This window comes from Coregonus clupeaformis, chromosome 5 (assembly GCF_020615455.1).
Source record: "Coregonus clupeaformis isolate EN_2021a chromosome 5, ASM2061545v1, whole genome shotgun sequence".
Lineage (NCBI taxonomy): Eukaryota > Metazoa > Chordata > Actinopteri > Salmoniformes > Salmonidae > Coregonus > Coregonus clupeaformis.
In genome coordinates this window covers 10727770-10871948 of record NC_059196.1, presented here as the reverse complement: position 1 = coordinate 10871948, position 144179 = coordinate 10727770, and the positions used below count along the sequence as shown (strand labels likewise).

General features: G+C 45.1%; 2 protein-coding genes and 1 pseudogene across 5 annotated transcripts in view; 1 reads left to right on the top strand and 2 right to left on the bottom strand.

Annotated features, from left to right (window-relative positions):
* LOC121560408 (transcription factor RelB) overlaps positions 1-5636 on the bottom strand; it is a 7717-nt gene extending 2081 nt beyond the window's left edge. The window contains exons 1-10 of one of the 4 annotated variants that reach the window (XM_041873404.2): positions 5268-5636; positions 4743-4754; positions 4306-4493; positions 2314-2646; positions 1400-1566; positions 1106-1197; positions 845-976; positions 559-663; positions 166-381; positions 2-73 (exon numbers count right to left, since the gene is read on the bottom strand). In XM_041873404.2, the coding sequence (XP_041729338.1) occupies positions 2-73; positions 166-381; positions 559-663; positions 845-976; positions 1106-1197; positions 1400-1566; positions 2314-2646; positions 4306-4493; positions 4743-4754; positions 5268-5301 (1351 nt within the window). In that variant the 5' untranslated portion in view covers positions 5302-5636. The other 3 variants (XM_041873412.2, XM_041873398.1, XM_041873420.2) reach the window with 3 other exon arrangements.
* A 62800-nt stretch (positions 5637-68436) lies between these two features.
* Positions 68437-70646, top strand: LOC121567059 (annotated as a pseudogene).
* An 18670-nt stretch (positions 70647-89316) lies between these two features.
* Positions 89317-127709, bottom strand: LOC121556871. The gene is made up of 13 exons (XM_041870768.2): positions 127672-127709; positions 127539-127571; positions 115855-115912; positions 113994-114136; positions 113707-113841; positions 111183-111379; positions 111050-111081; positions 104905-105047; positions 99505-99605; positions 98610-98839; positions 90400-90728; positions 90112-90168; positions 89317-89951 (listed from the first exon to the last, which is right to left on the bottom strand). The coding sequence occupies exons 1-13, from the start codon at positions 127694-127696 to the stop codon at positions 89665-89667; spliced, it is 1770 nt and encodes a 589-aa protein (XP_041726702.1). The 5' UTR covers positions 127697-127709; the 3' UTR covers positions 89317-89664.
* Between the last annotated feature and the right edge of the window lie 16470 nt (positions 127710-144179).

The window sequence follows — 144179 nt, the reverse complement described above, 5'->3', positions numbered from 1 at the left end:
CCTGCCACACAGGATCTCTCTGTGAAGCTGATGTCCGTCTTGATCTTCCTCTTCCGTTTCACTTCATATGGATCTGAACACGGCATCAAAACAGAGAAAATATCACATAACATGTTATAACACAGCATTATGATATCATTTATAACATTCAGAAGTTGTATCAACCTGTGTTGTCGGGCTGGTAGGTAAACGTGACGGGGTCACTGTCCATGTGGTCAGAGAGACGACGCAGGAAGACTTTTACTTCCACTTCCTCCCCCACGTCCTGTTCCTGGTAGGACGGGGTCTTGAACACGATAGCGATCTGCCGGTGGACGTCCGTCTGGGCAAACTCCGCCTTGGCCTCCCAAGACCCCCGCTTGAAGATGATCTCTATGTCGTCTGAGTGGGCAACACACACACACCAATCAGCTTGTATAGTCCTCCAAGCTGTTTGACTTCAACAGTGTATTTCCTGAGAGGTGTCATTACACATCATGTATCACTTCCATTTAGTTGTTTTAACAGGATTTTACTTCCCCTTTGTATATTACAACTTGGGGTCTGGCTGCATCTCACCTTTCTGGACTTTGTCGCAGAGCATGTAGATCTCAGTCTTGCCGGTGCATGGCCCTTTTACAATGTTCAGACGGTTGATCTTCAACTCAGATGTGGTAGTCGCCTCTGTAAACACACACACACTGAGCACCTGCCGGATCGTTCAGGAAGGAAGTACATTTACATAGCTGTGGTTTTACTGTACTGGTTCGTATCACGTTTGAGGACTATGTAAAAGCAGTCATGTATAGGTGGTAGTGTCAGCTTCAGGAGGATGTTTGGTAGGGAGGGAGGGGGGTGGTCTTACTCTTGTCATAGACGGGGTTGGACACTATGGGGTTCAGGAAGTCCCTCTTTCCATCCGCCCACTCCAGCTCACACTGGAAACACAGCCGCACCACGTTCATGTCCATGTCCTCGATGCTTTTAGAGTTGCCCGCTGTGGGACAGAGGAGAGAATATTACCCTACCGCTAATGACAATACAACTTTATTGTACAATAATATTGGATTTGTGCAATTGGGTAAGTTCTATGTGTGCTTAATGTGCGTGTCAGGGCTCTACTCACTTTTAAAGGGGTCGATCTTCTGATTCCGTCTCTTCTCTAGTGAGGCATCCAGCTCCTTCCGCCTTACACACTGGATGCCCAGGTTAGCGAAACTGCAAGATGCACACAAAACATGGTCGGTTACCAACCATTAAAAACAGACATGTTTACACTAACCCAGTGCACTTTCCTGGCAAAGCACACACAAAACGGTGAATGATGAATGAAAAAGAAAGAGGATATGGGCCTCTGGTGGACAAAGGGAGAAAATGAAGAAAAGAGAGTGATTGATAGAGGAGAGAAAGAGAGGGGTACCTGTGACGTCGGTTGCTGTGGGGGTTAAAGCAGACGACACAGATTCCGGTACCATCAGCACAGTCTTTACCCACAAGGCAGTGGGGGTGTGGGCGGTACGGGTAGTCTTTGGTCACCAAGGAAACAGTGACCATCACCTTCTTTATGTGCTGAATGGGACCCTGGAGCTGAAAGAGGGAGGAGAGAGGGGGAAAGAATGTGAAGAAGAGAAAGAAATGGGGAGAGAAAGTGGGGAGAGGGACAAAGAAAGAGGAGGAGGAGAGAGATACTACATGCATCAATCAAACCGTCTTCCTTCCTCCAACACAAGTGAGAGCATGATTAAAACGGAATAAATGTGAGGTGAATAACCGAAACGTATTCAGTGCCACTCCCTTTCAAATGTCAAACTTCGCACTTGTCTGGAAGTGTTAATCTTAGAGAGATGCGGTCTGAATTTTAGTATGTGGGTGTGAATTAACAGTGTTTAAGGGGGGGTAAATCCCCTTAGTTTGAACCACACAAAGATGTGGATTTGTGGGGTACTTTCTATTTCAGTTACATTCATTTCCTCCCCCTTCCCCCCTTCCCCTCGGACCCTGCTCCTTACACTTGCAAGGCTCTACATGTTGAGGGCAGCCAAACCAACAAGGGGGAAACACCTTTTTTCTGGGATAGATGGTACATTCCGTTAACCCCCTTCCACTTCCCACACAAACATACAAATCCAGTGCAGGTTAGGGATGACATTGGGGACACAATTTGCAGTAAACAAATATTCTAACTAAGGTTCTGACTGAGTGGTCATGATGAAAGATGTAAGTTAGCACAAGAGTATGGGTGTTAACTGCAACTTTGCTAAATTGTTGTTGTAAATTAAAGTGTTTCCAATCAACTTCAAATAAAGGCAAATACAATTTGGATATATTGGGTACCTCTATAGCAGGCAGGGTCTTGTTGGAGTCCCCACTGGAGGCCCCTAGGATGCTCCCAGCCGAGCGGCCCTCACACTCATAGCGGAACCTCATGCCTCTCTCCTTGGGCTGCTCCACCACAGCCAGGGTGGGCCTCTCCAGGATCTGCTCCAGCGGATCAGTGTCTGTCTGGGCCTGTCGAGAGGGACCCTCTGGCCCCCTGGAAGTCCCTGAACCAGAGGACCCCCGTCCTCGTCGGTTTGAGCCCGAATGGGAAACCCCACGAGTGGGGTCAGCTGCTGCCATATCTCTGGTGCTAGAGGGGTGCTGGGGCTGAGGGAAGAAGCAGGGCGCCTGCGGAGAGACATCATTTAAAGTCAGTGGCCATGTTTAAAAATCTATGTCAAGAACACAGCAGACAACAAAAAGTTAACTTTGTATCCAAAACAACATCATGATGGTACTGAGAGTAAAATGGTGAGGGCGTTTTCAAAGATACCCTGCATTGCTATCGTTTATCTACATATTCTCTCTCAGTACACCACTTTCTATGTCCTCATTTGACACATTTTGTTGCCATGCCCCCCACTCAACCGTTAAACTAGAGAGCACCTCTTCCGTTTTTGGTTAACCCCTCTATACTTCCGTCTCTCTTCCACCCTCTCAGGCGACTGTTTTTCATCCTTCATGCCTCCATCTCTCTAGCTCTCTCGGTGTCTGCCCATTTTTCCTGGGTTCTTGTATAAGTCAAAGTAGTATACTTATATAAATTAAAAAACGGCCTGTGGTCATTATAGACAGAAGCAATTTCTCTCACACACACCTTGCCCTTCACTCTCCAAGTTCAACCACATACCTTCTAATAAATAGCCCGTTTGAAGAATCCCTAGAGACCAGCAACAGGAAAAACGATTCACCAAAAACAAACTGGAACAAAGAAAAACAAGCTGACTGACTTAAGGGATCACCTTTTCCCTTTGTTATTACAAGCCGCCCTACAACTCAAGTCTGTCTAAACAAACCGACATAAGTAGATAAGGCTGTATGAACAAAAAGAGGTGCGTGTGAGATCATTGTGCTCCACTTCAAAGTAGCGTCTCCAGGCGGTGTGTATGTCTGTGTAAGCATGATAGTATGGGCATGCCTTAAAGCCTCTACACAAAAGCAGCTAGGATCGAGCCGGGAGGAGCATGCTCAGGAAACAGGAAGTTTACATGATCTACAGCAGATCGACCAATTAGAAAAGCAGAAAAGCCTCAGAATGTGAACTTCCACCCTGAAAGGGTTGGGTGCCGGAAGGAAGGGAACTCAAAACGAAAGTAGGAATCAGATTACGCTCTCTCTCCTTTTCTGCCACCTCCCCCACAAGAGGCCACAACATGCAGACAGGGGTGTGTCAACTCAGCTCACAGTCTATTCGAAGGCACCACTTTGACTCACAGACATACCGACCACAATTGTCTCACTGAGTTCCAGACTATTAGAGAACAGCAACCCAAGGCTAACAACAAGGTAATCAAGGCCGCTTTAGAAGTCAAAGAACCAGTGAATCGAGTCACCACGCTATGCGCCGTTGTGCACATTCCTTATCCATGGAAACAGTGAGTAGTTGAGTTTCACTTAGCCCTGAGGTGTGTCTGTCTGCCTTGGTTCCCACCACTAGCCCATGAGGAAGCGATAGCACACATCCCTGATAAGACCTCAGATCAACCCATTAGCTGTTTACATGACTTTATCTCCCAGCTATTACAACAAACTGAGATACCAAGCATTGACAGTGTGAACTGATGCGACCATAAAGAGTAACCGAGTGGCTGCAGAAACATAACAAATCACTAACTAACCACTACACAATAACTACAAGTCAACCTCTGTTTTTCTATTGAACTCTATGAATCAATGGCCTAACAAAAACTCTCGCTTGTAGTAGTTTATAGTTTATTGAACATACATTTTCCTCCAAGAGTGGCTGAATATATTTTTGTATTAGATCCCGAAAGGCCTGGTACTCACCCTGAAGGTCGTGCCCCTTGGCACCAGTACTGGGGGCGTCGAGGAGGGGGTCTGCCTGGGCATGACCCTGTGGTTCTGGGCCTGGAGGTCAGGGTCTACAGGGGGATGAGGAGGTCCAGGGAGGCAGAAACCAGACTGGGCATGACAGGGAAATCCTCTGTCTGCAGAGATCATCTCCTGAATGATGTCTAAAAAGTAGAGGGAGTGGGATGAGGAGACTGCAAACATGCTGATGGGGACTGCAAACATGTTGATGGGCACTGCAAACATGCTGATGGGGACTGCAAACATTGAGCTGGTGTGTAGGCCATCTGAGTGTGATCTTTGTCTGTATGTGTACAGTACCAGCTACATTAAACCATGAGCATGATGCATAGGACTACTAGCTATAAAAAAAAAATACACAAATATACATTAATAATAAATTGCCTACTCACCCAACTCGGCTGCTGGTGTACAAAGCAGGAAGAAAGTTAGTTAACTCATGAATGATTACTTTGACAATGTAAAAGTTTAACAGGTAAGACTATATACATTTATGACAATGATTGTAATAGTATAAAAGTATAACAGGTAAGTATATGTATTACAATGTAATAGTATAGGTTTAAAAGGGAGCCTAAGACTAGCGCCTAAGACTAGTGTAACATCTCAGAAATGGGCGTTGGCCCTTCTACTCAACTGTCAGTCACGCTGGGGAAGACAGAAATACAACACAAACTGCCAATTGAATAGCATAGAAGTGTGTGCCGTTTAGACTGTAGCATCACTTGTCTGGGTCCCTGCAGTCAGTCCCCTTTTTGCTACAGACACGTGACAATGCGTTTACATTATTATGTGGATAAATAATTTATGGAAATTATGCTACTGTCCATGCCATTGTTAATGTCGTGGGACAACACAGATCTGACACCGTAGATGCATAACTCAGATGTAGTTTATGTAAAAGAAAAGTCACTTACTTGAAGTGCCGTTTTCAACACTCATGTTTCTCATGGCACGTTACGCTGTTTGTCCTGGAGGTCAAAAGCTTGTTCTAGTTATAAAAAATAAAAAAAACAGACAAAAACAATTCTGTCCTATTTCCCCTGACCGATCATTTCGTGGCCATGGTAGGCTTCTGCAATCAAATATTCTCCTCACTATTCGCTCTCGTTCTTCGATATGCTTCAATTGGCCTTTCGTTTTTAAAAAGCATACAAAGTCTACCTCTCGAGTAAGCGCTGAGCTCGTGAATATGTTATGGGTAAAATGAGTTGCCTCACATGCGCATGTTCGATTGAGCGTTTAGTTCCGCAGTTGTTGGATGGATTTGACTAGCTGTTTATTTGGGTGGAAATCCCCTTACATCACGGCTTGGGAAACCCCCAGGGGCAGTGTTTTGCTGGCGGTAGCCATGAACAAACTTCAGATAACATCAATTACAGCGCATTCGGAAAGTATTCAGACCCCTTGACTTTTTCCACATTTTGTTACGTTACAGCCTTATTCTAAAATGGATTAAATAGTCTTAAAATATCTGAAATTAGATGTATGCCTACCAGGGGATGTATGCTACCTGCATCTAGCTAACCAAACCATGACAAAGTTTAATTACAATCATAAATCCAGATTTTAGTGAGTAGACCTAGCCTATACCTATTTAAATGACTAGTCAATCTCCCAAATATGCCATTTATAACGCTTTGTAGTCCTAACATCTGGCACATAATAAAGTCACAATTGCCATAAAATTGGCTAACATTCTTTTTTTTTTTTTTTTCGTCCAAGTGTTTCTTGCACAGAGATTTCGAGATCCTCTGTCCAATTTACATCCCTCAAAACACTCCTGTTAGATTTATCTATAGTTATGCACATGATCATAAGGGATTTATTTACAATTAGCCTACAAACCGGTTGGTTCGAGCCCTGAATGCTGATTGGCTGAAATCTGTGGCATAGCAGACCATATACCACAGGCAGTGGCGACCCGTAATTCAGGGCAGGTGAGCCCCACATTTTTACCTGTTTTGCATGTTATTTTGGCATTAATACGTGTCACGTATCAGTTTGCAAACAATGTAAAAAATATCATTTTTTCTTTCTTCAGTAAGGCAGCTCCAAAATGCAGGTGTTTCAGCCTAGCTCAGTGTTTCTGTGGTGATTGGCTCTGTGTTCTGTCACTCATGGGGACACTACGTCATCGCCAAGTCCAAGGGTAGAGCTCGTAAATTCAAGCCCCTTGGGTGCTGCCATAGAGTTACATTAGAAGTGCCCATCCAAGAAGTCTCAAGGTCATTGGCCACAGATAAAATGACGTCAAATCACGTTATATCTACAGTAGCTTTGATTGGACTGATCATGTCAACATCATACTTTCAAAATCTTAGCTAGCAATCAAGTCGACAATATACTGGCAAATCCTTTTTTAATCCTTGTCGTATGAAGAGAAATAATGAAGAGAAATTATGGATAAAACTTATCGGTGCTCGTCGGCCATTGGACATAAACATTACACAACAAGTTGGAAATCGCAAATTCAACAATGAGTGGTTTGGAAGAAATCAGTGTCTAACTGCAAGCATTGCAATGCAGTCACTAGCCTGCTATTCAGTGGAGTGGCTGTGTGGTCCCAAACATGGGATTAAGGGTCTCTTTTCCAAGGTTGAAATTATAAACATTCAATATTGTCCATGCAGTCAATGAAGCATGATTTGTGCCGCGCTCAAAACAACTGTTAACTCGGAACTGCGAAAACTTAACTCTGGAAAAAACGAGCTCCGACTGGGAAAATACGTTTTGAACGGTCATCCAACTCGGAATTGTAAATCCGGAACCCGGGCCTCTTTCTAGAGCTACGACCTGAAGATCACTGACGTCATCATGATTCGACCTTGTTTCTTTCCGAGATCCCTGTTGTCTTGAAAGCACCATGAATCCAGAGAACGCCAGACTTTGATGACAAAATTTGCCCATGAAGGACCGCCGCGCCACCTTCCATTTCAAGTGAGCACAACAAGGTGAGTCCAAAAATGTATCGTATGCTGCTGCATAAATGATGTAATATGCCAGGGAGATATGTATACTGTAGCTAAGAAAGTAATACTAAGTATATGTTGTGTAGTAAGCTGTTAGTAGCCCATGTGCCTCACCCTAATAATTTGGTCCCTTTTCCCCTCTTAATTTCGCCTACTGTTCTGACATGGTGGTGCACATGTAGCCTATAACCTGTTTTAGAGAAATGTAATCATTGAATATTGTAAGAGCTTTCATTGTCTGCTTATATGCCCCCTTTATTTATCCTACGGTTCTGACTTGTTGTACAGGGAGAATACTGTAAGAACGGCCCATGTTCTGAATTCTGTCGCTGTACATTTCAAAAGTGCTAAACAAATAGTTAAATTGACTACGTCCGTCCTAACTCGCTCATTAATGTCTTAGTCGAAATTACGGATTGCCTCTTGTCCGCTTGTCATCCCCTTAAGCCATAGTTTGTACATCTCAATTGTCAGTAGAAACCACGTTTGTTTAAGCAAGTCAGCCATATCAGCTGTTTTTTTTAAAGGCAGTAAATGAGGCTGAATGAACTGTTTTGCTGCCAGACAATAATTTGCTGATAGCCAGGTGTAGCAGTGGTAAGATGTTGGGACTGCTGTTGGGACAGCTTAATGTAGGCCCTAACAGTTTGTGGGCACTCTTTGTCACCGTTATAGTGCAATTAATGTATTGTTTAGTGTTGTGTTGTGTAGTGTAGTGGCTTTGCTGGCATGCATCCCACATTATTTTATTTTGTTTGCCCCACAAAGATTTACATGCTAAAATCGCCACTGACCACATGTATTACAAAAAAATAACTAAGTAAGTAAGTGGTAAGAAGTAGAGGGTGCTCAAACAACGTGAGTCGAGGTGTAACCTAAACATTTGTAAACATAATTGGAAAGGAAAAGGTGCAACGCTACTTCACCTTTAAAAACTTGTAGTTTTATTACGTTTAAAATATTTACATTTCAGCCTTCAATGTCCTTCTTTAGAATAATCATAAAGGGAATGGACAAGTTCATACAGGGCATGGGGAAGACAATTAGGGAGAAAACACTCTTCAGCTGGTGGTGCTAATGAGAGATGGTGCAGTAGACCATACAGGTTGGTACTCAGGGAGTGGGGTACAATGGTCAATGTCTCCACCTAGTGATGAAATACAGAAGTGGAATCAGTAAAGAACGATTGGAAAACTGGACAAGCTTTTTCCAACCACAGTAGGTGTAATTGATATACAACCATTAAGATATAATCCATGTTGAATATTGGAAAATAAACAACAGGCCTAAGCAAAACTAGGAATAACAACAAAAAACATAAAAAGCTTAGGCAAAGAGGTCTAACAACTGGTTTGGTATTGCCCTCAGGTAGCATGTTTCTGTTCTCAGGTTCAGGAATGGCTGAAAAAGCATAACAATCTAAAATTGACCCTAGAAATAGCATTGTTGGGAGATCTAGAGAGACCTGGTCAGTCAATTACTAATATACCAATACTCTTAGTAAAATTATTTTTCTTGAACTCGCAATCTGTGGAATCTATTTGATTAGATAGATTCAAATTGTATGTTAAACATCACAGCATAGTTGAGGGAGGGGGGGGGGGACTTTGTTGAGGGGCAGCTCTAGGGGGAACTGTGGGGGGATCTTGGAGGGCTGGTGGCCTGGCGGTTGGGACCTTGGGCCTGTGGCCGATAGGTCGTTGCTTCAGGTCTCCGTTTTTGACCTTATGGGAGATCTGCCGACGTGCCCTTGAGCAGGGCGTTGACCCTGGTTGCTTCAGTCGGTCGCTCTGGATGGGAGTCTGTTAGATGACTGAATGTAATGTAAATGTTGAGCGGCTTCACTGCAAGTAGATTGTATGTTTTAATATAAATATATATATACAGTGCTATGAAAAAGTATTTGCCCCCTTTCTAATTTTCTCTACTTTTGCATATTTGTGATACTGAATGTTATCAGATCTTCAACCAAAACCTAACATTAGATAAAGGGAACATAAGTGAACAAATAACACAACAATTACATATGTATTTCATAAACAAAGTTATGCAACACCCAATTCCCCTGTGTGAAAAAGTAATTGCCCCCTTACACTCAATAACTGGTTGTGCCACCTTTAGCTGCAATGACTCCAACCAAATGCTTCCTGTAGTTGTTGATCAGTCTCTCACGTCGCTGTGGAGGAATTTTGGCCCACTCTTCCATGCAGAACTGCTTTAAGTCAGTGACGTGTGGGTTTTCAAGCATGAACTGCTCGTTTCAAGTCCTACCACAACATCTAAATTGGGATTAGGTCTGGACTTTGACTAGGCCATTCCAAAACTTCCAATTTGTTGCTTTTTAGCAATTTTCATGTAGACTTGATTGTGTGTTTTGGATCATTGTCTTGCTGCATGACCCAGCTGCGCTTCAGCTTCAGCTCACACACGGATGGTCTGACATTCTCCTGTAGAATTCTCTGATACAGAGCAGAATTCATGGTTCCTTCTATTAAGGCAAGTCGTCCAGGTCCTGAGGCAGCAAAGCATCCCCAAACCATCACACCACCACCACTATGCTTGACCTTTGGTATGATGTTCTTACTGTGGAATGCAGAGTTTGGTTTTCGCCAGGCATTACTGGAACCATGAATTCTGCTCTGTATCAGAGAATTCTACAGGAGAATGTCAGACCATCCGTCTGTGAGCTGAAGCTGAAGCACAGCTGGGTCATGCAGCAAGACAATGATCCAAAACACACAATCAAGTCTACATGAAAATTGCTAAAAAGCAACAAATTGGACGTTTTGGAATGACCTAGTTAAAGTCCAGACCTAATCCCAATTTAGATGTTGTGGCCGGACTTGAAACGAGCAGTTCATGCTTGAAAACCCACACGTCACTGACTTAAAGCAGTTCTGCATGGAAGAGTGGGCCAAAATTCCTCCACAGTGACGTGAGAGACTGATCAACAACTACAGGAAACATTTGGTTGGAGTCATTGCAGCTAAAGGTGGCACAACCAGTTATTGAGTGTAAGGGGGAATTACTTTTTCACACAGGGGAATTGGGTGTTGCATAACTTTGTTTATTAAATAAATATGTAATTGTTGTGTTATTTGTTCACTTATGTTCCCTTTATCTAATATTAGGTTTTGGTTGAAGATCTGATAACATTCAGTATCACAAATATGCAAAAGTAGAGAAAATTAGAAAGGGGGCAAATACTTTTTCATAGCACTGTATATAAACTCAGCAAAAAAAGAAACGTCCTCTCACTGTCAACTGCGTTTATTTTCAGCAAACTTAACATGTGTAAATATTTGTATGAACATAACAAGATTCAACAACTGAGACATAAACTGAACAAGTTCCACAGACATGTGACTAACAGAAATTGAATAATATGTCCCTGAACAAAGGGGGGGTCAAAATCAAAAGTAACAGTCAGTATCTGGTGTGGCCACCAGCTGCATTGTCACGCCCTGGCCTTGATTATTTCTATGTTTGGCCGAGTGTGATTCCCAATCAGAGGCAGCTGTTGCTCGTTGTCTCTGATTGGGGATCATACTTTAGTAGCCTGTTTGCCTACCTTAGTTGTGGGATCTTGTTCCGTGTTAGCTTGTATGTGTTTAGCCTGAGGACTTCACGTTACGTTGTTTCTTGTTTTGTTTATGTTTATTGAGTTAATAAACATGTTCGCATACCACGCTGCACCTTGGTCTGACCCGTCTCTCAACGAACGTGACAGAAGATCCCACCACCAACGGACCAAGCAGCGTGCCCAGGAGGTGCAAACACCCTGGACATAGGTGGGGAAGATGTGGTCTTGGGAGGAGATATTTGCGGGTAAAGGACCCTGGGCGAAGGAGGAAGCCCAGGCAGGAGAGGAGAAACGGCGACCCAAAAGGACTCGGTCAGGAAGAAAGCCCGGGAAGCAGCCCCAAGATAATGTTGGAGGGGGGCACACGGGGTGGTTGGCGGAGCCAGGGTTCAGAGCAGAGCCAACTCCTCGTAGTCACGCTAGGAAGCGTGTGACCATGCAGGCTCCGTGTTATGCGGAGCTACGTAGTGTGTCGCCAGTGCACCGGCACAGTCCGGTGCATCCTGTGCTAGCGCCACGCACGTGCCGTGCGAAAATGGGCATCCAGCCAGGACGGGTTGTGCCGGCTCAATGCTCCTGGTCTCCAGTATGACTCCTCGGTCCAGCATATCCTGCGCCGGTTCTACGTACTGTATCGCCAGTGCGCAGCCCAGTGCGTCCTGTGCTAACGCCACACACGTACTGTGTGGAAGTGGGCATCCAGCCAGGACGGGTTGTGCCAGCTCTACGCTCCAGACCTGTCACGAGTTACAAAGCCAGAACCCAGAAGCAGACCAGGACAAGGTAAGTTGAAACGAAGGTGAGTGTTTATTTACAAATTCAAGAGTGATGCTGAATAATCCAGGGAACAGAGCGGGCGGCGTTGATTAGTTGTTGGGGGTGCAGTGGTTGATCCCATCATGGCTCGGCAGCCGCCGACCACCAGGCAGAGGTTGGATGAAGGTTCCGGACGAGTGACTGCAGATGGAACAAAACGGAGGTAAGTAAACAACAAACCAACAAGGTGCAAAAACAACAAAACTAACGCTAGAAGCTCTAAGACTGATACTCTGGTAAACCTACTGTTCATGGCTAACGATCCGGCAGGGAATGGATGTTAGGCCAGAGCCTAAGAAGGGTGATGATCAGGACCAGGTGTGCAGATTGCTGATGGGATGCAGGTGCGGAAATCAAGAGAGCTCCCCGGAGCGTTCCAGAACCCTCGGGAAACTGGAGATCACGAGCAGAAAAACTAGTCCACAGACAGGACCCGACTCAGACTGCCGGGATCGTTACAGTACCCCCCCTCCGACGAACGCCACCGGGCGGACTCCCGGAGCGCCAGGATGGAGGCGGTAGAAGTCACGGATGAGGTCAGCATCTAGGATCTGTCGCCGCGGAATCCAACTCCTCTCTTCAGGACCATACCCCTCCCAGTCCACGAGATACTGGAAACCCCGGCCCCGCCGTCTGGAATCCATGATGCGTCGCACCGTGTAGGCAGGACCACCTCCGATCATCCGAGGAGGAGGAGGAGGAGGCGGAGGAGGCAACAGAGGACTGAGGAAAACAGGCTTGAGGCAGGAGACATGAAAGGTGGGATGGACTCTGAGCGTCCTCGGGAGTTTGAGTCGAACTGCCACCGGATTGATCACCTTCTCCACCACAAACGGACCAATGAACTTCGGTAACAACTTCCTAGACTCAGTCCGTAAAGGAAGATCCCGTGTGGCCAACCAGACCCTATCTCCGATGGTATAGGTGGGAGCGGGGATCCGGCGACGATTCGCCTGGAGCTGATACCGGTCCGAAACTCTAAGGAGTGCCTTTCTGGCCCGATGCCAGGTCCGGTGGCAACGACGAATATGGGCCTGAACAGAAGGCACTGAGAGCTCCTTCTCCTGAGAAGGGAACAAGGGAGGTTGGTAGCCATACAGGCACTGGAAGGGAGACATCCCAGTGGCAGATGTAGGGAGAGTATTGTGGGCATACTCAACCCAAGGCAACTGAGAGACCCAGGAGGTGGGGTTGGAAGAGACCAGGCAGCGTAGCGTGGATTCCATCTTCTGGTTGGCTCTCTCCGCCTGACCATTAGATTGGGGGGTGAAAACCAGATGTGAGACTGACTGTAGCTCCAATGGCCAAACAGAAGGACTTCCAGACAGCAGAGGTAAACTGAGGGCCACGGTCGGAAACGATATCACTGGGCAAACCGTGGACCCTGAAAACCTCCCCTAACCAGGATCTCGGACGTCTCCGAGGCAGAGGGAAGCTTGGCAATTGGCACAAAGTGGGCGAACTTGCTGAATCTGTCCACGATAGTCAGAACGACCGTGTTCCCCTCAGAAGCGGGCAACCCAGTGACAAAGTCCAGGGCCAGATGCGACCATGGTCGCCGGGAATAGGAAGGGGGTGAAGTAGTCCAGAGCTGGGCCGATTGGTACTCTTATTCTGCGCACACACTGGACAGGCAGCAACAAAACCCCGAGTATCCTCGGCCATGGCAGGCCACCAAAAACGTCTGCGAAGAAACGCCATCGTCCGAGCCACGCCAGGGTGACAAGCCATCTTGCTGGCGTGGGACCATTTGAGGACAGCAGGACGAACCGACTCAGGCACAAACAACCGACCGGGTGGACCGTTACCGGGACCGGGCTGAGTCCGAAGGGCCGCCATCACCTCCTCCTCAATCTTCCACATAACTGCTCCCACGACGCAGTTCCGGGGGGAGAATTGTCTCGGTCTTGGACCCACTCTCCTCCGTCTTGGAGAACATCCGGGACAAGGCGTCCGCCTTGCCGTTCTTAGATCCAGGTCGGAACGTCAGGGAAAACTTGAATCGTCCGAAAAACAACGCCCACCTGGCCTGACGGGAGTTGAGACGTCTAGCCGATTGCACGTAAGCAAGATTCTTGTGGTCAGTCCAGACAATAAACGGTTGCTCCGCCCCCCTCCAACCAGTGGCGCCACTCCTCCAAGGCAAGTTTCACCGCGAGAAGCTCCCGGTTACCCACATCGTAATTCCTCTCCGCAGGCGAAAGGCGACGAGAGTAGTAGGCGCAGGGATGGAGTTTACTGTCCGTGGAGCATCGCTGCGACAGGATGGCGCCAACTCCCACATCAGACGCGTCCACTTCAACGACGAACTGACGGGCCGTGTCCGGTTGAGAGAGAATCGGTGCGTTGGTGAATCGCCTCTTCAAATCCAGAAACGCTCGATCCGCCTCCGGATTCCACTTGAAGGTCCTGATACTGGAAGTCAAGGCAGTTAACGGAGCGGCCACACGGCTGTAATCCCGGATGAATCTGCGGTAGAAATTCGCAAACCCCCAAAAAATCTCTGGAGCTGCAATCTCGTACCGGGCTGGGCCCATTCCAGAACCGCTCTAACCTTCTCCTGGTCCATCCTAATCTCTCCCCTGGAGATGATGTACCCGAGAAAGGATGTCGTGTGGGCGTGAAACTCGCACTTCTCGGCCTTCACGAACAGGCGATTCTCCAACAATCGCTGCAGAACCTGCCGGACATGCTGGACGTGGTCGGAAGGTTCCTTCGAGAAGATCAGAATGTCATCCAGGTAAACAAACACAAAGAGACCGATCATATCTCTCAGGACGTCGTTCACCATACTCTGGAATACCGCTGGAGCATTGGTCAGTCCAAACGGCATCACCTGATACTCGGGTGACCCATCGGTGTATTGAAACCCGTCAACCACTCGTCCCCCTCTCTGATCCGGACCATGTGATACGCATTGCGTAGGTCTAGCTTGGTGAACACCGTAGCACCCTGTAAGGAGTCGAAGGCAGAACTCATCAAGGGCAGGGGATACTTGTTCTTGACCGTGATGTCATTCAACCCCCGATAATCAATACACGGTCGAAGAGAGCCATCCTTCTTACCCACAAAGAAGAATCCTGACCCCCAGGGGGTGATGACGAGGGACGAACGAGACCAGCAGCTAGGGACTCCTTGATGTAGGTCTCCAAAGCCTCACGTTCAGGTCGGGAGATACTGTATAACCTTCCCTTGGGGTAGACAGCTCCAGGGAACAGGTTGATGGCACAATCATATGGTCGGGTGGGGAGGGAGTGACAGAGCCTTCTGCTTACTGAAAACTTCCCCAAATCGTGATATGTCTCGGGAACCAGGGACAAATCTGGGGGTTTAGCCTCAATCACCTGACTGGGAACCGAATGGGGACAGGCAGTCTTGAGACAGTTAGCATGACAATCAAGGCTCCAACTCGTTACCTTGCCCGTCACCCAATCGAACGTGGGATTGTGTTCCTTCAGCCAGGGGTATCCAAGGACCAGAGGAACATGGGAAGACGGCAGAATGAAGAATGAAATCATCTCAGAATGATTCCCCGACAACAGCATCTTAACCGGTTCAGTCCTCATCGTGATACGTGCCAGACTACTGCCGTCCAGAGTGGTAGCTTCAATGGCTTCCGGCAATTGCTCCTTGGAAAGCCCCAGCTGTTCCACCAACTCGGCATCTAGAAAGCTTCCATCGGCACCTGAATCGATAAAAGCGTTAATCGCTAAGCTCTGATTCCTGTTCATAAGGGTAGCCGGAAACGGGGTCTGACAGAGGTATTGAGAGGTCGAAACTGGCTCGCTAAAAGTCCTCCCAACTTTAGCGAGCCGCGCAGTTTGACGACCGCCGGGAACCAGTGGCGAGGTAATGTCCCGAACCACCACAGTAGAGGCAACAGTTAGTCCTACGTCTGTGTTGGCGCTCCTCCTTGGTTAACCCGTGCCGCCCCACTTGCATGGGTTCAGAATCGGGAGACAGAACCTCTCCACTAATCCTGTGTGGTGGCCGATGATCGACGTATTCTGATCCAATCCCCGACCCGACTGGAACCTGAGAAGCTGATCGGTTGGACGGAACCCATTGCTTCTCCCTCCTTCGCTCTCGGACTCGATTATCCACCCCGAATAGACAAGGCTACCAAGCTGTCCAGGTCACTAGGCTCGGATAGGAGATCAACTCATCCTTGAGCTGCTCCGACAGACCCTGGTAAAAGGCCGCTTGCAGAGACTCCTCATTCCACCCACTCTCCACAGCCAACGTCTTGAACTCGATCACGAAGTCGGCCACGCTGCGAGTACCTTGGCGAAGCGAAAACAGGCGCCTAGCTGCGTCCCTCCCTCGGACGGAATGGTCGAAGAGCTTCCTCATCTCGGCCGTGAACCCCTGGTATGAAGCCATGCAGGGATCCTGTCGTTCCCAAACGGCTGAAGCCCACTCCAGCGCTCGACCACGCAGCAACTCAATCACAAAGGCTATCCTAGCCTTGTCTGTGGCATAAGAGTAGGGCTGTAGATCGAACACTAATCCACACTGCATAAGGAAGGAACGGCATCTTCCCAGCTCCCCTCATATTTATCCGGCGTCGGAACCTTGGGCTCACGGAAGGACACAGCTCCAGAAGCGGCAGGCGAGATGGGTGAAACCGGTAGTGGATCCTCCACCGGAAACTTGCGTTGGTTCTGGACCTCCGTCAGACCGGTAGAAAGGTTCCGAACTGACAACGCGATCTCCTGTAGTACCGTGCTATGATGGCCCAACATCTTCTCCTGATGGGTAATGGCATGGCGGAACAGAGTCCAGGTCCGCTGGGTTCATTACTGGCCGGATCGTTCTGTCACGAGTTACAAAGCCAGAACCCAGAAGCAGACCAGGACAAGGTAAGTTGAAACGAAGGTGAGTGTTTATTTACAAATTCAAGAGTGATGCTGAATAATCCAGGGAACAGAGCGGGCGGCGTTGATTAGTTGTTGGGGGGTGCAGTGGTTGATCCCATCATGGCTCGGCAGCCGCCGACCACCAGGCAGAGGTTGGATGAAGGTTCCGGACGAGTGACTGCAGATGGAACAAAACGGAGGTAAGTAAACAACAAACCAACAAGGTGCAAAAACAACAAAACTAACGCTAGAAGCTCTAAGACTGATACTCTGGTAAACCTACTGTTCATGGCTAACGATCCGGCAGGGAATGGATGTTAGGCCAGAGCCTAAGAAGGGTGATGATCAGGACCAGGTGTGCAGATTGCTGATGGGATGCAGGTGCGGAAATCAAGAGAGCTCCCCGGAGCGTTCCAGAACCCTCGGGAAACTGGAGATCACGAGCAGAAAAACTAGTCCACAGACAGGACCCGACTCAGACTGCCGGGATCGTTACAAGACCTCCAGTGCGCCTCCACAGTCCGGTACGCCCCGTACCTGCTCCCCGCACCAAAACAGTGGTGCGCGTATCCAGTCCGGTACGGCCCGTGCCAGCTCCTCACACCAAACCAGGGGTGCCTGTCGCCAGCCCGGTACGCCCCGTACCTGCACCTCGCACCAAGCCAGTGGTTCCCAGTCCGGCACGGCCCGTGCCCGTTCCACCGGTGTCCAGTCCAGCTCCGGTCAGCGGCTCCACTCCGGAGCCAGAGCAGTCCGCTCCACCGGCGCCCAGTCCAGCTCCGGTCAGCGGATCCACTCCGGAGCCAGAGCAGTCCACTCCACCGGGGTCCATTTCAGCTCCGGTCAACGGCTCCACTCCTGACCCAGAAGTCAACACCTCTCCAGGGTTGGGGCCTCCCACACCAGGGTCCAGACAGGGCTTGGTGCATCGTGGGAGGATTGCCGATCCAGGCCCAGCTGTCAGCCCCTATCCAGGTTCGGGGTCTCCCACACCAGGGTCCAGACAGGGCTTGGTGCATCGTGGGAGGAAGGAGAGGGGAAGCATCGCGCCGAGGTCCAGACCAGACCAGGGGTGCAACGGGGAGGCAGAGAGGGAGAGGTCGTCACGTCCGGAGCCGGATCCGGCTCCGAGGCTGAATGCCCACGCGGACCCTCCCTTAATGAGTCAGGTTGGTGCGGCCGCAGTACGCACCTTTGGGGGGGGGGGGTACTGTCACGCCCTGACCTTGAGAAGCCGGTCGTCTTTAGTTGGTTTGGTCAAGGCATGAGAATCTATGCTAGAAATTCAATGTTTATGTTCTAGGTATTGTATTTCTATGTTTGGCCGGGTGTGATTCCCAATCAGAGGCAGCTGTCGCTCGTTGTCTCTGATTGGGGATCATACTTTAGTAGCCTGTTTGCCTACCTTAGTTGTGGGATCTTGTTCCGTGTTAGCTTGTATGTGTTTAGCCTGAGGACTTCACGTTACGTTGTTTCTTGTTTTGTTTATGTTAAGTACTGCAGTGCATCTCCTCCTCATGGATTGCACCAGATTTGCCAGTTCTTGCTGTGAGATGTTACCCCACTCTTCCACCAAGGCACCTGCAAGTTCCCAGACATTTCTGGGGGGAATGGCCCTAGCCCTCACCCTCCGATCCAACAGGTCTCAGACGTGCTCAATGGGATTGAGATCCGGGCTCTTCGCTGGCCATGGCAGAACACTGACATTCCTGTCTTGCAGGAAATCACACACAGAACGAGCAGTATGGCTGGTGGCATTGTCATGCTGGAGGGTCATGTCAGGATGAGCCTGCAGGAAGGGTACCACATGAGGGAGGAGGATGTCTTCCCTGTAACGCACAGCATTGAGATTGCCTGCAATGACAACAAGCTCAGTCCGATGATGCTATGACACACTGCCCCATGACGGACCCTCCACCTCCAAATCGATCCCGCTCCAGAGTACAGGCCTCGGTGTAACGCTCATTGCTTTGACGATAAACGCGAATCCGACCATCAACCCTGGTGAGACAAAACCGTGACTCGTCAGTGAAGAGCACTTTTTGCCAGTCCTGCCTGGTCCAGCGACCGTTGGTTTGTGCCCATAGGTGATGTTGTTGCCAGTGATGTCTGGTGAGGACCTGCCTTACAACAGGCCTACAAGCCCTCAGTCCAGCCTCTCTCAGCCTATTGCGGACAGTCTGAGCACTGATAGAGGGATTGTGCGTTCCTGGTGTAACTCAGGCAGTTGTTGTTGCCATCCTGTACCTGTCCCACAGGTGTGATGTTCGGATGTACCGACCCTGTGCAGGTGTTGTTACACGTTGTCTGCCACTGCGAGGGTGATCAGCTGTCCGTCCTGTATCCCTGTAGCGCTGTCTTAGGCGTCTCACAGTACGGACATTGCAATTAATTGCTCTGGCTACATCTGCAGTCCTCATGCCTACTTGCAGCATGCCTAAGGCACGTTCACACAGATGAGGAGGGACCCTGGGCATCTTTCTTTTGGTGTTTTTCATAGTCAGTAGAAAGGCCTCTTTAGTGTCCTACGTTTTCATAACTGTGACCTTAATTGCCTACCGTCTGTAAGCTGTTAGTGTCTTAACGACCGTTCCACAGGTGCATGTTCATTAATTGTTTATGGTTCATTGAACAAGCATGGGAAACAGTGTTTAAACCCTTTACAATGAAGATCTGTGAAGTTATTGGGATTTTTACGAATTATCTTTGAAAGACAGGGTCCTGAAAAAGGGACATTTCTTTTTTTGCTGAGTTATATATATATATACACACACACAGTACTGGTCAAAAGTTTGGACACACCTACTCATTCAATGGTTATTCTTAATTTTTACTATTTTCTACATTGTAGAATAATAGTGAAGACATCAACTATGAAATAACACCTATGGAATCATGTAGTAACCAAAAAAGTGTTAAACAAATCAAAATATATGTTATATTTGAGATTCTTCAAATAGCCACCCTTTGCCTTGATGACAGCTTTGCACACTCTTGGCATTCTCTCAACCAGCTTCACCTGGAATGCTTTTCCAACAGTCTTGAAGGAGTTCCCACATATGCTGAGCACTTGTTGGCTGCTTTTCCTTCACTCTGCGGTCCAACTCATCCCAAACCATCTCAATTGGGTTGAGGTCGGGTGATTGTGGAGGCCAGGTCATCTAATACAGCGCTCCATCACTCTCCTTCTTGGTCAAATAGCCTTTACACAGCCTGTAGGTGTGTTGGGTCATTGTCCTGTTGAAAAACAAAGGATAATCCCACTAAGTGCAAACCAGATGGGATGGCGTATCGCTGCAGAATGCTGTGGTAGCCATGCTGGTTAAGTGTGCCTTGAATTCTAAATAAATCACAGACAGTGTCACCAGCAAAGCACCCCCACACCATAACACCTCCTCCTCTATGCTTTACGGTGGGAACTACACACGCAGAGATCATCCATTCACCCACACCGCGTCTCACAAAGACACAGCGGTTGGAACCAAAAATCTCCAATTTGGACTCCAGACCATAGGACAAATTTCCACCGGTCTAATGTCCATTGCTCGTGTTTCTTGGCCCAAGCAGGTCTCTTCTTATTATTGGTGTCCTTTAGTAGTGGTTTCTTTGCAGCAATTCGACCATGAAGGCCAGATTCACACAGTCCCCTCTGAACAGTTGATGTTGAGATGTGTCTGTTACTGGAACTCTGTGAAGCATTTATTTGGGCTGCAATTTCTGAGGCTGGTAACTGTAATTAACTTATCATCTGCAGCAGAGGTAACTCTGGGTCTTCCATTCCTGTGGAGGTCCTCATGAGAGCCAGTTTCATCATAGCGCTTGATAGTTTTTGCGACTGCACTTGAAGAAACTTTCAAAGATCTTGACATTTTCCGGATGGACTGTCATTTCTCTTTGCTTATTTGAGCTGTTCTTGCCATAATATGGACTTGGTCTTTTACCAAATAGGGCTATCATCTGTATACCACCCCTACAACACAACTGATTGGCTCAAACGCATTAAGAAGGAAAGAAATTCCACAAATTAACTTTTGACAAGGCACACTTGTTAATTGAAATGCCTTCCAGGTGACTACCTCATGAAGCTGGTTGAGATAATGCCAAGAGTGTGCAAAGTTGTCATCAACGCAAAGGGTGGCTACTTTGAAGAATCTCAAATATAAACAATATTTTGATTTGTTTAACACTTTTTTGGTTACTACATGATTCCATATGTGTTATTTCCCGAGTGGCGCAGCGGTCTAAGGCACTGCATCTCAGTGCCTGAGGCGTCACTACAGACCCCCTGGTTTGATTCCAGGCTGTATCGCAACCGGCCGTGATTGGGAGTCCCATAGGGCAGCGCACAATTGGCCCAGCGTCGTCCGGGTTTGGCCGGTGTAGGCCGTCATTGTAAATAAGAATTTGTTCTTAACTGACTTGCCTGGTTAAATAAAGGTTAAATAAAAATAAAAATAAATGTCATAGTTTGTCTTATTCTACAATGTAGAAAATAGTCAAACTAAAGAAAAACCCTGAAATGAGTTGGTGTGTCCAAACGTTTGACTGTTACTGTGTATATATATATATAAAAAATAAAATAATAATAACAACTGATTTTGACAATAGTAAGTGAGCTAGTAAGCTCCATCCATGTGTAAACAAGACGTGTCAGGGATTGCGAGCATAACTGAAAACATTTCACTCTGTCGACCATCACCTGAAACCAATTGTCTCAACTCTGCAATCTCATCTCAAAGACACAGGTGACTTTCTAAAACTTTTGACTGACATTGAGATACCAGCACAGTGTTTCTAAGTGTCTTTTGATGTCCAGTCCCTGTACACAGTCATTCCTCAAGAATTAGGAATTGAACACTGTGTCCATTTTCTTGACTTGAGAACAGACCCCAACCCGCCTTCTTCTTTCCTAGCTGAACTCATAAGGTTGGTGCTCACCAAAAACGACTTCAAGTTCGATGATGCCTACTTCCGGCAGTGTAGCGGGACTGCCATGGGCACACGGATGGCACCGAACTTCGCTAGCCCACACCTCGGGTATGTTGAAAAAGCTCACATTCTAAACGAGACGCCCAACCCTTTTTTCGGGAACCTGGTCATTTGGAAACACTACATTGATTACATTTTTGTTGTCTACAAGGGTGACCTAAAGTCGCTGATGTCCTTTCACCAATTTCTGAATCCCATTACAGGACACCTGCGCTTCACTATGGAACTTGACGAGGGAGGACTAGACTTCCTGGACATAAGCGTCACGAAAACAGGTACCTTCCTCTCATCTGATCTATTCCGAAAGAGCACATACAGAAGCAATTTCCTCCACGCTCAAAGTTTCCATCCCCTGCCCTAAAGAAAAGTCTCGCTATAAGTCAACTATGTAGGGTCAAGCGCATCTGCTCCAGTGAAAGTGCATTCAACAGAAGAAAGGATGAACTCCTAGAAAGATTCAGAGCAAAGGGCTACAATCAGACATGGTTAAATCAAGCTGAAAGTAAACTCATGGATGTTTCTAGAGCACCACTACTGAGCAAGCCCACAAGCCCTAGAGCTAGATATTTCATCCAACTGGTCACTACCTACACCCCACAAAGTCCAGAACTACAAGCCATCATCCCAATGCAACTACAAGTGTAGCAATTGTACTCAATGCCAGTACACAGGGGTGCAACATTCACTGGAGACGGGGGGGACATGGCTCCCTCCACATTCTGAAATTGCATTTTAGTCCCCCCAGTTTTATACAGTGATACAAAACATGGCTACGGTGTATAGGACCAGCACGGAAGAGATTAACAGAGAAAGCTGCTGTCTGTGTTGCGCTTTTTCTCAGAGTTGGAAAAACAAGCAGAGCAGAAACTGGCTACTCTTTAGTTGACTGATCTAGCTGGCAAGTTAACTGCTGTTGGCAGAAAAAATTTTGTTTTATTCCCAGTGCTGAGCTAGTAGTGTAACTGACATGTTACGTTAGCTAATGTTTCATCCCCTCTCGACTGAAGTTAATTAACTACTGTACTAGCAACTAGTTAGCTAGCAAGTAGCTACCACAGTCAGTTCAGCTCTAGCTAGCCTCTAGCTACAGTATCTGTCAGCTAGCAGTATCTAACAGCTGCTGTGTGTATGGAAATGTTTTGTAGCCTTTGTTTTGTCCCGTTTCAACAGAAGTACATTTGACGATGTACCATTAGCTAGCAGAACTAGCAAAAAACTGGCTAATGTTAGCTAGCTAGCTCACTAACTTTAGCAATTATTTTTTGCCTCAATCACACTAGACCGGAATCAAACGATGAAACCAGTGGCCAAACGATATTCAGAAGTTTTTTCAGCTCAATGTGAGTTTTTATTAGTCATTATAGCAATGTAATGTTATTGATCTGTCAGTTTCCCTAGCTAATTCCCTACTTTTCACACTGACATGGTATAAACAGCTCTACAGGCTTCGCTGTCATGGTGCACAGTCAGTACACAACACTATGCTCATCATGTCTTAGCAAGATTAGATGGTGACTGGTCTCCCTGAAGGGTCAGACAGCCAGGGAAGACCAGTCTACGGAGCTCAGGTGAATTTTGCAGTATATTATAACAATCAGTGAATGGATACAAAGTTCCATCTTGAGTTGATAGGTAGGCTACAGTCTGGGAATAATGGTCATTTCAATTGTTGAACCATTGATTCTGTTAATGGATAATATAATGTATAAATGTACACCAATGTAATTTACATTTTAGTCATTTAGCAGACACTCTTATCCAGAGCGACTTACAAATTGGTGCATTCAACTTAGGATAGCCAGTGGGACAAGTGTCTCCGGAAGGTGGTCAGTGACTCCGCTGTCCTGGCGTCGTGGGGGAGCTTGTTCCACCATTGGGGTGCCAGAGCAGCGAATAGCTTTGACTGGACTGAGCGGGAACTGTGCTTCTGTAGAAGTAGGGGGGCTAGCAGGCCAGAGGTGGGTGAACGTAGTGCCCTCGTTTGGGTGTAGGGTCTGATCAGAGCCTGAAGGTAAGGAGGTGCCGTTCCCTTCACAGCTCCGTAGGCAAGCACCATGGTTTTGTAGTAGATGCGAGCTTCAACTGGAAGCCAGTGGAGTGTGCGGAGGAGCGGGGTGACATGAGAGAACATGGGAAGGTTGAACACCAGACAGGCTGCAGCATTCTGGATAAGTTGTAGGGGTTGGCAAGTTTAATGGCACAGGCAGGGAGCCCAGCCAACAGTGAGTTGCAGTAATCCAGATGGGAGATGACAAGTGCCTGGATTAGGACCTGTGCCGCTTTCTGTGTAAGGTAGGGTCATACTCTGCGAATGTTGTAGAGCATGAACCTGTAGGATCAGGTCACCGCTTTGATGTTAGTGGAGAACGACAGGGTGTTGTCCAGGGTCACGCCAAGGTTCTTTGCACTCTGGGAGGAGGACACAATGGATTTGTCAACCGTGATGGCGAGATCATGGAGCGGGCAGTCCTTCCCCGGGAGGAAGAGCAGCTCCGTCTTGCCGAGGTTCAGCTTGAGGTGGTGAGCCGACATCCACAGTGATATGTCTGCCAGACATGCAGAGATGCAATTCGCCACCTGGTTATCAGAAGATAAATTAATTGTGTGTTGTCTGCGTAGCAATGATAGGGGAGAGATCATGTGAGGATATGACAGAGGCAAGTGACTTGGTGTATAGAGAGAATAGGAGAGGTTCTAGAACTGAGCCCTGGGGGACACCAGTGGTGATAGCACGTGGTGCGGAGACAGATTCTCGCCACGCCACCTGGTAGGAGCGACCTGTCAGGTAGGACGCAATCCAAGAGTGAGCAGCGCCGGAGATGCCCAACTCTGAGAGGGTGGAGAGGAGGATCTGATGGTTCACAGTATCAAAGGCAGCAGATAGGTCTAGAAGGATAAGAGCAGAGGAGAGAGAGTTAGCTTTAGCAGTGCGGAGAGCCTCCGTAATTCTTTGTCATGCCTCATCTGAGCAGGATCAGATGGTGACAGGGGTCTCATCAGGGTCAGGCAGCCAGGGAAGACCAGTCTGAGGGAGGTGAGGTGAATTTTTGCAGTGCAGCAAACACTGGACAAGCAAGAAGCTTCAAAGATTGAAACTATTTTAAGGTAGTCTGAAAAACCTCTAAAGTTGATTTCCAAACTGTATCAAGGGTTGATCGAGGCTTTTCCCGATGACACAAAACATGTAAAACAGAAATGTGAGGAAGACCTGGTAGACGCTATTGATGATGATGAATGGATACAGATATGTTAGAATGCCCAGTCATGTTCATATAATCTCAGACGTAAATTACTGCAGTTTAAGACCATCCATAGAATGTACTATATGCCAGTGAAACTGAAGATCATGCACTCAGAAATTGTATTATTCTGCTGGAGGTGTAAAGCACAAAAGGGGACATATTTGCATATGTTGTGGTCTTGTGAAGGCTGGCTGAATTCTGGCAAAGAGTATGTTCTTTTATCTCAGCATGTCTACAGATTCTCCCTTCTCCCTGTTTTTGTTTGCTTGGAAATGTTGATACTGGAGACTGTATCAAAATAAACTGTGTAACCTAGCATTTATAGTGGCTAATAAATGCATTGCCATTAATTGGAAGGTTGGTTATCCTCCCACAATGTATGGAAGAAATGTCAAGTTATGTACAGTATCACTATATTTGTTTTAAGGTTAAGGGTATACTGTGAAAGGTCTGGCTGGATGTCCTCTGTAGCTCAGCTAGTAGAGCACGGCGCTTGTAACGCCATGGTAGTGGGTTCGATCCCCGGGACCACCCATACACAAAAATGTATGCATGCATGACTGTAAGTCGCTTTGGATAAAAGCGTCTGCTAAATGGCATTATTATTATTTATTATTATATGGAATACTGTACAACAAAAATAGTCTGTATTGAAAACATGCCCACTTCAGGGGAGATACAGTGCATTCAGAAAGTATTCAGACCCCTTGACTTTTTTCACATTTGGTTACGTTATACCCTTATTCTAAAATTGATAAAATTGTTTTTTCCCCCTCATCAATCTACACACAATACCCCATAATGACAAAGCAAAAACAGTTTTTTTGCAAATGTATTAAAAATAAAAAACTGAAATATCACATTTACATAAGTATTCAGACCCTTTACTCAGTACTTTGTTGAAGCACCTTTGCCAGCGATTACAGCCTCAAGTCTTCTTGGGTATGACGCTACGAGCTTGGCACACCTGTATTTGGGGAGATTCTCCCATTCTTCTCTGCAGATCCTCTCAAGCTCTGTCAGGTTGGATGGGGAGCGTCGCTGCACAGCTATTTTCAGGTCTCTCCAGAGACGTTAGATCGGGTTCAAGTCCAGGCTCTGGCTGGTCCTCTCAAGGACATTCAGAGACTTGTCCCGAAGCCACTCCTGCGTTGTCTTGGCTGTGTGCTTAGGGTCGTTGTCCTGTTGGAAGGTGAACCTTGGCCCCAGTCTGAGGTCCTGAGCACTCTGGAGCAGGTTTTCGTCATGGATCTCGCTGTACTCTGTTCATCTTTGCCTCGATCCTGACTAGTCTCCCAGTCCCTGCCGCTGAAAAACATACCCACAGCATGATGCTGCCACCACCATGCTTCACTGTAGGGATGGTGCCAGGTTTCCTCCAGATGCGACGCTTGGCATTCAGGCCAAAGAGAATCTTGGTTTCATCAGACCAGAGAATCTGGTTTCTCATGGTCTGAGAGTCTACAGGTGCCTTTTGGCAAACTCCAAGCGGGCTGATATGTGCCTTTTACTGAGGAGTGGCTTCCGTCTGGCCACACTACCGTCAAGGCCTGATTGGTGGAGTGCTGCAGAGATGGTTGTCCTTCTGGAAAGTTCTCCCATCTCCACAGAAGAACTCTAGGGCTCTGTCAGTGTGACCATCGGGTTCTTGGTCACCTCCCTAACCAAGGCCCTTCTCCCCCGATTGCTTAGTTTGGCCGGGCGGCCAGCTCTAGGAAGAGTCTTGGTGGTTCAAAACATCTTCCATTTAAGAATGATGGAGGCCACTGTGTTCTTGGGGACCTTCAATGCTGAATAAATGTTTTGGTACCCTTCCCCAGATCTGTGCCTCGACACAATCCTGTCTCTGAGCTTTACGGACAATTCCTTCGACCTCGTGGCATGGTTTTTGCTCTGACATGCACTGTCAACTGTGGGACCTTATATAGACAGGTGTGTGCCTTTCCGAATCATGTCCAATCAATTTAATTTACCACAGGTGGACTCCAAGTTGAAGAAACATCTCAAGGATGATCAATGGAAACAGGATACACCTGAGCTCCATTTCAAGTCTCATAGCAATACTTATGTAAATAAGCTATTTCTGTTTTTTAATTTGTTATTAATTAGCAAATATTTCTAAAAATCTGTTCTCACTATGTCATTTTGGGGTATTGTGTGTAGATTGATGAGGATTTTTTATCTATTTAATCCATTTTAGAATAAGGCTGAAAGTTAACAAAATGTGGAAAAAAGGGAAGGGGTCTGACTACTTTCCGAATGCACTGTACCTATTTAGGCAATCCCTAGCTGCTTGGCTGCTCAGTCCTGGCTCTGGGGGTTCGCTGTACTGTTGTCACTCTGGCCTTGGCCTAACACACCTGAAACCAATAATGAATGTTTCACTAAATCCTAAAGCTGAGTGTGGTGTGTAGGGTTGGGGCGCTACAGGGCCGTGGACCCAGCTTTATTGTGTGCAAGTAATAAGACCTCTACAGTACTATTAGGCCTATGATATGAATTATATGGAGGGTGTCACACTGTTAATGTGTAGGTGTACAGTGCCTTGTAAAATGATTCATCCCCCTTGGCGTTTTTCCTATTTTGTTGCATTACAACCTGTAATTGAAATTAATTTTTATTTGGATTTCATGTAATGGACATACACAAAAAAAGTCCAAAATGGTGTGGAATGAAAAAAATAAGTTGTTTCAAAAAACTCTAAAAAATGGTGCATGCATATGTATTCACCTCCTTTGCTATTGAAGTCCTTAAATAAGATCTGGTGCAACCAATTACCTTCAGAAGTCACATAATTAGGTAAATTAAGTCATCCTGTGTGCAATGTAAGTGTCATATGATCTGTCACATGATCTCATTATACAGTGGGGAAAAAAAGTATTTAGTCAGCCACCAATTGTGCAAGTTCTCCCACTTAAAAAGATGAGAGAGGCCTGTAATTTTCATCATAGGTACACGTCAACTATGACAGACAAAATTAGATTTTTTTCTCTCCAGAAAATCACATTGTAGGATTTTTTATGAATTTATTTGCAAATTATGTTGGAAAATAAGTATTTAGTCAATAACAAAAGTTTCTCAATACTTTGTTATATACCCTTTGTTGGCAATGACACAGGTCAAATGTTTTCTGTAAGTCTTCACAAGGTTTTCACACACTGTTGCTGTTATTTTGGCCCATTCCTCCATGCAGATCTCCTCTAGAGCAGTGATGTTTTGGGGCTGTCGCTGGGCAACACGAACTTTCAACTCCCTCCAAAGATTTTCTATGGGGTTGAGATCTGGAGACTGGCTAGGCCACTCCAGGACCTTGAAATGCTTCTTACGAAGCCACTCCTTCGTTGCCCGGGCGGTGTGTTTGGGATCATTGTCATGCTGAAAGACCCAGCCACGTTTCATCTTCAATGCCCTTGCATGGACATGTACTGGCTTAAGCAGGGGGACACGTCTGGCACTGCAGGATTTGAGTCCCTGGCGGCGTAGTGTGTTACTGATGGTAGGCTTTGTTACTTTGGTCCCAGCTCTCTGCAGGTCATTCACTAGGTCCCCCCGTGTGGTTCTGGGATTTTTGCTCACCGTTCTTGTGATCATTTTGACCCCACGGGGTAAGATCTTGCTTGGAGCCCCAGATCGAGGGAGATTATCAGTGGTCTTGTATGTCTTCCATTTCCTAATAATTGCTCCCACAGTTGATTTATTCAAACCAAGCTGCTTACCTATTGCAGATTCAGTCTTCCCAGCCTGGTGCAGATCTACAATTTTGTTTCTGGTGTCCTTTGACAGCTCTTTGGTCTTGGCCATAGTGGAGTTTACATTTACATTTACATTTTAGTCATTTAGTTTGGAGTGTGACTGTTTGAGGTTGTGGACAGGTGTCTTTTATACTGATAACAAGTTCAAACAGGTGCCATTAATACAGGTAACGAGTGGAGGACAGAGGAGCCTCTTAAAGAATAAGTTACAGGTCTGTGAGAGCCAGAAATCTTGCTTGTTTGTAGGTGACCAAATACTTATTTTCCACCATAATTTGCAAAAAAATTCATTAAAAATCCTACAATGTGATTTTCTGGATTTTTCTTCTCAATTTGTCTGTCTTAGTTGACGTGTACCTATGATGAAAATTACAGGCCTCTCTCATCTTTTTAAGTGGGAGAACTTGCACAATTGGTGGCTGACTAAATACTGTTTTTCCCCACTGTATATAGAGGCCACAAAGAGACCAAAGTTAACCCTTAAGGAGCTGCAAAGCTCCATAGTGGAGATCGGAGTCTCTGTCCATAGGACCACTTTAAGCCGTACACTCCACAGAGCTGGGCTTTACGGAAGAGTGGCCAGAAAAAAGCCATTGCTTAAAGAAAAAATAAACAAACACGTTTGGTGTTCGCCAAAAGGCATGTGGGAGACTCTCCAAACATATGGAAGAAGGCACTCTGGTCAGATAAGACACAAATTGAGCTTTTTGGCCATCAAGGAATCGCTATGTCTGGCGCAAACCCAACACCTCTCATCACCCCGAGAACACTATCCCCACAGTGAACCCATCCAACTTGAAGGAGCTGGAGCAGTTTTGCCTTGAAGAATGGGCAACAATCCCAGTGGCTAGATCTGCCAAGCTTATAGAGACTTACAGTTGCAAGTCTCTTGGGGTAATTGCTGCAAAAGGTGGCTCTACAAAGTAGAGTGATAGTTATGCATGCTCAAGTTCTGTTATTTTGTCTTATTTCTTGTTTGTTTCACAATAAAAAATATGTTGCATCTTCAAAGTGGTAGGCATGTTGTGTAAATCAAATGATACAAACTGCCCAAAAATATATAACTAATAATGTAGGCACGCTGTGTCCATAATACGTGTATGGGTTGTAGGTTGGGAGCTTTTGTGAAGGAGCACAGTTAGAAAGATATGGCATATAGAAGCAAACCGGATGGACATCATGAAAGTGATCAGAGAGGTTGAGAGTAGAAGAAGTTCAGGAGAAAGAACAAACAAAATGTAATTATTGTAAAATTGACTGTGTCCATAAAATGTAGATAGTGGGTATGGGCTGGAAGTAGAGGCCTAGGCATTGTTGTTCACTAGTTTACTCCACGTGGGGAAAGGGTGGCGGGGTTGGAAAGTTATAAAGGGGAATATATATATATATTTTTAAAGGATATGTATGTGTATGTATGTATGTATGTATGTATGTATGTATGTGGGTCTGTGTATGTGTGTATATGTATATGTATATATATATGTAATGTATGTATGTGTGTGTATATATGTGTATATATATATATATATAATGTGTACTGATATATATATATATATATATATATATATATATATATATATATATATATACACTGCTCAAAAAAAATTAAGGGAACACTAAAATAACACATCCTAGATCTGAATGAATTAAATAATCTTATTAAATACTTTTTTCTTTACATAGTGGAATGTGCTGACAACAAAATCACACAAAAATGATCAATGGAAATCAAATGTATCAACCCATGGAGGTCTGGATTTGGTGTCACCCTCAAAATTAAAGTGGAATACCACACTACAGGCTGATCCAACTTTGATGTAATGTCCTTAAAACAAGTCAAAATGAGGCTCAGTAGTGTGTGTGGCCTCCACGTGCCTGTATGACCTCCCTTCAATGCCTGGGCATGCTCCTGATGAGGTGGCGGATGGTGTCCTGAGGGATCTCCTCCCAGACCTGGACTAAAACATCCGCCAACTCCTGGACAGTCTGTGGTGCAATGTGGCGTTGGTGGATGGAGCGAGACATGATGTCCCAGATGTGCTCAATTGGATTCAGGTCTGGGGAACGGGCGGGCCAGTCCATAGCATCAATGCCTTTCTCTTGCAGGAACTGCTGACACACTCCAGCCACATGAGGTCTAGCATTGTCTTGCATTAGGAGGAACCCAGGGCCAACCGCACCAGCATATGGTCTCACAAAGGGTCTGAGGATCTCATCTCGGTACCTAATGGCAGTCAGGCTACCTCTGGCGAGCACATGGAGGGGTGTGCGGCCCCCCAAAGAAATGCCACCCCACACCATGACTGACCCACCGCCAAACCGGTCATGCTGTAGGATGTTGCAGGCAGCAGAACGTTCTCCACGGCGTCTCCAGACTCTGTCACGTGCTCAGTGTGAACCTGCTTTCATCTGTGAAGAGCACAGGGCACCAGTGGCGAATTTGCCAATCTTGGTGTTCTCTGGCAAATGCCAAACGTCCTGCACGGTGTTGAGCTGTAAGCACAACCCCCACCTGTGGACGTTGGGCCCTCATACCACCCTCATGGAGTCTGTTTCTGACCGTTTGAGCAGACACATGCACATTTGTGGCCTGCTGGAGGTCATTTTGCAGGGCTCTGGCAGTGCTCCTCCTGCTCCTCCTTGCACAAAGGCGGAGGTAGCGGTCCTGCTGCTGGGTTGTTGCCCTCCTACGGCCTCCTCCACGTCTCCTGATGTACTGGCCTGTCTCCTGGTAGCGCCTCCATGCTCTGGACACTACGCTTACAGACACAGCAAACCTTCTTGCCACAGCTCGCATTAATGTGCCATCCTGGATGAGCTGCACTACCTGAGCCACTTGTGTGGGTTGTAGACTCCGTCTCATGCTACCACTAGAGTGAAAGCACCGCCAGCATTCAAAAGTGACCAAAACATCAGCCAGGAAGCATAGGAACTGAGAAGTGGTCTGTGGTCACCACCTGCAAAACCAGGCCTTTATTGGGGGTGTCTTGCTAATTGCCTATAATTTCCACCTGTTGTCTATTCCATTTGCACGACAGCATGTGAAATTTAACTACATATACATAAGCTGTATTATGTACATGTCACGCCCTGGCTCTGGGGACACTGTTATGTTGAGCCAGGGTGTGTAGATCTATGTTCCCTATTTCTATGTTGGCCTGAGTGACTCCCAATCAGAGGCAACGAGTGTCAGCTGTTTGCTGGTTGTCTCTGATTGGGAGCCATATTTAAACTGTCGGTTTTTCCTTTGGTTTTGTGGGTTCTTGTTTCAAGTTGGTTTAGTTTGACCGTGAACTGTCACGTTACCGTCTTTGTTGTTTTGATCGTGTTTTCGCTCAATAAAGAGTATGTTTGCCTGCAACGCTGCGCCTTGGTCCTCATCTGTTCCTGACGATCGTGACAGAAGAACCCACCAAAACTGGACCAAGCAGCGAGTCGAGGAGCCATCACCAGGGAAATCCCAAGCAGATCTCCGTGGCAGCCTCGACTGGGTCAAGCCGAGTGAAGAGCGGAGAGAGTGGACTTGGGAACAATGGATTAAGAGTCTCGACTGGGCCAAGCCAAGTGAAGAGCAGAGAGGTTGGACTTTGAAGCAGTGGGGTGAGAGTCTGGCGAGAACTAGGGAGGCCTGGTCCACGGGGAGGAGAGAACCCCAGAATTTTTTTAGGGGGGGGGGCTCACGACGTGGACGACGGGGCAGCAGGATGCCGCGATGGAGCGGTCCAGCGGGTGTGCAGAGGAGGCCGCCAGGTTAAGGGGGCCACTGGTCACAGAGGAGAGGGAAAGTGTGGAGGCACGGCGAGAGGTACTGGGGTGTGTTACCAGTCCGGTCCGGCCCGTTCCTGATCCCTGCGTAGGGCCAGTGGTGTGTGTCCCCAGTACGGTCCGGCCGGTTCCTGTTCCTCGAATCGAGCCTGTGGTGCGTGTCGTCAGCCCGGTCCGGCCTGTTCCTGCTCCCCGCACCAAACCTATGGTGCGCGTCGCCAGCCCGGTCCGGCCCGTTCCTGCTCCCCGCACCAAGTCTGGGGTGCGTTTCGTCAGCCCTGTCCGGCCCGTTCCTGCTCTCTGCACCAAACCTGTGGTGCGCGTCGCCAGCCCGGTCCGGCCTGTTCCTGCTCCCCGCACCAAACCTGTGGTGCGTTTCGTCAGCCCTGTCCGGCCCGTTCCTGCTCTCCGCACCAAGTATGTGGTGCGCGTCGCCAGCCCGGTCCGGCCTGTTCCTGCTCCCCGCACCAAGTCTGTGGTGCGCGTCGCCAGCCCGGTCCGGCCCGTTCCTGCTCTACGCACCAAGTCTGTGGTGCGCGTCGCCAGCCCGGTCCGGCCTGTTCCTGCTCCCCGCACCAAGTCTGTGGTGCGCGTCGCCAGCCCGGTCCGGCCCGTTCCTGCTCTACGCATCAAGTCTGTGGTGCGCGTCGCCAGCCCGGTCCGGCCCATTCCTGCTCCACGCACCAAGCCAGGGGTGCGTATCGTCAGCCCGGTCCGGCCAGTTGCTACTCCACGCACCAAGCCAGGGGTGCGCATCGTCAGCCCGGTCCGGTCCATTCCTGCTCCACGCACCAAGCCAGGGGTGTGTATCGTCAGCCCGGTCCGGCCAGTTGCTACTCCACGCACCAAGCCAGGGGTGCGCATCGTCAGCCCGGTCCGGTCCGTTCCTGTTCCACGCACCAAGCCAGGGGTGCGTGTCGTCAGTCCGGCTCCGGCCAGCGGGCCCAGACCGGACCAGGGGTACTTTGGGGGGTTGGAGAGGAAGTGGGGATCGGGCCCAGAGCCGGATCCTCCGCCAAGGCGGAGTGCCCACCCGGTCCCTCCCCTATGGTATTTAGTTGGCTCGGTCGGAGTCCGCGCCTTTAGGGGGGGGTACTGTCACGCCCTGGCTCTGGGGACACTGTTATGTTGAGCCAGGGTGTGTAGATCTATGTTCCCTATTTCTATGTTGGCCTGAGTGACTCCCAATCAGAGGCAACGAGTGTCAGCTGTTTGCTGGTTGTCTCTGATTGGGAGCCATATTTAAACTGTCGGTTTTTCCTTTGGTTTTGTGGGTTCTTGTTTCAAGTTGGTTTAGTTTGACCGTGAACTGTCACGTTACCGTCTTTGTTGTTTTGATCGTGTTTTCGCTCAATAAAGAGTATGTTTGCCTGCAACGCTGCGCCTTGGTCCTCATCTGTTCCTGACGATCGTGACAGTACATTTATTAATAATATTGACATAAGTATTTCATTTTCTGTCTTTTCAGACAAAATGTTCCCCATTAGGTGCATGTTCCACCCTGTTAGGTGCATATGCCTAACAGCGTGGAAATTTGGAGGCTAAGTTAGCCACAGCACTATGAGTGATCAAGATCCAGCTAGCATAATTGTGAACACTTGAAGAGAATTTTAACTTTTCTTTCAAACATATTTAGAAATTCTAAATTAATCTAATGTAGCCTAACAGGGTGGACATTTAAGAGTGAGACATACTAACATGCTGACCAGACCGGACGCAAGCGTGCGCCATAGCGAGCATGTAGATTTTTTCCTTCCACACCAGACACGATCAGGACACGCAGGTTGAAATATCAAAACTAATTTTGAACCAACTATATTAACTTGGGGACAGGTCGAAAACCATTAAACATTTATGGCAATTTAGCTAGCTAGCTTGCTGTTGCTAATTAGTCCTGGGATATAAACATTGGATTGTTATTTTATCTGAAATGCACAAGGTCCCCTACTAAAACAATTAATCCACAGATAAAAGGGTACCGAGTTTGTTTCTAGTAATCTCTCCTCCTTCAGGCTTCTTCTTCTTCTTCTTCTTTGGACTTTATATTGCGTTTGGCAACCAACTTTAAAAAGGTGCATTACCACCACCAACTGGACTGGAGTGTGTCTTTCACTCGTCCACGTGGGTATATGCTCCTAAAAACCAATGAGAAGATGGCAAGAAACCAAAGACTCTTTTTGAGAAAGAGTTCCTTGTAGTAGGAAGGAAGTCTTCGGAGGGTCCACCACCACTCACTCATGCCCCTATCCAGGCCCCTCTGGATGAGGGCGAGCTTTGAAAAAAAAATAGCTTACTCCCATCCATGAAAAGACTGACCAGTGCCTAAAAAAAACAGCCCTAAGGTTCCACATTCATATGGTAATTTATGAAGCAGAGGAGGACTGTGTGTGTCTGTGTCTGTGTGTGTCTGTGGCTCCCAACTATACATACTTCCAAAATTTATACTAAGAATCAATGGTTTGAATGTTTGCTGAAGGAAATGGTTACAGGAGCAATGTTACTTTAATCTTACACTTGGTTACCTCGTGGTGATCACTCACTGTCTGAAATGTTAATTAAGGATAAAAGAAGGACACAATTAATGCACTGTAATACACTATAACCTGTAACACTTTTATTTTGCTTTTTTTTCTCCTATTGATAATCTATCTTGGAAATTGTCATTTTTGCACTGATATCACTATCAGTGTTCATGGTATTGATATTTTATTTGATTTAACCTTTATTTAACTAGGCAAGTCAGTTAAGAACAAATTCTTATTTACAATGACGCCTACCCCGGCCAAACCCTCACCTAACCCGGACGACGCTGGGCCAATTGTGCGCGGCCCTATGGGACTCCCAATCACGGCCGGTTGTGCTACAGCCCGGGATCGAACCCGGGTCTGTAGTGACACCTCTAGCACTGCGAAACAGAAGCCTTGCTTCTAGCTCTTACGTTATTAGCCCAAAAATTTGTTTGTGTTATTACATACAGCCGGGAAGAACTATCGGATATCAGAGCAGCGGTAACTCACCAGCACTACCAGCATTACGACCAGGAATACGACTATCCTGAAGTGGATACTTTGTTCACACCCCCCAGGGCAATTGAACTGATTCCAGAGGCCGACCCAAAACAACGCCGGAGGAGAGGTAGTAGGAGCGGTCTTCTTGTCCGACTTAGGAGGCGTGCACACTACCCACCGCTTCTGAGTATATTACTCGCTAATGTTCAGTCTCTGGATAATAAAGTTGACGAGCTCAGGGCGAGGGTTTCTTTCCAGAGAGACATCAGGGATTGTAACATACTCTGTTTCACGGAAACATGGCTCTCTCTGGATATACTGTCTGAGTCGTTCCAGCCAGTTGGGTTCTCAGTTCATCGTGCAGACAGGAATACATATCTCTCCGGGAAGCAGAAGGGCGGAGGTGTATGTTTTATGATTAACGACTCATGGTGTAATTGTGATAACATACAGGAACTCAAGTCCTTTTGTTCATCCGACCTAGAATACCTCACAATCAAATGCCAACCGTATTATCTCCTAAGATAATTTTAGTTGGTTATAGTCACGGCTGTGTTTATCCTCCCTCAAGCCAATACCACGACGGCCCTCAAAGAACTTCACTGGACTTTATGCAAACTGGAAACCACATATCCTGTGTCACGAACCGGCTCAAGTTCGTAACAAAAGGGAGACACGTGGAGACAAGGAGTACTCAAAGTATATATTTATTAATTAAAGTAACTAACTGAAATAACAATGGGGTGTGTAATCAGTAATCAGTAGTGTAAGTGAGTGTTTGCTTGCATAAATGTAATATAGAAAAGTGTTGATAAGTGCCAAAGCAAACAACCCAAAAAAGGCCACAAAAATATCCCAACCAAAATCAAAGTAACTGCCTGGAGAGAGTCTCTCTAATGAATGTGGAAGAGGTCCATTTATCCTGGGACACACCCGGCCCAGGTGTTTCCCATGTAGCTGACGACCCTCCCAACTCCGCCCACCGGCATCCTAACAAGGAAACAAGAACAAAGAGAGAATACGGCAGACAGAGTGGGAGGGTCGTCACACCCCCCCCCCATAAGACCGGGGACCAACAAGGACCCCGGACCAACGTACCAGCCCCTGCATCCCAAACCGACAAATTGTACATGTTCACACCTCCCCTTGCCCCACCCATCATCCTCCTCTCCAGACCTCAGCAACCTTTACACAGGAAGCAACCTTTAAGAGGAAAGAAGAACACAAGACTAGGAGGGGACAAACAGGAAAGATAGAACATGACAAAATCAAACAATGGTCGGTCACAACAATATTCATGAACAGGGCGCACGTCACCCTGCCCAACCACCTTTCCAAGGTATACAACAGTCGCCTGAGCAAACTCACATTCAGCCAAATTCATCGTGAGGCGACCCGCAGCCAGACGTCCGAACAAGGCCTGAATACGGGACAGATGCTCCTCCCAAGCATCTGCATATATCACTACATCGTCCAGATAACCAGCGCAACCAGCCAGACCAGAGACAACCCTGTTCATAAATCGCTGAAAAGTGGCAGGCGCATTACGCAGTCCGAAACTCATAACCGAATACGAGTACAGACCAAAAGGTGTAATAAAGGCAGAGATTTCACGTGCCCTACTCATCAGTGGCACCTGCCAATACCCCTTTAACAGGTCAAATTTGCTCACAAACGTAGCTGCGCCGACTTGACCAACGCAGTCCTCCATCCGAGGAAGAGGAAATGAAGGTGTATCCGAAAACAACCCTGGAAATCTCCGAATCAAACCAACCCTCTCTTTCCGCTCATCAACAGGTAGATGAGTAAGAAGGCTATCTACAATCTCCAGTGTCTCTGAATTTTTCAATCTACCCTGCAGTATGCAATCGTCAGGACCAGAAACATCTTCCTGCTCCTGCACAGACCTAGCATGACCAGAACTCAGGGAATAAACAATATCAGCCAAAAGAACAGCCTTACCGTCCTCTGTAGACTCCCCTGTTCAGTCTCAGAGGAACGTGCATAATAGGGTTTTAACAAATTTACACGGCACAGTTGGTGTGCTTTCCTCCGTTCTGGAGTGGCAACTAGATAATTTTGCTCAGTGTACTGGCGCACCACTGTATATGAACCTTGAAACTTGGCTTGAAAAGGAGAACCAACAATTGGCAGCAGAGCCAGAACCTGATCACCTGGACTAAAGTGATGAGGCTCAGCTCGGCGATCATATATGCTCTTCATCCTGTCCTGTGAAGATGATAGCTCCTCTTTAGCCATTTCACCAGCGGCATACAAGCGTCGCCGAAAATCACCCACATATGATAACAGGGACTGAGGAGGCTCGGGAGACTTCCAGTCATCCTGGAGAACAGATAAAAGCCCACGCACCCGATGTCCAAACACTAGGTCATTTGGTGAGAGAAACTGAGTCAAAGCTTTTAACACAGCCTTAGTCGTGATAGACCGGAGAGGGTAGGCAACAGGAAACCTAGTGGTCTGACACATCACAGTCAACAAATAATTACTACCCTTTCTAGAACGAGGCAGAGGACCAACACAGTCAATAATCAAATACTCAAAAGGTTTACTGAGTACAGGAATAGGGAACAGTGGTACCGGCTTAATAGCTTGATTAGGTTTACCAGTTAATTGACAGGTGTGACAAGTTTTGATGAAATCAGAAACATCCCTCTTTAATCTTGGCCAAAAAAATGTCGTAATATGCGATTGTAGGTTTTTCTCACACCCATATGCCCAGCAACGTCGTTGTGAGAAGTTGTCAGCACCAACTCACGAAGCCTAACTGGTACCACAACCTGACTAATCGCCTCCCCAGAAAACAACTACCATGAGACATCCACTTCCTCATCAGGACCTCCTCTTGGAGAAAATAGCCCTGTGCGACATCTCCCAACTGTTCTACAGGCACAATTTGGTCCCGCAACTCTTCTAATGTAGGGTCAGCCCGTTGCGCCTCGATTAAATCGGAGCGGGATACGGATAACGGGATAACAGGGAAAACAGTAACAGACTTCTTTATGGTATTCTCGTTAGCCAGTTCCGTGACCAAGTCATCAGGGATCATAGAACGCGTCACCGCACATGCAGAAAACACCTCTGGGAAATTCTGCGCACTCTCATCAGGAATCCCTACAATTGAAGGCTTAGTAGAAACCGCTAAAGATGGAAACACGATAGGCCACACACGCTCCCCAGCCAAGTTATTTCCAAGGATCACGTCAACACCCTCAATAGGCAATGAAGGACGCACCCCCACAACAACCTCCCCTTTCACCAGTCCACAATCCAACATCAGTTTATGCAATGGAACTGACAGAGTGTTCAAACCTATTCCCCTAATTAGAACACTCTTCCCCGAATCAGTCTCCGCAGAGAAGGGTAACACAGATTCCAACACAAATGATTCCGAGGCACCTGTATCTCTTAGGATCTTTACTGGCACTAGGTTCTTACTTCCTACCATAGACACAAAACCCTCCGTAACAAAAGGTAAATACTCGGGATCAATATAGCCCTTCACATGGCTCTGGGCATGAGACAATGCGTCAGGAGTGAACTGATGTGGAACAGGCGCTGCTAACGCTATAGGCCTCGATTTACCATAAGCACCTGTACTGAATTTACCCCCTAGACCTAAGAATCGGACATTCATTTTTCCAATGACCTAATTCTCGACAGTAGTGACACTCTTGACCAAAGTCAGTTTTACCACGGGTATCAGGCTCAACCCCAGTTGAATGAAACTCTGCCCGGGAACTGAAGTATCTCGGCGAGCGAGGCCCAAATCTCTGCAAACACCCCCACTCACTCCGAATACGGGGTTCTGCAAAAAAATGTGTGTGAGTCAACACATATTCATCTGCCAAAACCGCAGCTTCAGCGACAGTCTTTATTTTTCGTTCGTTAATGTACGTCGCTATACGATCAGGGATTGTGTCCTTAAATTGTTCTAACATAATCAGATCACACAGCCCTTGGAAAGTCATAACTGCAGAGGCGGAACACCAGCGATTAAACTGTGAAGATAATATTCGCGCAAACTCAACATGAGTCTGCTGATCATCCCTTTTTAAAGTTCTAAATCGTTGGCGGTAAGCCTCAGGGACCAATTCATAACTCTGTAACACAGCCGTTTTAACCTTCTCATAACTAACACTGTCTGCTACACTAAGAGCTGAATATGCTTCTTGCGCTTTACCAGTCAGCACACACTGCAACATCAAAGTGCGATCAGAATCAGGCCAACTCCTAGCGTCAGCAACACGCTCAAACAACGAAAAGAATGTCTCCGGGTCCTTTTCATTAAACTGGGGCAACAACTGTAAATTCCCAACAATATCAAATGTGTCTGGATTACGACCAAAAGAGGAACGACCCCTAGGTAACTCTAGGTCACCTTCCCAGAGCAAACTCTCCCCTGAGAGCTTTCCTTCCCTAACCAACTCTAGTCGCTCTTGTTGCAGCTTGATTTTAGCACGCTCCATATCCTGTTTAAATTCCAATTCCCTTTCATATTTTACACGATCATGCTCCATTTTAGCTCTCTGTCCATTTCGTTCATGCTCCATTTTAGCTTGTTCATACTCCATTTTAGCTCTTTGTCCATGCTCTAGCTGTAACAGAAGCAGTTCTTTCTGCTGTTCAAAAGAAGACTACTATGACTAACCGATGGAGCGATCATTGTAACATATCGGGGAGACAACGTGTCCTCAGCAGAGGCTGCCCCAGTGGTAACATCCAGAATACCACTCTCCATCAAATTGGCCTTCAATATTAACCTAATAGAATTTTTTAGGCGTTTATCACTAATTTCAACCTTGTAGTGTTCAGCAACCTTCAACAGCTGTTCTTTAGTACATAATTCTAACAGTTCTTCTGATGGAAAGCGAATGAACTCATCTACATTAGACGCCATAATCAAGGAAAAAAAAATTAAATATATATAGATCATAATAATCTTGCTCAACCCCTCTGCTGAGCACACCAGACACAAGAGAAATACAATCACACCGAGCACCACAGAAAAGAGCTGGGATATGGAGCTTCCCCAAAACCTACAATAACTCAACCCTAGTCTTCGTGCAGGTTTGCGGTGGGTAATTACGCACTGTAGCCCGCTGGCAAGGAATTAAACCCCCCAGCACGCTGGTAGATTTCCCCAAGCCACGGATGTGCCCCCGAGACAACTGCTCAGTCCACTGACACCACACAAAAATAACAAACATTTAACCATGCCCACGTATCCCAAAACAAAACGCGTCACTAAGCCTATCAGGGGAAAAAGCTATAGCTCCGGGTAGCAAATGTCACTACCCTACCCAATCTCCCACTGAGGTACACAGCCGATTGTACTCACCTCAGACCGATGTCCCAACAGCGAGTAGAGCAAGAGTTTCCAGGCTGGGCAGGGACTGAAACTAACCAATGTACTCTCTCCAACGCAGTACAAAACCCAAAGGCAACCAATACTGGCCTATCAACCTCAAACAAACTAACAAAATTTACAAAGAAAAACCCTACAGAATTGGACATTAACTCCACGTTCTCCCAAACACCACCAGTTCAAAATCCCAGACGAGCCCCCACTTGTCACGAACCGGCTCAAGTTCGTAACAAAAGGGAGACACGTGGAGACAAGGAGTACTCAAAGTATATATTTATTAATTAAAGTAACTAACTGAAATAACAATGGGGTGTGTAATCAGTAATCAGTAGTGTAAGTGAGTGTTTGCTTGCATAAATGTAATATAGAAAAGTGTTGATAAGTGCCAAAGCAAACAACCCAAAAAAGGCCACAAAAATATCCCAACCAAAATCAAAGTAACTGCCTGGAGAGAGTCTCTCTAATGAATGTGGAAGAGGTCCATTTATCCTGGGACACACCCGGCCCAGGTGTTTCCCATGTAGCTGACGACCCTCCCAACTCCGCCCACCGGCATCCTAACAAGGAAACAAGAACAAAGAGAGAATACGGCAGACAGAGTGGGAGGGTCGTCACACCTGAGGCTGCATTTATTGTATCTGGGGATTTTAACAAAGAACATTTGAGGAAAAGGCTATCGACTGTAGTACTTGCGCTGCTAAAACACTCGACCACTGCTATTCCAATTTCCGGGATGCATACAAGGCCCCTCCCCTGCCCTCCTTTCGGCAAATCTGATCATGACTCCATTTTGCTCCTCCCTTCCTATTGGCAGAAACTCAAACAGGAAGTACCCATGCTAAGGACTATTCAACACTAGTCTGACCAATCGGAATCCACGCTTCAAGATTGTTTTGATCACGCGGACTGGGATATGTTCCGGGTAGCTTCAGATAATAATATTGACGTATGTACTGATACGGTGACTGAGTTCATCAGGAAGTGTATAGCAGATGTTGTACCCACTGTGACTATTAAAACCTACCCTAACCAGAAACCGTGGAGAGGTGGCAGCATTCGCGCAAAACTGAAAGCGCGAACCACCACATTTAACCATGGCAAGGTGACTGGGAATATGGCAGAATACAAACAGTGTCATTATTCCCTCCGCAAGGCAATCAAACAGGCAAAACGTCAGTATAGGGACAAAGTGGAGTCGCAATTCAACGGCTCAGACACGAGACGTATGTGGCAGGGACTCCAGACAATCACAGACTACAAAAGGAAAACCAGCCACGTCGCGGACACCGACGTCTTGCTTCCGGACAAGCTAAACACCTTCTTCACCCGCTTTGAGGATAATAAAGTGCCACGAGGACTGTGGGCTCTCCTTCTCCGTAGCCGACGTGAGTAAGACATTTAAGCGTGTTAACCCTCGCAAGGCTGCTGGCCCAGATGGCATCCCTAGCCGAGGCCTCAGAGCATGCGCAGACCAGCTGGCTGGTGTGTTTACGGACACATTCAATCTCTCCCTATCCCAGTCTGCTGTCCCCACATTCTTCAAGATGGCCACCATTGTCTCTGTACCCAAGACTGCAAAGGTAATGAACTAAATGACTATCGCCCCGTAGCACTCACTTCTGTCATCATGAAGTGCTTTGATAGACTAGTCAAGGATAATATCACCTCTACCTTACCTGCCACCCTAGACCCACTTCAACTCTCCCAACTACCTGTCTGGTCTGTCTCAACAAAATAGCGACCGGCAAGTTCGGCATGGTGGCAGCACTATTAATATGTGCTTGTTTTAAATATCACTGGAAATAATCGCATCTGCAATCTAGATGAAAAAACTGTAAATTCTCAGCAACTTCTCAGTCATGCCAACACTTTTGATGGCATCCAACCCTTCGGATTTGGAAGGAATGTTATATACCAAACTTTCATAGCACCTTGGCACAAACCAAAACGATAATCGAAACCCAGTCTGAAATCTCAAATTAATGGTGGAGATCTTATAATAACTTTATGCCTTCTTTTATCGGTTGATATCCATCAATGCCCTGGAAATCAGTTTATCACAAACACCATCAAATGGCCTATGCACCCATGCTCCTCTTGCGAACGTTGGATTAAGAGGAACATGGAATGTGCGCAGTGGATTCATCTAAAATGCAGCGATCCTAGCTTTGGGCATGGGGTCAAAGGAACTTACCTTTGCTGTCTGTGTGCTGTACCCGCGGGGTGTTTGAGCATTGAAGGTGGAGTGGGACCAGAGGACTTACCTAGGACAGAGAGTGCACCAGAGGAGGGGGTGTCCACAGCGGCGCGGAGGCCACCAGATGCGAGAGACGGGGGACACGGTGGTGAGGACGATGGAGCAGGACCTGGGGAATGGCTGCAGAGAGGCCACCGGATGCAGTGCAGCAGGAGGATGGTAGTGCAGTGGGAGGCGAGTTACAAGTGGATTGGGAATTCAGTGAGGCCTTTGGGAAGAAAGGTTTACATTTTGTGCACTTAAACGTCCGAAGCCTACTACCAAAGATTGATGAGATACGCCTGTTGGTTCGCAAATCAGAGGTTGGTGTCTTATGTTTTACAGAGACATGGTTGGATTTGTGACTCAGAAATTGAGATAGGAATTGATCTGTTGTCAGGAAGGATCGGAATCGGAAAGGTGGGGGGATATGCGCGTTTGTAAGATCGGACATTGCTTATAACGTCAGATCGGATTTAAGCGTTGATCTGGAGATTGTCTAGCTGGATATATGTTGGGAGTGTGTTACAGGCCGCCCAATCAGAATGCATTGTATGAAGGTCTCGAAATTGTGTAGGGGATTTCAATACTGATGTCTGCAAAAAGGATAGCCCAACCCACAATGTATTTATGCACTTCTGTAGATCACTTGCTTTGACCCAAATGATAAAAGATCCCACCAGGGTATGTGAAACAGTACAAAGTACGATTGACTTAATGTTGGTGTCTGATAAATCCAAAATATCGCAGAGTGGAGTAATAGTATATGGAATCAGTGATCATTTTATTACATTTTGCACAAGGAGGGTTTTTAAATAAATAATTAAGTGTCACAAAACTGTTAGAATCAGAGGACTGAAAAAATACTGTGTTGAAATGTTTAGGGAGCAAGTGGGTAAAATTGACTGGTCACCTGTGCTGGATAGTGTAGGGGTAGACAGTGCCTGGGAAGCCTTTAAATGTAGATTCCTTGATGTGATTAATGTGATGGCTCCTATTAGACAGGTCAGAGTAAAGCAGAGATCTAGCCCTTGGTTTAATCATGAGATTCTAGAATCTATCCAAGCAAGGAATAAGGCCTTTAAGAAGTCTCAAGAGCAGCCTGATTTTATAAACGACAGCACCCGTTGTAACAGGAAGGTCAAAAAGATCATCAAGGACAACAACCACCCGAGCCACTGCCTGTTCACCCCGCTATCATCCAGAAGGCGAGGTCAGTACAGGTGCATCAAAGCTGGGACCGAGTGACTGAAAAACAGCTTCTATCTCAAGGCCATCAGACTGTTGAATAGCCTTCACTAGCACATTAGAGGCTTCTGCCTATATACAGTGGCTTGCCAAAGTATTCACCCCCCTTGGCATTTTTCCTACTTTGTTGCCTTACAACCTGGAATTAAAATGGATTTTTGGGGGGTTTGTATCATTTGATTTACACAACATGCCTACCACTTTGAAAATGCAAAATATTTGTTATTGTGAAACAAACAAGAAATAAGACAAAAAAACTGAAAACTTGAGCGTGCATAACTATTCACCCCCCCCAAAGTCAATACTTTGTAGAGCCACCTTTTGCAGCAAATAGTCTCTTGGGGTATGTCTCTATAAGATTGAAGCTTGGCACATCTAGCCATTCTTCAAGGCAAAAGTGCTCCAGCTCCTTCAAGTTGGATGGGTTCCTCTGGTGTACAGCAATCTTTAAGTCATACCACAGATTCTCAATGGGATTGAGGTCTGGGCTTTGACTAGGCCATTCCAAGACGTTTAAATGTTTCCCCTTAAACCACTCGAGTGTTGCTTTAGCAGTATGCTTAGGGTCATTGTCCTGATGGAAGGTGAACCTCCATCCCAGTCTCAAATCTCTGGAAGATTGAAACAGGTTTCCCTCAAGAATTTCCCTGTATTTAGCACCATCCATCATTCCTTCAATTCTGACCAGTTTCCCAGTCCCTGCCGATGAAAAACATCCCCACATCATGATGCTGCCGCCACCATGCTTCACTGTGGGGATGGTGTTCTCGGGGTGATGACAGGTGCTGGGTTTGCACCAGACATAGCGTTTTCCTTGATGCCTTTTAGCGAACACCAAACATGTTTGGTTATTGTTTTCTTTAAGCAATGGCTTTTTTCTGGCCACTCTTCCGTAAAGCCCAGCTCTGTGGAGTGTACGGCTTAAAGTGGACCTATGGACAGATACTCCAATCTCTGCTGTGGAGCTTTGCAGCTCCTTCAGGGTTATCTTTGGTGTCTTTGTTTCCGCTCTGATTAATGCCCTCCTTGCCTGGTCCGTTAGTTTTGGTACTTATTTTCCACCATAGTTTGCAAATAAATTCATAAAAAATCCTACAATGTGATTTTCTGGAGAAAAAAATTCTCAATTTGCCTGTCATAGTTGATGTGTACCTATGATGAAAATTACAGGCCTCTCTCATCTTTTTAAGTGGGAGAACTTGCACAATTGGTGGCTGACTAAATACTTTTTTTCCCCACTGTAGTTAAATAAAGTCCACATATGTGCAATCTAATTATGTGACTTCTGAAGGTAATTGGTTGCACCAGATCTTATTTAGGGGCTTCATAGCAAAGGGGGTGAATACATATGCACGCACCACTTTTCCATTATTTATTTTTTGGGATGTTTTGAAACAAGTTATTTTTTTCATTCCACTTCACCAATTTTGACTATATTGTGTATGTCAATTACATGAAATGCAAATAAAAATCAATTTACATTACAGGGTGTAATGCAACAAAATAGGAAAAACGCCAAGGGGGATGAATACTTTTGCAAGGCACTGTACATACAGTGGGGAGAACAGATATTTGATACACTGCCGATTTTGCAGGTTTTCCTACTTACAAAGCATGTAGAGGTCTGTAATTTTTATCATAGGTACACTTCAGAAAATCACATTGTATGATTTTTAAGTAATTAATTTGCATTTTATTGCATGACATAAGTATTTGATACATCAGAAAAGCAGAACTTAATATTTGGTACAGAAACCTTTGTTTGCAATTACAAAGATCATACGTTTCCTGTAGGTCTTGACCAGGTTTGCACACACTGCAGCAGGGATTTTGGCCCACTCCTCCATACAGACCTTCTCCAGATCCTTCAGGTTTCGGGGCTGTCGCTGGGCAATACGGGACTTTCAGCTCCCTCCAAAGATTTTCTATTGGGTTCAGGTCTGGAGACTGGCTAGGCCACTCCAGGACCTTGAGATGCTTCTTACGGAGCCACTCCTTAGTTGCCCTGGCTGTGTGTTTTTCGGGTCGTTGTCATGCTGGAAGACCCAGCCACGACCCATCTTCAATGCTCTTACTGAGGGAAGGAGGTTGTTGGCCAAGATCTCGCGATACATGGCCCCATCCATCCTCCCCTCAATACGGTGCAGTCGTCCTGTCCCCTTTGCAGAAAAGCATCCCCAAAGAATGATGTTTCAACCTCCATGCTTCACGGTTGGGATGGTGTTCTTGGGGTTGTACTCATCCTTCTTCTTCCTCCAAACACGGCGAGTGGAGTTTAGACCAAAAAGCTCTATTTTTGTCTCATCAGACTACATGACCTTCTCCCATTCCTCCTCTGGATCGTCCAGATGGTCATTGGCAAACTTCAGATGGGCCTGGACATGCGCTGGCTTGAGCAGGGGGACCTTGCGTGCGCTGCAGGATTTTAATCCATGACGGCGTAGTGTGTTACTAATGGTTTTCTTTGAGACTGTCTTTGAGACTTCAGGTCATTGACCAGGTCCTGCCGTGTAGTTCTGAGCTGAATCCTCACCTTCCTCATGATCATTGATGCCCCATGAGATGAGATCTTGCATGGAGCCCCAGACCGAGGATGATTGACCGTCATTTTCAACTTCTTCCATTTTCTAATAATTGCGCCAACAGTTGTTGCCTTCTCACCAAGCTGCTTGCCTATTGTCCTGTAGCCCATCCCAGCATTGTGCAGGTCTACGATTTTATCCCTGATGTCCTAACACAGCTCTCTGGTCTTGGCCATTGTGGAGAGGTTGGAGTCTGTTTGATTGAGTGTGTGGACAGGTGTCTTTTATACAGGTAACGAGTTCAAACAGGTGCAGTTAATACAGGTAATGAGTGGAGAACAGGAGGGCTTCTTAAAGAAAAACTAACAGGTCTGTGAGAGCCAGAAATCTTGCTTGTTTGTAGGTGACCAAATACTTATTTTCCACCATAATTTGCAAATAAATTCATTAAAAATCCTACAATGTGATTTTCTGGAAAAATAAATCTAAATTTGTCTGTCATAGTTGACGTGTACCTATGATGAACATTACAGGCCTCTCTCATCTTTCTAAGTGGGAGAACTTGCACAATTGGTGGCTGACTAAATACTTTTTTCCCCACTGTAAGTGTAGTATTTCATCAAATGAGAGACTTAATTTCAACCAGAAGAGAATGTGAACCAATTCCAGTAGAGAATGTGAAAAGGTTTATTGAAATAAGTTCATTAAATCAAATCAAATTTTATTGGCCACATGCGCCGAATACAACAGGTGCAGACATTACAGTGAAATGCTTACTTACAGCCCTTAACCAACAGTGCATTTATTTTAAATAAAAAAGTAAAATAAAACAACAACAAAAAAGTGTTCAGAAAAAAAGAGCAGAAATAAAATAAAATAACAGTAGGGAGGCTATATATACAGGGGGGTACCGGTGCAGAGTCAATGTGCGGGAGCACCGGCTAGTTGAGGTAGTTGAGGTAATATGTACATGTGGGTAGAGTTAAAGTGACTATGCATAAATACTTGTGAACAGGGAGTACAGGAGGGGATTATCCTCATTATCCGAGTGTTATAAATGCATAATACATGTATTATAAATATTATAATTGTAATATTTCTATATTATGAATACAAGTTCAATCTGTACTTCATTGCACATCTGGTGTGCATTATAAAAACAGAGAGGGGAAGAAAGTGAAGATGGGGAGAGATGTGTGATAGAGTATCAAATACAGAAAGGGAAAGAGAAAGAGATAAGAACAGAGGAGCAGGGAAGACAGCATGTGATTAATGAATTACAGTGCTACTAAACTTCATATTCTCTCAGGTCATCACAATTACATAATAGTGTCTCTAGCGGTGTCTCCTAACCAGCCTTCTGTCCCCAGTTGGCCTGAGGGTCATCTTAGAGTGGGTGAGGTGGCGATAACAGGACTGGGGGTTGGCATTCTCTCTCACATCAAAACATACCTGCAGATGAGAGACAGATGGCAAGAGAGATGGCATGATTAAGCCGTGTGTCTTTTTAATTCATCATAATCATCAGGTGGTGAAATACAAAACTGACCTTGGATCATTAACTCTACATCTCTATCTGTATTTCAATGTAAAGCATCTCTTTAATAATACTTCCTGTTGACTCGGCCAAGTGACCTCTCACCTCTGATCATGCTGTGCCCTCTGTGTCAGACAGTTCAGAAGGGGAGAGGTTCACTGACACAGCTAATATAACCTAGAGGATTTAGGGAGAAGGGGGAAGAGGGATGAAGTGAGGGAGGGAGACTGAGAAATTAAGGAATTTAAAGAGACAAAGTGTTCAACAGGAATCTGTGTGTCTGTGTCTTCACCTGGTGTCTAGTGTCTACATTGAGTGGATGCAGAGTACTTTATACTGAAAAACATACACAGACACATACACACACACACACACACACACACACACGAACACAAACAATATAGCATACATAATAATGGTGTGTCTTACTATTCTCCATGGTTGGTCCTCTTGCCTATTCTTTGAAGGTGGAAGGCGCACAGCCCACACAGTTATACACCTGAGCCTCTTAAAAGAGCCTGTTTTGGTTTTGTACAGACATCACCCTTATCTGAACAGCACCCTCACTGAGAAGTAGAAATCAAAGGGAGAGAAACTGGGAATTGAATAACTGCAGTTGACATAGCTAAGTAAATGGAAAAATACTATTTTATTGCAATGTGGGTGGCTCTTAAAAGAGCCTTTGTTTGTGCATAGTGTAGTCTATGGGTAAAGGTGTTGCCAGGGAACAGCACCCTCCTCAAAGAAGTAGGAGGTGAAGGTCTCCCGCACATGGATGGTCTCCCGGGCAGCTTTGTTGGCCCCCATCCTGGCAACATCCTGCAGAGCAGCAGATCTCTCCGCGAGCTGCAGGTCTCCTCCTGGTCCTTGTGTCCATCCTCATGAAGTTATGCAGGACATAGCTAGCCTTCACACACGCCTCTGCGTTAGCAGGGTGGACCCTGATGACTCGCCGGTACATCCGCCACTGGGATGCAAAAATGCCGAAGGTGCACTCGACGGTCAGCCTGGCTCGGGAGAGGCGGTAGTTGAAGACCCTGTTTCTCCTGGGGATGTTCACTCCAGGGAAGGGTCGCATGAAGTTTCTCCGGAGAGGAAAGGCCTCATGTCCTACAATGACATGTGGCTGGGGTCCCCAGTGCTCTGCTGCAGGAATCAGGCTGTCTTCAGGGAGGTCCAGGGTGCCATCTCTGAGGACTAAAGGCAGAGTTGTCCAGAGTGCTTCCGTCGCTCGGCCTCCCGTAGCTGCCGACATCCACTAACTGGAAGAGGTAATTGGCATCCACAACCGCCAAGAGGACAATGGAGAACGTCCCCTTGTAGTTGTAGAACAGGGAGCCGGAGTTTGGGGGGGGGGGTGCTTGCAGGACCACATGCTTGCCATCCACTGATCCCAGACAATGAGGAATGTTCCACTGTTCTTCAAAGCCAGCAGCCCTCTAGTCGTCATTGGTTGGGACAGGCATGAATTCCCCCACGAGACAGTCCCAGATGGCCCTGGTCACACTCCTGATGATGCACCCAACCGTGCAGTGCCCTACACGGTAACTGTAGGCAATCGTTTTGAAGGAATCACCAGTTGCAAGGTATCTGTAGGAATATGGAAGATAATGTAATTAGAATACTTTTATATCATCAGGTCATTGTGGATTACTAAAGTATAATATCTCTTTTAAAAAATCACAATAACATTGGATAGATAGATGCATGTGCACACACATGCATGTGTAGCATGTGACAACAGGATCATATGAAGGATAGCATCACAAATTAATATATAAATACCACAACAGTATCATCAGTAACCTCAAAGATGTAATCAATACACATTTAATGTCAATGAATCCCATAAATAATGTTTTTTAGTGTAGCCTATGAACATGTTATGTTACAATGCTATTTGTTATTGTTCTGGTATATTCATATAGGCTATTGTCTCACTCATTATATATTTATCGATCGATAATAACATATCATGATTCTAGAATTGCTTGACAATATTTACCTTAGACAAATGGCGAGACGTTCAGCTGGACAAATAGCTTACCGAAATGTGAGGTCCCATCCTGGACAGCAGGTCATCGAACGGGGCTTTATCAAGCCTGAAATAGCCCTGGAACATCACATTGTCGAACCGTAGCTCCTGCACCAGATGATGGTGGGGTGACCACTTTGTTATTGTTTCAATTAACGATTCTTGCTTTAATTGAGCCATCTATGTATTCAATCTTTAATGTATTCATCCATCCACTATACTCATCCATCTGTTGGATTCTAGCTTGAAATATACTTATTCATGTTACCATACTAGAACTTATTGATTACTTTGCATGTATAAGGAATGTATATGTTGGGGTCAATAAAAGGTAGATAGGGACTTGGTGTATGGAAAGTTACTGAGTGCAGAAAGTTTATATTCTGTTCCATGTTTCTAAGGAGGGAGGTGAAGGGCAATAGTTAGTCTCTGATAAGGCAGGCCAGCTGCAGAACTAGGGAGGAGCGAGCAATGCGGCTCGAGGTCAAGTCAACAGATGAAGTGAGAAGAAACCTCTGGGAGGGGGGCCAGAGGGGCCCACCACAACAATTCTCCTACTACAGTCCTATATCACACACATGCAGTTCCACGCCCACAAAGGTTCTAGCATCAGGCAGGGCCATGACTACATCAGTGAGAGGAACCAATTAAGTTCCTGCCTAGCAACAGAGATGTATTGGCTGTCTAGATGTGTAAGGAGTTGACCCAGCCTATTAAGAGGTTATAAATATATGTGCTTGTGTAATCATACCTGTGGGTGAATAAACTTGGTTTGAGCTTTTTCTAGTTGTCCGTTTGAGTTTTTACTCTGTTTGTTCAGAACCTAAGACATCAAAACAAGTTACTTTCTTTAAATTGTAACTATTTTCCTCCTTTGTTTTCAGATTGACTGCAGTGCCGTCGAGGGCATGTTGGATGCCAAACTCGCAAAATATGTACCCAGATTTGGTGATCGTATTGCCGTAAGGCAGTACTGCAAAAGAGAAGAGAAGGCCGCTCTCCAGGTATCCAGTGTGTCCAAAGCTGCAAAGAGGCTTATGTAAAAATGTAAACACAGAAAGAGTCATGATAAGTCAGCAAAACTTTGTGGAAACTCCAACGCTAAGAAAAAAGCATGTACTTTCCAAATGAGATGGCTAGAACAAGTTGGAGTAGACTCATTCTGCCAAGTCAGAGAGAAAAATGGTGGGACAACATGTGACACTCTGGCTCCGGGACTCTGATTATTGAGCCAGGGTTGTTCATTTCATTTGGGTGTATTTCTATGTTGGGTATTCTAGTTGTTCATTTCTATGGTTGGTTGTGTTGTTCTTGATTAGTCATATGACTCCCAATCGGAGGTAACGAGGGTCAGCTGTCGGCTCGTTATCTCTGATTGGGAGCCATATTTAAACTGTGTGTTTTCACCTTGTGTTTGTGGGTTTTTGTTCCGTTTTCAGTCATTTGTACTGTTGGACTTCACGTTTCGTCAGTGTTTATTGGTTTGGTTCGTGCACTTTAATTAATAAAGTCATGTTTCTTGGACACGCTGCGCCTTGGTCTCCTTCGCTCCTAGACGACCGTGACAGAAAAACCCACCATAATAGGACCAAGCAGCGTGTCAAGCGGCAACAGGACCCAGCTCCAAAGGATTTATGGACGCCTATCAAGGATTCATGGACATGGGAGGAGATACGGGATGGAAAGGGTCCTTGGGCACAACCGGGAGAATATCGCCGCCCTCGTGAAGAGCTGGAGGCAGCTAAAGCCGAGAGGAGGCGGTATGAGGAGGCAGCAAGGAGTCAAGGCTGGAAGCCCGTGGGTACTACCCAAGAATTTCTTGGGGGGGGGCTTAAAGGGAGTGTGGCGAAGTCAGGTAGGAGACCTGCGCCTACTCCCTGGACTTACCGTGGAGAGCGAGAGTACGGGCAGACACCGTGTTACGCAGTAGAGCGCATGGTGTCTCCTGTACGCAGGCATAGCCCGGTGCGGTACATTCCAGCTCCACGTATCGGCCGGGTTAGAGTGAGCGTTGAGCCAGATGTCATGAAGCCGGCCCAACGCATCCGGCTACCAGTGCGTCTTCTCGGGCCGGCGTACATGGCACCAGCCTTACGCATGGTGTTCCCGGTTCGCCCACATAGGCCGGGTGCGGGTTATTCCACCTCCCCGTACTGGTCGGGCGACGGGGAGCATCAACCCCGGGGTAAGGTTGGGCAGGCTCAGTGCTCAAGGGGGCCAGTAAGCCTGCACGGTCCGGTATTTCCGGCGCCACCTCCCGCCTCCAGCCCAGTACCACCAGTGCCTACACCACGCACCAAGCCTCCTGTGTGTTCCCCCGAGTCCTGTGCGTCCTGTTGCTGCTCTCCGCACTAGGCCTTATGTGCGTCCCCAGGGTCCAGCATGCCCTGTTCCTGCTCTCCGCACTAGGCCTTATGTGCGTCCCCAGGGTCCAGCATGCCCTGTTGCTTCTCCCCGCACTAAGCCTTATGTGCGTCCCCAGGGTCCAGCATGCCCTGTTCCTTCTCCCCGCACTAGGCTTTATGTGCGTTCCCAGGGTCCAGCATGCCCTGTTCCTTCTCCCCGCACTAAGCCTTATGTGCGTCCCCAGGGTCCAGCATGCCCTGTTCCTTCTCCCCGCACTAGGCTTTATGTGCGTTCCCAGGGTCCAGCATGCCCTGTTGCTTCTCCCCGCACTAGCCCTGAGATGCGTGTCCTCAGCCCGGTACCTCCAGTTCCGGCACCACGCACCAGGCCTACGGTGCACCTCAGACGGCCAGAGTCTGCCGTCTGCCCAACGGGGCCTGAGTCTGCCGTCTGCCCAACGGCGCCTGAACTGCCCGTCTGCCCAACGGCGCTTGAACTGCCCGTCTGCCCAACGGCGCCTGAACTGCCCGTCTGCCCAACGCCGTCTGAACTGTCCGTCTGCCAAGCGCTGCATGAACTGCTCGTCTGTACTGAGCCTGCAGAGCCTTCCGCCAGACAGGATCAGCCAGAGCCTTTCGCCAGACAGGATCAGCCAGAGCCTTCCGCCAGACAGGATCAGCCAGAGCCTTCCACCAGACAGGATCAGCCAGAGCCTTCCGCCAGACAGGATCAGCCAGATCCTTCAGCCAGCCATGAGCAGCCAGATCCGTCAGCCAGCCATGAGCAGCCAGATCCTTCAGCCAGCCATGAGCAGCCAGATCCGTCAGCCAGCCATGAGCAGCCAGATCCGTCAGCCAGCCATGAGCAGCCAGATCCGTCAGCCAGCCATGAGCAGCCAGATCCTTCAGCCAGCCATGAGCCGTCCAGCCAGGATCCGCCAGAGCCGTCCAGCCAGGATCCGCCAGAGCCAGCCAGCCAGGATCCGCCATTGATCCTGGTGCTGTCCCTTAGTCCGGTGCTGCCCCTTAGTCCGGTGCTGCCCCTTAGTCCGGTGCCGCCCCTTAATCCAGTGGGGTTTAGTTGGGGGGTGGTCATGTGGAGGAGGCTAGGGAAGCGGGTGGTGACTAAGGTGGGGTGGGGACCACGACCAGGGCCAGAACCGCCACCGTGGACAGACGCCCACCCAGACCCTCCCCTAGACTGTATGCTGGTGCGCCCGGAGTTCGCACCTTTAGGGGGGGGTACTGTGACACTCTGGCTCCGGGACTCTGATTATTGAGCCAGGGTTGTTCATTTCATTTGGGTGTATTTCTATGTTGGGTATTCTAGTTGTTCATTTCTATGGTTGGTTGTGATGTTCTTGATTAGTCATATGACTCCCAATCGGAGGTAACGAGGGTCAGCTGTCGGCTCGTTATCTCTGATTGGGAGCCATATTTAAACTGTGTGTTTTCACCTTGTGTTTGTGGGTTTTTGTTCCGTTTTCAGTCATTTGTACTGTTGGACTTCACGTTTCGTCAGTGTTTATTGGTTTGGTTCGTGCACTTTAATTAATAAAGTCATGTTTCTTGGACGCGCTGCGCCTTGGTCTCCTTCGCTCCTAGACGACCGTGACACAACACAAATAAAGGCACCAAAGACGGTTAAGAGCAATTGGAGGTCAGTAAGGAACTTTTCTTTCCAAATGGAAAAGCAAACTTGGGCATGTCAATGATTTTGAATTGACCATGTGAGACTTTACTGAGGAAGAGCTAGACCCATCTACTACATTGGTCAATCAACACAATCTCAGAAAAGTACAAATGTTAAGACTATATCTTTCCAGCAAAGAAAACAAACATCCTGTGGCAGATTAAACTCTCAAGGCAGCTGCCTATATCTCCACAGAGAAGAATAACAGAACCAAGTACAGCAGAATCGTCAATGTTTCCTCATCTGACGACGAAAGCCTGGAATTGGAAGAAATCCGCCTCAAAGAAAGCCTGGAATCAGAGGAAATTGGCAATCCCATCGGCATTCAAGTTTACCACTACCTCCACTCACCTGGCCAGGAAGAAGACAGAACAAACACATTAGCATCTGTTCACAACAGAGGAGCCTCTTGATACCCCCTCACGACCAATGGATGAAATATCAGGTTTGAGTGACAAAATACCGGGTGCATCAATATCAATGGACGAAGAAATTCAAGTGGGATATGCTTTCCTAGATGATGACAGTGCTTTGCTTGATGATATGCTTCCAATTGACGTTGAGATGTTATTTTTAACTCCGAGAGGCCCATCTCCACCCCACCAAGATTACCCAGAATCAGAAATCGTATAGGAAATGTGTTCCAAAACCTGTATGCTGCCTTTCAAGATGGGAGTTTTTCTGTAGAAGACTCAATTTTAGAGATAGAAATGGTTCTACCCAACGGGACCACAGAGAGGACCAAGGTGGAGTGCTGAGGGACGTCTTAAGTGAATACTGGGAAACATTCATGAGGACAGTGGCGATTTTAGCATGTAAATCTTGGTGGGGCAAAAATAAAAAAATACACAACACTAAACAATACATTAATTGCACTATAATGGTGACAAACAGTGCCTACAAACTGTTAGGGCCTACATAAAGCTGTCCCAACAGCAGAGTTCCAACAGCAGTCCCAACACCTTACCACTGCTACACCTGGATATCAGCAGAGCCTTTTCTGGCAGCGAAACAGTTCATTCAGCCTCATTTACTGCCTTTAAAAAAACATAGCTGATATGGCTGACTTGCTTAAACAAATGTGGTTCCTACTGACAATTGAGATGTACAAATGAGCGAGCTAGGATGGACGTAGTTAATATAACTATTTGTTCAGCACTTTTGAAATATACAGCTGTGACACTCTGGCTCCACGGACCTTGATATTTGAGCCAGGGTTGTTTAGTTTCATTGTTTGGGTGTATTTCTATGTTGGGGATTTCTGGTTGTGCATTTTCTATGTTTGGTTAATTGTTCTTGATTAGTCGTATGACTCCCAATCGGAGGTAACGAGTGTCAGCTGTCGGCTCGTTATCTCTGATTGGGAGCCATATTTATACTGTGTGAGTTCACTTTGTGTTGTGGGTTATTGTTTCTTTGTTGCTGTTAGTAGTATTCAGTATAGAACTTCACGGATCGTCATTTGTTGTTTTCTTCGTGGTTGCTTTAAGTTAATAAAGTCATCATGTTCACTCGCAACGCTGCGCATTGGTCTCCTCCTTCAGACGAGCGTGACAGAATAACCCACCAAAAAAGGACCAAGCAGCGCGTCCAGGAGCAAGGGGTCTGGACACAGGAGTTATGGATGCCTCCTAAGGACTTTTGGACATGGGGAGGAGATTCGGGCTGGAAAGGGTCCTTGGGCACAACCGGAGGAACATCATCGCCCTCGTGAAGAGCTGGAGGCAGCTGCAGCCGAGAGGAGGTGGTCTGAGGAGGAATATCACCGCCCTCGTGAAGAGCTGGAGGCAGCTGCAGCCGAGAGGAGGTGGTATGAAGAGGAAGCGCGGAGTCGAGGCTGGAAGCCCGTGGTTACTCCCAAAAAATTTTTTGGGGGGCACATGGCTTAGGCGCCTGGGCAGCAGGAGGCTGCCACAGGGAGAAAAGGAGAGAAGGCTATCGGATTACGGGAGCCATTGGCGAGTAGAGGGAGGGAAGTTGTTGTGGTACGGCATGAGAGACTGAAGTGTGTTCCCAGTCTGGTCCGGTCCGTTCTTGATCCCCAGTTAAGGCCAGTGGTGGGTGTTCCCGGTACGGTCCGGCCTGTTCCTACTCCACGCACCAGGTCCACGATGTGCGTCGCCAGCCGGCCTGAACTGGCCGTCTGCCCAACGGGGCGCCTGAACTGCCCGTCTGCCCAACGCCGTCTGAACTGCCCGTCTGCCCAACGCCGTCTGAACTGCCCGTCTGCCCAACGGGGCGCCTGAACTGCCCGGCTGCCCAACGCCCGTCTGAACTGCCCGTCTGCCCAACGCCGTCTGAACTGCCCGTCTGCCCAACGCCGTCTGAACTGTCCGTCTGCCCAACGCCGTCTGAACTGCCCGTCTGTACTGAGCCTGCAAAGCCGCCCGTCTGCCATGAGCCTTCAGAGCCGTCCGCCAGACCGGAGCCGCTAGAGCTCTCCGCCAGACAGGATCAGCCAGAGCCTTCCGCCAGACAGGATCAGCCAGAGCCTTCCGCCAGACAGGATCAGCCAGAGCCTTCCGCCAGACAGGAGCAGCCAGAGCCTTCCGCCAGACAGGAGCAGCCAGAGCCTTCCGCCAGACAGGAGCAGCCAGAGCCTTCCGCCAGACGGGATCAGCCAGAGCCTTCCGCCAGACAGGATCAGCCAGAGCCTTCCGCCAGCCATGAGCAGCCAGACCCGTCAGCCAGCCATGAGCAGCCAGATCCGTCAGCCAGCTATGAGCAGCCAGATCCGTCAGCCAGCCATGAGCAGCCAGATCCGTCAGCCAGCCATGAGCAGCCAGATCCGTCAGCCAGCCATGAGCAGCCAGATCCGTCAGCCAGCCACGAGCAACCAGATCCGTCAGCCAGCCATGAGCAGCCAGACCCGTCAGCCAGCCACGAGCAGCCAGACCCGTCAGCCAGCCACGAGCAGCCAGATCCGTCAGCCAGCCATGAGCAGCCAGATCCGTCAGCCAGCCGCGAGCAGCCAGATCCGTCAGCCAGCCATGAGCAGCCAGATCCGTCAGCCCGCCAGGATCCGCCAGATCCGTCAGCCAGCCAGGATCCGCCAGAGCCGTCCTGCCAGGATCCGCCAGAGCCGTCCAGCCAGGATCCGCCAGAGCTGTCCAGCCAGGATCCGCCAGAACCGTCTAGCCAGGATCCGCCAGAGCCGTCCAGCCAGGATCCGCCAGAGCCGTCCCAGCAAGGATCCGCCAGAGCCGTCCAGCCAGGATCCGCCAGAGCCGTCCAGCCAGGATCCGCCAGAGCCGTCCAGCCAGGATCCGCCAGAGCCGTCCAGCCAGGATCCGCCAGAGCCGTCCAGCCTGGATCCGCCAGAGCCGTCCCCGCCAGGATCCGCCAGAGCCGCCCCGCCAGGATCCGCCAGAGCCGTCCCCGCCAGGATCCGCCAGAGCCAGCCAGCCAGGATCCGCCATCTAGTCAGGTACTGCCCCTTAGTCCGGTACTGCCCCGTAGTCCGGTGCCGCCCCTTAATCCAGTGGGGTTTAGTTGGGGGGTGGTCATGAGGAAGGGAATACGGAAGCGGATAGTGACTAAGGTGGGGTGGGGACCACGACCTGGGCCAGAGCCGCCACCAGGGACAGACCCTCCCCGAGACTGTATGCTGGTGCGCCCGGAGGTCGCACCTTTAGGGGGGGGTAATGTGACACTCTGGCTCCACGGACATTGATATTTGAGCCAGGGTTGTTTAGTTTCATTGTTTGGGTGTATTTCTATGTTGGGGATTTCTGGTTGTGCATTTTCTATGTTTGGTTAATTGTTCTTGATTAGTCGTATGACTCCCAATCGGAGGTAACGAGTGTCAGCTGTCGGCTCGTTATCTCTGATTGGGAGCCATATTTATACTGTGTGAGTTCACTTTGTGTTGTGGGTTATTGTTTCTTTGTTGCTGTTAGTAGTATTCAGTATAGAACTTCACGGATCGTCATTTGTTGTTTTCTTCGTGGTTGCTTTAAGTTAATAAAGTCATCATGTTCACTCGCAACGCTGCGCATTGGTCTCCTCCTTCAGACGAGCGTGACAACAGCGACATAATTCAGAAAATGGCCTGTTACAGTATTCTCCCTGTACACCAAGTCAGAACCGTAGGATAAATAAAGGGGGCATATAAGCAGACAATGAAAGCTCTTACAATATTTGATGATGACATTTCTCTAATACAGGTTATAGGCTACATGTGCACCACCAAGTCAGAACAGTAGGCTAAATTATGAGGGGAAAAGGGACCAAATTATTAGGGTGAGGCACATGGGCTACTAACAGCTTATTACACAACATATACTTAGTATTACTTTCTTAGCTACAGTATACATATCTCCCTGGCATATTACATCATTTATGCAGCAGCATACAATCAATTTTTGGACTCACCTTGTTGTGCTGTGATCACTTGAACAGGAAGGTGGTGCAGCGGTCCTTCGTGGGCAAATGTTGTCATAAAACTTTGTCATCAAAGTCTGGCATTCTCTGGATTTATGGTGCTTTCAAGACAACAGGGAACTCTGACGTCATCATGATTCGACCTTGTTTTTTTCAGTGATCTTCATGTCGGAGCTCTAGAAAAGAGGCCCGAGTTCCCAACTTGAAATCCCTAGTTGGATAACCGTTCAAAATGTATTTTCCCAGTCAGAGCTCGATTTCCCAGTTCCGAGTTTCCAGCGCGGCAGAAGTCATGCTGGATTGACAGCATGGCCAATGTTGAATGTTTATCCTTTTAAGCTTGGAAAAGAGACCCTTAAACCCAGACCTGGACCCCATGCCCACTCCACTGAATAGCAGGCTAGTGATTGCTTTGCAATGCTTGCAGTTAGCCACTGATTCCTTCCAAACCACTCATTGTTGAATTTGCTATTTCCAACTTGTTGCACCGATATGTTTTATCTATAATTTTTCTTCATATGACAAGTATTGAAAAGGATTTGCCAGTAGATTGTCGACTTGATTCATGATGATGACTGCTTGTCTAGCTTGCTAGCTAAGATTTTGAAAGGATGATGTTGATATGATCAGTCCAAGCAAAGCTATGATAGATATAATGTGACTTGATGTCATTTTATCTGTGGCCAATGACCTTGAGCCTTCTTGGATGGGCAATTCTATTGTAAATCTATGGCAGCACCTAAGGGGCTTCAACCTTCTAGCTCTCCCCATAGATTTTGCCGTGACATAGTGCCCGCATGAGTGACAGAACACTGAGTCAATCACAGCGCAACTAGAGAACATTACCAACCCCTACGCTCTGTATTTTCCACTGGCTGCCTCACCAACACAGAAAGCACTGAGCTAGGCTGCAACACCTGCATTTTGAAGCTGCCTTACTCAAGAGAGCAAAAAAGAGACCATGTTTATATGCAACTTTATTAAATCCTTTATATTTATTTTTATTTTTTTACATTGTTTGTGACACTTATTAATGTCAAAATAACAAACAAAACAGGCAACATAAAAAATAGATATATACAATGCATTCGGAAAGTATACCGACCCCTTGACTTTTTGAACATTTTGTTACGTTACAGCCTTATTCTAAAATCTATTAAATTGTTTCCCCCCCATCAATCTAAACACAATACCCCATGATGACAAAGCAAAAAAACGGAAATATCACATTTGCATAATTATTCAGACCCTTTACTCAGTACTTTGTTGAAGCACCTTTGCCAGCGATTACAGCCTCAAGTCTTCTTGGGTATGACGCTACAAGCTTGGCACACCTGTATTTGGGGAGTTTCTCCCATTCTGTTCTGCAGATCCTCTCAAGCCCTGTTAGGTTGGATGGGGAGCGTCGCTGCACAGCTATTTTCAGGTCTCTCCAGAGATGTTCGATCGGGTTCAAGTCTGGGCTCTGGCTGGGCCACTGAAGGACACTCAGAGACTTGTCCCAAATCCACTCCTGCGTTGTCTTGGCTGTGTGCTTAGGATCGTTGTCCTGTTGGAAGGTGAACCTTCGCCCCATTCTGAGGTCCTGAGCGCTCTGGAGCAGATTTTCATCAAGAATCTCTCTGTACTTTGCTCCGTTCATCTTTCCCTCGACCCTGACTAGTCTCCCAGTCCCTGCCGCTGAAAAACATCCCCAAAGCGTGATGCTGCCACCACCATGCTTCACCGTAGGGAGTGCCAGGTTTCCTCCAGACGTGACGCTTGGCATTCAGGCCAAATAGTCCAATCTTGGTTTCATCAGACCAGAGAATCTTGTTTCTCATGGTCAGAGTCCTTTAGGTGCCTTTTGGAAAACTCCAAGCGGGCTGTCATGTGCCTTTTACTGAGGAGTGGTTTCCATCTGGCCACTCTACCATAAAGGCCTGATTGGTGCAGAGATGGTTGTCCTTCTGTAAGGTTCTCCCATCTCCACAGAGGAACTCTGGAGCTTTGTCAGAGTGACCATTGGGTTCTTGGTCACCTCCCTGACCAAGGCCCTTCTCCCCCGATTGCTCAGTTTAGCCGGGCGGCCAGCTCTCGGAAGAGTCTTGGTGGTTCCAAACTTCTTCCATTTAAGAATGAGGGAGGCCACTGTGTTCTTGGGGACCTTCAATGCTGCAGACATTTTTTGGTACCCTTCCCCAGATCTGTGCCTCGACACAATCCTGTCTCGGAGCTCTATGGACAATACCTTCGACGACATGGCTTGGTTTTTGCTCTGACATGCACTGTCAACTGTGGGACCTTATATAGACAGGTGTGTGCCTTTCCAAATCATGTCCAATCAATTGATATTCCGTATTGAATGACCTTCATGTCTTAAAGTAATGATGGATTGTCATTTCTCTTTGCTTATTCGAGCTGTTCTTGCCATAATATGGACTTGGTCTTTTACCAAATAGGGCTATCTTCTGGATACCCCCCCTACCTTGTCACAACACAACTGATTGGCTCAAACGCATTAACCTCTTCATCCGGAGGTTCCCCATATCCGGGGTACTCCTCCCGCAATCTCAAACAATGACGTAGTACGTTTTTAAACATGTGTGAATACCTGAATGTTATACACTACTGGAACGAGAAGCGTCTCAACTGTGAATCTAGCTAAACTGTTGTCGCCCAAATGAAATAATATTCAGACTCCAAGCAAATATATAAGCATATAGCAAAACCAGTATTGTATTTTGAATCCGTGCATGCCCGTATATTCGTAGACAGATAACTTTTTTTTCTCAACATATCTACACAAACGAAAGCTGCTACCTCACAGATTCCAAAAGTGATAGCCGTGTTCCTCTATGACCAACACTCACTAAACTATTCATCAAAGAACGACAACAACAAACTGCGTCTTACCTTTGTTGTTTTTGTTACCAAAAGTAGTGTCTGATCGAATAAAACCACTTGAAAAGATACTCTAGTGTCTCTCTCTCATTCTGAGTCGATTTCAATGAGTTTACATCGTTTTACATGGCCAAGAATGTGTTTGAAGATGAAGTCAGTAGTTTGTTTCAATCACAACAGGCACTGTTTTGTTGCCATCTTCTGGATATATAATACAATCCCAGTGGCTTGCAATTGTGCTAATCTAATTCTACTGATCCAGAACTTTCGATAGAGGGGTCACATGTCAAAATCGACCAACCGGTTGTTGAAATATCCATGTGCGCACCTCATCGATCCAAGATGGCGTAGCAGTGCGGTCGTGTACTCTGTTGTCTGTCCGTGTAAATAGCCTGTTTTTTCTTTTTTTTGTCTTTTGTTGTATATAATCCCCTATCACACTTTTCATCCTTCTATTAAATATACTTTCCTGCAACCCGCCTCACTCAATGTGGAACAGATTCTATTATTTACTTACTTACTTATCTAGAATATCCAGTTGAAACTAGCTAGCCAGCTAACTAGCTACTTACTATTAGCCCCCATTAGCGGTTTTCACCCAGAACATCGGATTTTCTGCCGGAATAACTGGACCTTAACACCGGATCGCAACCAGCTAGCCGCAACCGAATGGATGTTTCTGTTGGCTAATCACCACTACTCCCGAAGCAAGCACCAGTTGGCCTTGAATGAGCCTCGAGCCAGGCCCATATCCCGGCTATCTACCTCTCTGTCTACCGGACGGGAGTAGCCAGCTAACTAGCTACTTGTTATTAGCCACCGTTAGCGGGGGGTTTTCACCATTGTCCGTGGCCTGCACTACCTACCACCCAGCTCTAGCCTGGACTATTATCGGCACAGCGCGTTATCGACACAGAATATATCAGATTTTCTGCCGGAATCACTGAATCACTGGACCTTTAACACCGGATCATCGCAACTAGCTAGCTGCAACCGAATGGATGTTGTGGTTGGCTAATCAGCCTTGAGCTAGCCTCGAGTCAGGCCCATCTCCCGGCTATCTACCTCTCTGTCAACTGGACGGGACCTCCTAGTGTCGACACGGAGCCCCACCGATCCATCACGACTGGTCTGCCGACGTAATCGTCTGTGGTTTCAACAGGCTTCCCGTTGCGACGACCATGAAGATCCATCTGCTAGCCCCGGCCCGCTAGCACACGCAATTCAACAGCCGTGCTTCCTGATCGCCTGTGCTGTAGCACCAATTCGAACTGCTCTCGGACTCACATTGCTGTTCACTGGAGCTTATGATCACTCAGCTGCACAGCTGATGCCTGCTGGACTGTTCCTTTACACGGTACCCTGTCCTGTTTTATCTGTTTAGCCTCAGCCCAAACTTTCATCGCCATTACCAGTTGTTGTCTTAGCTCTCTCGAATAACACCTGTGATTGCTTTATGCCTCTCTCCCATGTCAATATGCCTTGCCTATTGCTGTTCCAGTTAGTTCTTATTATACAATTTCACTGTAGAGCCCCAAGTCCCTCTCAAACTGCCTCAAATAGCTCCTTTGTTCCACCCCCCATACACGCGGAGACCGGCTCAATCGGTGCCTCCAGTGATGCTATCTCTTTCATTGTTACCCAACGCTTAGGTTTACCTCCACTGTACTCATATCCTTCCATATCCTTGTCTGTACATAATGCCCTGAATCTATTCTACAACGCCCGGAAATCTGCCCCCTTTATTCTCTGTACCCAACGCACTAGAAGACCAGTTCTTAAAGCCTTTAGCCGTATCCTTATTCTAGTCCTCCTCTGTTCCTCTGGTGATGTAGAGGTTAACCCAGGCCCTGCAGCCCCCAGTATCAATCAATCAATTTTATTTTATATAGCCCTTCTTACATCAGCTAATATCTCGAAGTGCTGTACAGAAACCCAGCCTAAAACCCCAAACAGCTAGTAATGCAGGTGTAGAAGCACGGTGGCTAGGAAAAACTCCCTAGAAAGGCGAAAGCCTAGGAAGAAACCTAGAGAGGAACCAGGCTATGAGGGGTGGCCAGTCCTCTTCTGGCTGTGCCGGGTGGAGATTATAACAGAACCATGCCAAGATGTTCAAAAATGTTCATAAGTGACAAGCATGGTCAAATAATAATCAGGAATAAATCTCAGTTGGCTTTTCATAGCCGATCATTAAGAGTATCACTCCTACTCCCCAGGCGCTATCATTTGTTGACTTCTGTAACCGTAAAAGCCTTGGCTTTTTGCATGTTAACATCAGAAGCCTCCTTCCTAAGTTTGAGTTATTCACTGCATTAGCACACTCCGCCAACCCTGATGTTCTACTAGTGTCTGAATCCTGGCTTAGGAAGGCCACCAAAAATTCAGAAATGTCCATCCCCAACTACAACATTTTCCATCTAGATAGAACTGCCAAAGGGGGTGGAGTTGCAATCTACTGTAGAGATAGCCTGCAGAGCTCTATCATACTATCCAGGTCTGTGCCCAAACAGTTTGAGCTCCTACTTCTAAAAATCCACCTTTCCAGAAATAAGTCTCTCACCGTTGCCGCTTGCTACAGACCCCCTCAGCCCCCCAGCTGTGCCCTGGACACCATATGTGAATTGATTGCCCCCCATCTATCCTCAGAGTTCGTACTGCTTGGTGACCTAAACTGGGATATGCTTAACACCCCGGCCATCCTACAATCCAAACTAGATGACCTCAATCTCACACAAATTAGCAAGGAACCTACTAGGTACAACCCTAAATCCGTAAACATGGGCACCCTCAGAGATATCATCCTGACTAACTTACCCTCTAAATACACCCTCCGCTGTCTTCAACCAGGATCTCAGCGATCACTGCCTTATTGCCTGCGTCCGTAACTCCATCACTGTCAAACGCTCCCTAAAACACTTTAGCGAGCAGGCCTTCCTAATTGACCTGGCCCAGGTATCCTGGATGGATATCGATCTCATTCCGTCAGTAGAGGATGCCTGGTTGTTCTTTAAAAGTGCTTTCCTCTCAATCTTAAATAAGCATGCCCCATTCAAAAAATTCAGAACTAAGAACAGATATAGCCCCTGGTTCTCCTCAGACTTGACTGCCCTTGACCAGCACAAAAACATCCTGTGGCGTACTGCATTAGCATTGAATAGCCACTGCGATATGTAACTTTTCAGGGAAGTTAGGAAAGCAAAGGCTAGCTTTTTCAAACAGAAATGTGCATCCTGTAGCACTAACTCCAAAAAGTTTTGGGACACTGTAAAGTCCATGGAGAATAAGAGCACCTCCTCCCAACTGCCCACTGCACTGAGGCTAGGAAACACTGTCACCACCGATAAATCTACAATAATCGAGAATTTCAACAAGCATTTTGCTACGGCTGGCCATGCTTTCCACCTGGCTACCACTACCCCGGCCACCAGCTCTGCACCCTCCGCTGCAACTTGCCCATGCCCCCCCGCTTCTCCTTCACACAAATTCAGACAGCTGATGTTCTGAAAGAGCTGCAAAATCTGGACCCCTACAAATCATCTGGGCTAGACAATCTGGACCCTTTCTTTCTAAAATTAGACGCCGAAATTGTCGCAACCCCTATTTCTAGCCTGTTCAACCTCTCTTTTGTAACATCTGAGATCCCCAGAGATTGGAAAGCTGCCGCGGTCATCCCCCTCTTCAAAGGGGGTGACACTCTAGATCCAAACTGTTACAGACCTATATCCATCCTGCCCTGCCTTTCGAAAGTATTTGAAAGCCAAGTTAACAAACAGATCACCGACCCTTTCGAATCCCAACGTACCTTCTCTGCTATGCAATCCGGTCTCCGAGCTGGTCATGGGTGCACCTCAGCCACACTCAAGGTCCTAAACGATATTATAACCACAATCGATAAAAGACAGTACTGCGCAGCCGTCTTCATCGACCTGGCCAAGGCTTTCGACTCTGTCAACCACCGCATTCTAATTGGCAGACTAAATAGCCTTGGTTTCTCAAATGACTGCCTCTCTTGGTTCACCAACTACTTCTCAGATAGAGTTCAATGTGCCAAATCGGAGGGCCTGTTGTCTGGACCTCTGTGCAGTCTCTATGGGGGTGCCACAGGGTTCAATTCTCGGGCCGACTCTATTCTCTGTGTATATCAATGATGTCGCTCTTGCTGCTAGTGACGCTCGGATCCACTTCTATGCGGACGACACCATTTTGTATACATCTGGCCCTTCATTGGACACTGTGTTAACAAACCTCCAAACGAGCTTCAACGCCATACAACACTCCTTCCGTAGCCTCCAACTGCTCTTAAATACTAGTAAAACTAAATGCATGCTCTTCAACCGAACGCTGCTTGCACCCGCCCACCCGACTAGAATCACTACTCTCGGAGGGTCTGACCTAGAGTATGTGGACAACTACAAATACATAGGTGTCTGGTTAGACTGTAAACTCTCCTTCCAGACTCACATTAAGCATCTCCAATCAAAAGTTAGATCTAGAATCAGCTTCCTATTTCGCAACAAAGCCTCCTTCACTCATGCTGCCAAACATGCCCTCGTAAAACTGACTATCCTACCGATCCTTGACTTCGGCGATGTCATTTACAAAATAGCCTCCAACACTCTACTCAGCAAATTGGATGTAGTCTATCACAGTGCCATCCTTTTTGTCACCAAAGCCCCATATACTACCCACCATTGTGACCTGTACGCTCTTGTTGGCTGGCCCTCACTACATATTCGTTGCCAAACCCACTGGCTCCAGGTCATCTATAAATCACTGCTATGCAAATCCCCATCTTATCTTAGCTTACTGGTCACCATAGCAACACCCACCCGTAGTCTGCGCTCCAGCAGGTATATCTCACTGGTCATCCCCAAAACCAACACCTCCTTTGGCCGCCATTCCTTCCAGTTCTCTGCTGCCAATGACTGGAACGAACTGCAAAAATCTCTGAAGCTGGAGACTCTTATCTCCCTCACTAACTTTAAGCATCAGTTGTCAGAGCAGCTTACCGTTCACTGCACCTGTACACAGCCATTCTGAAATTAGCCCACCCAACTACCTCATCCCCATATTGTTATTTATTTTGTTAATTTGCACCCCAGTATCTCTATTTGCACATAATTTTTTGCACATCTATCATTCCAGTGTTAATACGAAATTGTAACTATTCTGCACTATGGCCTATTTATTGCCTTACCTCCATAACTTACTACATTCGCACACACTGCATATATATTTTCTGTTGTATTTTTTGACTTTATGTTTTGTTTACCCCATATGTAACTCTGTGTTGTTGTTTTTATCGCACTGCTTTGCTTTATCTTGGCCAGGTCGCAGTTGTAAATGAGAACTTGTTCTCAACTGGCTTACCTGGTTAAATAAAGGTGAAATAAATAAAAAATAAAATAAAAATCTGAATGTGCACCTGGTGTGGTTTCTCTATGCAAATACTCTCAGTGCAACACACACACACATACAGTGCCATTATGTGAATGTTTTATAATTAAAATGTGCAGAATTCTTCTCTTATGTTAATTGAAAAGCGCCCATCTATCTGACAGTGGGGTTGGTACAAAAGCTGGTTTGATTGGTTTGTGTAAAAAGAAGAATATCAGACAATGTGCACATTTGTGACTTTATTTTGTCTGTTAGAATAAACAAGTGCAGATGATTACTGTATGTGTGTATGATTATGAGTTCCCCAGAGAATGAAGAGTGTGACCAAGTAAGAGAGATGGTATTTGTGTGACAGAGAGAGTTTTACATTATGAATGAGAGAGAGAGTTGTGACCTACTGTGAACAGCAGCACGTACAACTGGATGTGCAGACAGACAGAGTGTGATGAGGCAAGGCCAAACACCCCCATCTCAACTTGAAACAGGAATGTAAACTTTTCCTCTTGGGGTGGGGGTAGTGGGGAGGCTGTCTGTCTTCTGGCTGCACCCCATACTCCTTTCTTTGATTTTCTATTTTCTGCCCATACAAGCTCTCAAACTCCCACTCTCAGCCCTAAATTCTAATTTGATGCACAGATGTTATTTTATGTTCCTGTCTGATCCATTTATTTCCCATTCATAAATCAATGAGTAGATATTGGAGTAGACAGCCATTATATGTCAAAGGCAAGGGATGGTAATAACTTTTCAAAGGTAACCATGTGTCTCTTTCTCACTGTGATTAATATGTCACCGAGCAGTGAGCACCTTAGCAAGGAATCAAATTATTATCTTATTCTGCAATAGACAACATGAAAATAAATGAAAAAAGTATTAATTAAATCAACAGACTAACTTTAAAATTATTAAATGCACTGATTTAAAAAAAATACTCTTATCGCAATTCAACATTGTTTGTAACAATGTCTATAGCGAACGTTGCATGACTTTGTTACAAAAGTAACAATTTTAGCTTTATACTATGTCTTATGGCGCGACCACGTGGATACAATTGGTACTTCCATAATTTGGGCGTGGCACTTTCACCATTGATGATTGGTGACTAATCATGAAAGTCTACCTCCATCAACACGGAAAGTAACAGTCCCCTGTAGCTCAGTTGGTAGAGCATGGCGCTTGCAACGCCAGGGTTGTGGGTTCGTTTCCCACGGGGGGGGGCAGTATGAAAATGTATGCACTCACTAACTGTAAATCGCTCTGGATAAGAGTGTCTGCTAAATGACTTAAATTTAAAAAAATTAATGATTGGCATCTCAAAGCCTTTCTTTCTGTTACGGAGTCATAGAAATGTGCTACCCAATTGGTCAACCTAAATACCCAACCCGACATTTTAATGACATGACTGGTTCACTGCGGTTGTGGGCGGTTAGAAGGATCTGTGACGTCGTTGAGGGGAAAAACAACAACCACCCGTTCACTGATATTATACAGCACATGGTCCCTGGATTGATTTAGTCTAAAATCACCCAGTGAATTTATAGTAGCAACTTGTTTACAGAGATCGTCAAGAAAAGCGCAAAAGAACAGGTAAATATTTGTGAGCGACCAAGCTGGAACTGGAAGGACTTAGTTAACATTAGCTAGCTAACGTAGTTGTCTATTTCTAAACCGTAAACTTTCTAGCTAGTTGTACTATTTCATTAGGTAAGAATGCTAGCTAGCTAGCTGTTGTATTTTTTGAAGTGCTCGTTGTTGCCTGATAAGTTAAACACTGGCGAAACGAAAGCTTGAAAATGGACAGTGGCGTGACTGTGATCACCAATTCCACGGTGTCAGTTCGTTCGAGGTGAATAAACGATACAACAGGGGAATCACCATCGCCGAATTCAAGGTAGCTAAATTATGTTGGTAATTTGGTCTTCGTGCCTCTGAAACGTAATAATGTATTGCCACTCTGTCTGCTGCCATTGCAGCACAGCCTGTGGCCATGTGATAGTTTCTTAGTCTACGTTTTCCTCCAGGGTAAATTGGAGATGGTTGTGGGTACCCCGGCCTCCAGCATGGAACTGCAGCTTTTCAGCACCACTGACAAGTTCATGCAGAAACTGGACGACAATGAGGCCCTGCTAGGTTCCTACCCTGTGGATGATGACTGCAAAATTCATGTATGTACTTCTGTGCTCCAAAACACTGCTCACATGACACCCACAGGGTATGTCCCCTGTTTACTGTTGTTCACGTGTAAGATGGGACCTACTGTTGGATCTGTTGATAGGTTCTCTTAACCCAGGGGTTCCCAAACCTTTTCCCCTTCCACCATTGGGGAACATCCCACGCACGCCACATCTATTTCTATGGGCACAAGCACTATTCATTACACACGGTTCACACTCCTCTTGTTGGTGGAGAGAATTTTGCAGGTTTAAAGCTTATTTGACACATTTTGTCATGGGGTGCAAATAAAATTGTTTTAAAGCTAATTTTCTTGCAATTCTATACATTTTGCCATGTCTGTGTATTCATGTGATATTTGAGTGACCAAAAATGTACAACAATATCTATGGGCTATAAAACCTAAATAAAAAAACATTAGCTGATATGGGCTACTTGATCTGGACATTTCTGACAAGTTATAAATAGCTCTCTAAGGTATGCAATGACTAACATGACAAGAAGAACTGATGATGCACTACCCAATTTCGAAATTGCACCTTGTGCATTCTACTATTACAACTTTCAAGAGTATGTTTAAAGCCAGACTGAGACCCCCCCACCGCCGACCCCTCACACCCCCAAAAGCGATTTCAACACTCACAAGATTGCTGACCACAGTATGACTTTGCTAGCTTGAGTGCCAACCTCTTTCTGCATTCAACAAGGTTATATTGTTTCCTTGCCATACTTGTCTTATTTGGCTAGACAAAGACCAGTTGGCTAAAAGCAGAATCTGACCTGTATGATGACTGAGCCATTCTGTTATTTTTCATTCAATATGCTGAGTCAGGATGATGGTGAATTCTGTGTGCTTAGGTGATCGACCGCAGTGGAGCCCAGAGCGGAGAGTTCAGTGATGTCTAAAGTGGAGAAAATCGAGATTCCCGACGAGGTCTATGAGGAGGACAGGTACTGTGAGCTTGCATTATCGTCCGTCATTCACAGCTAAAGCGTATGCCTACATTCCTTCACGTCTGTATTTGAGGAATTTGAAATTGAGTCAGAGGCAGTGAAGAAAGGACTTGTTGAAAGCCACTTACCACTTGCGAGTGCCACAACAGAGAACTAGTGATACTTAGCACAACTGCTCTCATCTACATCCTGTTACCTTTCAGTTTGAGGTTACATGGCAAAACTTTCCCTCTGCACGTTACGTAATGATTGAGCGAAAAACTATTACCATTGTAATACTGGGATTTCATAGTGGATTGTCCAGACTCTTTAAGGTCATTCAGGAAGAAGCAACATGCTGGTTGTTTCAATGAAGAAGAAACTGCTAAAAAGGAGGCGGAGCTTGCAGCTTGTGATGCAGAGGAGGCTGCCACCATCGCCGTCGGCAACCACTGCCAAGTGGTGGTTGTTGGGCTACCCACCACGATTGGCACTGTTATGTATGTTGGTGAGTGAGGTTGAAGCTTGTGCCTATTTTCCACAACAGGGTTTAGGCTTGTCCATGGATTATCAGTCTGACCGAAGTTGCCCTAAAAAAGACGTGAGGATCTCTACAAGCCAGAATGTTGAATACAATTTTCCCACTTACTTTACCGATTGTACTTGCTGTTGGTCCTTTTGGCGGTAGGAGGTAACCACAGGCAAGTTATGTTTTTTTTACCAGACTTTTTCCAGCGCCGATAGATTCTGTCACTTATATTTTCAATCTCTTCATGCATTGCACGTGATGCACAATATGTCAACAATGGCCGAAGGTAGTCGACGGATGCCCGTTTCCTCGCAATCAGCTGTGGTTAGGCTCGGCCATATTGTGCAAGTGTTTCACATGCTAATTGCATCAGTATTGAAAATAAAAGTTTTGTTTTATCCCCTCTCAGCCACAGATTCTAGGTTTTACTACCTTTATGAAAAACCAAGCCAATGCCATATACAGTGTATTCAGACCCCTTGACTTTTTCCACATTTTGTTACGTTACAGCCTTATTCTAAAATGGATTAAAACATTTCCCCCCCTCATCAATCTACACACAATACCCCATAATGAAATGTTTGCAAATGTATTACAAATCAAAAACTGAATGACATTTACGTAAGTATTCAGACCCTTCACCCAGTACATTCTTGAAGCACCTTTGGCAGCGATTACAGCCTCAAGTCTTCTTTGGTATGACACTACAAGCTTGGCACACCTGTATTTGGGGAGTTTCTCCCATTCTTCTATGCAGATCCTCTCAAGCTCTGTCAGGTTGGATGGGGAGCGTTGCTGCACAGCTATTTTGAGGTCTTGTGGTATCGCGTCAAATGCTGGTGGGTATTGCTGTCGATCAAAGAATCCACTTATGCTGCATCGTGTTAGAGGTTTTTATTAAAATCACGAGGTTACAGCATAAGTTACAGGTGACATGACACCCGGAGAGTGACGCCTCAGGATGGCTGCTCGTTCTGCCCTCTCCTTCGTTTTCCCCCCTATTTATAAACAATGATGCCCCCTCTTCTGGCCAATCACCAGTCTCCCCTGTCTACAACACACCTCCTGTCTGTTGTATGTGGCATTACACCTAAAACATTCCCTCTTGATACTAACATAAACAACATTCCATTTCTTCATGAAAAACATTTAACAAAGACAATCTTAATACACTACATTTCCCCCCTTCGAGACGAACTAAACGTCTCGAAACCAAACAGAATAGGATTATGACTAGTAACAATTTATCTTATTGAGTATCTTTAACCTTAAACCAAAACATTCTCCTCTAGAGTGTAAATATCTTTCTATTAAATATGAACAACTGTTTATGAAGTGTGAATACATTACTATGAATTATGAATAAATCTTTATGGAGTGTAAGAGCGAAAAACTGTCCGGCAGCCATCTTTCCAAATCCATCCATCAATCAAGACAGTAAAATTCTCTCACGGTCCCTCTGCCCCAGGCAACCACCTCGGTACTCCAGATAACCTCATAAACCATGTAAATGCATTTGAAACTATGATGCAACTAAATACACATGTAAGCCCCTGCAAACAAAATCCTATCCAAAAACATCCACTGTAAGGCTGGTCAACCCATAGGACTCTACAGTGAATCTCTCCCTGCCTAGACTTCCCTGTCCCTTTCCATCACGAAATAAACAAAAACATCTAAGATCCTCACATGTATTCAATTACATCAAATATCATTCTACAAAAATTAATCCCTAAGAATATGACACAAATTATGTATTACACATGTCTATATTACATTGCAGACACTGGAATGTAGTCCACTACACTTCATCTCCCCGTAGTCTCCTCTTCCAATGGACTGTTGATGATGGAATCGGCCACACCCTCCTTGTTTCATCTCCTTCAGTCATTGTCGTTTCATATTGTCCCTTCATATTCTCCTTGTTTGAGTATTTGAATCTCTACTCTTCCCCAAATGCTTCTGGAAGAAAAGAAAAGAAACGACCAAACAGTATCTTTTGCAAAACAACCCTTTCAAATTAAACATCAATATCCACTAAGAATATAAAAATGATATATAAATGATGCATGAATCACATAAACCTATTCCCCCCTTTGATTCATAAATCATACCAACATCACCCTAATATTGAAAAATGATCAAATAATCAAAAATGATATTTATCCATCAGTTCCACTTGTCCATCTTTATCCAGATCAGGAACAGTCCACACCGGCATCTGAGTGTTGTCTCCAGGCATCACTCCAACCTATCTCAATATCATAGCTTTCTCAAAGGTCAGTAACAAATTACAAACATCCCACAGTGCTATCAAAGCTGCCATTAAAATGTAACCCATCACTGCCCCTACTGGCCTACCTGATTTTGCAACCAAGATTTCTCAGATCTCCCAAACGCATCCCTTATATTTTCAATGCATATATAACTATCTGGACTCAAAGTATACCTAATATTATCAATATGATCTTCCCAAATGTTACACCATACCATGGAAAAAGTCCCCCCTTCTCCCTTAGATTTATTCTTCAATGATAGGCTTGAAGACTATGACATGTAGCCATGTCACCCTTTTAACCCTAGATTTAGCTGTGTCCGGTGCTATCCCTCTTATAATGGTAGAAACCTCATATGGAAGCTTCAACGTTGACATGTAACAAAATCCTGTCCATCCATAGGGTAAGAATATATACGCTTTATCACCACAAACCCTCCAAATATCTCTAAAATTCCCCATAGTCACATTGTCAGTCAAAAGCTAATCTTTTAACCATCAAAGTCCTGCTGTTCCTACTAACTGGTACATAAAAATTACATTATATTTGTCATCTCTAACCTTATGTTCATGCTTATCCAAAGTCATCCTATAATCATCACAATCTGATATTCCCATAAACATACCCCTTACCTCATATGTTTTATTAGAACAAAAACAACTTTTAACCCTCACTAGTTTCACCTTTAATGATTCAGGATTCGCTGTTACCTGATTTTCCTACCGTCTACAAATTCCCATAGGGTAATTCATTTAACCAAGAATACCTAAACCTAGGCTTAAACAAATGTTTTGACAACGACATTATTTTATCTGTCAATGACTGTTGCTGATACCACAGTCATGACAAAGCATAAGACTGACCCAAACCTGATAGAGGTCGCGCGACCGTCTCTAACATGTTCGGTGCTAGAATTCTCAACAGACATGGACCCTCAAGATTCCTCACTGATCTTACAGAATGAGTTAATCTATCTCTAATTTCCACAACAGAAGAACGAGCGGCACTGATCAGATACCTCTCCCTGTCCGTCATCAAAATCAAAGACCTCATCCTGCAGCTCCATGATGAATCTATATTCTCTATTTGAGATGAATCTATATTGACTCTACCACTATCTGCTCTCCTATTTTAACCCTATTCGTCTTGCTACCCCCTTTAATTTCAGAAAAGTTGTCGGTGTCATACTTCCTATATTCGCTATTACCATCGTATCATTAATCCCTTCCAAAGTTACCATTAAAGTAGTTGACTTAGTTGATGTATTAACACTCTTCACTACCGATATCCTATGTGTATTATTCACTGTTGGAGTGACTACTGTAATCTACTTCTCCTGAACTCCCTCGGTGACTATGGAAGCTGAACAAATTTTAATGCTTGCACTAGATAAGTACACACATATTCTCCCTGATCTTTATCTGTAACATTACGCAAAATAATACCTCCCTTGACTAGGTGCAACAGCTTCTACTTCTGGTCCTGATAACAATACTTCTCCCTTTATCTCTCCATGTGGGAGGAACGTCACCATCCTAACCCTAATAACAGCCTTCCCCTATAATTGGTGCTGGAGCTATTGGTTCCCTTATAATCAAATGCGATATATTTATGACTTTAATAACTATCAATGTTGAAAGAGTTAAATTGCTTCTCACTGTTGTTTTAATAGACTGAAGTGTTGATGTCACTAGTTTCCCCAAAGAAAAGTTGTCTTTGCTTGTACTTCCATCTATCACCACAAGTGTCACTTTTTCCCACTCTCAGTCCTACCTCTAAACTTTCAAACTTTTGATTATAAAAAATACACCTATAATTACCTTGATCTCCCTGCTGGGAACTGTAACTATAGATACTCAATCACCCTCAATCTTCTCTTATCATTCAGCAACACATACTTTCTCAATGTATCTGCTCCTAACAGATCTAAACTCCTACCATATCTTCCCACTAAACTTTTAAAATGTCCTTCACCACTGTTCTCTCTCTCTGTCTTACTACTAACTTTGAAACTTAGCTTACTGTCTTAGAGTTCCTTCAACCTAGTTCTCCTAACTTATTTTAATCTAATCTTTTCCTCCTAACCTTTTAAAAACCTTTTCCACTGATTTATTCACACAAATCCCTTTACCACCAAATTTTTAGAATATGTGATTGGGAAAGTCCCCACCTGCTTTTGACTTTACACACAGACTTGGCAAATGACTAAACACCCTTTTAGCCTAGCCTGAAATCTCTTGGTGTAAGAATGTAACCCCGAATAACAGTCACCCCTTTTAACTTTAGATTATCATCCTTCCTATGATATTATCTTTTTAAGCAAATATGATTCCCAAAAAACCCTACTTTTTAAAATCTTCTACCAGAAAAACCTTTTAGTGTACATCCTATTGTACAATTCAATTTAAACAATGCATCTCTTCCCAACACTGCAATAACAGTATCTTCTAATATTAGTATCTTAAGAGTAATTAACTGTTTTACTACCTCAAATCCCTATCCTAATTAGTGAGATGTTTAACCTCTTTAGGCTGAACCCAGATAAGTTTTTCCACTATTCACCATCACTTCTAATGGTCGGTTGTTTTTACTTCAATTGTTGGATATTTTGTCTTCTTCTCTAATCGATGCTCTCAGCTGACACCCCCCTTCCGGATCTTCTAGGCACTCTAGAATCTTTAGGGTTCACCTGGAGAACAGGTGATCTTGAATTGCCCCTGTATCTTCCTTAAAAATGTTCTCTGTTCTTCCTCCTGACTTGTTGCATTAACAGGTAAAGTAACCAACCTGTCCATAATTATAACAGTCTTCTGAAAGTTGCTGGAAGTGTAGCTGAAATCTTCCTCCTCCTTCTATTTCTTCTCGTCCTCTTCCTCTCCAATTCTGTGTCTGTCCAGAAACTGGCTGTGGATATGAATAACCTGGTACCCCCCTTGGTGACTGGTACAATTGCATTTGATCTTGTTCAGTTGAAGCTGTAACAGTGATTGTTGATTTGGTTCACTCTGATTCTTCATAACCAACGCTTCTCTTCTCCTTCTTCTCCACCAGTTGTAAATTGTATTTGATTGAATTTTCTGAGAGTTTCTTCGTCCTGTTCTTTCTCGTTGTTGACATATCAGTATTCTTCAAAAGGTTATCTTCTAAGTCCTGTCCTCGAAATATCATCTTCTTACTAGTGGCCTTTCCTTTGGCCTCACTGTATTATTCTTCTCCTTCAATCCTTGGGATCTTCATCCAGTCGTGTTACTTCTTCTAAATTATTCGCTTTATCCAGGCATGATAAGCATCGGTATATATCTCTATTTCTTCTTTGCTAGTCATTGTAGGATAAAATCCTCTTGAACATAAAGCACCTTCAGTCTCCTCTTTCTCGCTGTCTTCATCTGAACTTGAATCTCTTGTATCCTTCTTCCTTCCTCTCTTGCCAACTTCCTTCTGATCACAGAGTGACCTCTTCTCAATCACTCATCTTCATCATCCTCGTCTTCTTTAACCTCACTCTTCTCTTCCAGACCTCTCATTTTCTTCCTTCTGGAGTTTTGGATTCATCTTCATTGTCGTTTCTGCTTGTTCTCTATCTATTATTCATCTTCATCTCTGATGCAATAATCACCCTCCTGGATGATCACTGGAAGCTGAGAATAAACATCCCTAAGCTCTACTTTTTAGCCTTATCTCTATAGCTTTGTTTATCTTATCGCTGGAATATTTTATCAATTTTTGTTTGAGAATGAAGGGCAACTTTTGTTTCACTTGCCGGATAACCTCGCAATACTTTAGTTAAAGGATTACCATTTTATCCCCTATATCAACCCTTTTATATTCCTTTATTGTGAACTATTTTAGACTGTATAGCCTATGGCTTCCCCACCTCTAATTCTTTTTTTATAAAAACCAATCAAACCATTTCTAATTAAAATAAAAAAATCAATTAAAAATTATGAATAATTAAAATCAATTCTTTATTTCCCTACCCTATCTTACCAATTTAGCAATTAGTGGCTCTCTCACCATAACCCATCAGGAAATAAAATGCAAGTATTAAACTTCAGACTATAATCCTAAAAACAAAGCCCTCTACTCCTACAACACCAAATTCCCATAAACCCCCTTGCTCTTTAGGCACCTAATTATCTTAAATTTACAGAATAATGTCAGTCCTTGATTCCCAACACAACTGTAATTAAACCCCAGTGATGCACATAGCCTCCAAAATGCAAATTTTATTCAAATAGTATTTGCCAAGCCTATGTAAAATTGTCATAACATCACATATTTTGTTAGGGATGATTTTGTGAACTAGCCTGATATCTGATCCTCTGCCGCGTCACACCTTGTCACGTGACGCACGTCAGTCACACGTTAGCCCCTCCTCTCTCCTGTCGTATCGTATTGCTCCTCTCATATGACAGAAAAACAGAGACACAGAATCACATTTTAGTAGTTAATGCAATCACTGAGTTATTTCAACCATATTCAATATTCCTTCGTTCACCCATTATTCACTCTAAGACTAACCTCAGAACTAAATAGATCGCTCAAAAACATTTTATTTTATTTTAATCCGTCATTTAATTCAATTCATTATACTCCGTCAACATATCTCTCTCATTTATCAATTCAATAGGTCACAAAACAAGTTTCATCTTTAACCAAGCGCCGATGTCACAACTAGAAGATTCGTGTTACTTCCCCTTATCTGTGGCTACTTTCCCCTGTCGGGTAACCCCAAAAGACCTATGACCCTTACCAATAATGCCGTGTTTTGTAGGCTTAGCACATAACCGCATGTCGTAGTTTTAGCCCCGTAAAATCAAGCGCATGCGCACATCCACTTTACCCCATGCTTCCCACATCAGAGAACGCCAGCGTTCTACCTCAGTTTCTCTATTTTACACTTACAATCAGACAATTACACATAACAGACCTTACATTTGCGTAGAACTCTGAATTCCACCCAAATGCAAACAAGTTTAAGAGGCTTTAACCCATCGCAATGGACCTCTAAGGATACGTTAGCATGTAGCACGCAACACAATTAGCATTAGCATTTAGCATTAGCCTTAGGTACACTGTGACACAAAACACATTTAGCATTAGCCTTAGGTACACTGTGACACAAAACACATTTAGCATTCAGCATTAGCCTTTAGCTAACTGCGGCCTACTACACAAAGACATACCCTGCACTGCCCTTAGTTATTTTGAACCTATTTCTCCTACCGTTTTTGTTGCCGTGGATGAATGACCATTACACCGAGAAATTAAACCCAATCAAACATCCCGTCGGACGAGAGTCGAATCATAATCACAATCAGATAAATCCCATCAAACCGAGTTCTCTTCAAAAACTCACCGAATGCACATTCTATCGTGCACACGGATTTGCCGGCCCATTATCTAAAATGGCCCCCATTGAGGTCTTAAAGCGGTACAGTGCCCTAAAGATGAATGCATATCTGAATTTCCCATTGCCAACCGTTACCCATGGAATATAATTTCCAATTGTCAACCGTTACCAATGGAATATATTTTTAGAATATTTTTAAAGACCCGTAATCGACCGCAACACCCCACATCAACAACGATCCAAGTATTTTTAATCTGTACACCTTCAATGCCCTCTCCCCAATCAGCGGAATAACTACTGCCCGAATCTTGTGAGTAATCTCACCTTTAGAGCCGGCTTGGGCAGTAGTCACCTCGCGCCTCAGGAAGGAACCAGAACGATGCAATCAGAATCTCGGTAGGACCTCCATTTGTGGTATCGCGTCAAATGCTGGTGGGTATTGCTGTCGATCAAAGAATCCACTTATGCTGCATCGTGTTAGAGGTTTTTATTAAAATCACGAGGTTACAGCATAAGTTACAGGTGACATGACACCCGGAGAGTGACGCCTCAGAATGGCTGCTCGTTCTGCCCTCTCCTTCGTTTTCCCCCCTATTTATAAACAATGATGCCCCCTCTTCTGGCCAATCACCAGTCTCCCCTGTCTACAACACACCTCCTGTCTGTTGTATGTGGCATTACACCTAAAACATTCCCTCTTGATACTAACATAAACAACATTCCATTTCTTCATGAAAAACATTTAACAAAGACAATCTTAATACACTACAGTCTCTCCAGAGATGTTCGATTGGGTTCAAGTCCAGGCTGGGCCACTCAAGGACATTCAGAGACTTGTCCTGAAGCCACTCCTGCGTTGTCTTGGCTGTGTGCTTAGGGTTGTTATCTTGTTGGAAGGTGAACCTTCGCCCCAGTCTGAGGTCCTGAGCACTCTGGAGCAGGTTTTCATCAAGGATCACTGTACTTTCCTCCGTTCATCTTTCCCTCGATCCTAACTAGTCTCCCAGTCCCTGCCGCTTAAAAACATATTGTTTCTTATGGTCTGAGAGTCCTTTAAGTGCCTTTTGGCAAACTCCAAGCTGGCTGTCATGTGCCTTTTTACTGAGGAGTGGCTTCCGTCTGGACACTCTACCATAAAGGCCTGATTAGTGGAGTGCTGCAGAGATGGTTGTCCTTCTGGGAGGTTCTCCCATCGCCACAGAGGAACTCTGGAGCTCTGTCAGAGTGTCCATCGGGTTCTTGGTCACCTCCCTGACCAAGGTCCTTCTCCCCCGATTGCTCAGTTTGGCTGGGTGGCCAGATCTAGGAAGAGTGTTGGTGCTTCCAAACTTCTACCATTTAAGAATGATGGAGGCCACTGTGTTCTTGGGGACCTTCAATGCTGCAGAAATGTTTTGGTAACCTTCCCCAGATCTGAGCCTCGACACAATCCTGTCTCGGAGCTCTACGGACAATTCCTTGGACCTCATGGCTTGGTTTTTGCTCTGACATGCACTGTCAACTGTGGGAACTTATATAGACAGGTGTGTGCCTTTCCAAATCATGTCCAATCAATAGAATTTACCACAGGTGGACTCCAATCAAGTTGGAAAAACATCTCAAGGATGATCAATGGAAACAGGATGCATCTGAGCTCAAGTTTCAGTCTCATAGCAAAGGGTATGAATACTTAATAAATAAGGTATTTCTGTTTTTTATTTTTTTAAATACATTTGCAAACATTTCTACGCCTGTTTTCGCTTTGTCATTATAGGGTATTGTGTGTAGATTGATGAATTTAATCAATGTTAGAATAAGGCTGTAACGTAACAAAATGTGGAAAAAGGGAATGGGTCTGAATACTTTCCGAATGCACTTCAGAAAGTATTCACACCCCTTTACTTTTTCAAAATGTTGTTACAGCCTGAATTTAAAATGGATTAAATTTAGAGTTTTTTTGCCACTGGCCTCCACACATTACCCTAGAATGTCAAAGTGGAATTGTTTTTTTAAATACATTTGTACTAATTAATAAAAAATGTCTTTAGTCAATAAGTGTTCATCCCCTTTGTTATGGAAGCCTAAATATGTTCAGGAGTAAAAATGTGTTTAACAAGTCGCATAATAAGTTCTTCTGAATACAAAGTGTTGTGTGGGGAAAATCCAATACAACATATTACTGAGTACCACTCCATATTTTCAAGGATAGTGGTGACTGCATCATGTAATGGGTATGCTTCTAATTTTTAAGGACTGGGGAGTTTTTCAGGATAAAAAATGTACGGAATGGAGCTAAACACAGGAAAAATCCTAGAGAAACCTGGTTGTCTGCTTTCCACCAGACACTGGTGGTCCTCTGTAGCTCAGCTGGTAGAGCACGGCGCTTGTAACGCCAAGGTAGTGGGTTCGATCCCCGGGACCACCCATACACAAAAAAAAATTATGCACTCATGACTGTAAGTCGCTTTGGATAAAAGCGTCTGCTAAATGGCATATTATTTATTTATTATATATTTACTGAGAGATTCATTCACCTTTCAGCAGGACAATGACCTAAAACACCCAAATCTACACTGGAGTTGCTTACCAAGAAGACAGCCAATGTTCCTGAGTGGCTGAGTTACAGTTTTGAGTTAAATCTACTTGAAAATCTATGGCAAGAAATGAAAATGGTTGTCTAGCAATGATCAACAACCCATTTGACAGAGTTTGAAGAATTTTGAAAAGAGTAATGGGCAAATGTTGCACAATCCAGGTGTGGAAAGCTCTTAAGCTTAAGCAAGTTCTCAACTGGCTTACCTGGTTAAATAAAGGTGGGAAAAAAAATTGTATCACATTAGTTGACTTGCTGCATTACGCACGGTTACGCAGAGCGCACAACAGCACTTGACTTTCGGAGGGAAAACGCAAAGTTTATACAAATATGGCAGGCTCTAGTAAGAAATATATAGTTACAGAGGCATTAGCAATTGTAACAGATGAAAGTTGGACTCCATGTATCCCCATTGACTCTGAATCGGACGATGAGGACCTGCTTAGACCGGACAAACCAGACCCCAATGACGAGAACGAAGGTTATCGTGTCCAGGGCCCTACTCAAGCATCAGAAGAGTATGTAATCCCATTGTTATTTATTACTTCTAATACTACTATTACTAATTTATTGTATGAGTACAAAACATACATTCTAAAATATCTATTTGAGTAACTGAAGCTCAACGTAAGTTAGCGCTAGCTTAGCTTAGCTAGCTAGCTCAGCTAGCTTAGCTCGCTAGCTAGCTTAGTTTAGCTAGCTAGCTACAGTGAGGGAAAAAAGTATTTGATCCCCTGCTGATTTTGTACGTTTGCCCACTGACAAAGAAATGATCCGTCTATAAGTTTAATGGTAGGTTTATTTGAACAGTGAGAGACAGAATAACAACAAAAAAATCCAGAAAAACGCATGTCAAAAATGTTATGAATTGATTTGCATTTTAATGAGGGAAATAAGTATTTGACCCCTCTGCAAAACATGACTTAGTACTTGGTGGCAAAACCCTTGTTGGCAATCACAGAGGTCAGACGTTTCTTGTAGTTGGCCACCAGGTTTGCACACATCTCAGGAGGGATTTTGTCCCACTCCTCTTTGCAGATCTTCTCTAAGTCATTAAGGTTTCGAGGCTGACGTTTGGCAACTCGAACCTTCAGCTCCCTCCACAGATTTTCTATGGGATTAAGGTCTGGCTAGGCCACTCCAGGACCTTAATGTGCTTCTTCTTGAGCCACTCCTTTGTTGCCTTGGCCGTGTGTTTTGGGTCATTGTCATGCTGGAATACCCATCCACGACCCATTTTCAATGCCCTGGCTGAGGGAAGGAGGTTCTCACCCAAGATTTGACGGTACATGGCCCCGTCCATCGTCCCTTTGATGCGGTGAAGTTGTCCTGTCCCCTTAGCAGAAAAACACCCTGATATAGAAATTCAAATATATAGAGGTTAAAAGTAATGACTAAATGTTCCACCCTTAAATATAGTTGTGAAATGTTCTTGTTTTAAGTGATTAGTACTTTCTAGTGACTAATTATTATACTCCGAAACTGTGTGAGATGTGTTAGAATCTACTACCTGGTAATGTGTGAGTGTAGGACCAGTAAAGATTATGACATTGTGTTACTATTTAGCAATGTGAGTAAGAGTTAGGCCTGACAACAAAGGACAAGGAGAACTGTCTACAGGCAAACCAAGATAACTGAGGAATTTAGGGAGGAGAGAAACTGTTAGGCTTGGAAGAGTGTGTGAGTGTGTGTGTGTGTGTGTGTGTGTGTGTGTGTGTGTGTGTGTGTGTGTGTGTGAACTGATGGTCAGGAGAGCAATTATAAAGTGGAAAACTACAGCCTGCCTACAGAGGGGAGGGATTTACGTGTGCGTATAAAAATATTGTACGACCATTTTGTGGCAGAATTCTCAATGAATAAACATCTCTGACTATGCAGACCGGGACTCTGTGTGTTTCTTGATCCAAGAGCCTTACAACCTTTTGGGAGACGCACAGAGACACTGAAATAGTTTGTTAAATAATTCTCATAACAGCTTGGTCCTTCTGAGCCGGAATCCAATACCTGCCTCTGTCATTCCTGGTAACTCTGAAAACCGTCAACGTGCGAATGATACATTCATAAATAGAAAGTCCTGCCCTTTGACATTAAGGGTTAAGACAGGCTAGAGGACACCTGATTAATGACAGAGACGGTGACGGAATCCAAACCAACATTGAATCTCGGCTGCAAGGATAAGGTCAGTAGTCTTTATTCATTAATTGGGGCAGTCTGGGATTGCTCAGGGTGGGTCCGTAACGATTCACGGTAATAGGCCATTACCAAAAGAAACTACCCTGCATTCAGAGAACCTGGGGTTAAAGAAATACAGGGAAGAGAATGAATTTGAGTAAATTTGGACGGTTAAGATCACTAGGAGAGGGAGAACCCATTCCTGTTGTATGAGACTGTCAGAAATTGTCAAGATTACATTTGAGGGGATAAATTCCTCTGTAACGGTATGAGATAATTCTGGGGGACTAGTCAAGACTACCCATACAGGGAGGGGTGATTCCAGGTATTGTGTGAAACTGTTTTGAATTACTTGTTATATAGAAGAGGTGGCCAAGGGATTTTTAACAGTACCAACCATGGGGGGCAAATCCTCACAAGAGGTCCCAGAATTAACTGAGACGAGAAATACATGGAAATGCGAGACAAACGAAATGTGTATTATGGACCTAATTGGAGAAAGAAAATGGCTTTACTGGGCGACTTGATGTAATTAAACTGGAATCCATGATTAAACAAATTCATGTAAATTGTGGTACTGATCTAAATTAAACAGAAACGAGAGTAATTAAACTAGAGTCCATGATTAAACAAATGCATGTAAATTGTGGTAATGATCTAAAGAAACAGAAAAGAGAGGAACAGGAGGATTCAGAGCTAAGCTCAGGAGGGAGTCAGTATGAGTCAGGAGATGAGAGAGAGTAGGAGGGGCCAGTACCCACTGATAGCCTTACCTAATCTATTGGCAGGGGATGAAGGGGCCCCAGCAACCTTAGATGTTAGAGGGCAGTGGGTTTCAGGGGATGCCCAGAGGGCACTTTTGCCATGGGCCGATCACGGAGAGTATGTTGGGAAAATAACTGAATTGTGTAATAGCCTCAGAGAACATTACCATCGTCATGCAGACTTCTCTAAAGTACATGAGTGTAAACAAGAGGATAGTGAGACTGTCAGCCAGTACTTAGAGAGGCAAAGATGTGTTTAACGCAAACAGTGGCATACCCGAGCCAGACCAGAGACAGGGGAATGATACGCCCTACCATCAGCAATTAAAAATATAGCGTTCCTCAGTGGAATGAGACCAGAGATAAGCAGGACCATTAAAAATACTTTGATAGGGTGGAGAACGGCACAGCAACACTGATTGAGGTTAAAAGGTATGCAGTTTAACCAAGAGCAGATTGGGAGAGAAAAAGAGGAGTAAGAGAGACCTTAAGGGAGTGCCAACTCTCGGGGAGATAGTGAGGCCAGAAACAAAGGGGCAGTGTCCTGGAAATCACAGTCTGTTTTGCTTTTTTTCAGTTCTGCTGGGAGTATATTTGATGATGGGGATTTGTGTTGAATGAGAGGCTAGAGACTTCATAAAATAATAATTGGAATAATAATTATATATTAACTTGCTCACCCAAACGTAGACATACGTCATGGGTGAGACATAATTAATATTGTACAAAGCCAATTTAGGGTTTCCATTAAGGAACGTCAATCACTACATTGGATATTAATACTATGGAGATAAATTCAATATATGCTGGTCAACTACGGAATGTGTTTGGTGTTATTTGTAGCCTATTTAGAAAGGACAGTTACCTATCTGCTGTATTCTAAACAATGACAGATTGGGGGTTTCATAAGAGGTGGCTGTAATTTTAGTTGATAACAGAGGTAATTAGATTTGAGAAATGTTGAAAAGTAATGTTAGATGGAAAGTCAGCAATAGAGGATAGAGATTGTACAGGGTTTCCTGTGTGAATAAAGTAATAGAAATTGGGTGATGAGAAATGTTGAATTGCATTGTTTAAGCAAGAATGGCATTACATTCATGCTTTCTAGTTATGTGTATGCAAATATGTTATTCGTTTTTGGTGGTGTGTGGATAGAATTTACTAATGCCAGGATTTAGTAAACGAAGCAGAGAGATGTAGTGAGAGCAGTGGAAGGGATACCCCACCCTAAGACGGGGGTACACCAGTTCAGAAGAGATATGGAAGGGCTGACCGCCAGCTTTAAGCTGAATACAGGGGAACTAGAGAGGGCAGTCAGACAGAAAGTGTTGAAGGACTGGGCGGCAGTAAGGGGAAACTGGGTTCCTAGAGATGGGAACGCGCCGGTGTTAGAGTGGGAAGAAGGAAGAAGAAGGAGGGGCTTATGGAGATAAATTGGCACAACTCTGTGATAATCTGAGAGAATATTATCACAGACATGCCGACTTCTCCAAATTACATGAGTGTAAACAGGGAGACAGTGAGACTATTAGTCAATACCTAAGAGAGAAGAGAGGTTACGGTAGCAAAGACAGACAAGAAGGAAACGGTAATAGTGGAGACAGGAGTGAGTGGAAGTGTTACAATTGTGACAAAACGGGACATTTTGCTAGAGAATGTGAGGAACCGTGTAGTTACTGTGCAAGGAAAGGGCACCAGTTAAGAAACTGTAGGCAGAAGGGTAAGAGAGAAATCAGGGGTCCTCATGACCTGGCTATTTTGGTTTGTTGTTTTTTAATTGGGGTTTTCAAATAAAAACAACACACCTAGTATGATGTTTATAAAGCCTTGTTATTTTGATTTTAGGGGGTTTTCAACAGGTCAAAGGTGATAAGTCTTAAAGGAGCACACACAGTGAATTTTATGGAGTTTTTCGGTTTTGACTGAGTTTAGGATATATATGATTTCTTATGAGAATAAATGTCATGAGGACTTAATGAAAACTTGGGATAAGTAACATTTATGAAATATTTAGAATGATGGTAATGTTTAGTATACTATGGGATGGAACTTTTTTATGATTTCAATTGCCTCTGAACTCTGTTTTGACTTTCTGGTGTTAATTAATCATCCACACTGGTAATTCTAAAGGCATGAGAGGAGGACTTTAAGATAGTTTATTTTACCACGTTGAGGGTAATTTATAATACTGTGAAAAGTGTGAAGAAGATTATAATTTGGTAATAATACATATGATTTGAACCATAAAATAACAGAAGAGAGAGAGAGAGCTTTCCCTGAATGAGGGATACCTGTTGCTAGTCAATTGTACTAATCTTGGATTACTTTTACGGGATAGAAGTAAGTTGAGGTATTATCAAATGTTGTCATTTAAATTTCATTTTTATTATGCTTTAATAAACAACAAGTTGGTATTTGAAACTAAATTAATGCAATGAACTGCAGTAATCAGAGGAAGGCACAATCTAATGTGAAACAGCTATTACCTAGATCATTTATTAAGTAATGAGATCAGGAAGATAGGAGCAATAAAGAAGCAAGGGACAGTCTCAAAAATAAATAAGGGATGGCAATTGGATGATAAATTACCAATATTACCTAAGTGATTGTTTAGGTAGGTGGTAATATTGACACGTGGGCAGTGACATGTGTCAAGAGGGGGGATGATGGTAGATGGTAGGATTAAAGATAAATAGACGAAGTAAAGATTAAATACTTAAACGTTTTTTTTTTAGATACAGTCTAGAAAGAGAATACTAATGTGAATGGTATGATAAGAGAGGGGTTAAGGAAAACACACAGCAGAGCAGGAAGAAATGGGGTACAATGTATACCGATAGTATTAACTACAATCAGGAGAACTCCAGATAAAGAAGGGTTATTGCCATTGGAGAAGGGCTTTGGTAGACCATACAGAATGCCCGAGTTAGGAGGACCGGAGCAGGCAGAAATAGAAATTGAGAGCACCCTAGCAGAACACGTGAGAAGGTAGTTTATTAACCACACCTGTATGTCAGAGGTTTTGTGCCCCACATGTGAACTAAAGGAGAAGGTGACCCACTCTATCTAACCAGGTGACTGGGTGTGGATCCAATCCTTAAAGAAGAAAAACTGGAAGCAGCCCCGTTGGGAAGGTCCATATCAGGTCCTGTTGGTGACGGCCTTCGCTGTAAGAATTGCGGAAAGATCCACCTGGGTGCATGTCACACACTGTAAAAAGGTAAACCCAGCTACACCTGGCGAACAAACACAGAGTTAGGAGAAAGAACCGTTCACCACTAGGGCTCGGGGGTTGGCTCCTTAACGAAGATTCCCTTACCCTGTCTGATCATCCCTGCAAACTTCAGATGGGCATGTATTTGTGCTTTCTTGAGCAGGGGGACCTTGCGGGCGCTGCAGGATTTCAGTGCTTCACGGCGTAGTGTGTTACCAATTGTTTTTTTGGTGACTATGGTCCCAGCTGCCTTGAGATCATTGACAAGATCCTCCCGTGTAGTTCTGGGCTGATTCCTCACTGTTCTCATGATCATTGCAACTCCACGAGGTGAGATCTTGCATGGAGCCCCAGGCTGAGGGAGATTGACAGTGCTTTTGTGTTTCTTCCATTTGCGAATAATCACACCAACTGTTGTCACCTTCTCACCAAGCTGTTTGGCGATGGTCTTGTAGCCCATTCCAGCCTTGTGTAGGTCTACAATCTTGTCGCTGACATCCTTGGAGAGCTCTTTGGTCTAGGCCATGGTGGAGAGTTTGGAATCTGATTGATTGATTGCTTCTGTGGACATGTGTTTTATATACAGGTAACAAGCTGAGATTAGGAGCACTCCCTTTAAGAGTGTGCTCCTAATCTCAGCTCGTTACCTGTATAAAAGACACCTGGGAGCCAGAAATCTTTCTGATTGAGAGGGGGTCAAATACTTATTTCCCTCATTAAAATGCAAATCAATGTAGACATACATGCGTCTTTCTGGATTTTTTTGTTGTTATTCTGTCTCTCACTGTTCAAATAAACCTACCATTAAAATTATAGACTGATCATATCTTTGTCAGTGGGCAAACGTACAAAATCAGCAGGGGATCAAATACTTTTTTCCCTCACTGTAGCTTAGCTTAGCTAGTCCTGCAAGGATCACAATCGAGTCTGTGTTTATTGTATGATAACACTTTTATTGGCTAAATAGAGGCCCACACGCAAGTTTACTTACAATAGAATGCTATGTGTATTATTTCTTGTCACTGAATTATCACTTTAGTCAACACCTTTAGAGGTCTGGGAGAACATTGAAAACAACATCAAAACAGTTGTATTTTGATGGAATGTACACATATAGTGATATGTTAGTGAAATTAAATGACTTTTGCTGTCTGGTACCTGATAAAAGTCAAATGGCACTGATGGTGCCCAAATCTACCCAAATGTCTCCATTTGGTAATCCGCCTAAACATACTTCAACTAAACCCTCTACAACTTTGGTTTACTTTACCTTATTGGCATCAAACTTCACATAAGTACTCATCAGATATTGGGCTATGGTCCCATAGTGTTTAGGGGCTGCAGCTGCATAAATCCAATAAAGCATTCACTATAAAACCTGAAGTTACTTTCAGGCGGAATCAAAACCTTCCAATTTATGCTGTGTTCTAGCTTCATGTACTCTAACACAGTAATACCCACATTCATTATTTCACTTCAAGATACATCGTGTGTTACGTGTGTTACGTGTGTTACGTGAGTAACAGCCCTTGTCGTTTTGGAGATATACTCTATTCAATTTGGGCATGCATTTTCGAGGCAGGCACTTTAGCCAGGTGCCTAGAGATGAAGAGGTTAAGAAGGAAAGAAATTCCACAAATTAACCTTTAAGAAAGCTGGTTGAGAGAATGCCAAGAGTGTGCAAAGCTGTCATCAAGGCAAAGGGTGGCTATTTGAAGAATCTCAAATATAAAATATATTTTGATTTGTTTAACGCTTTTTTGGTTACTACATGATTCCATATGTGTTATTTCATAGTTTTGATGTCTTCACTATTATTCTACAATGTAGAAAATTGTAAAAATAAAGAAAACCTTTGAATGAGTAGGTGTGTCCAAACTTTGGACTGGTACTGTATGCACAAGTCAAAAGTTTGGACACCATCACTCTCCTCCTTGGTCAAATAGCCCTTACACAGCCAGGAGGTGTTTTGGGTCATTGTCTTGTTGAAAAACAAATTATTGCCCCACTAAGCGCAAACCAGATGGGATGGCGTATCGCTGCAGAATGCTGTGGTAGCCATGCTGGTTAAGTGTGCCTTGAATTCTAATTAAATCACAGACAGTGTCACCAGCAAAGCACCCCCACACCTCCTCCTCCATGCTTGTACGACAGTTGAACTAAGCCCATGAGACAAATTATATTTTAAAGAATCAATATCAAATCAAATCAAATCAAATTGTATTGGTCACATGCGCCGAATACAACAGGTGCAGACATTACAGTGAAATGCTTACTTACAGCCCTTAACCAACAATGCATTTATTTTTAACAAAAAAAAACGCACGTTTACTTACACCCCCACACCTCCTCCTCCATGCTTGTACGACAGTTGAACTAAGCCCATGAGACAAATTATATTTTTAAGAATCAATAGGTATATACAAAAATGGATGCACCAATTGCAGATTGCTCCTTTAAAGCAACAAAACATGTAGTCAGTCTTATATGATAATATTACAGAAAACCACTACCCAGACAGACAAAATATGGCTTTCTTGAGCTATGGCTCATGAGACATCATAAAGATGCTAGTTTTAAGCTTATCGTCAGTTAACATACCAGATTTCTCTACAATAGCCTATGGAAATACCCAGAATTCATATTCTGTTGAAAGGGTTGGCCTTCTTTCCTCTGGGCTAGATAACGGTTGAGCACCTGGAAAGGATGGAATGGAGAGGGGAGGAATGATCGCTGAGATCAGAGATGAATCTTATGGGGTCTGAGTAAGGTCTTGTTTTCACCCAGATGTAAGTGTTGCCTGGCACCAGTTCAGGGGAGCTGCAGTGGTCGGTTAATGTGACGTAGTGAGGGGAAGGCAGGGCGCTGACTTTGCCATGCGAGGCCAGCAAAGACATGGCGTTTACCATCACGATGGATCGCTCCTTCATCTTTATAGACACACTCTCCACTGTCCCCAGCAGAACTGGACACACACACACACACACACTTCAGATCAGCGTTGTGAAGTAACTGTACATCAGTGTCAAAATGAGAGTACATTCAAGTGTTTCCCACTGTTCTTACTAAAAATCAAATTATTGAGTAATGTTTCCTTTAATTCTGTGCTTTAAACGAGGTCTTACCTTCGTTGTAACACAGAACATCCGTCTTCAAATCCCCCAGTGGTAGAAGCCTGGTTTCTGAGGATAATGAACAACAGTCTAATCAAATGGGCTAAGACAAAGACAGACTCCAGGCAGGGACCCATCAAAAGACACCCCCTTTATCTTATATGAACTAGATATAGAATTCAATTTTCATATCACTCGTCTGACTTGTAGGTTGGTCTTTCGGAGACCTTTCAGAGATAAACAGACGCAACTCAAACTGTGACATAAATCATAGATCAATTGTATCCTGTTCCCACTGACCTGGAATCATGTTCTTGCTGGTGTTGTGTGGTTCAGGCCTTGGGTGCAGGACCCCAGCGCAGCAAGACCACAGGGAGGTGTTGGGGTAGCGGTGCCCACAGCAGGTGAACCCTGACTGGGTAGGGTAGAGCAGGTCTAGCCCCAGGGCAGAGCAACAGGTCTGGTTGTAGCCAGCCTCCATCAGGACAGTCCCACAGCACTGGGCCTCCTCTGAGAGCCTGCCCTGAACCTGCAGGTTGTACAGAGTCCCCGCACAGCACTTCATCTGGACACTGCTGGGGTTGTAGGCCTTCTCTCCGCAGCAGGAAATGTTTCCCAACCTCTGGTGTCTGTGCAGAGAAAAAAATATTTGACCTCCCAATAGAAAGAGAGCTGTCATGTTGGGTGAACTCAGAGCCATATGTACTGATTATTTATAATTTAATGGATTTTACCCATTATACTTCAAAGAATATAGCACTCAAGGAAACGCAATCTGGAGAGTCTAGCTATAAGAATTATTAGTTTTAGCCCATTGATTGCTTGTTTCATGGCCAAAGTATTGAGTAATGGCATCGGTATAAATTCCGACTGCCATGCAACTTCCTGGGGACCTAACTAGGGGTCGCGACCCACAGTTTGAATGGCAGGGTTAGAGACTTTAACATTGGAGCATTGTTTGTTAATGATGTATTCGACCACGTTTCCACTGACTTTAAATCAGCGTGTGAAGCCGCTGTACAGAGTCAAAACATATGTAGATTCAAGTGCTTTAAAAAGAAAAAGTCCTTGCTGTCTGTGTTACGTATGCTGTCAGACATGGTACATTTTTCTGTATTCCCAATAAAACAGTGGGGGAAAAAAGTATTTAGTCAGCCACCAATTGTGCAAGTTCTCCCACTTAAAAAGATGAGAGAGGCCTGTAATTTTCATCATAGGTACACGTCAACTATGACAGACAAATTGAGAAAAAAATATCCAGAAAATCACATTGTAGGATTTTTAATGAATTTATTTGCAAATTATGGTGGAAAGTAAGTATTAGGTCACCTACAAACAAGCAAGATTTCTGGCTCTCACAGACCTGTAACTTCTTCTTTAAGAGGCTCCTCTGTCCTCCACTCGTTACCTGTATTAATGGCCCCTGTTTGAACTTGTTATCAGTATAAAAGACACCTGTCCACAACCTCAAACAGTCACACTCCAAACTCCACTATGGCCAAGACCAAAGAGCTATCAAAGGACACCAGAAACAAAATTGTAGACCTGCACCAGGCTGGGAAGACTGAATCTGCAATAGGTAAGCAGCTTGGTTTGAAGAAATCAACTGTGGGAGCAATTATTAGGAAATGGAAGACATACAAGACCACTGATAATCTCCCTCGATCTGGGGCTCCACGCAAGATCTCACCCCGTGGGGTCAAAATGATCACAAGAACGGTGTGCAAAAATCCCAGAACCACACGGGGGGACCTAGTGAATGACCTGCAGAGAGCTGGGACCAAAGTAACAAAGCCTACCATCAGTAACACACTACGCCGCCAGGGACTCAAATCCTGCAGTGCAAGACGTGTCCTCCTGCTTAAGCCAGTACATATCCAAGCCCATCTGAAGTTTGCTAGAGTGCATTTGGATGATCCAGAAGAGGATTGGGAGAATGTCAGATATACGGTCAGATGAAACCAAAATATAACTTTTTGGTAAAAACTCAACTCGTCGTGTTTGGAGGACAAAGAATGCTGAGTTGCATCCAAAGAACACCATACCTACTGTGAAGCATGGGGGTGGAAACATCATGCTTTGGGGCTGTTTTTCTGCAAAGGGACCAGGACGACTGATCCGTGTGAAGGAAAGAATGAATGGGGCCATGTATCGTGAGATTTTGAGTGAAAACCTCCTTCAATCAGCAAGGGCATTGAAGATGAAACGTGGCTGGGTCTTTCAGTATGATAATGATCCCAAACACACCGCCCGGGTAACGAAGGAGTGGCTTCGTAAGAAGCATTTCAAGGTCCTGGAGTGGCCTAGCCAGTCTCCAGATCTCAACCCCATAGAAAATCTTTGGAGGGAGTTGAAAGTCCGTGTTGCCCAGCGACAGCCCCAAAACATCACTGCTCTAGAGGAGATCTGCATGGAGGAATGGGCCAAAATACCAGCAACAGTGTGTGAAAACCTTGTGAAGACTTACAGAAAACGTTTGACCTGTGTCATTGCCAACAAAGGGTATATAACAAAGTATTGAGAAACTTTTGTTATTGACCAAATACTTATTTTCCACCATAATTTGCAAATAAAATCATAAAAAATCCTACAATGTGATTTTCTGGATTTTTTTCCCTCATTTTGTCTGTCAGAGTTGACGTGTACCTATGATGAAAATTACAGGCCTCTCTCATCTTTTTAAGTGGGAGAACTTGCACAATTGGTGGCTGACTAAATACTTTTTTTCCCCACTGTACCTGGAACATACATTAGTAACATTCCTCAAATCACAAACAAGAATCAACCAGCTTCCTCCTAGAGTCAGACACAGACGTCAAGCACAAGTCACACATCAGGGCAAAGTACACCAAAACAACTACCCACTGTCTGACCCCTTCCCTAGAGACCAAAAAGCACACATACAACCTCTCTTAAGAGATCTCTGGCTGTCTAAATATCTCAGAACTGTAGGTGACTCTTAGACCTTTGGCTGCATCGGTAGACGCCCTGTTGAAACATGTCTGGGAGGCTAACATACAGTAGTCTGTATGACACTGTGCATTCCATTAAGCAGTGGCCACCCACATAATTCTCCCACATCTTGAGGTAGTGGGTATGTTATTTTTTAATCACAAATACATCAATGTCTCTCAGACATAAACATGCACACCCAGTCTCAGACAGTGGGTGAGAAAATACTTTTCACAGTTAGTTTTTTAAAAACTCAGCAAACACCTCCATGCTATCAAACGAAGCATTCCATACATTGGTAACTACATGGATAGACAACTACACACAAGACAACAAAGATTCTCCTGTTTCTCCGGCCACAATGTGGGACGCTGCTAAAGCCACACTAAGAGGTCATCTAATTGCATATGCTTCCTCTAAGAAAAAAGCAATGGAAGCACACAGGCTAGATCTGGAGAGGGAGCTGGAACGCTGTGAAAAAGTACATAAACAATCCCCAGACAGCACCTCCTGGAGTCAACTTAAAGCAGCCAAAGCCAAACTGAATTTGGACTATACTCGGGAGACTATACTCGGGAGGCCTAGTAGATTGCTTGCTTATCAATTAAAAAAAGAGCAGTCAGAGCGTACAATTATGGCTATCCGAACAGCAGAGGATGAGGTCACATATGATCCAAAAAAGATCAATTTAACTTTTCATGACTTTTACTGCAAACTATATACCTCTGAGAGAAAACACACGGAGGCAGAACTCCACTCCTTCCTAGAGGGAATCTCGCTACCTAAACTATCAGAGACCGACCAAGAAGATCTCAACTCCCCCTTCACTCCTGAGGAGATCCTGGAGGCAATTACCTCCATGCCACCTAACAAGTCCCCAGGCCCAGATGGATTCCCCAGAGAGTTCTACAAAGCTTTTTTGGCCCCAGCTTAGCCCTATTTTCATGCCAATGCTGGAGGATTTTTGCAAAAACGGAGTTCTCCCAGACTCAATGCACACAGCTCGCATTACAGTGTTGCTCAAAAAAGACAAGGATCCCCTATCCTGCTCCTCCTTCCGGCCCATAAGCTTATTGGATTTCGACTACAAAATAATTACCAAATTGCTCGCCAAAAGACTAAACACTCTTCTTCCCAAAATAATAAAAGCGGACCAGACGGGATTTATTAGAGACAGATACTCTTCTGATAACATTCGCCGTCTTTTTGATATTATTGATCAAGTAAACGCACAGAAGACCCCTGTCCTGCTGGCTTCACTGGATGCTGAGAAGGCGTTCGACAGGATGGAGTGGAGCTTTCTGTTCTCAGTCTTAGAGAAGTTCAACATGGGCCCAAACTTTATTAAATGGATCAAATCACTATACTCTCATCCAAATGCCATGGTGACTACTAACGGACTGAACTCTGACAGATTCCCTTTGGGACGGGGCACAAGACAAGGGTGCTCGCTGTCCCCCCTGCTCTACTTGTTGGGGGCGGAGCCTCTGGCAGAGTTGATAAGGAGCAATCCAAGTATTATGGGTGTTCCTGCAGGCGGCCTGCAGCACAAGATTTCGCTTTACGCGGATGATGTCTTGCTCTACATATCCAACCCTGAGAAATCCCTTCCTCCCATCTTAGATACAATTGCTCAGTATGGCACGTTTTCAGGTTATAAGATTAATTTTAACAAATCCACTGTCTGCCCTCTCAATATTACACTCACCAGTTCTATGAAGACACTATGCCCATTCCAATGGAAGACACAGGGGGTTTCAATACCTTGGGATATTCATAACACCAGATCTGAATAGGCTTTTCAAAGAGAATTATCTTCCACTCCTGGATCAAATCAAGAACAACCTCCAAACCTGGATCTCCCTCCCAATTAGCTTAGTAGGAAGAATTAATGTAATCCGTATGAACATCCTCCCTAGACTGAACTATTTATTTCAGATGCTCCCATGCTATCTCCCAGCTTCCTTTTTCAAAACAATTAACCAAAGCATCACCAAATTTATATGGGGCAATGAAAAACCTAGGATCAAGCTTTCCACTCTATCGAAACCTGAATCTAAGGGTGGTCTTGCCCTTCCCTCCCTTCAATTGTACTACTGGTCTGCCCAAATCCGCAACATGCTAACATGGATCACAAACAGACAAGAGTCAACGTGGAGCCAGATAGAAGCCCAATCTTGTGGTTCATTGCCACTAAGCTCAACTATATTCATTGATAACTTTAGTGAAGTGGGCAACATAGCCAAAACATTTGTGATTTACAGTACCCTACGAGCGTGGAGGGACTGTAAGAAATACTTGGGCATCTCCTCCCAAATATGTTCTCACTCGCCTATAGTAGGCAACCCAGACTTGCCAAAAGCCCTGAGAGATGCCAACTTTAATCTTTGGCATACTCTAGGAATCAGGACCTTTTCAGACCTATTTCATCAGAAGACCACTACACTGAAATCCTTTCAAGAGCTCTGCAATGAATTCAATGTGCCAAGATCCCATTTTTTAAAATATCTACAAATTAGACATGTCATCTCCTCATTTACTTCCAAGAGGAGGTTTAGAACTCAGTTGAATGAAGTTGAAACCCTTCTTGTCACAGCACAATCCATTAAAGGCAAAATATCCTATATCTATAGACTCCTTTCTGAGAAAGGAGGATCCTCCTTTACTCCTTTGAAAATAATATGGGAAAAGGACCTTGGTCTGACTATCAGTGATGAGTTATGGGCGGAGGTTTGCGACAGGGTATACTGCTCCTCTACTAATGTAAAAATGAAAGAATCTAATTACAAATTTTTGTACAAATTTTATTACACTCCCCTGAGACTCCATAAAATGAAAACAGACATTTCTCCTAATTGTAATAGATGCACAGAAAATACTAGATGTACAGTTTGATATGACCCCGTGTCTCTATCTTCTTAATGCCCAGCAGGACTTTGTTCTTGATCCTGACAGAGAAAATTTTCTCATGACCATTACATACTTTGCTAAGAAATGTATTCTTCTATTGTGGGCCTCTAATACTTCTCCTACATTTAAAATGTGGATTGACCAGATTGTTGACTTTCTCCCTCTTGAAAAGCTCACTTATGACCTCCACAAGAGACAGCCCAAGTTTGATAGACTCTGGTCTCCACTACTCAACTATATTTCAAATTGGACAGAGTGAATGGGGGAATCAGGGAGATGGGCAGATGCGTGTTGTGTAAGGTGCTGTAAAACCTAAAAACTAATTATTGGCTCGTCATCTCAGCTAAGGCTGGAAATAGCTAATAAGAACCTTGATAGTGCTGCTGCAAGTTCTATAATTTAAATTTTGTTCTAATTATTATTTGTGTGTGTATGTATGTATGTATGTATGTATGTATGTATGTATATATATGTATGTATATATATATACATATATAAAACAATTTTTTATTATTATTATTATTATTATTTTTATTTTTTATTTTTTAAAGTCACATCTGTGAATGTGGAATGTGTTTGGTTGGTTGATTGAAAACTTAATAAAACTTTAAATTGAAAAAAAAAAAAACTCAGCAAAAAAAGAAACGTCCACTTACTGTCAACTGCGTTTATTTTCAGCAAACTTAACATGTGCAAATATCTGTATGAACATAACAAGATTCAACAACTGAGACATGAACTGAACAAGTTCCACAGACATGTGACTAACAGAAATTGAATAATGTGTCCCTGAACAAAGGGGAGGATCAAAATCAAAAGTAACAGTCAGTATCTGGTGTGGCCACCAGCGCCATTAAGTACTAAAGTGCATCTCCTCCTCATGGACTGCACCAGATTTGCCAGTTCTTGCTGTGAGATGTTACCCCACTCTTCCACCAAGGCACCTGCAGGTTCCCGGACATTTCTGGGGGGAATGGCCCTAGCCCTAGCCCTCACCCTCCAATCTAACAGGTCCCAGACGTGCTCAATGGGATTGAGATCCGGGCTCTTCGCTGGCCATGGCAGAACACTGACATTCCTGTCTTGCAGGAAATCACGCACAGAACGAGCAGTGTGGCTTGTGGCATTGTCATGCTGGAGGGTCATGTCAGGATGAGCCTGCAGGAAGGGTACCACATGAGGGAGGAGGATGTCTTCCCTGTAACGCACAGCGTTGAGATTGCCTGCAATGACAACAAGCTCAGTCCGATGATGCTGTGACACACCGCCACAGACCATGACGGACCCTCCACCTCCAAATCAACCCCGCTCCAGAGTACAGGCCTCGGTGTAACTCTCATTCCTTCAACGATAAACGCGAATCCGACCATCCCCCCTCGTGAGACAAAACCGTGACTCATCAGTGAAGAGCACTTTTTGCCAGTCCTGTCTGGTCCAGCGACGGTGGGTTTGTGCCCATAGGCAACGTTGTTGCCGGAGATGTCTGGTGAGGACCTGCCTTACAACTGTCACATCTCCTCCCGTTGCTCCCCTCCGGCACTCTGATTCGCTGGTCCACTGAGCCACCAGTCTGAGCGCACCACCTCGGCAACACCGGAATGGAAACCCAACGCACCCTAATCACCTGCAGCGCACCTGCACCTCATCATCTCATCACCACACCTATATAGCCCTGGACTGTTCAGTGTTGTGTTGTGTGTGATTGATAGTGTTGTGACGTGTACTTGCTCTTTGTTTTGCTCTTGCTCAGTGTAAAGTAAACCTTTACATTGTTGATTCCTGCGTCTGCGTCCTGCCTCTTCGTATCCTCAGTACAACAACAGGCCTACAAGCCCTCAGTCCAGCCTCTCTCAGCCTATTGCGGATAGTCTGAGCACTGATGGAGGGATTGTGCGTTCCTGGTGTAACTCGGGTTGTTGTTGTTGCCATCCTGTACCTGTCCCGCAGGTGTGATGTTCGGATGTACCGATCCTGTGCAGGTGTTGTTACACGTGGTCTGCCACTGCGAGGACAATCAGCTGTCCGTCCTGTCTTCCTGTAGCGCTGTCTTAGGTATCTCACAGTACGGACATTGCAATTTATTGCCCTGGACACATCTGCAGTCCTCATGCCTCCATGCAGCATGCCTAAGGCATGACAAGGCAGAGGGGCAGTGGCTGATGGCTGCCTGGGCATGTCCACACAGAGGTGGGCCTGTACAGACACATCTCTGGGGCCCACTGCTGCTCCGAGATCCCCTGCCGGTTAGCCTGGAGTTTCAAGACCACCAGTTAACGTGTGCCGCCACGAGGAGGCCTGACAGGAGTCTTGGTCATGGAGAGGCTTTGTACTGACAAGGGGAGACTTCTGCATGAAGCTGCTCCCCAATTCACCACAAGGGCTAGCCGGCGGCAATGAGCTGTAAAGCGAGAGTATGCAAGCACGTGGTAAGCAACTTACCTCTACCTAGGCACTACTGCACCGACACACACACACACACATTTTAAGACATTGCATCAACACTTAGACAGGGAGGCTTGATACAGTCTGCTGAAGATGAAGTGATCTAATCATTGGCCCTTAGGCACTCTGAACTGTGCTTGCAGACAGTGATAACCCCACGTCTTTGGGATAAACTACCTACAGTTTCCACCTACAGAGCAACTCACTTGTGTCCGTTGCAGCAGATTTCATCCTGAGGGTCGTATGTCTCCTCTCCACAGCAGTGTTTGCCTGGATCGTTGAGATGAACGTGTGACCCACACACCATTTCACGGGATGGCAGATACAAGTGACCACCTGGGGAGCACTGGTACCCATCCTCCACCACATGGTGCAAGGTCTGGTTACAGCACAGCACCCCTCGGTCCTCTACACCATATGGAGTTGTACCGCAGCACTGGGAGAGACACACAGCAGTCAGCAGGGTATCCACACACACACAGATAACTTCATGCACTCACAAACCGTAGCATGCAAATACACAACATTCACACACAATCACAGTCCACATGCTAGAAAAGAGTCTAACTTTCTTACCAGTAAACCTGTGCACACATCCTCTACCGACAGAGTGCCAAGCGATAGAAAAGAGACCCGATGAGAACTATCGTTATCCGTTGTCTGACTAACGCTCACACAGACGAGGAGCCTCTCTAACTGTGCAGCCAAAAATGACATAGTACAGCATATAGCCCAAGTAAAGCAAACACCAATATATAAATAGTAATTGTTACTTGCAAAACATGGGGCAGATTTTCTCCCTGATAGACTTTTAGATGAAGCAGCAGTCTAGAACATTCTGAGTGGACTGAAATGGGTCTGTGGACAACGTACAGTTTCAGGCTTGACTATTTTTTACAAATACATTCCTGTACTGTACAGCCCTGTGCTGTACAGCATTGTCTTTATGCCTTGACAAACAACTACTCCGCAAGCGGATGGATGATTTAGCTGTTTTACTTCAATTTGACTGAGATGAGGAGGACAACTTTATGTAGCGGAGGAGGTTCAGTGAACTAAGGTTTAGCTGTAGGCTTAAGCTCTGTGGGCTAATGGACTCACCAGGTTTTTTCCAAGCACCCTATTGGACAGCTGCCCGGCACAGCAGATGTTAATGTCTGGATTGTAAACCTGAGAGCCACAGCTAGCACCATTGTAGGGACCTGGTTAGAGAGATGGGAAGGAGGGAGGACAGAGATAGTGATGACCCACATGGAAAAAATACTACAGTTTACTATAGAACACTACAGCGCAATATACTATACTACACACTATAGTATCCCTCAATCATGTGTAGTACTTACTATACAATGTTGTAGTATAGAATACTACAGTAAATACTAGTATTATCTGCAACACAGTTGTAAATAATACAGTAATGTCCGCACACACAGTCTACCCAAAACAATCTTTTTTAACTACAGTATTTAACGCGCATATACCCTGCCCATTCCCCTCCCCCATATCGCAATTTGTGCCACCCATAAGTGACAAATCACCATATTGTGTTCCTTACAGGTTATAGAAAATAGCAGAAGCACTGAACTATCTGTTCAAAGCACAGTCTTACCTACCTACAGGTTAGGGAAAATGTGCTATTTTAGTATTTCTTCAGTAGGTTTCCTGAAGGAGAAAGCCTCCACTTCTATGTCAAAGATAATACAACAAAAACAGTATAGTAAATACTACAGTAATGTCTGCAAAAACACTACAGGAATACTACAGTAGAGTACAGTCTGCAAAAACACTACATGAATTACTATAGTATAAACACTACAGTTATTTTACTACAGTATTTATACTATAGTTAACTGTAAATACTACAGTATACAGTATACTACAGTAGACCACCCATACACAAGAAGAAAATGTATGCACGCATGACTGTAAGTCGCTTTGGATAAAAGCGTCTGCTAAATGGCATATTATATTATTATTATATTATATATATTTTATATTTATATTATATATCAAAAACACGACAGTGAATACTATAGTATTTATACCATAGTATACTATAGTATTTTTTCATGCGGGGAATATCAGATCAAGAATGGTAAATCATTTGCCTAACCTGGAGCGCACTGCAAAATCAGCATCCATGCAATACAGTGATATGACTGCTGAACAAAACTGGTCATCTGTTAGAAAAATGAATGCTCTTTCACCTACATATTTGGTGCATTACGGCCTTGTAAAGAAGTATTCAAGGAATCCCAAAAACATTCCTCTTTCCACAAACATTTTTCCATTAACCAACGCAAACATCAGCATCACTGCTGCTGCCAGAAAGCTGTGAAACCATGTACTGTTGCCCAGGAGGCTAAATGAAAGAGGTACTATATGAATCGCCAATTGAGGTGATACCATTTATGATCCACGTGGATGTAGAGAAATTGTGCGGGTCGACTGATGAATGGGAGTAATGACATAAGCACACTTTTCAGAGACAGGAGTGAAGCTAAAAAAGAAGTGAGGCTAAATTGTGTAATCGTGTCTTTGTCAGTGGGCAAACATACAAAATCAGCAGGGGATCAAATACTTTTTTCCCTCACTGTATGTTTCTTTGCATGAGTCTCAATCCACCGCATCTGCCTGCGGCCATCCGCAGCTGCGGTGGAAAGTGTCAGAGCTACAGCGCTGTTTAACAGAGCATGAGACATCCCGAAAAATCGGTCTTCTCACGAAAACGTCTGTAGCGTCCCCCACAAGTGTCACAGGACTTATCTGAAGCTAACCCATACAAATGAATGGAAGTATGGAGGTAGTTTTGTGGCAACAAAAATAATGGGTTAAATATGTCCAAAACTAAATAAATAAAATGTCCTAAGCTTACTTATATCTCCTAGCTATAGGTCCGAGTTGGATCTCCGTCAGGTCATACACCACTGTGAAACACACCTACTTAAATAACCTCTAGAGGCATGAACATCCGGTCAATTGAATACATATAATACATGAATCTCACAATAAATATTACACAGTAGACATATGGAAAAACAGAAATACATTAGGTTTTTTATCCATGTCAAGCAGGCTAATATACAGTGCATTCGGAAAGTATTCAGACCCCTTAGCTTTTTCCACATTTTGTTACGTTACAGCCTTATTAAAAATATAGCCTTTGCTATGAGACTCGAAATTGAGCTCAGGTGCATCTTGTTTCCATTGATCATCCCGATGGTCACTCTGATAGAGCTCCAGAGTTCCTCTGTGGAGATGTGAGAACCTTCCAGAAGGACAACCATCTCTGCAGCACTCCACCAATCAGGCCTTTACGGTAGAGTGGCCAGACGGAAGCCACTTCTCAGTAAAAGGCACCTAAAGGACTCTCAGACCATGAGAAACAAGATTCTCTGGTCTGATGAAACCAAGATTGAACTCTTTGGAATGAATGCCAAACGTCACGTCTGGATGAAACCAGGCACCGCTCATCACCTGGCCAATACCATCCCTACGGTGAAGCATGTTGGTGGCAGCATCACACTGTGGGGATGTTTTTCAGCGGCAGGGACTGGGAGACTAGTCAGGATCGAGGGAAAGATGAACGGAGTAAAGTACAGAGAGATCCTTGATGAAAACCTGCTCCAGAGCGCTCAGGACCTCAGACTAGGGTGAAGGTTCACCTTCCAACAGGACAACGACCCTAAGCACACAGCCAAGACAACGCAGTAGTGGCTTCGGGACAAGCCTCTGAATGTCCTTGAGTGGCCCAACCAGAGCCGAGACAATCAAACATCTCTGGAGAGACCTGAAAATAGCTGTGCTGTGACACTCCCCATCCAACCTGACAGACCTTGAGAGGATCTGCAGAGAAGAATGGGACAAACTCCCCAAATACTTGTAGCATCATACCCAAGAAGACTTGAGGCTGTAATTGTTGCCAAAGGTGCTTCAAGATAGTACTGAGGAAAGGGTATGAATAATAATGTAAATATGATATTTATTTTTTATAAAATATAATTTTGCTAAAAAATCTAAAAACCTGTTTTTGCTTTGTCCATTGGGGTATTGTGTGTAGATTGATGAGGGGGGAAATGAAATAGAATCCATTTTAGAATTAGGCTGTAATGTAACAAAATGTGGAAAAAGTGAAGGGGTCTGAATACTTTCCGAATGCACTGTACGTGTGCAATAGATTCAAAATGGGTATGACAAATGCGTCAATCATTTTGTATACAATTGTATCTAATATAGGGCGAATTTTAAAAAGGGCAGCCCTTGTGAGCATAACACATTTTATAGAAAAGGTTTTATGTCTAGTTTCTTGTTTGGGCCTCTTGGAGACAGTGTTGAGGGAATATATCTAAAAGGAAATTGTCAATGCTACATATTCTACTGACACATTTTAACTGACTGATCGGGAGGCTTTTCTTTAGGAGGAATAGGGTGGAAACTATCACATCTTAGAAGCATGTTTCAAACTGTGGGCTTCCTGTATAGATCGGTGATGAGTGTGTCATTTTCTTTGGTGATCTGAATGTCAAGGAAGATGACACTAGAGTAATGAAAGTACATGGTGAAACGAAGATGATCATTTTACTTATTAAGAAACTAATGGAACGTCTCAAGAGTCCCATGAAATAATAACAATACATAATTTATATAAGGTCGATATATTTTGATCTTGACTAGAAAGGGATTTTGCTCAAGGTTGAGAATGCAATCATGTTCTAAATGTCCAATATAAAGATTGCCTTAATTGGGGGCCATCGTACTCCCCATAGCGGTTATTTTTGTTTGTTGAAAAAAGTCACTTCTATACATGAAACTGTTATGTAAGTACCAGCTCTGCTAGGTCTCTGATACATGAGGAGCTAGGCCGAGAGTCTGTAGGACATTGTTCTAAAATGAAGCTCAGAGCCTCTAGGCCACCTTGGGGGGGTATAGGCAATCTTCGCTCTCCCACTACTCTCTCTTCTATCCTATCATCTCTCCCTCCTGCTAAATCCTTCTCCCTCCTGTCTCCTGATTCTGCCTCTTCGACCCTACTCTCCTCCCTTTCCGCATTCTATGACTCGCACTGTCCCCTTTCCTTGGCCATCCCCTCTTGCTCTGTGGCTGAGTGACTCACTAAGAGCTTACAGAACAGGGCTGCAGGTAGCTGAGCAAAAATGGAGGAAAACTAAAAACTTCTGGAGGACCTACACTACCAGTCAAAAGTTTGGATACACCTACTCATTCAAGGGTTTTTCTTTATTTTTACTATTTTTTTATGTTGTAGAATAATAGGGAAGATATCAAAACTATGAAATAACACATATGAATCATGTAGTAACCAAAAAAGTGTTAAACAAATGAGTGTGCAAAGCTGTCATCAAGGCAAAGGGTGGCTATTTGAAGAATCTAAAATCTAAAATGTATTTTGATTTGTTCAACACTTTTTTGGTTACTACATGATTCCATATGTGTTATATTATAGTTTTGATGTCTTCACTATTATTCTACAATGTAGAAAATAGTAAAAATCAAGAAAAACCATCCATAGTTAATTTAGGAAAGCTAAATAAAAAAAAGCTAAAATTAACTAGCTGGCTAGCCACCGGAGGACAACACAACAAGACGCAACAATTCAAGTTTTTCTGTCAGTGACGTATGCTCTCAATGGGATTTGATAAGAGTGACGCCAAATCCAAGCTGGCTTCCCTTGACAGTATTTTTTGGTGCACCAGGACCATTCACAGTTGAGCTCGCTGATTGTCAAAAATTGTATACTTTTTTCTGTCAAGGGGGGCCAGATGCTCGCTGGTTTCCCTTGCCTTCAACGCTACGGGCGGCAACAATGTCATACTCGTTTGGACCAGACAGCATCAGACAGATGGCCTACACAGCTTGGATGCTTTCTCCTGCGAGATACATTCCGCCTTTTGCGAATTGAAGGAAAATTGTCAATTTTGGGGGGGAAGTCTGGCTTCCCTTGGCACCCATGAATACACGCCTCTGATGGCTATAAATTCATCTCTGAATGTGCTACAGTGAGAAAACCACGCCCTCCTGCTGCGCTACGATGTAAGGATTGCAGGCATGTGTTTTGTCAGTGGCTGTGACGTAGGGTTTAGCCAGGAGTTGACGGACAGTCGGAAGAGTGAATGAAATGGTAGGAGGGACATCCCAGCTTCAAGTTGTTTCAGATTTCACATCCTGTCAATAAGGGATTATAGCTTTCACCTGCTCAGTCTGTCATGGAAAGAGCAAGTGTTGCTAATGTTTTGTACACTCAGTGTACATACACACCAAAGGAGGCTGGTGGGAGAAACTATAGGAGGACCGGCTCATTGTAGCGGATGGAATAGAATAGATGGAGCGGAGTCAAACATGTGGTTTCTATATGTTTGATGTGTTTGATACCGTTCCATTTATTCCATTCCAGCCTTTACAATGAGCCTGTCCTCCTATAGCTCTTCCCACCAGCCTCCTCTGATACACACACAAACACTAGCAGGGCACCTTGTGCTGTCTTACCTGGGGTGCGGCTGAGTGTTCCATCACAGCAGGCCTGGTCATGTGAGTAACGCTGCCCCTGGCGAGATCTAGGATTCACACAGCAACGCTCTGTTGTTGGGTTAAAACAGGCACCTCGACCACAGGGCTGCTCCCCAGGAATACTGGAAGCATGTAGAGAGCGAAAGAGACAAACACACAAACACATGCACATAAAGACACACATAAACAAACAAACATAATATGTACACAAATACACATACAAGCATTGTTTTAAAAAATCATGTTAAAAAACATAATCCACCATCATGTTTCTAATTATTGCACCACTTGTCACGGATTCTGCCGAGACTGCCCTTCCTTCTGGCTCGGGCAGGCTTCGGCGTTCGTCGTCACCGGAGTACTAGCTGCTGCCGCTCTATGTTATATGTTTCTATGTTCACTTGATTGTTGTCTGTTGTTGCGCACCTGTTCCCCATTATGTTAGTTTGTCTGCCTATTTAACCTGTACACGTCCACTGTTTGGTGTGCGTGTTTATTGTATGTACGAGTGTCTTTAGTGTGAGCAGGTTTTGCTCCTCCTTTGTTGTTTTGGAGGATTTTCCTTGTATTTCTTTATTACTCAGTAAAGTGGTTCTTCATCTCATTCTGTGTCCTGCGCTTGACTCTGGCCTACCGCATTCCACCGACATTTGTGACACCACTCTTGTTCTACAGACAAAGGTTTACAATTAAAGTGCCCACTTTAATTTAGTAATCACAGTGTCAATGTGGTCGTTGGCAGACCATTCAATGCCTCAGGCCTAGGCCAAAAGCTAAAACCCACTGTCACGGTTTCGGCCGAGGCTGCTCCTCCTCCTGGTTCGGGCAGGCTTCGGCGTTCGCCGTCCCCGGAGTACTAGCTGCCACCGCTCTATGTTTCTGAGTTTGATTGCTTTTGTCTGTCTGTCACACCTGTGTCTGTTTGGGAGTTGATTACGTGTCTTATAAGTTCCGTGTTGTGATCTAGGGTATTTGTGTGTTGTTATTCTGTTGCCACTGTGTCTATGATACGTGTTTGTTTTCCGTGTCATTTTTCCATGTTTTGTGTTTTACGCGTGTGCGTAATTTTCCCTCGCCACTTCGTGTTTTCGAGGTCGGGGTTTGTTCTCTTGTTTTTGAGACTATTAAAAGTCTTGTTGGACTAAACCGCTGTTTCCTGCGCTTGACTCCTCCACCACATCCACGACGGAATAGTGACAGAACAACACACCATCATGGAGTCAGCAGGAACAGTGGCGGCACCCGAATCCCTGCTGGACCGGATCAACTTCCAGGACGCCATGATCCGGCAACTCGGGACCGCCATGGACGAGGTGTCCAACGCTCTGCGCCGATTGGTGAACTCTGAGGTGGCCAAGGACCCTTACAACATCGCATCACCAACGGCCAGTCCTCCTCTCTCAGTACCGGAACCCAGTGGCATTCGGCTCTCACTCCCGAGGGCATATGACGGTTCTGCAGCCGGGTGTCAGGGATTCCTCCTGCAGGTAGAACTTTACCTTGCCACCATACACCCGGCGCCCTCGGGATACGAGAGCGTCTCCGCCCTCATCTCCTGTCTCTCCGGCAAGGCGTTGGAGTGGGCCAACGCCGAATGGAGGGGAATAGACGCCGCTACCATCACCTACGCGGAGTTCTCCCGCCGCTTCAGGGCTGTCTTCGATCATCCCCCTGAGGGGAAAGCGGCGGGAGAGCGTCTATTCCACCTCCGACAGGGGAAGAGGAGCGCACAGGAGTTCGCACTGGAGTTCCGGACACTAGCGGCGGATGCGGGGTGGAATGAGAGGGCCCTCATCGACCAGTACCGGTGTAGTCTACGAGAGGACGTTCGTAGGGAGCTGGCCTGCAGGGACACCAACCTGTCGTTTGACCAGTTGGTGGACATTTCCATCCGTCTGGATACCCTGCTGGCTACCCGCGGACGTCTCGAGTGGGGGTCGTCCAGTCCACCCTCCAGCACCCCGAGCCGATTCCCATGGAACTAGGGGGTGCTGGCGCTAGAGAGAGGAGGAGAGGGAACCCGAGGGGGGCCATCCCCTGCACCACCTGCGGTCGTGGAGGACACACTGCGGCCAGGTGCTGGGGAGGGTCTCCTGGGAGAGGTGACAACAGGCCACGCACTGGGGAGTCATTTCAGGTGAGTAGGCGCCCCACTCACCCAGAGCTCTCTGTTGGTCACATGAGTATTCCTGTGAGGTTTCCACAGGTGGCACCTCATTCCCAGCATAAGGCGCTAGTAGATTCAGGCGCAGCTGGGAACTTTATTGATCGGGCATTTTGTAGTAGGTTAGGGATTCCCCCTTCGGCCGGTAGACGATCCATTTCCTGTCCACGCATTAGACAGCCGGCCGTTGGGGTCGGGCCTGATCAGGGAGGTCACAGCACCACTGACGATGACGACGCAGGGGGGTCATGAGGAGGTCATTCAGTTTTATCTGATTGACTCTCCTGCGTACCCCGTGGTGTTGGGCCTTCCCTGGTTAAGCACCCATGATCCTACCATAGCGTGGCAACAGAGGGCTCTTATGGAGTGGTCTGCTCAGTGTGTAGGGAGATGTCTAGGTGTTTCCGTAGGGGCGACCTCGGTAGAGAGTCCGAACCAAGTGCCCGCACTGCGCATTCCCCCGAGTATGAGGATTTAGCACTCGTGTTTAGCAAATCGAGGGCAACACGGCTACCTCCTCATAGACAGGGAGACTGTGCGATAAATCTCCAAACAGGAGCGGCTCTTCCACGGAGTCATGTGTATCCCCTGTCTCAAGAGGAGACAGCGGCTATGGAGACATACATAGCCGAGTCCTTGGCACAGGGATACATACGGTCCTCTACTTCCCCAGTCTCCTCAAGTTTCTTCTTTGTGAAGAAGAAGGACGGGGGATTGCGCCCGTGTATTGATTATCGTAGTCTCAATCAGATCACAGTTAAATACAGCTACCCACTTCCACTGATTGCGACGATGACGGAATCATTACGCGGAGCGCGGTTCTTCACAAAGTTGGATCTCAGGAGCGCGTACAATCTGGTGCGCATTAGGGAGGGGGATGAATGGAAGACAGCATTTAGCACCACCTCGGGTCATTACGAGTATCTCGTCATGCCATACGGGTTAATGAATGCTCCGTCAGTCTTCCAATCCTTTGTTGACGAGATTTTCCGGGACATGCATGGGCAGGGGGTAGTAGTTTACATCGACGACATCCTAGTGTACTCTGCTACTCGAGCCGAGCATGTAGCCCAGGTGCGCCGAGTGTTGAGAAGACTGTTGGAGCATGACTTGTATGTCAAGGCAGAGAAATGCCTGTTCTTCCAGGAGTCCGTCTCCTTTTTGGGTTATCGGTTGTCCGCGTCTGGTGTGGAGATAGAGGTAGACCGGGTATCGGCCGTGCGTAATTGGCAAACTCCAACCACTGTAAAAGAGGTGCAGCAGTTCTTAGGTTTTGCTAATTACTACCGGAGGTTTATTCGGGGTTTTGGACAGGTTGCAGCTCCCATTACGTCCCTGCTAAAGGGGGGTCCGGTTCGTTTGCGGTGGTCGGCTGAGGCGGACAGGGCATTTGTCAAACTTAAGAACCTGTTCACCTCGGCTCCGGTGCTGGCGCATCCGGATCCCTCTTTACCATTCCAGGTTGAGGTAGACGCGTCCGAGACCGGTATTGGGGCAGTCCTGTCACAACGGTCCGGGCGCGCCACCTAAACTCCGCCCCTGTGCTTTCTACTCGAAGAAGCTCAGCTCGGCGGAGCGCAACTATGATGTTGGGGACAGGGAGCTGTTAGCCGTAGTCCAAGCCCTAAAGGTGTGGAGGCATTGGCTTGAGGGGGCTCAACACCCTTTCCTCATTCTGACTGATCACCGTAACCTGGAGTACATCCGGGCAGCTAGGAGATTGAACCCTCGTCAGGCTAGGTGGAATATGTTCCTAACCCGGTTTGTTTTTAAGATCACATACATCCCAGGGTCCCAGAATGGTAAGGCAGACGCCCTGTCCCGGCGGTATGACACGGAGGAGAGGTCCAACGAGCCTACTTCCATATTGCCGGAATCTTGTTTGGTGGCTCCGGTAGTATGGGAGGTCGATACGGAAATCGAGCGGGCACTGCGTACCGACCCTACTTCCCCGAGTGTCCTGTGGGGCGGACGTACGTTCCGCTCGAGGTCCGTGATCGTCTTATTTATTGGGCTCATACATCACCCTCCTCTGGACATCCAGGTATTGGCCGGACCGTGCACTGTCTTAGCATGAAATACTGGTGGCCAACGTTAGCTAGGGATGTGAGGGTTTATGTCTCCTCCTGCTCGGTGTGTGCCCAGTGTAAGGCGCCTAGACATTTGCCCAGGGGTAAGCTACATCCCCTGCCCGTTCCACAACGACCATGGTCCCACCTATCGGTGGATTTCGTAACTGACCTACCCCCCTCCCAGGGGAATACCACCATATTGGTCGTTGTGGATCGGTTTTCCAAGGCCTGTCGTCTCCTTCCCATGCCGGGTCTCCCTACTGCCCTACAAACCGCTGAGGCCCTCTTTACCCATGTGTTCCGGCACTATGGGGTCCCCGAGGATATTGTGTCTGACCGAGGTCCCCAGTTCACTTCCAGAGTTTGGGGAGCGTTCATGGAACGGTTGGGGGTCTCGGTAAGCCTTACCTCGGGGTACCACCCAGAGAGTAATGGGCAGGTGGAACGTGTCAACCAGGATGTGGGTAGGTTTTTGAGGTCCTATTGCCGGGACCGGCCGGAGGAGTGGTCAAGGTTCATCCCCTGGGCAGAGATGGCCCAGAACTCTCTCCGCCACTCCTCCACCAACTTAACACCTTTCCAGTGTGTTTTAGGTTATCAGCCGGTCCTGGCACCGTGGCACGAGAGCCAGATCGAGGCCCCTGCGGTGGACGAGTGGATTCGGCGCTCGGAAGAGACGTGGGACGCTGCCCATGTCCATCTGCAGCGTGCCATCCGTCAACAAAAGGCGAGCGCCGATCGCCACCGCAGTGAGGGACCGGTGTACGCACCGGGAGATCGAGTCTGGCTCTCGACTCGAAACCTGCCCCTCCGCCTGCCCTGCCGGAAGCTGGGTCGGCGGTTTGTGGGGCCCTTCAAAGTCCTGAGAAGATTGAACGATGTGTGTTACAGGTTACAACTGCCAATTGAGTATAAAAATATTAACCCCTCGTTCCATGTGTCTCTTCTCAGGCCGGTGGTAGCTGGCCCACTCCAAGAAGATGAGATAGGAGAGACCCCTCCGCCCCCTTTGGACATCGAGGGGGTCCCGGCGTACAGGGTCCGGACCATCTTGGACTCGAGGCGCCGGAGGAGTGGTCTCCAGTATCTCGTGGAGTGGGAGGGGTACGGTCCGGAGGAACGGTGCTGGGTGCCCAGGAGGGACATACTCGATCCATCCCTCCTGACTGAGTTTCACCATGGGCATCCCACGCGCCCGGGTCCGCGTCCTCCTGGCCGTCCCCGAGGCCGGGGTCGGCGCGCGGCTGGATACGGCGCGTCAAGGGGGGGGTACTGTCACGGTTTCGGCCGAGGCTGCTCCTCCTCCTGGTTCGGGCAGGCTTCGGCGTTCGCCGTCCCCGGAGTACTAGCTGCCACCGCTCTATGTTTCTGAGTTTGATTGCTTTTGTCTGTCTGTCACACCTGTGTCTGTTTGGGAGGTGATTACGTGTCTTATAAGTTCCGTGTTGTGATCTAGGGTATTTGTGTGTTGTTATTCTGTTGCCACTGTGTCTATGATACGTGTTTGTTTTCCGTGTCATTTTTCCATGTTTAGTGTTTTACGTGTGTGCGTAATTTTCCCTCGCCACTTCGTGTTTTCGAGGTCGGGGTTTGTTCTCTTGTTTTTGAGACTATTAAAAGTCTTGTTGGACTAAACCTCTGTTTCCTGCGCTTGACTCCTCCACCACATCCACGACGGAATAGTGACACCCACAAGGAAAATAAAGCAATATCTGATAGTCATCATTAAAAAAACGGATGCCACCCCCATTGTGGCTTTTAGCCATAGGATATCAAAATTATTATTTTAAAACCTGACTGTTAATGAAATGGTTGACTTGAACATTGAATAAAGAAAGTGAGACATTATGAAGTTCAGTATATGGTTGAAGGCCAAAAGCAACCTTACCAGTTTGTAGAACTCTGAGAAATTCTCCTGTGCTGAAAAAAAGAAAGAACAAAATACACACAAAAATGACAAACTATCATAATGTGAAGTTTCATTACAACCACACAAAACTAGTAGGTTGCCTTTTACTAACATTAAACCCTGATGACGCACAGCAGCTTGCATTGAGAGGCTGTGGGGATAGTGGTTCAGAATCTAAGCAGCAGCATTGGCTTTGCTGATCAAACTGGTTGTCTCCACAGCACCGGTGGTGACTGGACATTTTGGTCAGGACCTTCCTTCCTTCATGGACATTTCCACAGCAAAGCTGGTGGTCTTCATCGTAAAGGTCTGTGGGACAGGTAATAACAATTGATCAGATTTACTGTTTAAAGCACTCAAGTGCTTTCAAGTGCTCAAGTGTTACAAGCTTGACATTGTGAAGGGGAGTAAGTGAGCATAGAAGCCGTGAGGTGCACAGGGTTCGTACAGACAGTGGTAAGTCAAATTCAAGGACCTTCAAGTACTTTTTCAAGCACTAATATTTATTTTCAAGGACCATCAATTTGTAATAGTTCCTATTATGCAATTGTTTGATGACAGTATATCGCCACAACCTCATGAAAAAAAAAAACTAACTTACTATTCATCACTACCTTAAGTTCTACTCAATAACACGTGTTACACTACTTATTTACTACACACGAGTGCTAAGTCAGTACTGATGATGTTGATTGATTTCCTTATATGAACTGTAACTGAGTAAAATCTTTGAAATTGCATGATGCTTTTATATTTTTGTTCAGTGTACATGACAATAATATAAAATGGTCTTGTGTTGAAATTGTCTTTATATTTAGCAAAATGTTTGCCCCACAGGCTGTCCCAACACATAATGACATGAAAGTGAATTCTGACAGTGTAAAAGGCCCTTAGTTGACTCTGAAATGTTGTCTTTGATTATAGCTAGCTAAGTCTAGCTAGTCAACTGCTCCTGCTGAGGTCAGGCACGGTTCAACGTTAGCTTCTAACTTCATCCTTCTAGCCAGCTAGTTATAGCTAGCTACCTGGCTAATAGCCAGAGCCCTTGAGCTACCTAGCTAGCTAGATATCTGACTTAAATATCAGCAACTATTTACCAGTTGTACACTCATTCTCTGAGAGTCAGGGGATTTTTGTTTGGGGGATGTATGTTGACATGACAGGAGTCGAGGGATTAGCGTCGTCTCTCTGCCACTTGCCACTGTAGATCTGAACTGAGGTAGTTCCTGTCAGTGTTGCCAACTCCTCAGTAAGGAAAGTAGCTATTGGCTGTCCTAAAAGTCGCTAGAAGTCGCTAAATGACGTCATCACCTAATTTGCATGTAATTGTGATGGACGCTGTAGGAGAGAGGAATAACACACCCTACATTTACATCCCGCCCTGAATGTAAGCCAGGGCGGGATCAGCCAGCGGCGGCTTCCCGCATGCGCGATTTATTTTCAGTCTGGACACGGAGGGGTGAACATCTCCTCCTCTGACTGCAGCTGGGAGGGAATGCTGCGCGAGGACTGGTCCGCCTGTGAGTGCTTTGGGACGGGGGTAACAAAGCACCTGCTGCTCGTTGAGAAGAGTAAGAACGATACGTGCTTTCACGTCAGAGTCTTCAATAACACCAGAAAAAGTCGCTAGATTTGTCGCTAGTCGCTTTTTAAAAAAAATTGTCGCTAGAGGGGTCTGAAAACTCGCTAAATAGAGCGACAAAGTCGCTAAATTGGCAACACTGGTTCGTGTCACCTATCCTCCTATGTCGGGGGCGGAGTTTGACGTTGGACAGAGTGGTGAATGAATGCGCTGCTAACAAGGAAAATCCGGGGGAGTAGGCGAACATATGAGCATACGTGAATCATGATTAGCAGAGGTAGGCGCGATTAGAACTCAGATCAAGAAGCCTTTTGAGCGTTGATCAACGCTGGGAATGCAATAAGTGGGTAAACAATAATTAACAAAATAAAATGGTGCTATGTCACAAATAAAAAGGTGCGTAAACGTAACGATGTTTACCCTCCACTACATCCCTGGTTGGGTCTGGCAAAACCCATTCATAAACATCAATATCTTGCCAAGCATGATTAAATCTACAGTTGCCCGGCATTTTAGCTATTGATGTGACGTTTGGCGGCACTTAGTCAGTCAATTCTGACTAAGTGCCAGTGTGTGTGGAATGAGCAAGCTCGCCTGGCAACCAGACACGTGAGGAAATAAAATGTTCTTGTCTGCCTGGAAATTAATTTGCAAGACCAATACATTTTCCTAATATTTTATATATTAACATATTTGATCATTTTCTGTTCTTCTCTCATTTTAAGTCAATGACTTTTCAAGTACTAACTTGAGAAAACGTCTGATTTTCAAGGTACTCCAGTATTTCAGAGTGCCAAATTCAAGTACTTGTTGCACCTGAAGCACCTTGTGCGAACTCTGGGTGCAGGTGGGAAATTAGGTTGTCACAATGACTCAGCATGAGAGAATTGGGAAATATCTCCCAAACAGCTTTCGGGGTAGACAGACCTCAATGGGAACGACAGTTTAAGATGCACACTATGACACCACCTCTTTTTATGCCTTTGGGAAGAATAACACAAACTACTACATCAATGATGACACTAAAGAAGTCAATAGATCTGATTTCACTGACCTTTTCCACAACACTTAGAATGGGGTTGGGTCCTGGTTAGGATCTGTGAGTCACAGCACAGCTGGTTGAGTGGGTCATAGGCCCTACACCCACAGCAATCTGACACCAGCTGGCTTACATTCAGAGTCAGCCTACCTGCATCGGTTGAATCACAGATAAACACACACACACAAAATATAAATTCAAACTTGGGAGATGCTGAAAAAATAAATGTTTTCACAGTTACCAGGTTTAAGTGAATAGATGCAGTGGGATACTGCTAGGAGACATGACTCTGTCTATCTCACCTTCACAACAGGAAGCCTGGGTGAGGTTGAAGGCCCTGTTTCCACAGCAGGACAGCCCCGCCCCTTTATGCAGTACTTTTTCACAGCAAGTGTAATCTAGAATGCCATAATTCAGCCCGCTGCAGAGGTGACCTCTGGGAGACCTGAAAGGCAGAGGCTCATCTTCATGTCTAGAGGGCATTTTCTATATCTAAACTCAGCAAAAAAAAGAAATGTCCTCTCACTGTCAACTGCGTTTATTTTCAGCAAACTTAACATGTGTAAATATTTGTATGAACATAACAAGATTCAACAACTGAGATATAAACTGAACAAGTTCCACAGACATGTGGGGGGGGGTCAAAATCAAAAGTTACAGTCAGTATCTGGTGTGGCCACCAGCTGCATTAAGTACTGCAGTGCATCTCCTCCTCAAGGACTGCACCAGATTTGCCAGTTCTTGCTGTGAGATGTTACCCCACTCTTCCACCAAGGCACCTGCAAGTTCCCGGACATTTCTGGGGGGAATGGCCCTAGCCCTCACCTTCCGATCCAACAGGTCCCAGACGTGCTCAATGGGATTGAGATCCGGGCTCTTCGCTGGCCATGGCAGAACACTGACATTCCTGTCTTGCAGGAAATCACGCACAGAACGAGCGGTATGGCTGGTGGCATTGTCATGCTGGAGGGTCATGTCAGGATGAGCCTGCAGGAAGGGTACCACATGAGGGAGGAGGATGTCTTCCCTGTAACGCACAGCGTTGAGATTGCCTGTAATGACAACAAGCTCAGTCCGATGATGCTGTGATACACCGCCACAGACCATGACGGACCCTCCACCTCCAAATCGATCCCGCTCCAGAGTACAGGCCTCGGTGTAACGCTCATTCCTTCGACTATAAATGCGAATCCGACCATCACCCCTGGTGAGACAAAACCGCGACTCGTCAGTGAAGAGCACTTTTTGCCAGTCCTGTCTGGTCCAGCGATGGTGGGTTTGTGCCCATAGGCGACGTTGTTGCCGGTGATGTCTGGTGAGGACCTGCCTTACAACAGGCCTACAAGCCCTCAGTCCAGTCTCTCTCAGCATATTGCGGACAGTCTGAGCACTGATGTGCGTTCCTGGTGTAACTCGAGCAGTTGTTGTTGCCATCCTGTACCTGTCACACAGGTGTGATGTTCGGATGTACCGATCCTGTGCAGGTGTTGTTACACGTGGTCTGCCACTGCGAGGACGATCAGCTGTCCGTCCTGTCACCCTGTAGCGCTGTCTTCGGTGTCTCAAAGTACGGACATTGCAATTTATTGCCCTGGCCACATCTGCAGTCCTCATGCCTCCTTGCAGCATGCCTAAGGCACGTTCACACAGATTAGCAGGGACCCTGGGCATTTTTCTTTTGGTGTTTTTCAGAGTCAGTAGAAAGTCCTCTTTAGTGTCTTAAGTTTTCATAACTGTGACCTTAATTGCCTACCGTCTGTAAGCTGTTAATGTCTTAACGACCATTCCACAGATGCATGTTCATTAATTGTTTATGGTTCATTGAACAAGCATGGGAAACAGTTTTTAAACCCTTTACAATGAAGATCTGTGAAGTTATTTGGATTTTTACGAATTATCTTTGAAAGACAGGGTCCTGAAAAAAGGACGTTTCTTTTTTTGCTGAGTTTGTGTGCAGCACATATACTAGACATAGACATAGAGTGGAGTCACAATGCTCACATATACAGAGTCACATCATGACGAAACATCTTAATTAAAGAAAGGTAGTAGGATGAATTTGCCCCTAAACACTGATCTAAGGTCAGTATCCCCACTAAAGATCTGGGCCCAAGGGTAGCTTCTACCCAGAGCACAGATAATAAGGGTACTTGCTATACTCACCTGCCGTAGAACTTCCCAGCATGGGCAGAGACTGGAATTCCAAAACGATTGACCTGCCCTGTGAAACATGGAACATCCCCACATCAAGAAAAAAGTCCTGCCTACGTATTCTGTGAAAAGCTGTATCTCAGGTCATGATGAATGCTATTAATCTAAGTATGATATTTGCAAAACGCTCACTAAGAAAATATTGGAACTGTAAAATTGCTTTACAGTAAAAAAAAAAAAAAAAAAAGTAAAGCAATTAATACATTGTTTTAAAATCACATTTTACAACTGCCGATACATTGACAGAAGTTGATTAGCACAAAACACATAAAGATAATTCTATGATAAAATGCCTGAAAAAATGAATAAGGTATTGTCAGGAAGCAACGGTATTTATGGCTCCAGTTAGCACTCCCTAAAGTTCTCTGCAGCTCCATAGAAGTAATTTGAATTAAAAAACCTTAAAATCAGGCTTAATATCCCCATAGCTCTATAAACCACACAGCCAGTAATATGCCCTAGAAGGTTATACTGTTTAGAGTAATGATGACAACTAATTTCACTGACTAATCTCTCTCTCTCTCGTCCAAGATGGCAGCATGTCAAGTCGTTTGTCAAGTCGTTTGTTTGTGACTAGTACATTTTAACCTACTAATAATCTATTTATTTATGGTTGCGTAACTTCGTTGTTGCGTAGTGCAAACTATTTTATTTTTGCTGGTGTAAAGATCACGGGTCCTCTCAACTCGGAACTTCATTACTTGAAGTTTACCAAAGTAACCCTATCTCTGGCTGGCCTGAGTTCCTCGTTAGTCCGCGGAGTGTCTTGTCCGAGCTGCTCCTTGCTCTTCGCCTGGCTGTCAGTGGCAGCTCAACCCGTTCTCTCTATCGCCCTCAACACCCAATCTACTCACACGCGCAAACACTCACATTGACTCACATACACGCTGTCCCTCTCTCCACTTACCTTCGTTGGCCTCTTGTTTTTTGGTCAGAGAAAATGACAATTTACGTGGTATTGCTTTGTGCACTGACTTTACTGAACTCTGGAGAAAACGAACATTGTCGCAGGGTGAGTACATCTGACAATGTACTCTCGCGTCCATTAGACATTTTGTCTGCAGGAACTCGCTCTTTTTCACTCGGTCCACTCGACCAAGTGCCGATGCATTTGTGGCATGATGTGAACAGTACGAATTTGTGTCACTACCAAAGTCTAATGGTTTTAAATGACTGTTTTGTATTGTCTGGAAACTCACTTGTAGAATTCGCTTGCAGTAGGTCTCTTAAAAAAGAGAAGCCGTGCAAGGTTATTAAACAGAGGTGCCTAGTTATTCTTCTGTTGTTGATATCAGGTGACGTGCAACCTAACCCTGGCCCTGATATGCAATGTCTCCAAACCCCCTCTGATTTTAAATCAAGATCTGGTTTTGGTATTTTTCATTTAAATGTACGCAGCCTGTTGTCAAAAATTGATGGGGTTAGGATTTGGGCTAAATCAACTGATGCTGATGTAATTGTGTTTTCTGAAACCTGGCTCAGCAAGTCTATTTTTGATAAGGATATTTGTATAAGTGGTTACAATGTTTATCGTGCAGATCGGGTTAAGAAAGGTGGGGGTGTGGCTATATATGTAAAATCTAAATTCCATGTAAGTGTGGCAAAGTCTGAAACTATTTGTAAACAGTTGGAATTTCTTGCTTTGAATATTGAGGTTTCAAAGGGCCTCTCTATAACTGTGATTGGCTGTTATAGACCCCCTCTGCTCTTGGTGATGCATTTTCTTCTTTGACGCACCTTATGTCTAAACTTCTTTACAGTGAAATGATCTTGATTGGTGATCTCAACTGGTGTTGGTTAAAGCCGGTGTCTGATGATTTAAAAATGTTTTGTAATTCTATGAATCTTACCCAGTTGATTAATTCACCCACTCGCCCAAATCTTAAATGCCCTGATAAATCTACCCTGATTGATTTGATATTGACAAATGTTCCACATAAATATTCTGCGGTTGGTGTTTTTGTAATGATTTAAGTGACCATTGTGCTGTTGTTGCTGTTAGAAATACTAAGGTTCCAAAGACAAATCCACGTTTTATTCGTAAGAGAAATTTGAAGTGTTTTAATGAGCAGGCTTTCTTTCATGATTTGTTTTATTTTGACTGGAGCAAGATTGAGCTTATCCCTGATGTGGAAACTGCCTGGATATTCTTTCATGATGGTTTTTTCCAAATAGTAAACAAACATGCACCATTCCGCAGGTTCAGGGTTAAAGGGCGGGATAATCCATGGTTTTCTTCTGAGCTGTCTTGTATTATTCACGACCGTAATCTAGCCTGGGCTAAAGCAAGGAAATCTTGTTCTGATGCTGATTGGCTTATTTTTAGGCAGTTAAGAAACAAGTGTTCTTTTCTTCTCAGGAAGGCCAAGTCTGAATATTTTATGTCTGTTACCACTGATAACCTGAATGACCCTAGAAAGTTTTGGAATGCTATTAAGTCTATGTCTGGTAACAGTAATGTTAATGAATTACCGTCATGTGTTTTGAAGGACTCTGTTGCTATATATGACAAAACTGAAATGCTGAATTGTTTCAATGAGCACTTTGTATCATCTGGTAGGCTGTTTGATTCAGTGTCCTGTCTCTGTACAACCCTGTGTGGATGAACCAGTGTCCTCTGTCTCTGTACAACCCTGTGTGGATGAACCAGTGAGAGCTGGTCAAACTTTTAGTTTTCTGCCATTCTCAGTGCAGGTGGTACATAAAGCCCTGAAATCCTTAGATCAAAGAAAGCCTGCAGGTCCTGATCTTTTGGATCCCTGCTTTTTAAATCTGGCAGCTGATTTCATAGCTGAACCACTTACATATCTGTTCAATCTAACCCTGGAATGTAATGAAATTCCAAAGATCTGGAAATCAGCATTTGTCCTACCACTTTTAAAAGGGGGAGATCCAACTCTTTTAAATAATTATAGGCCAATCTCAAAGCTGTCACCCCTGGTGAAAATACTTGAAACCCTTGTAAGTGAACAGCTAAAAGAGTTTTTATTTACTAACTCTATTTTATCAATGTATCAATCGGGCTTCAGGAAGAAGCATAGCACAATTACAGCAGCCATGAAGGTTTTAAATGATATCACTGAAGCCCTTGACAAAAAACAGCACTGTGTCTCACTTTTTATTGATCTCTCTAAGGCTTTTGATACAGTTGATCATGCTATACTAAGGCAGAGATTGTTGAGTGTAGGTCTTTCGGAGCATGCAGTTGCATGGTTTGCTAACTATCTGTCTGATAGAACTCAGTGCACTCAATTTGATGGGCTTATGTCTGTTAAATTGTCTGTCCTGAATGGTGTGCCCCAGGGCTCTGTACTTGGTCCTCTCTTATTCACTATTTATATTAATGATTTAGACAAAAATGTCCAAAATGCACAACTTCATTTTTATGCTGATGATACTGTTATTTACTGTTGTGCCTCATCTCTTACAAAAGCTTTCCAGAACTCGCAAACTGCTTTTTATACTGTTCAACATACCTTGTGTCAATTGAAGCTTATCCTCAATACTGACAAAACTAAACTAATGGTGTTTTCTAATGCAAGAAATAGACCTCTGAACCTTTCACCTGTTACTACCTGTCAGGGCAAGGAGATTGAGGTTGTAACCTCATATAAATATCTTGGAATTCTAATTGATGACGGCCTCTCTTTTAAATTGCATATTCAACAACTTACAAAAAAATTGAAGCTGAAATTGGGATTTTATTTTAGGAATAAGGCCTGTTTTTCTTTTGAAGCCAGAAGGAGGCTAGTATCAGCTACATTTATGCCTTTACTAGGCTATGGGGATATTTTATATATGAATGCTTCCGCTCAGTGTTTGAGATCAATTGACACTCTTTACCATGGTACTTTGAGATTTATTTTAAACTGCAAAACCCTTACGGACCACTGTACTTTGTATACCAGGGTTGGCTGGCCTTCTCTAGTCACTCGTAGGCTCAGTCACTGGTATACTTTTATTTACAAAGCCATTTCGGGTTTACTACCTTTTTATTTGGGCATTTTTATTGTTCAGAAATGTGGTGGGTACTCTCTTCGTTCACTGGACTTTATCCTGCTAACTGTTCCAAATGTCCGAACTGAATTTGGTAAAAGGTCTTTTATGTACTCTGCGCCATCGTCTTGGAACACCTTACAAAATAATTTTAAACTGGAAGAACTTGTCCCGATTGGTGTTTTTAAATCTCTGATGAAGGATTTTGAGGCTGATTCCCTGACCTGTCAATGTTTTTAATTTGCTGTTTTTGATATTGTTATACTCTTGTGAATTCATTAATGGTTTTTACTAGATTACTTGTAGTTTTTCATGTTGTCTGTCTGTAATTTTTTGTAATGACTTGGTGCTGCCTATCTTGGCCAGGACGCTCTTGAAAAATAGATTTTAAATCTCAATGAGCCCTTCCTGGTTAAATAAAGGTTATTATTATTATTATTATTATTATTAATCTACACTGAACAAAAACAAAAACATAAACGCAACATGCAACAATTTCAAAGGTTTTACTAAGTTACAGTTCATTTAAGGAAATCAGTCAATTGAAATAAATGCATTTGACCCTAATCTATGGATTTCACATGACTGGGAATACAGATATGCATCTGTTGGTCATACCTTAAAAAAAGGTAAGGGCGTGGATCAGAAAACCAGTCAGTATCTGGTGTGACCACCATTTGCCTCATGCAGCGCAACACATCTCCTTTGCATAGAATTGATCAGGCTGTTGATTGTGGACCGTGGAATGTTTTCCCACTCCTCTTCAATGGCGGGAACTTGAACACGCTGTTGTACACGTCGATCCAGAGCATCCCAAACATGCTCAATGGGTGACATGTCAGGCGAGTATGCAGGCCAGGGAAGAACTGGGACATTTTCAGCTTCCAGGAATTGTGTACAGATCCTTGCGACATGGGGCCGTGAATTATCATGCTGAAACATTAGGTGATGGCAGCGGATGAATGGCACGACAATGGGCCTCAGGATCTCGTCACGGTATCTCTGTGCATTCAAATTGCCATCGATAAAATGCAACAGTGTTCGTAGCTTATGCCTGCCCATACCATAACCCCACCACCATGGGGCACTCTGTTCACAATGCTGATATCAGCAAACCACTCGCCCACATGATGCCATACACGCCGTCTGCCATCTGCCCTGTACTGTTGAAACCGGGATTCATCCATGAAGAGCACACTTCTACAGCGTGCCAGTGGCCATTGAAGGTGAGCATTTGCCCATTGAAGTCGGTGATGACGCCAAACTGTAGTCCAGTCAAGACTTTGGTGAGGATGACGAGCACGTAGATGAGCTTCCCTGAGACGGTTTCTGACAGTTAGTGCAGAAATTATTTGGTTGTGCAAACCCACAGTTTCATCAGCTGTCTGGCTGGCTTTTCAAATGATCCCACAGGTGAAGAAGCCGGATGTGGAGGTCCTGGGCTGGCGTGGTTACACGTGGTCTGCGGTTGTGAGGCCGGTTGGACGTACTGCCAAATTCTTTAAAACAACATTTGAGGCGGCTTATGATAGTGAAATTAACATAAAATTATCTGGCAACAGCTCTGGTGGACATTCCCGCTGTCAGCATGCCAAATGCACGCTCCCTCAAAACTTGAGACATCTGTGGCATTGTGTTGTGTGACTAAACTGCACTATTTAGAATGTCCTTTTATCGTCCCCAGCACAAGGTGCACCTGTGTAATGATCATGCTGTTTAATCAGCTAATTTATACGCCACACCTGTCAGGTGGATGGATTATCTTGGCAAAGGAGAAATGCTCACTAACAGGGATGTAAACAAATTTGTTGACAGAATTTGAGAGAAATAAGCTTTTTGTGTGTATGGAACACTCCTGGGATCTTTTATTTCAGCTCATGAAACACAGGACCAACACATCACATGTTGCGTTTATATTTTTGTTCAGTATAGATTGCACATGGACTGTAAAGTCCATGGAGAATAAGAGCACCTCCTCCCAGCTGCCCACTGCACTGAGGCTAGGAAACACTATCACCACCGATAAATCTACAATAATCGAGAATTTCAACAAGCATTTTGCTACGGCTGGCCATGCTTTCCACCAGCTCTGCACCCTCCGCTGCAACTTGCCCATGCCCCCACCGCTTCTCCTTCACACAAATTCAGACAGCTGATGTTCTGAAAGAGCTGCAAAATCTGGACCCCTACAAATCATCTGGGCTAGACAATCCCTTTCTTTCTAAAATTAGCCGCCGAAATTGTCGCAACCCCTATTACTAGCCTGTTCAACCTCTCTTTCGTAACGTCTGAGATCCCCAGAGATTGGAAAGCTGCCGCGGTCATCCCCCTCTTCAAAGGGGGTGCCACTCTAGATCCAAACTGTTACAGACCTATATCCATCCTGCCCTGCCTTTCGAAAAGTTTTTGAAAGCCAAGTTAACAAACAGATCACCGACCATTTCGAATCCCACCGTACCTTCTCTGCTATGCAATCCGGTTTCCGAGCTGGTCATGGGTGCACCTCAGCCACGCTCAAGGTCCTAAACGATATTATAACCGCGATCGATAATAGACAGTACTGTGCAGCCGTCTTCATCGACCTGGCCAAGGCTTTCGACTCTGTCAACCACCGCATTCTTATTGGCAGACTAAATAGCCTTGGTTTCTCAAATGACTGCCTCGCCTGGTTCACCAACTACTTCTCAGATAGAGTTCAATGTGTCAAATCGGAGGGCCTGTTTTCTGGACCTATCGCAGTCTCTATGGGGGTGCCACAGGGTTCAATTCTTGGGGCGACTCTTTTCTCCGTGTATATCAATGATGTCGCTATTGCTGCTGGTGACTCTCAGATCCACCTCTATGCAGACGACACCATTTTGTATACATCTGTCCCTTCATTGGACACTGTGTTAACAAACCTCCAAACGAGCTTCAATGCCATACAACACTCCTTCCGTAGCCTCCAACTGCTCTTAAACACTAGTAAAACAAAATGCATGCTCTTCAATCGAACGCTGCTGGCACCCGCCCACCCGACTAGAATCACTACTCTCGACGGGTCTGAACTAGAGTATCTGGACAACTACAAATACCTAGGTGTCTGGTTAGACTGTAAACTCTCCTTCCAGACTCACATTAAGCATCTCCAATCCAAAATCTAGAATCGGCTTCCTATTTCGCAAACAAGCCTCCTTCACTCATGCTGCCAAACATGCCCTCGTAAAACTGACTATCCTACCGATCCTTGACTTCGGCGAAATAGCCTCCAACACTCTACTCAGCAAATTGGTTGTAGTCTATCACAGTGCCATCCGTTTTGTCACCAAAGCCCCATATACTACCCACCACTGTGACCTGTACGCTCTTGTTGGCTGGTCCTCACTACATATTCGTCGCCAAACCCACTGCCTCCAGGCCATCTATAAATCACTGCTAGGCAAATCGCCGCCTTATCTTAGCTCATTGGTCACCATAGCAACACCCACCCGTAGTAAGCACTCCAGCAGGTATATCTCACTGGTCATCGCCAAAGCCAACACCTCCTTTGGCCACCATTCCTTCCAGTTCTCTGCTGCCAATGACTGGAACGAACTGCAAAATCTCTGAAGCTGGAGACTCATATCTCCCTCACTAACTTTAAGCATCAGTTGTCAGAGCACCTTACCGATCACTGCACCTGTACACAGCCCTTCTGAAATTAGCCCACCCAACTACCTCATCCCCATATTGTTATTTATTTTGCTCATTTGCACCCCAGTATCTCCATTTGCACATCATCTCTTGCACATCTATCATTCCAGTGTTAATACTAATTGTAATTATTTTGCACTATGGTCTATTTATTGCCTTACCTCCATAACTTGCTACATTTGCACACACTGTATACAGTGGGGGAAAAAAGTATTTAGTCAGCCACCAATTGTGCAAGTTCTCCCACTTAAAAAGATGAGAGAGGCCTGTAATTTTCATCATAGGTACACGTCAACTATGACAGACAGAATGAGGAAAAAAAATCCAGAAAATCACATTGTAGGATTTTTAATGAATTTATTTGCAAATTATGGTGGAAAATAAGTATTTGGTCACTTACAAACAAGCAAGATTTCTGGCTCTCACAGACCTGTAACTTCTTCTTTAAGAGGCTCCTCTGTCCTCCACTCGTTACCTGTATTAATGGCACCTGTTTGAACTTGTTATCAGTATAAAAGACACCTGTCCACAACCTCAAACAGTCACACTCCAAACTCCACTATGGCCAAGACCAAAGAGCTGTCAAAGGACACCAGAAACAAAATTGTAGACCTGCACCAGGCTGGGAAGACTGAATCTGCAATAGGTAAGCAGCTTGGTTTGAAGAAATCAACTGTGGGAGCAATTATTAGGAAATGGAAGACATACAAGACCACTGATAATCTCCCTCGATCTGGGGCTCCACGCAAGATCTCACCCCGTGGGGTCAAAATGATCACAAGAACGGTGAGCAAATATCCGAGAACCACACGGGGGGACCTAGAGAATGACCTGCAGAGAGCTGGGACCAAAGTAACAAAGCCTACCATCAGTAACACACTACGCCGCCAGGGACTCAAATCCTGCAGTGCCAGACGTGTCCCCCTGCTTAAGCCAGTACATGTCCAGGCCCGTCTGAAGTTTGCTAGAGTGCATTTGGATGATCCAGAAGAGGATTGGGAGAATGTCATATGGTCAGATGAAACCAAAATAGAACCTTTTGGTAAAAACTCAACTCGTCGTGTTTGGAGGACAAAGAATGCTGAGTTGCATCCAAAGAACACCATACCTACTGTGAAGCATGGGGGTGGAAACATCATGCTTTGGGGCTGTTTTTCTGCAAAGGGACCAGGACGACTGATCCGTGTAAAGGAAAGAATGAATGGGGCCATGTATCGTGAGATTTTGAGTGAAAACCTCCTTCCATCAGCAAGGTCATTGAAGATGAAACGTGGCTGGGTCTTTCAGCATGACAATGATCCCAAACACACCGCCCGGGCAACGAAGGAGTGGCTTCGTAAGAAGTATTTCAAGGTCCTGGAGTGGCCTAGCCAGTCTCCAGATCTCAACCCCATAGAACGTATTTGGAGGGAGTTGAAAGTCTGTGTTGCCCAGCGACAGTCCCAAAACATCACTGATCTAGAGGAGATCTGCATGGAGGAATGGGCCAAAATACCAGCAACAGTGTGTGAAAACCTTGTGAAGACTTACAGAAAACGTTTGACCTGTGTCATTGCCAACAAAGGGTATATAACAAAGTATTGAGAAACTTTTGTTATTGACCAAATACTTATTTTCCACCATAATTTGCAAATAAATTCATAAAAAATCCTACAATGTGATTTTCTGGAGAAAAAAAATCTCATTTTGTCTGTCATAGTTGACGTGTACCTATGATGAAAATTACAGGCCTCTCTCATCTTTTTAAGTGGGAGAACTTGCACAATTGGTGGCTGACTAAATACTTTTTTCCCCCACTGTATATATTTTCTGTGGTATTTTTGACTTTATGTTTTGTTTTACCCCATATGTAACTCTGTGTTGTTGTTTTTAATCGCACTGCTTTGCTTTATCTTGGCCAGGTCGCAGTTGTAAATAAGAACTTGTTCTCAACTGGCTTACCTGGTTAAATAAAAAAATATAAAAAACATATCCCTATACAAGCAGAACTCTGTTTGGGATTCTAAACCAACATGATCCACTTATTCCTGTTTGACATTTGTTTTTCAGGAGGCATGTCAGGGAAGTTAGTTACGATGCACAGAGGTAAAAGTAATGCCAGATGTCCACCAGATGCATATGCGTTTTGTTTTGCCGGATATCTAGCCCGCATTTGCCGTACTTGACACACATGCTTCGCTTTTCAACTAGCTAAAAGCTAGCTAGTTGAAGTCGGTGTGTGTACTTCCATTTGTACCACCAATCAGTAAAGCCACGCACAACTTCAAAATATTGAACGCATGTGGTACACAGAACGCACCGCAGCCTAGTGCGGCACTCCCAACATAGCGTTGCGGACTGCTCCATTGACAATGAATGACTTCCGCTGGAAGGCAAAGCGTTTGATGCATCTGGTGGACATGAGGCGTAAGACGATACGCTCAGGTAAGGCATCCTGGCAAAATAAATAGTGGGGGTACAGCGTACCGGTAAAACATGAGCCTATAATAATTCAAACAAAAAAAGAAAAGGCATGAAAAATGTACGAATGGACTTGAAAACAGGTGGTATAGCCTACGCTCCAAAATGCGATGTGGTTCAACTAAGCTTCCCCTAAAGTAAATTGAATTAAATTGGCAATATTGTAAATTAATTAGCCTATTCCTGTTTATACAGAAATAAATAAAAGCATTCAAAATAGGATTCTACACCAGAAAGCATGATTTGGCCACAGAGGATCATTAGCTTACTGAAAAGAAAAGAAACTGTGGATTGTTTTAAATCACATTGCCTAAAGTCTGAAGGGCCGGCAAATTTGGGCAGCACACTTGGCAAATACCAAATAGATGATTGATGAGTTGCGAAAAGTAGAAAGGCCGAGCCAGGCATATATTTCCATATAAAATCCCTGGAAAACATAGTTTGGAAAGCAAATGGCTATTATAAATTCTCAACTTAATTGAGAGAATAGTATAGCCCATCTTAGGATATTAGCACCAGCGGAGAGCATCGGCCATATCCAATATTTTATCACGGTTGGGTCAGTGCCAATTGAAAGTTTGTTTCTGGACAATCATTTCCTAAAATTGGTCACGTCAGGTTAGATGGATGTCATGTTCTACTTGTGTCTCCCCTTCTCGTAGGCCTATTATATAGATCAGACAACAATGTTTTTATTGATCTGTTTGTCAGTGTCAGCAGATTAGGCTACCCTGTAATTTTTGTCATATAAAAAAAAATAATCTGTCTCCAGTCATATAAAGTGTAGTAGAATTTAATACATTTGTGTATAAAAGGCCAAATTCTTCCCATGCAAAGAAATAATATATTATTAGCCTAAATGATGACGATCCAATCTATTGATCACATTAGGAATAGTAGGCTATCTTACATAAGTCTGCAAATGTGATGGCGCATGGAATGCTTATTGTAAAGGTGCATTTTTATGTTGAACATTAGCTTCCCCAAACTTGAAACACGCCACCTATTAGTGGACGCATAAATACTAGGGATTCTATATATAATTCTATGATTAGGCCCATAAAAAGGTCCCGTAACAGGAATCAATTAATTATACTTTCATCCCCCCCAAAAAAAATTGTAAAGTGGTTATCCCACTGGCTATAGGGTGAATGCATCAATTTGTGAGTCGCTCTGGACAAGAGCGTCTGCTAAATGACGTAAATGTGCCCTTGAGCAAGGCACTTAACCCTAATTGCTCCTGTAAGTCGCTCTGGATAAGAGCGTCTGCTAAATGACTAAAATGTAAATGTAATGCTTAAACGCTGAAATTAAAAACCACAAAGCAATAATTCCCAATGAATTCTGCTGTGGCTTACTGTAAACGAAGAGGAGCCCACATTCCAACATACTGTTCACACCTCAATCTGAGAGGCAGAGTAGTAGCCCACACAGCCCTACACCTCTCAACAGCTGCCCCATTTCATTCATACAAACAGATGCAAGAGATGATAGTGCTTTCCACTTACCATGAGCGTTGTAGCAGGGTAGAGTCAGAAGAACTGCACAAATGAAACAAACAAATGTTAAGGAAAGAAAGTCCAGAGATTGTACAAACAAATTCTAGCAAATGTGCAGAGTTTGATAGGGATGCTCACATACCAAACACCAGTAGCTGAGTGGGCATGGTGACTCTTTCCATAAAGCAGTCTCATTAATAGATGGAAAGACTAAGATGCACTGACATAAGTAGTCCATTTCACCTAAGTAGGCCACACCTACAAGTATCACCCTTGACAATATCCAGTTGCCTAGCTTTCCCAAAATGACCATAGTATGACCCCATCTCAGTCATAAACATGTTGAATGAGTCATTGTCTTGCTGGGACCTGCTTTTCCAGTTATAGTTGGTGAAAATGTAAAGTGAGAAGAACTGCATTATTAACTATTTTGTTAATTTCCGCCTAATTGTTACTCATGTCATATAAGGGTGATTCTACAACTTCGGGCACTTCGGCCCTGCAAGCTTTCAGAAATTGAAACTTATTGAAACACAATTTTACCAGTATTATAATTGTCTTTGATTTGTCTAGAAACAATATCTGACAATGGCTGCAATCATACTATTCAGGAATGTATATATATTTTTATTTTTTCCCCGGACAGCCATAGACAAATGTCATTTGCCATCATTAAACATCCATTTTAGTTGAAAATGAAATATCATACAATTTATTTAACACATTTGTTATACATTTGTACATTAACTTGAATATTAAGTGATTAAGGTTTTTCTAATATTAATAATTCAACACAACACCTGAATGTATAAACTTGCCTTGATGACAGCTGAAAACATTTATTTATCATGAAAAATAAGATATTTCCACCCAACCTTTTGTGAGATTATGATAACAACCATATGATTTCCCTATCTAATGCAAATCAATGTAAATTATACATAATATACAAATTTACCTCAAAAATATGGGTTGTGGTGGAAATGAAAAGGTGTGGCGGAAATTACATCTATTATTTTTTTTAAATCTGAAAATAATATTTTATTGCACACATTTTGAACAGCAACCATTGTTAAACATGTAATTAAAATAAGACAAAGATGCCAAAACACTGGAACTAGCACCTTTTCAACATGAGAACAATTTTTTTTGTCATTGACTACACTTAGATGCAACAACTAGAACTTCTAGCACCTATTGTCATGGTTCCAGAGGACGGCAGAGACCTGTCATGGTTCCAGAGGACGGCAGAGACCTGTCATGGTTCCACCTGTCACCAGAGGGCGGCAGAGACTGTCCTAGAGACTATAATGACACAAAGGTGTTTTCTATTACTAATTATGATTCCCTTTTAAGAGAGGTGTGTTTCTGTTACCCTTCGCTGAAGCTTGATTCATTTGCGCTTGTCTCCTGAGTAAGTTTAGAGTCCTGGTATTTGTTGTTTTCCCAGTGTTACTTTGTACCTTCTGTTTAACCGTTTCCTGGTAAAGTATTCACGTTTATCCTATACCACTGATTCCCCATCTGCTTCTCTTCTCTGCTCCTGGGTCCGACCTCATGTCACACCTATATATTGAGTGAAGAGTTAATTGAGAGCTGCGTATGTTCTATTTAATGTATGATTTTATGTCCTGCTTTGTATGTACTGTATAGTGAGTTTCCAAGGGTATCTAAGGCAGAGAAAGAGAGCGAAGTTCCTCCCAGACCAAGGCATGCAGCTCCATGTGCCTTTTAGTCACTGGATGACGATGTAGTTGCTCATCAGCTGAAAAAAAATGGTTGGGGCCAACATGACTCATGTTTTTCACGAGCACCACTGCGTGAACGTCTTGCACGATGCCAGGGTAAATGTCCTGATTATACTCCTCCAAACACCACTTTCCGATCAATCCAACTTGGTTTAACTCTGTTTTTTCAACCAGTCACAGTCGGTGTCAATAACAAAAGTTTCTCAATACTTTGTTATATACCCTTTGTTGGCAATGACACAGGTCAAACGTTTTCTGTAAGTCTTCACAAGGTTTTAACACACTGTTGCTGGTATTTTGGCCCATTCCTCCATGCAGATCTCCTCTAGAGCAGTGATGTTTTGGGGCTGTCGCTGGGCAACACAGACTTTCAACTCCCTCCAAAGATTTTCTATGGGGTTGAGATCTGGAGACTGGCTAGGCCACTCCAGGACCTTGAAATGCTTCTTACGAAGCCACTCCTTCGTTGCCCGGGCGGTGTGTTTGGGATCATTGTCATGCTGAAAGACCCAGCCACGTTTCATCTTCAATGCCCTAGCTGATGGAAGGAGGTTTTCACTCAAAATCTCACGATACATGGCCCCATTCATTCTTTCCTTTACACGGATCAGTCGTCCTGGTCCCTTTGCAGAAAAACAGCCCCAAAGCATGATGTTTCCACCCCCATGCTTCACAGTAGGTATGGTGTTCTTTGGATGCAACTCAGCATTCTTTGTCCTCCAAACACGACGAGTTGAGTTTTTACCCAAAAGTTATGACATTCTCCCAATCCTTTTCTGGATCATCCAAATGCACTCAAGCAAACTTCAGACGGGCCTGGACATGTACTGGCTTAAGCAGGGGGACACGTCTGGCACTGCAGGATTTGAGTCCCTGGCGGCGTAGTGTGTTACTGATGGTAGGCTTTGTTACTTTGGTCCCAGCTCTCTGCAGGTCATTCACTAGGTCCCCCCGTGTGGTTCTGGGATGTTTGCTCACCGTTCTTGTGATCATTTTGACCCCACAGGGTGAGATCTTGCGTGGAGCCCCAGATCGAGGGAGATTATCAGTGGTCTTGTATGTCTTCCATTTCCTAATAATTGCTCCCACAGTTGATTTCTTCAAACCAAGTTGCTTACCTATTGCAGATTCAGTCTTCCCAGCCTGGTGCAGGTCTACAATTTTGTTTCTGGTGTCCTTTGACAGCTCTTTGGTCTTGGCCATAGTGGAGTTTGGAGTGTGACTGTTTGAGGTTGTGGACAGGTGTCTTTTATACTGATAACAAGTTCAAACAGGTGCCATTAATACAGGTAACGAGTGGAAGACAGAGGAGCCTCTTAAAGAAGAAGTTACAGGTCTGTGAGAGCCAGAAATCTTGCTTGTTTGTAGGTGACCAAATACTTATTTTCCACCATAATTTGCAAAAAAATTCATAAAAAATCCTACAATGTGATTTCCAGGATTTTTTTTCTCAATTTGTCTGTCATAGTTGACGTGTACCTATGATAAAAATTACAGGCCTCTCTCATCTTTTTAAGTGGGAGAACTTGCACAATTGGTGGCTGACTAAATACTTTTTTTCCCCACTGTATAGAAGAGCTTGATAGCTGACTGATCTTTTGACAGTTCCTCAAATACAGTTCTTCCATTTGGGAGGTCCTTGCCTTGTGCCAAAATTCCATCTGCTCTTTATTTCACAGCTGATCCTACCCCATCAGCTGGGCCTTTTCCATGTCCGGCTACTAAGAAATTCCATGTGACTCTCTGGAAGCCCATTTCAAAGGGAAGGGTGGAGAGATATACATTATTTTTAGACCTATACTGGGTTGTAGGCCCATCACTCACAAAGTGTACAGCAGTAGCCGATGGGCAGAGCTCAAGGAAGTAGGCCCATGTTTTTGAGAGATGGGCCCAGATACCAGAGGGGTCATGCCGCATTGAAGAGGTCTTGAGGAACCGATTTGGAAATTGGGTTGAGAGAGAAGTGCTTGATTCATAGAACCGGGGTTACATCAGGAACCTCCGGTAGCCGCTAGTTGAGGTTGTATTAGATCGTAGGTAGGTAGTTAGCTGTAGTTAGGTATTGTACTTATTATAGGTTAGTATTGTTGTTATTGTAGGTTTCCGTAGGTAATTGTAGGTTAGTATCGAAGCACGAGGCTAGCTAGCTAGCGGGTAGCTACTGGTAACGATTAGCAACGCTGGAGAGCTGTTTCCAATGTTAATGTGCTGCTAGCCAACGTTTAATTTTTTGCTGCGTTATGCGTTATGAAAGGAACTAGACACGGACATGAATTATCTGTTTAGTGTGCTAACACACTCTTGGCAGTTTGTTGTAACCAAGTATTGGTGCTAAATTGTGTGTTAATGGATGCTAGCTTGCTAGTTAGCTACGGCGTCATAGCTAGGCATCGTGGGTTGTTGTGGGTAGTTACTGTGTCTTGGCAGTGTCTTCGGCCGTGCCGGCTGTAGCACGAAGCGAGCTAACTAGCCGTTTTTCGAACAGAGTCAGAGTCAACACAGTAGCCATTGTGTGCCGGGTGTAGCACGAAGCTAGCTAGCTAGCCGTTCTTCAAACAAAGTCAACACAGTGGCCATTGCTAGCTACCCAACACGACCAACACGACCAGCTAACTGTACGGTAGTAGCTAAATACAATATACTTGTCCTAGCTAGCCAACGTCTAATCATTGCTGCGTCATGAAAGGAACTTGACACAGACACGAATGATCTGTTTAGTGTGTTATCACACTATTGGTGGTTTGTTGTGACCAAGTGTTGGTGCTAAACGGTGTGTTATTGTTATTGGATGCTAGCTTGCTAGTTAGCTATGGTGTCATAGTTAGCTAGCTGAATAAAGTGGGTTGAGTCTATTCCTTTAAACATTGAACCGCTGTGGTTCACAACAATTCTGATTTCTAAAGGTGGAAGTTGGGAGAGTTTTTGTTCGGGTGGTTCAGTGAAACAATTTTAGTTTCTGAGGTAGAAGTTTTTGGTGAGGGAGGCCCTGCTCTCTCCTCTCCCAGATGCTTAGCTCATTTCATTCCGATCTCCTCTGCATTTTTGTAGCCATTTGCTACAGCCTGTCAACTATGCCTCTGCCTATCCCTGTTCTCTCCTCTCTGCACAGGCTACACAAACGCACCACACCGCGTGGCTGCTGCCTCTCTAACCTGGTGGTCCCTGCACGCACCACCCACGTGGAGTTCCAGGTCGCGGGCAGCCTCTGGAACTGCCGTTCTGCTGCCAACAAAGCTGACTTCATCCCAGCCTATGCCAACCTCCAGTCCCTTGACTTCCTGGCGCTGACGGAAACATGGATCACCACTGAAAACACTGCTACTCCTACTGCTCTCTCCTCGTCTGACCATGTGTTCTCGCATACCCCGAGAGCATCTGGTCAGAGGGGTGGTGGTACAGGAATCCTCATCTCTCCCAAGTGGACATTCTCAGTTTTTCCCCTAACCCATCTGTCTATCTCCTCATTTGAATTCCATGCTGTCACAGTCACTAGCCCATTTAAGCTTAATATCCTTGTCATCTATCGCCCTCCAGGTTCCCTTGGAGAGTTCATCAATGAGCTTGACGCCTTGATAAGTTCCTTCCCTGAGGATGGCTCACCCCTCACAGTTTTGGGGGATTTCAACCTCCCTATGTCCACATTTGACTCATTTCTCTCTGCCTCCTTCTTTCCACTCCTCTCCTCTTTTGACCTCACCCTCTCACCGTCCCCCTACTCACAAGGCAGGCAATACGCTTGACCTCATCTTCACTAGATGCTGCTCCTCTACTAATCTCACTGCAACTCCCCTCCATGTCTCCGACCACTACTTTGTTTCCTTTTCTCTCTCGCTCTCCTCCCACACTACTCACTCTGCCCCTACACAGATGGTAATGCGCCGCCGCAACCTTCGCCTCTCTCTCTCCCACTACTCTCTCCTCTTCCATCCTATCATCTCTTCCCTCTGCTCAATCCTTCTCCCTCCAATCTCCTGATTCTGCCTCCTCAACCCTCCTCTCCTCCCTTTCTGCATCCTTTGACTCTCTGTGTCCCCTATCCTCCCGGCCGGCTCGGTCCTCCCCTCCAGCTCCGTGGCTTGATGACTCATTGCGAGCTCACAGAACAGAGCTCCGGGCAGCGGAGCGGAAATGGAAGAAAACTAAACTCCCTGCCGACCTGGCATCTTTTCACTCCCTCCTCTCTACATTTTCTTCATCTGTTTCTGCTGCTAAGGCCACCTTCTACCACTCTAAATTCCAAGCATCTGCCTCTAACCCTAGGAAGCTCTTTTGCCACATTTTCCTCCCTCCTGAATCCTCCCCCCCCTCCTCTCTCTCTGTGGATGACTTCGTCAACCACTTTTAAAAGAAGGTTGACGACATCCGATCCTCGTTTGTTAAGTCTAATGACACTGCTGGTCCTGCTCACACTGCCCTACCCTATGCTTTGACTTCTTTCTCCCCTCTCTCTCCAGATAAAATCCTGCGACTTGTGACTGCAGGCCGCCCAACAACCTGCCCGCTTGACCCCATCCCCTCCTCCCTTCTCCAGACCATCTCCGGTGACCTTCTCCCCTACCTCACCTCGCTGATCAACTCATCCTTGACCGCTGGCCAAGTCCCTTCCGTCTTCAAGAGAGCGAGAGTTGCTCCCCTTCTCAAAAAACCAACACTCGACCCCACTGATGTCAACAACTACAGACCAGTATCCCTTCTTTCTTTTCTTTCCAAAACTATTGAGCGTGCCGTCTTTAGCCAACTCTCTTGCTATCTCTCTCAGAATGACCTTCTTGATCCAAACCAATCAGGTTTCAGGACTGGTCATTCAACTGAGACTGCTCTTCTCTGTGTCACGGAGACTCTCCGCACTGCTAAAGCTAACTCTCTCTCCTCTGCTCTTGTCCTTCTAGACCTGTCTGCTGCCTTTGATACTGTGAACCATCAGATCCTCCTCTCCACCCTCTCCGAGCTGGGCATCTCCGGCGCGGCTCACTCCTGGATTGCGTCCTACCTGACCGGTCGCTCCTACCAAGTGGCGTGGCGAGAAGCTGTCTCCGCACCACGTGCTCTCACCACTGGTGTCCCCCAGGGCTCAGTTCTAGGCCCTCTCCTTTTCTCCCTATACACCAAGTCACTTGGCTCTGTCATATCCTCACATGGCCTTTCCTATCATTGCTACGCTGACGATACACAACTAATCTTCTCCTTTCCCCCCTTCTGATAACCAGGTGGCGAATCGCATCTCTGCATGTCTGGCAGACATATCAGTATGGATGACGGATCACCACCTCAAGCTGAACCCTGGCAAGACGGAGCTGCTCTTCCTCCCGGGGAAGGACTGCCCGTTCCGTGATCTCGCCATCACGGTTGACAACTCCGCTGTGTCCTCCTCCCAGAGTGCGAAGAGCCTAGGCGTGACCCTGGACAACACCCTGTCGTTCTCCGCCAACATCAAGGCGGTGACCCGCTCCTGCAGGTTCATGCTCTACAACATTCGGAGAGTACGACCCTGCCTTACACAGGAAGCGGCACAGGTCCTAATCCAGGCACTTGTCATCTCCCGTCTGGACTACTGCAACTCGCTGTTGGCTGGCCTCCCTGCCTGTGCCATTAAACCCCTACAACTCATCCAGAATGCCGCAGCCCGTCTGGTGTTCAACCTTCCCAAGTTCTCTCACGTCACCCCCCCTCCTCCGCACACTCCACTGGCTTCCAGTTGAAGCTCGCATCCGCTACAAGACCATGGTGCTTGCCTATGGAGCAGTGAGGGGAACGGCACCTCTGTACCTTCAGGCTCTGATCAGTCCCTACACCCAAACGAGGGCATTGCGCTCATCCACCTCCGGCCTGCTGGCTCCCCTTCCTCTGCGGAAGCATAGCTCCCGCTCAGCCCAGTCAAAACTGTTCGCTGCTCTGGCACCCCAATGGTGGAACAAGCTCCCTCACGACGCCAGGACAGCGCCAGGACACTCACCACCTTCCGGAGACACTTGAAACCCCACCTCTTTAAGGAATACCTGGGATAGGATAAAGTAATCCTTCTAACCCCCCCCCCAAATTGTAAAGTGGTTATCCCACTGCCTATAGGGTGAACGCACCAATTTGTGAGTCGCTCTGGCTAAGAGCGTCTGCTAAATGACATTAATGTGCCCTTGAGCAAGGCACTTAACCCTAATTGCTCCTGTAAGTCGCTCTGGATAAGAGCGTCTGCTAAATGACTAAAATGTAAATGTAAATGTATAATTTGTGGTACATATATCACAGGTGTGGAAGGTCACCTGCTTGTGAGAATCATCAAAGTGAACTGCCTGGATTTCACTGGTGTATTTACACAGGTAAACCCCACCTCTTTAAGGAATACCTTGGATAGGATAAAAGTAATCCTTCTATCCTCCCCCTACCCCACCCCCCCTAAAAATAAATAATAATAATAATTTGATATATTGTAAAGTGGTTGTCCCACTGGCTATCATAAGGTGAATGCACCAATTTGTAAGTCGCTCTGGATAAGAGCATCTGCTAAATGACGAAAATGTAAATTATTCCATTTTTCTTCAGGTTCTCACAGCACAAAGACTCAATAAGGTTCTCAATGTTGCTGCAGCTAATCACATTGATACTGTAGTTTGTCCGCCATGAACTGGAGGTTGGCATGGGTTTTGCAGAGGTATGTGTCCCTATCCTGGACTGTTGTCATGACGACCCAAAAAGGATGTACACTACCGGTCAAAGGTTTTAGAACACTTACTCATTAAGGGTTTCTCTTTATTTTTACTATTTTCTACATTGTAGAATAATAGTGAAGACATCAAATCTATGAAATAACACATTTGGAATCATGTAGTAACCAAAAATGTGCTAAACAAATCAAAATATATTTTATATTTGAGATTCTTCAAATACCCACCATTTGCCTTGATGACAGCTTTGCAATCTCTCAACCAGCTTCACCTGGAATGCTTTTCCAACAGTCTTCGTGGAGTTCCCACATATGCTGAGCACTTGTTGGCTGCTTTTCCTTCACTCTGCGGTCCAACTCATCCCAAACCATCTCAATTTGGTTGAGGTCGGGGGATTGTGGAGGCCAGGTCATCTGATGCAGCATTCCATCACTCTCCTTCTTGGTAAAATAGCCCTTACACAGCCTGGAGGTGTGTTGGGTCATTGTCCTGTTGAAAAACAAATGATAGTCCCACTAAGCCCAAACCAGATGGGATGGCGTATCGCTGCAGAATGCTGTGGTAGCCATGCTGGTTAAGTGTGCCTTGAATTCTAAATAAATCACAGACCGTGTCACCAGCAAAGCACCCCCATACCATAACACCTCCGTCTCCATGCTTTACCGTGGGAAATACACATGCGTAGATCATCCATTCACCCACAAAGACACGGCGGTTGGAACCAAAAATGTCCCATTTGGACTCCAGACTAAAGGACAAATGCTCATGTTTCATTGCCCAAGCAAGTCTCTTCTTCTTATTGGTGTCCTTTAGTAGTTCGACCATGAAGGCCTGAACTGTTGATGTGTCTGTTACTTGAACTCTGTGAAGCATTTATTTGGGCTGCAATTTCTGAGGCTGGTAACTCTAATGAACTTATCCTATGCAGCAGAGGTAACTCTGTGGCTTCCTTTCCTGTGGGGGTCCTCATGAGAGCCAGTTTCATCATAGCGCTTGATGGTTTTTGAGACTGCACTTGAAGAAACTTTCAAAGTTCTTGAAATGTTCCGTATTGACTGACCTTCATGTCTTAAAGTAATGATGGACTGTAGTTTCTCTTTGCTTATTTGAGCTGTTCTTGCCATAATATGGACTTGCTTTTTTACCAAATAGGGCTATCTTCTGTATACCCCCCTACCTTGTCACAACACAACTGATTGGCTCAAACGCATTAAGAAGGAAAGAAATTCCACAAATTAACTTCTAAGAAGGGACACCTGTTAATTTAAATTCCAGGTGACTACCTCATGAAGCTGGTTGAGAGAATGCCAAGAGTGTGCAAAGCTGTCATCAAGGCAAAGGGTGGCTATTTGAAGTCCACTGCTCAAAAAAATAAAGGGAACACTAAAATAACACATCCTAGATCTGAATGAATTAAATAATCTTATTAAATACTTTTTTCTTTACATAGTTGAATGTGCTGACAACAAAATCACACAAAAATTATCAATGGAAATCAAATGTATTAACCGATGGAGGTCTGGATTTGGAGTCACCCTCAAAATTAAAGTGGAAAACCACACTACAGGCTTATCCAACTTTGATGTAATGTCCTTAAAACAAGTCAAAATTAGGCTCAGTAGTGTGTGTGGCCTCCACGTGCCTGTATGACCTCCCTACAACGCCTGGGCATGCTCCTGATGAGGTGGCGGATGGTCTCCTGAGGGATCTCCTCCCAGACCTGGACTAAAGCATCCGCCAACTCCTGGACAGTCTGTGGTGCAACGTGGCATTGGTGGATGGAGCGAGACATGATGTCCCAGATGTGCTCAATTGGATTCAGGTCTGGGGAACGGGCGGGCCAGTCCATAGTATCAATGCCTTCCTCTTGCAGGAACTGCTGACACACTCCAGCCACATGAGGTCTAGCATTGTCTTGCATTAGGAGGAACCCAGGGCCAACCACACCAGCATATGGTCTCACAAGGGGTCTGAGGATCTCATCTCGGTACCTAATGGCAGTCAGGCTACCTCTGGCGAGCACATGGAGGGCTGTGCGGCCCCCCAAAGAAATGACACCCCACACCATGACTGACCCACCACCAAACCGGTCATGCTGGAGGATGTTGCAGGCAGCAGAACGTCCTCCACGGCGTCTCCAGACTCTGTCACGTCTGTCACATGTGCTCAGTGTGAACCTGCTTTCATCTGTGAAGAGCACAGGGTGCCAGTGGCGAATTTGCCAATCTTGGTGTTCTCTGGCAAATGCCAAACGTCCTGCACGGTGTTGGGCTGTAAGCACAACCCCCACCTGTGGACGTCGGGCCCTCATACCACCCTCATGGAGTTTGTTTATGACCGTTTGAGCAGACACATGCACATTTGTGGCCTGCTGGAGGTCATTTTGCAGGGCTCTGGCAGTGCTCCTCCTTGCACAAAGGTGGAGGTAGCAGTCCTGCTGCTGGGTTGTTGCCCTCCTACAGCCTCCTCCCGTCTCCTGATGTACTGGCCTGTCTCCTGGTAGCGCCTCCATGCTCTGGACACTACGCTGACAGACACAGCAAACCTTCTTTCCATAGCTCGCATTGATGTGCCATCCTGGATGAGCTGCACTACCTGAGCCACTTGTGTGGGTTGTAGACTCCGTCTCATGCTACCACTAGAGTGAAAGCACCGCCAGCATTCAAAAGTGACCAAAACATCAGCCAGGAAGCATAGGAACTGAGAAGTGGTCTGTGGTCACCACCTGCAAAACCAGTCCTTTATTGGGGGTGTCTTGCTAATTGCCTATAATTTCCACCTGTTGTCTATTCCATTTGCACAACAGCATGTGAAATGTATTGTCAATCAATGTTGCTTCCTAAGTGGACAGTTTGATTTCACAGAAGTGTGATTGACTTGGAGTTACATTGTGTTGTTTAAGTGTTCCCTTTTTTCTTTTGAGCAGTGTATATCAAATATAAAATATTAGGACTTGTTTAACACTTCTTTGGTTACTACATAATTCCATGTGTTATTTCATAGTTTTGATGTCTTCGCTATTATTCTACAATGTAGAATGTAGAAAATAGTAAAGATAAAGGAAAAACCATTGAATGAATAGATGTTCTAAAACTTTTGACCGGTGGTGTATTTTTAATAATTCATAGTAGAACATTTTGAATCTCTGAATATCCCCTCAAACATCTGATAAAGGTCCTGAATTGTGCCATTCAAGAAGCACTTCTGTTTTTCTTCTCCATCATTAGTGTCATTTTTCCCCGTTGTTGCTTTACTGTTGTCATCACGTTCACATAATCTAGTGATTTTCTCTTCTATGGCTGTGTTAATTCTGTTACACTGATATTCCCTTGAGTATTGAAGACTTGTTGGCCTGTTTTCATTTGCCCTCATTGCTTTTGCTAAAAATCCAAATTCTCTGTTTGCAGCTTTTACCAGGCCATACTTTCTCAGGATGTTGCCTCAGAGCATTTTTGAAGCCACTTGTTCAAATCAAATCAAATTGTATTGGCCACATGCGCCAAATACAACAGGTGCAGACATTACAGTGAAATGATTACTTACAGCCCTTAACCAACAGTGCATTAATTTTTTTTATAAAAAAGTAAAATAAAACAACAAAAAAGTGTTGAGAAAAAAAGAGCAGAAGTAAAATAAAATAACAGTAGGGAGGCTATATATACAGGGGGGCACCGGTGCAGAGTCAATGTGCGGCGGCACCAGCTAGTTGAGGTAGTTGAAGTAATATGTACATATGGGTAGAGTTAAAGTGACTATGCATAAATAATTAACAGAGTAGCAGCAGCGTAAAAATATGTGGGGGGGCAGTGCAAATAGTCCGGGTAGCCATGATTAGCTGTTCCGGAGTCTTATGGCCTGGGGGTAGAAGCTGTTGAGAAGTCTTTTGGACCTAGACTTGGCACTCCGGTACCGCTTGCCGTGCGGTAGCAGAGAGAACATTCTATGACTAGGGTGGCTGGAGTCTTTGACAATTTTGAGGGATTTCCTCTGACACCGCCTGGTATAGAGGTCCTGGATGGCAGGAAGCTTGGCCCCAGTGATGTACTGGGCCGTACGCACTACCCTCTGTAGTGCCTTGCGGTCAAAGGCCGAGCAGTTGACATACCAGGCGGTGATGCAACCAGTCAGGATGCTCTCGATGGTGCAGCTGTATAATATTTTGAGGCTCTGAGGACCCATTCTAAAAACAAAGAAAGATACTTAGTTTTCAACTTGTGCACACCTTGGAGAATTTTCTAGATTAATTCAAAACATGATAAAATAAGTCAAAAGTTTAAAAAAATTAAGTCAAAACAAATAAGATACTGGATTTTTTAAATTTCTACCACGTTCTGTCATTTCCACCACAGTTAAGTTTGTGATGATATGACTGATGGAAATTACTCTTATACAGTTTTTGGAGAAAAATGACCGGCTGCTTAGCATGCTTTGGCTAGTATTACAGCTAGCATATGGTTTACACTGACAAAGATCCTCTACACAAGCAATATTTACCTCGATTCCACATCTGGAACAACTGTCGGCTGCAACCATGTGCTTCAGTGTCACAACTTTCCAAGGTAACTAAGTAACATTCTCTTAAACTTAATTAATGAGGAATTTGTCCTCAGTGGTGGAAACGACACCACTACCAAAGGACAGGTATATTGTGTAAAAAAATATATATAAATAGCATACTCACAATAAATATTGGTATAGATTTCATTAACTCTTTCTCTAGTAGATAACATTATATAATGTGTAATTATTAATGTTTCTCATAGAAAAACGTAGTACATTTTAGTCATTTAGCAGACGCCCTTATCCAGAGCGACTTACAGGAGCAATTAGGGTTAAGTGCCTTGCTCAAGGGCACAGACAGATTTTTCACCTAGTCGGCTCGGGGATTAGAACCAGCGACCTTTCGTTTACTGGCACAACATGCTTAACCACTAAGCTACCTGCCGCCCAGTAGAAGTAGCAGAAGCTCAAGTCTGGGTCAGGGACAAGGGCAAAACAGTGAAATTGAGGTATAAAATGCATCTGAAAAGTAGCTAAAATACTTGATAGAGAGGTGTTAAAGTCTGGGGTGATTGTAGTGTGAACTTAACATAAAGAATAAAACAATTGTTTTAAATCAAATCCTAAAAATTTACCCGAGGACATAAGTGCCCGTTGTTGCAGAATCACCCATAAATGTGAATATCTTGAAGTATACAGTGCACAAACATCGTTGAATATTACACGTTGTTAGCATGTGGTAAAGATGTGGAGTTGATATTTGAAGCCATTCCAATTTTACAGGTTTCTTTATGAACCGAACCTAAGTGCCCCCTGGTGGAAATGTTAGCCTATTTCTTTGTAATTCCAGCCTAGTTCTTACTCATCTCACAAAAATGTTAATATCTCAAAAAGTATAATGTGCACAAACATGGTTGACTATTATATTTGAAGAGGACCCGTGTACCTTTCATAATATGGTATAATAAATCATTTATACCGGAGCAGGCACAAATAAGCCTTAAATAATCAAGCGGACTGGGATATGTGTTCAGCAGGAAGTGTATAGGGGATGTTGATCCTACTGTGACTATTAAAACCTACCCAAACCAAAAACCGTGGATAGATAGCAGCATTCGTGCAAAACTGAACGCACGAACCACTGCATTTAACCACGGCAAGGTGACTGGAAATATGGCAGAATACAAACAGTGCAGTTATGCCCTCCGTAAGGCAATCAAACAGACAAAACGTCAGTACAGAGACAAAGTGGAGTCGCAATTCAACGGCTCAGACACGAGACGTATGTGGCAGGGACTCCAGACAATCACGGATTACAAGAGGAAAACCAGCCACGTCGTGGACATCTTGCTCCCGGACAAGGTAAACACCTTCTTCGCCCACTTTGAGGATAACACAGTGCCACCGATGCGGGCCGCTCCCGAGGACTGTGGGCTCTCGTTCTCCGTGGCCGATGTGAGCTGGCACAGCCTTGCTTAAATACGTTAACCCTCGCGAGGCTGCCCGCCCAGACGGCCTCCCTAGCCGCGTCCTCAGAGCATGCGCAGACCAGCTGGCTGTAGGGCAGGGTTCTTCAATTACGGTCCTGGAGGGCCGAGACACCTCTGTTTTTCATCCTCTCCTTCTAATCAGAGGCTAATTAAGACCTGGGACACCAGGTGAGTGCAATTAACTACCAGGTAGAAATAAAAAACAGAAGTGTTTCGGCCCTCCAGGACCGGAATTGAAGAACCCTGCTGTAGGGTTTACGGACATATTCAATCCCTATCCCACCAGTCTGCTGTCCCCACTTGCTTCAAGATGTCCACCATTGTTCCTGTACTAATAGCCCTCACTTCTGTCATCATGAAGTGCATTGAGAGGCAGGTTAAGGATCATATCCCCTCCACCTTACCTGACACCCACTTCAATTTGTATACCGCCCCAATAGATCCATAGACAATGCAATCGCCATCACACTGCACACTGCACACTGCCCTATCCCATCTGGACAAGAGGAATACCTTTGTAAGAATGCTGTTTCATTGACTACAGCTCAGCCTTCAACACCATAGTACGCTCCAAGCTCATCATTAAGCTCGGGGCCCTGGGTCTTAACCCCGCCCTGTGCAACTGGGTCCTGGACTTCCTGAAAGGCCGCCCCCATGAGGTGAATGTAGGAAACAACACCTCCACTACGCTGATCTTCAACACATGGGCCCCACAAGGGTATATGCTCAGCCCTCTCCTGTACTCCCTGTACACCCATGACTGCGTGTTCATGCACGCCTCCAACTCAATAATCAGGTTTGCAGATGACACAACAGTGCTAGGCCTGATTACCAACAGCCTACATGGAGGAGGTGAGGGCCCTGGAGGAGTGGTGCCAGGAAAATAATCTGTCCCACAACGTCAACAAAAGGAAGGAGACAGCAGAGAGAGCACGCCCCCATCCACATCGACGGGGCCCTCACCTGGAGAAGGTGAAAAGCTTCAATTTCCTCGGCGTACACATCACTGACAATCTGAAATGGCCCACCCACACAGACAGTGTGGTGAAGAAGGCGCAAAAGCACCTCTTCAACCTCAGGAGGCTGAAGAAATTTGGCTTGGCACCTAAAACCCTCACAAACTGTTCCAGATGCACCATTGAGAGCATCCTGTCAGTCTGGTACAGCCACTGCACCGCCCGCAATCGCAGGGCTCTCCAAAGTGGTCTGGTCTGCCCAACGCATCACCGGGGGCAAACTACCCGCCCTCCAGGACACCTACAGCACCTGATGTCACAGGAAGGCCAATAAGATCATCAAGGACATCAACCAGCTGAACCACGGCCTGTTCACCCCGCTATCATCCAGAAGCCGAGGTCAGTACAGGTGCATCAAAGCTGGGACCGAGAGACTGAAAAACTACTTCTATCTCAAGGCCATCAGACTGTTAAATAGCCATCACTAGCCGGCCTCCACCAATTACCCTGAACTTAGTCACTGTCACTAGCCAGCTACCACCCGGTTACTCAACCCTGCACCTTAGACGGTGCTGCCCTATGTACATAGAAACTGAACACTGGTCACTTTAATAATGTTAACATACTGTTTTAATCATATGTACAGTGCATTCGGAAAGTATTCAGACCCCATTACTTTTTCCACATTTTGATACGTTACAGCCTTATTCTAAAATGGATAAAATGAAAATCCTCAATCTACACACAATACCCCATAATTACAAAGTGAAAACGGATATTTTTAAAAAATGTTTAACCTAAAATGTAATATTTACATAAGTATTCAGACCCTTTACTCAGCACCTTTGGTAGAGATTACAGCCTCGAGTCTTCTTGGGTACGACGCTACAAGCTTGGCACACCTGTATTTGGGGAGTTTCTCCCAGTCTTCTCTGTAGATCCTCTCAAGCTCCAGAGATGTTCGATCGGGTTCAAGTCCGGGCTCTGGTTGGGCCACTAAAGAACATTCAGAGATTTGTCCCGAAGCCACTCCTGCGTTGTCTTCGCTTTGTGCTTAGGGTCGTTGTCCTATTGGAAGGTCAACTTTCACCCCAATCTGAGGGCCTGAGCAATCTGGAGCAGGTTTTCATCATGGATCTTCATCTTTCCCCTCGATCCTGACTAGTCTCCCAGTTCCCGCCACTGAAAAACATCTCCATAGCATGATGCAGCCACCACCATGCTTCACCGTAGGGATGGTACCAGGTTTCCTCCAGACGTGACGCTTGGCATTCAGGCCAAAGAGTTCAATCTTGGT

What these genes read in the sequence shown, in the direction of transcription:
- LOC121556871 (XM_041870768.2), bottom strand. Translation starts at nt 127,696, where the DNA reads ATGCCCACTCAGCTACTGGTGTTTG. An exon ending in GCTGGGAAGTTCTACGGCAG is followed by an intron (nt 114,137 to 115,854) that starts GTGAGTATAGCA and finishes TCTGCCTTTCAG; the next exon opens with GTCTCCCAGAGGTCACCTCT. An exon ending in CCAGGCTTCCTGTTGTGAAG is followed by an intron (nt 113,842 to 113,993) that starts GTGAGATAGACA and finishes CAACCGATGCAG; the next exon opens with GTAGGCTGACTCTGAATGTA.